Consider the following 125,601-nt stretch of genomic DNA (forward strand, 5'->3'; position numbering starts at 1 on the left):
TGTGCCGCGTGAAGCCGTTAAAGTATCAAAGCGGAGTGTGCGATTGTGCTTGTCTGTGTTCTGAGCTTCCGCCGTAACCGTGGATGGTTCACGTCCTTCTTCATTCACCTGAGGTTGACAGGAAGTCACCTCAAGCACAGCAGTTGGAGATTAATTTGAACAGAGGTGGAGACAGAAGAGTAGGAGTGTGTTGTTTTTGTTTCAAGAGAAACTGTTTTTTACACAATCAGAGGTTATTATTCTTCAGAATTCTCGCGAGCAAAACACACACTCACACACAAAGAGACTCTCTCAGAGTGCAGACGCGATTAGGAATCAGAAGCACGTCTGCAGCAGCCTCACTTAAGACACTCGGGGCCTTTCAATATGGGAATGATTATTTTCTGAACAAGCCGTTCTATAGAAACAGAAAACGCTGCAGAAAAAAAGAAAAAAACAACTCCTGCTGGCAGATATTCACAACTCAAGACCACCAGAGTCCCTTCATCTTTTCAGATCAGTTTGAGTGGTGGGGAGTTGTTCCTGTTAGGAGGTTTGGAGGTGTAGATCAGAAGAGAAAGCTTTTTAGGGGCCGCTCCATGGATCTCAATGGCACGAATCCAATTTATAGCCACGGCTTTGTGCCCTCCATTGCTTTAGCTCGCCAACAGCACGTGATTTATTCTATGAGTTTCCCTTTCAGTCAACACGTCACCCTCTAGCGCACTCAGTTATACTACAAACAATTCAACCTCTGAAGCTACTTTGTCTCTTCCTCTATCAAATCTCTGTGCTTTGACTGTGATCTAGTTTTTTTCCTCTGTGTGGACGGCAGAGTCCAACAGACACTCTCTACCTAACATCCCTCCGAGCCAGCGGCCCCTCTCCCCCGGCTTCGCCTGCTCCTCCAGCTCTCTGCCTGTGTCCTCCATCACCTGGGCCTGGGAGTTTAGCGATAGCCTGGAGAAGGGAAGGTCCGCTGGGGCTTCCAAACACACCACGTCCCGCTCCCCCGTCTGTTTTGCGTTCACCTAATTAGAGTGTGCCGCTGGATGTGCACCCGCTGAGAAATGTAAAATGGATAACCTGGGGCCTGGGAAACCAGCCAGCTCTTCCAGTGAAGTCAGCCCCTCCACCACCAACACCACCACCACCACCACCGATACCTAGCCCTGCCTTTACTGGGCTGTGATGTCATTGTTTGGCATTTTACTCAAAGAGAAAGCTTAAAGATTATTCAGTTATCAAAATTGTTGCCAACTGATTTTTTTTCAGTCAATAAACACACACACACACACACACACACACACACACACACATCCATATATATATATAAATTATATGTGGCTGAAGTATAATTCCTGTATTTTTTCAACTAGGTCTCCTCTCATAATTGTGACCATTCTGACTAACAAACTGGAAGGCAGATAGCCAGTAAGTTGCCCTGGAGGTAGATACCTAAAAAGCTACAATAGGTAATACAGGGGGCTACTTTTTATGTTTGTGTTCAGTCGAGCTCAGAGACATGCGTTTGAAATGATTTATGTAAAAGCTGAGGTTTCTTCTGAAAGCCGAAGGAGGCTCGTGCTGACTGCCCCGAAATAGCACAGGTCATACCAGAGGTGGAAAGTGGAACGTTAGCATGACCCATAATCGGAACAGACACAGTTACGAGAGTGAGACCTAGGTTAAAAAGGATTTTCTTTCAAAATGATCCCGGTCAGGATTTCAGCACCTGGGTCATCGCCGTGACACTTTTGTTTCTTTAGAGAAAGGAAGGTATTCAGATAGGCGCCTGTCTACCGGGACACCAGCACCAAAGACAGTGCAACACCTACGCACTCCTCCAAAATTACAAGTTGATCTAAAAAGACAACATTTTGACCACAGCTGGATCTGCATCGGTTGAGAATTACAAACTGCAACGGAGAATTTTTGACCGCATCCAGCTGGGATCCAAATGTCGCCCGGATAAAGAAATGTGTGGTTTGGCGTCAGTGTGCGGCTCATAACATTTCTCAGAGAACACAAAAGACAAACAAAGCCTAGTTCCTGTGATTCCCCGTAGCACAAGAGAGAGGTGAGAGTGGACGAAAGCTTTGTTTTCTCGTGTGGTCATCCGCTGCGGAGACTCACAGGCTGGAATGGAGGCGGGATTTACGCTATTCAGTGGATGTGTTTCGAAAATGGCAGGAGAGCCTTACGAAACCAACTTAACCACTGCGAGAAAGGCAGTGGGCCTGGAAGCCCAGTCGAGCACGTTGGGAGTACATCAAGTGGAAGACAGGCCTCTGTTTTACGCTACACTAAGCTCTGCGTGGCAATCTGAAAAACAGTCCCAAATAAAAACCACGCCAGTGTCCTCGCCAGCATGTCTGCATAGCTCCTGAAAACGCTGTAATGCATTTTTTATCCACTTCTGAAGACAAAGATGGAAAAGCCACAGACTACTGCACCTTTTGGTTGCCATAGAAACCACCTGAATAGCAGGCCGGTAGCTGCTAATGCTGCACGTTCAAAAAAAAAACACACAACAAACAAACAAACAACAAACAAAGAAACAAACAAACAAGCAAACAAACAAACAACAAACAGACAGACAACAAACAGACAACAAACAAACAAGCAACAAACAGACAAATAGACAACAAACAAACAAACAAACAAACAACAAACAGACAGACAGACAACAGACAGACAACAAACAAACAAACAACAAACAAAGAAACAAACAAACAAGCAACAAACAAACAGAACGGGCTTTTGGTTTCCAGCGACTTTGACTACTTCCCCAGGATGTGAGAAACAATGAGGCAGTCTGCCGCCATTCATCGTCTCCCATGATCCTCTTGGTTTCCAGCACTAATTGGACAACTCCTGCTCCAATTAGAGGAAGCCTCCGCTCCTCTGCTCCCACGGCTCCTTTTCACCTTTCACCCTCCCTCCCGCCTTTCGCGGCCTGCCTCCAACCCGCTCGGCTGACCCGAGCGGGTTGGAGGCAGGCCGCCCGTCCACGAACCAGACCACCTGAGTCCGGATTTTTCCTTTTTTAGCCCCAATCAAGGACACGCGCAGCACCAACAGCTGCAGACGGGAGGATTACATCATGTCGGCGCTCAGCTCACGGAGCAGCGGGAACACTGAGATGGTGTCGTGTGGTGCCGATGCGGGGGTGAGAGGACAGCACGCTCACCTGAGCGGAAGTGGGAGCCGAGGGCAGAGCCGGGGCTGAGAGCGACCGAGGCCAGCGTCAGCAGGAGCAGCAGCAGCATCCTCACAGCGGGCGGCGCGAAGCGGGCGAAGGGAAGAGGCGCAGGGCTCGGAGGGCACCGGTCCGGGCGACGCTACTTCTTGACCACAGCTTCATGTCTCGTTTCCGAAGCGGCCCCCAGTGAAGTCTCGGCGCGCGCCTTCATTTTTCCCCGGTAGCGGTGTGGTGGAGACAGATGCTGACGGACACTCCTCCTCCTCCGGTGTAAAGCCACCGCAGGCCGAGGCCGGTTTTTGCCTCTTGATTCTGCTCCTGAACCCGAAGATCTAAATCGTCGCTGCAGAGGAAGAAAAGGAGGAGGAGGAGGAGGAGGAGGACAAAGTCCTGGTTAATAGCAATCAAGTTGATCCAGAATTTAGTCTCCCTTTCCCAGACTGAGTCGCATCATCCCAAAGCTCTTACCGACGCGTGACACCTCCGAAAATAAACGCAAACCAATCAAAGACTCGGCTTTCCGCGCGAGCTGCCGGGAGCTGTCCGAGGTGCTGACAGCAAGCGCGCCATCTTGCTCGGTAATGAGCCCAAATGGAATTTATGGAGCGTTTCTGAGCTCCGTCTGCAGGGGGGAGGGGGCTCGGGAGCCACCGGATAGGCTACTGTGCCGCTCGAACACGTTCAGCTGACTGGAATATACAGTACGGAGCTGGAGAGGGCGGAAAGATGCGCAGCGAGCATCTGTTTGTGCAGCTGGAAAGATAAGTTTCTGCCTCGACGGTCGCGGGCTGATATTTTCTGTCATGGAAGCGTTGTGCTTCTGGAGGCTGAGCCTGCAGGGGTCTCTGTCCCTCAGCCTCAAGTCCCTCGGTGAGATAAGAAGAGAGGTCAAATCAAAAAATTAAAAATCTCCCGTGATCAGACTGCGATGTGACACCGGGGAAAGACGCACGGCGGACTGGGCTCCCCGGACCATGCCCACTCTAATCCCACCGTTCATACGTGTTGGACGAGGCCCCCTCCCCCACTCCACAACACTCACCCATCTCCCAATCCCCTTCTCCTCCCATCGGACTGGATTCCCGGCAGCAGAAGGGAGTCAACTTTTCCTCCGGCATTTTACAGCCTCACTATGATTGCAAGCCTTCACCCACGCGGGAGACAGAAATGCCCCAGACCGAGCTGCACACATCCGGTCTTTGTCAGATTCCCCACCATTCTCTTCGTGGCACCGATGATTAGTTACCTAAGGTATCGTGTATCATTAACGGATGTATAGTCTCAGTGATTGTTTACACTCTGGGTGAACAAAACACTCCGGCAGCTTCTCTTAAAGTGGCTGCCAAGAACACGTATAGAGTGGGGGCTTAAAGGAACAATGTGCAAATTAAAAAATGGTGAAGCAAGCAAGCGATTGGTTTTGGCTGAGAAATCATGAGAGAGATTAATCTTTGCTTAACTAATCCGATTACCCCACAGCCCTCTGCTGTGAGGGGCCGTTCGGGTCCAGAACTTCCAAATTTGGACCCTGTTCTGAGCATCCGGAGGCCGTTCCTCATCAGCCTACTTCCGGCTTTCTGTTCCAGTGCCCCAGAGTACACCAGAGCGGCTCCGGAGCGTGATCCATCTTCAGGCCCGGTCAGGCTCCTCAGGAAGTCCAGTCCGGGTCACATCTACGCAGGTTGGGGGGAAAAAAAAAGAAAAAAGGTTCGCCACCATCAGTGCCTCGTATTAGTGTCTCCATTGAGAAATATTTGGGTTTCCGGCCAGATATGAACGACTTTTCGCAAGGGACTGGATCCTTTAAGCCCCCGTTGGACGAGAGCTCGGGTACGTCCTGGACAGGTCACCGGTCTCTCGCAGGGCTGACACGTTTAGACAGAAAACCATTCCTCACAAACCTTACCGGCATTTTGGAGTGTGAGAGGAAACTGTGGCAGCCAAGAGAAACAAATTGTGCGGTGACCGTGCAGTCACCATGCTGTTTCATGGGTTTGCCTCCCAACAACATGAAGTGTGCACTGAGACCTTTAATGTCGACCCCCCAGACTGCTCCGGTGCTCTTCTTCCCAGGTTCCACAATTCTCTGGCCCTCCGCCGGAGGGACGAACACCACCCTTTTTAAAAGACGTTACCTCATTTAGTGTTTTGGTGATGGCGGTGGAGAGCGCCGTGCATGTGGGTTGAGATTGGCTGACTGTGAAGGTCATATTCAAACCGTTATCTGAGCCCTTGCGACCTGTAAACTGTAGAAGCATCTCTATACTCATATTCCTTCATTTGTCACCAGTCTACAACTTGGAACTAAACTATGGACCTATTTATATATCAATCTTTAGTCCACGTGGAGGCGTTGTCATCTGCTGACTGAAGAGGACACGTGCAGCAGCGCAGACACTGGGTCCCCCCTAGCCAGTGAAGATGGAGGACCACAGGACCACGACCATTACATAGAGCTAGACCTGAAACTTCAGCACCCTTCTGTACTCTACTGGACCCTAGGGTGAGTTTTCTCTCACCTACGCGTAGAGACAGCGAACGCAGAGGAATGAGGAGAGAGGAGGCTCGTCGTCTGTGCGCTTGGTTCCATTACAGGCCCCTTCACTTTCTGATGGAGTCACGGTCTGATTAATAAGAACTCGTAGAGGAGGAAGATGGAGGAAGGACTCAGCTGATATTTTACACACATGTGCCTATTTTTGGCCATTTGATTTCTCTGGCGGGAATATTCTTCCTAAATCTTTTCACTCCTGAACGTCCTCCTCTCCTCGCTTCACCATCTCATCACGTCATACTCTACTCTCTGATATATTGTGTTGCATTTCTGCTGTTTCCCTGGAAACAGAAAGCAGAGGACAAGATGGATTTCTGGTGCGAAGCGCCAGCAGAGGGGATCGGGCTTTCCAGTCACTTCACATCTTACCTCATGCGACAAGTATTAAGTTAACTGCAGTATATCACTGTGCTTTTATATTATTCGTTGGCTTATTGAACCTGTTCCCCTGCAGAGGAGCATCATGCAGATCAAATCCTGATGAGTGTTTTCTCCATTTTGTGGTGATGAAAGCAGAAAAGCAATTACGCTGGTGGAATTTAAACAGCCGTCCACCCTGACACCTCGTCCATCTCCATCCTCACCCCACAATTCAGAGCTGTCCTCGGGGGGTGATGAGGGAGGATAGCCGGGTTCCAGAGCCGGCCGCAGCTGAACGGCTACTTCTGGAGCCCCGGTCACTCCGCACCCAGGCAGCTGCACATGCTGAGTTGGTCTTCTCCGGTTTCACTGCGGGGCTTGTAAAGAAAGTCCCTCGGGACTCAGCCTCAGCCAGCAGGTCAGACTGGATCCAATACACTGAGCTTGTAACACTAACGTCTTAGAGTCAGTTAGAAACTGGCTTTAATTCCGTTGACTGCGAGGATTTTACGATTCCTTGGCTTTGTGAAAACCTGTCAGAACAGTGTTGGGTCAATTTAAAATTGCTTTGTGGTCAGTCTGAAAATAACGTCGCGTTTAATGGCCCCTGAGAAGCGGAGATGTGGGATGCAGTTTCAAAGCCTCTACGGCCTTTGCTGTTGCCAGAAAGCTGATATAACGTATTGCTTGTGTCGCTCCAGGATGACTGCTGAAAATCGCAGAACTTGACTAATATGGGCTCTCTGGATAATTCTGGTGCTATGTGGGTCTGAGCGTCCATGTTCTCAAGGTCCTCAATTAGTCAGTTCACTAAATGTCTTATGTAAACATGATTTTTCATATCTTTTTGTTATAATTCATTTTCTGATTCACTAAGTCTTTAGAATATTTATATATATATATATTAAAAAAACCAAAAAAAAGGCCCCAGTCCTCACATTTAGGAATGAATCTCACCAGCATCCAATCAAAACACAACACAGACACAATGCACCAATCACAGTGGAGTAGGATGTGTGTTTGCCTTTTGTTGTTATTTGGACTCTTTGTTGTATCCTGGTGGGACCGAAAGGCTCATCTATGTTTTTATATACTGCATTTTAAATATCATTTATATTCTTTTTTTTTTTTATCAGCAAATAAAATCAACCAGATATACACTGTTAATCTTAGTAAGAAGTAACAATAAAGGTAGCAATAGTAGGAGGAAGTACTTCTTATCAGCTGGTTGCCAAGACTCTGCAGAGGAGAAGAGACCTTCTGCGTGTTTAGAGAAAAAAAGACCTCAGCTTGGTTAGAAGCGTTCGTTCAAGATTCTCCCTCCTGCATAAGCAAATAATTAGAGGACAAACAGGCAGAGTAATTAGGACATCTAAATGTTTGTTTGTGTGTACTTCTGTATGCGTGTTGGAGTTACGTCTGAGTTGTGCAGGCAGAAACAGGGTCCACGGGGAAAACAAAGTGATTAAGTCACAGGCGTACAGGAACAAAGCCGGCACGGAGAAAGAGGAGCTGTGGATTTTACTCTGCAGGGAAACAGATAACGTCCCAGTTGTTTAAATTGAGTCTGTCTAACAACGGCCTGGTTATGTCGCTTGTGGAAGCAGCAGATTGTTCGTTTGTTGAATTATGTATGGAAAAACTCATTTTGCTTGTTTACAAGCTAAGACTGCCGGCTGCCCCCACAGTCTTTTTCTCCCTCCAACAAATATATTAAACTGTTTTGTCCTCAGAGTTCCTGGTAAAATTAACCAAAGGATTCTGTATTCTGCCATTTTGCAAACACATATCTTGAAAGACCTCTACTCTTGCCTATGTTTGCCCATTTACTACAAATGACATCTACTTTACATCTCTGTTAACCATTTTACAAAGCGAGCTATGTTGTAGTTGTGATTTTTTTTTGTTTTGTTCTTCTTACCCTCCACGTAGCCTCTGGCTTCCGTTCATTTCCGCAAAGCATCACGATCAAATCGCGACGTGTCTCCTGCAATGTGACATGAGAACTCCTGGAAAACGGTCACCCCCTGGTAGTTTGACCAAGTGACCTCATTGGTGACCTCGTCCTGCACTGACTGGTGAGCACATAAAACCTAACCAATGAAGCCGTCAGAATTTTTTTCAGTGGACCCGCCCTTCTGCTCAAATCAAACAGCCTCCTTGTCTTCATCTGACAATATATATATTAATATCATGTCCTCCATTACCACATCCCCACCTCTCTACAGCCTCAATAATAAACTATAGCGCTGGATTTTTTTGAAGATTCCACTTTCTTTCATTTGATAAACTGATCCATTAATTGATTCTTTGAAAAACTGATTGACACGTGAGTAGCTACTGAACATGACCATCAGCGTGTTTGAGCCCTCCCCTGAATACCTCCAGCATTTCGCAAGAAAAAAAAGCAAAGGTATAAATAGTACAAAAAGACCGGGACCCCCAGTCTGGAGGCATATCATGTTAACCTGCACATCGACCTGTGACTTGTTTGAGGCTCAGTGCTCCTCCGCTGTCACGCTCTATCCTGTTGTGTCTCTCTTTGTTTCTCCTGCTCTGTATCCAGCAGGAATACGAATGTGTGCGTGATTCAACATATGTTCACACACAGCACAGTGTAACGCACGCTGCGACAGGATAAAGCTTTGCATGTTCGCACATCATTAGGAGGCTGTCTGCAAAACTCTGCTGTGTTAATACACCACACTAATGTATGCCTGTTAAATGTAACGCCTCGGCTGAGTTGGTCAATTTCAATTAGGCTCTGAGGCTCGTTGGACGAATCCTTCAACACCCAATTCAGGGATCTTAATGGGATTAATTGCCCTTTCTTTATGCCAAAGATTTTTTTTAAAGAGCGATGGGAACTGACAGGGACAGAAGAATTTGGTTTTTAATTCACCATCCTCCAGTGAAGCGTAGCAATCACGCTGTATTATCGGTCAGCGCTGCAAAAGATAATATTGAACCTTCAGGTCGATGGCGTAAGAGTCATTTTACCGTCTCCTTCTTCACGCCAAATAGAGCATGAATGGTACAAAACAGTTCCACCTGTGTGCAAGGAGAGAGAAACTTCCTGTTTCAGGCAGTGAATAGAAAAAGTTCTGCCAGATATGCAAGTATAAAGGTAAGCAAAATCTAGTCGAGGGACGGGACTGAGATGAATGTCAGGTTTCAAACTGTAAATTTTGCCACCAGACTCTTCAGGGCCAAAAATATTGGGACACCCAAACAAAGCACGTGCGCAGCATGGGTCAAGATATTTTAACCATATGTAGCCTTCCGCATTTCAGCCAATGGGCTGCAGCCCAGAAGAGCGTTAGTGTGGTCCGGCACTGACGTTGGGTGATGAGGTCTGGCTCGCAGACCATCCCAGAGGTGTCGGACGGGGCTGAGGTCGGGGCTCTATGCGGATCGATCAAGTTGTCCCACACCGAACTGGGAAAACCGTTTCTTTACGTACCCGGCTTCGTGCACAGGGGCACTGTCACGTTGGAACAGGAAAGGGTAAAACACAAGCTGCTGAAACAAAGAACAGAACAATAATTTCAATCTAAAATATCATTGTATGCTGCCGGATCGAGATTTTCCCTCCATTGGAATAAAGGAATAATGTGCACAAAGGTGTGTGTCCACATATTTTTGGTCGTGTACCGTATATAAAAATAACTCCACAGACACAGCATCAAAGAGATCAACAAATCTCAGCCCTGTAATCCATCAGTTTTCAGATATCCAGACATGCACAGGAAACTTTGTTTCAAAGTGTCAAACAATGAGCTCTGGATAACTTGAACACTAACATCTGTAACATCTGTTTCCAGAACACTGTCCCAGAGCAATGACCACGCACTTTCTGGAAAGTTGCAAAACTCTACCAAAACAAAATCAACGCGATACTTCTAAATTGGGTGAAATTCTTCCAGCGGACTATTGCTCTCAACTTCTTTTGCTCTTCACAGCCGCCGTTCCCATCTGTTCTGGTGCTGTCTTTCAAAACAGCTTAAGAAAACACAGGCGATCACTGGTTGTGCTTCACTGACATGCTGTGATAGCAACGCTGCATCTGCTTTGTTTAATACTCAGCATTTAAAAAATGCTTTAAACTCCACCGAGGCTCCGGATTTAGAGAGTCTCCGATAGAAGTCCCGAAGGCGGACTGTGGTGGTCTATGGGCCAGACGCAGCTGTGATGCGCTCTGGCGGCCCGGCTGGAATCTGATTTCCAAATCAATCCCTAGATCAATACACAGCAGGAGTCAATCCCGGAGTCTCTACGCACAGTCGTCCGTAGGAGTTTGTTCTTCATAAATAATGTCTCCACGGGAAACATTTGCACACAAAAACTGTGGGACAAATTCTCACAAGTGTCAACCCCAGCCTCAGGCGTCGTTAGCTCTCGTGTGATCACTGATCTATACACAATTGCCCAGAAGTGCTCATGTTATTTAACGCACACGTTAGCACACACAACTGAGTTATATAACTGTATAGCACAAGATTTATTTCTGCAGAGCCGCATTTCTATCTGCCAGCTCTCCGCCCTGTAGCCCTTGTGCGTGAGTGTGTGGCGAACGGGCAGCGGACCCGATTACCTGCCGGGGAGCTGGGACCGTCGCTCTGAAACGACTCATCACCGTAACGGCGATTTCTCATCGAAGCAGCCATGATGTGTGCGGAACTGATCTTTTCTGGAACAGCTGAGTTTTCTCGGATGCCGAGGGTCACATTTGATAGTTGTCTCTGACGTCGGGCCGTAGGAACCGCCTGCTACACAGTGTCCTGCATCCTGGAACATGCACAGAACCCCCCACGTGCCCGACGATTACATTTCTAAATAGCCTAATGTGTGCTGAAAACACCATTATATCTACAGAGACTTTGTCCTGACCCTGGAAAGAAAAAGGAGCGAAAGGCAGCTTCGGGTTCAGTAGGTTAAATGGCAGAGAAGAGACCAGACAAATAATTGATACAGTGCTAATTTCCTTTTTTCTCAAACTTGAAACATAGAACACAAGAGAACAGCAGACACTTATAAGAGGACCTGAAAGATTTGCCAAGATTTTACTGTATGTCGGAACAAGACCACAGCCACTCTGACTACACACTTGTTAGCCTGCTAACATTCGCTAATTAGCAGTAAAAACGAAGTACAGCTGTGGCTGATGAGGATGTCATTAGTTTTGCACGCGTTTGGTCATAAAACAAAGCGATGCCAGATGAAAAATTAAGCGATCACCAAATTTATTACAGTTCGTCCTGTGAACCATAAACGGGAACTGAGCGTCTGCACAAGATTTTATGGCGATTGATGCAACAGTTGTCGAGATATTTCGGTCTGGACCACAGTGGTGGACTGATTGACAACCCGAGGGACCGGTGTTACCATCCCTAGAGCCATGCTGCTAGGCTTGAAAAGTAAACAGTTATCATTACATATACACAGTATAAAAACAGATGTAGATAGAAATATACAGTAGATGGATGGATAAAAAAACAAAACGACTTTTTGGTGTCAGTCAGATATGACTGTGCCAGACTTTCAAAGACCCTGAGGTCCTGGCAGAAGGGCAGTGTGGCTGGCTCAGGCTGGGATTTTATTGTCCTCTAAAGCTTTGAGACGTTTGTTTGAAATTTAACGTTGAGAGAAGAAGCAAAAAATCCTTCATTGAAGTGATGATGGCCGGCTAGATGAAGACCTAACCGAAAGTCTGTGTCCCCCTTCCTCAAATCCATGTACGAACAGCAGCTGAAGTGGTGAAGTGAAATGAATGTTAAGACGAAGGTTAAGCTGAACTACCTTCAGTTATTTATGAAAGGAGTGACTTGTACAACTTGTCCAACAGCTTCCAGTGCAGAAATATCACAGATAAACTCTGGATGCACTGAGCACTATGAATAATCTTCAAGCGCCGTGCCAAGGCTGGCTTCTGGTTCAACCCCGCCGAAGGGTGGCTGTCCTCCACTTCAACCCCATCAGCAGGCCTAATGTGGGGTCTTGTCCCAGTACATCTGGAGAGACGGGCACCGTCTGCAACAGCAGGAGCCAGGACTTTAATGGAAGATGGCTCTGCTGGGGAGAGCGAGACAGGTGCAAGGCCCCTGGTGGTTACTTCCTTCCTGTATATAAGGCACAGACAGGGGGGGGGTCAGCTTTACCAGAAGACCTTGAATCTGGTGAGTAGCGCTGGACAGGATATGTTGGAAGGGGGAAATGCTAGAGAGGGATGGAGGTGGTGACTGATCTTTAGAGTCAATAAATATCTGGTAATGATTTCCAGTGTTTTTATGAGTTGCTTCGACGGATGTTTAACTCATCTTCCTTTTTTTTTTGCTATCATGGTGCTAATTTGTCAAAGCTGTAAAGAACTCTGTTCAGAAGCGTGTAGTCTGAGAGCAGAAGGGTTTTGTCTGATCTGTGGCGCGTCTTTGCTCATCTTGATAAGAGAGTTCTGGGGGGCTGATGAAACTGCCTGTAGAAACGCAGTAATACTCTGCTTTATGCTGCGTAGCTTTCACGGGGTGCTGTGACCCTCTGCTGCATTCTGCATGCCGTTTACACAACTAACTCGGCGCTAAACCGCTCGACCTGTTCAACTCACACACCGCAATGCCGTGAGGCGATTTCTGAAATGACGTGTCCTCTGAGATCCGTGCTGACAGACATTATTAAGATGGAGACCCAAAATATCCATGACCTACCTCAGCACGAGTAGCCAGGCTACGACTAATCACTCAGGAGGGTAATTGAGGTTGTATTGATTTGGGGTGATGCCAGTGGGGATTACCAGGCCTCTGAGTGTGCCAAGAAATTAGAAAGAGAAAAGCTGCTTCTTAGAGATCCCTTCAAAATGAAGAGGCAGATACAGTAAATGTCACCAGAACACTGTTGTTGGGTGATCTACGGCAGGTACTCTGCGTGTGCCTGATGACTGCATTAAAACGCCAGTCGAGTGTTGGAAAATGCAGCAGGAGGCACTCAGCTCGTTTATTCAAGTAGCAAAACTGGGGTGGAAGAATACTTGATTACAAACCCCGGTGGAATAATAGGCGCTCTCAAAATATAAGTTACATTTATTCACATCTTCCATCCTGTAACTTCACTTTTAAAATGTTTGTTTATGATTAGGTGAAAAAAAAAAAAGGAGAGAAGTAAAGAATGAACGACAAAGGAGTCAGGTTAGTTTTATTTATACAGCCTCAAATTACAAATCAGAAGTTTGTATCAGAGGGCTGATGCGACACACGGCACCTTCAAGCTCGGAACAAAAGAATTCAGAGAAGAGAAATAAGGAAGAACGGAAAGAAAAAAGGTCCGAAGCACAGACGGAACATAGAACCAAGAAAAGGAAACTAGGAAAGGGAAATGAAAGGAATAGTCCAACATTCTGTGAAGAACGTTTAGGTAGATCACTTTCTGGCAGAGATCCATACTGCCGGAGCCAGCAGCAGCTGCCAGGCAACCACTCCTCTTGTAACCCCTCTGTAAAACGATGAATCGTTGTTTTTATACTTTGGTTTTTGCACAGATAAAACAAACCATATATAACATGTTCCTTAGGGAGCTTCAGAGGGGCTGGTAGGCAGATTTTGGTATCTTCAGACAGGGCCAGGCTAACTGTTTCCCCGTTTCTAGTCTTTGTGCTAAGCTACGCTAACCCCCTGCCTGGGGGCAGTAGCTTCATATTTAGCACATCACAGATTTGAGAGATGTTGAACGCTTCTTTTAAGGTTCATCTCATGTTTGGAAAGTAAAATCTTATCACAAGTGGCAGCATGTAGGTAACCATAATAACCATAATGGAGGGAAAAACCACAACATTTCACTCAGAACTTATGAGTACGAGAATTTAAGTAATAAATGTTAGAAATCAGAATCAGTGTCACTTTCGGCCAAAAATCAAAAATGTTCTAAGCCACAGAACTTTAGTAAATGTTCACTTATTGGTTTTTTGATTGAGGCACTGAACGGTCTGTCTGTTTCTCTCCTTATCTCCAGCTCAGGACACTTCCGTAGAACATGGAGGACGACCTTCGGCCGCAGGTGAAGAAGGTGGCTGTGGCCATGGGCGCTTCGCTCTCAGCGGAGGATATGGACTGCATGCCACAGGAGATGAGAACGCAGGGTGACACTCTGTGTGTGTGTGTCTGAGATGGCAGTCTCACATTAAGAAGCGACCGCCACGAGGAGGTGCTCACTCGTGAGCCGTGATGATGATTTCACTGCCTGCTGTCGTCCTTTTTCGTTTCCCTGCAGGGAACTTCAACTACAGCAGGTTTCTGGAGTACGTGAGGCAGTTCCAGACCTCAGAGCAAAGAGAGGAGGCCATCAAGAAGGCCTTCATGACCCTCGACAAAGATGGCAGCGGCTACATTGAGTGGAACGAGATCAAGTACGAGCCCCACGCTGATTTACAGATAAGGCTTTTGTCATCTTACATTTTTATTATTGTCAACAAATCCAATAAAAAGGTCAAAACCAAGGTGTCTTTTTGACTTTCCTCAAGACTGACGAAATAGATCCTTAAAAACGTGTGTCACAAATAATATAGTTTCATTTTTCCAAAAAGGCTCAGGGATTTCCTAAAACAGCTGAGCGCTGCAGTTTTTAAATCAAACGGGAGGAAAAGGTCAGTTCGCTGGGGACTGATTAATCCACATTTGGTGCTGTAGTGAGTCTTTACAGCAGCAGGACGGTGTGTGTGTGTGTGTGTGTGTGTGTGTGTGTGTGTGTGGGACTGAGTCAAAATAAACTGTTTCTGGAAACGATGGAGCTCTAAGGCTCAGAGGAATCAGATACATCAGGCTTTGGATAAACACTCAATACTTGTCGGTAGAATCAAAACATTGTTGGTCCTGGATTTTTTTAACTATGAGAAATTTATGAACTTATGTCCACGTCCGCCTTTATCCCTTGTTTCAACCAAACAAATACTTTGCTGCAACGACTACTGGACTCTGGATTGATGTGCCTGTGGAAATATTTTACAATTCTTACTCTCACTATTACTAGTACTGGTAGTAACGGGCATATAGACAGACTTCTTACACAGCTGATCAGATTTTTCTTTTTACAGGTACTTTACGTCCACTGTACCCACTGCAACCGCGCCAGCCCCCCTCTCTGATGAGGAGGCCGAGGCCATGATCCAGGCTTTAGACACTGATGGAGACGGACGCATTGACTACAGAGGTGAGGACTTCTTTTTGTCTCCCACATTTTACAGTCTCTGGTGCACTGACCTACAGTCACCACTAAGGGTCAGCAGTTACTCACTCTTCATGTCAGAGGGAAAAACTTGGTCACTCCCTTTAGGCTTTACAAGGCAGCGTCATACTTAAACCTCCGCTGTTTTCCCTGTTACGTCTTTTCACTGCACACCTTGTTAAACAGTTTTTAAAATGCCGGAGTATCAGGATATGTTGCTACGAAGGGAGTATGGCACACGCCTGTTACCACAGTGTTAAAATCCAAAATGAGCTCTTCAGCAACCCCCACGCGCAGCCCCCACCCTCACCGCACGAGCGCCAATCACATCTGGCTCTTTGTGTCTCCCACCCGCGCCCGCAGAGTTCTCCGACATGGTGAAGATGGAGAAGAAACCCAGGAAATAGAGGTCACCAGCTTTTGTCCGTACTCCGGTGTGCATGAAAGATGGAAGAGGAGAGGAGGCCAGATCTACCCTCCCTAAAAACCCTCTTCCTCCGCTTGTGGATCGAGAACTGAGGGAGTGTGAGTGTGATGTTACTGGTGCAGTTTGCTCAAAGAACAAAAGGACAAAAAAAAGTCTTTGTCGAGTCATTAAAACTTGGTGACTTTACTGGCTGACCACTTTGTGTCCAAAACTAATAATGAACCTCGATCTGACTGTGTTCGTCTCCTAAAATGCGTACGTCTATGGTGTAAACAGACTCTATGCTAAAACCAGAAGACCTCACTTATTAAAAACGGAAGCATAAACAGAACTCAGGAATTCGCTCTATGTAGGGTCTGTGCTCTTGCTGTCTGGAGCTTTGGTGCTTTATTTACCAGGTCCAGAGTTTCCTAATAATGGCCTTACAGGTTTCCTGGAAACAAGTATGCAAACTGACAGTGATTAAAGAGGAACTTAATACAGGTGAACTCTTCAACAACAGTACAGGTACAGTATTGTGTTCAAAAACTGCTTTTGCTTTTGCTTTTGTGGGTCTGTTTGGACCTGAAAGTCCATTTCAGCGGGACTCTGTGGCCCCTCCTCAACCATGACAACACAGCCAAGACTCTGGGGTCTATTTTGTCTGGTGATCCTCCCAAGTGTAGCAGTTACCGCGCCAGGTATAAAAAGCCAAACCCACTCTTTTCCACGCAAAATATAGGGACTGTAGTTAAGACCAGAATATCCTTGTAAGTGATGTAAATTGAAAATGACCCCAATTTGTGTTTATTGTCTCAGAATTCACTCATTTTGATCCAGGCTGTAGACACAGGTGGTCACATCGACGGCAGGGGTGAAGGGGTGCACCGACTTGTTGTCACCTCTAAGGGTCAGCAGTTAGTAACTCTTCATGTCTGAGGGAAGCACCTGGGAGAGCTGCAGGTCTCCTGCCTTTAGCTCTAACAAAGCTGGATCCTGTGAGGACCTAGTGTTTCACGAAGAGCAAATGCAAACAGGCCAGCTGCTCCCTCCACTATGTTTGTCTTTAGGATGTGTCAGCATATACCGCAGCTTTGTTGTAACCGTTAAAAGCAGGATATGTTGTCACAGAGGAACGAGGGCCCACATTTATTATCAGAGTGACATCGTGCACCGCACATCTGGTTCTGTGCAAGAGACTGAGGGAACAGGGGTCCCGTGGTTGATCTGTGTTCCACAGTGTTTTTACTGAGGGAGTGTGAAAGGTAGAGAAGAGGAGGTCGGAGAGGCCCTGCATACCAGATCTACCCTCCCTAAAAATGCTCTTCGTCCCCCTGTGGATCAAGAACTGAGGGGGTGTGAGGACTTTTGTCATCAGTATCGTTTGCTAAAAGAAAAGGGAACAAAAGAAGTCTTTTTTGTTTGGTTTTTATTTGTCTAAAAACATAGTTCACTTATTGTCTGACCATCATGTGTCCAAAATTAATGATTAACCCTTGATCTGAGTGGGTTTGTTTGCTAAAATTACAGAGGAGGTGTTTGCACAAGGCCTCCTTAGGACTGTGTATTCCCACTACGGCAGCACACTGGTCTCCAAGAGAAACACAAACACAAATTCAGTAATGACAGCCTCCACCTTTTGCATGGTTTGTGCTCACGTGTCCTAGCGGGTGTTGTGTTGCGACCCCGACCGGATCACTTCGGTTGAATCTGTATTGATTCCCTTTACAGAGTACATTTGAAATATTCCCTGATTTACAATGTGTCTTTGGTTTCCCTCTCTTCCCTCCATCTCAGCCTACAGTATGTTGTCGTTACTGTTGTCGTTGTCGATACAAACGAATCTTATCTGTTTAATCATACAGACGGCAAATCTGTGCTATTGAGGATGTGACGCCTCGGTCCAGTTTGAGACGAGGGGCAACAGTGTCTCTCGCTGAACCTAGAGCCTTCGTGGTCACGGCTCGGAGAGGCGTCCAGGTGCGGCGTACGAACGGGCAGATTCCTCGAGACAAATCCCTGGCGACGGTCTGGAAATCCGAGCCCCGAGAGAAGGCCACCGATGTCATGACGTTGTCATGGAGACGTCCTGAATCAACCCGCAAATGTCCACCTCTGTCACGATGCCTCATCCAAACTACCGACTCACATTAAAGGCGCTAAAAATCCTGTCGAGCCCACACTGTGTTCTCCTCGTTACAATGTGGCACCGTGTAAACGGAAAGTACGCTAATGTGCTTTGAAGATGTGAGACCAGAGAAAAAATAAGTTAAGTCCCTTAAACTAAATACACTTTCAGGTTCAGATGTTTGTCCCAGTCGGCTTCCTAGTGGCGCTCAGCTACGCTTCTGTTACCTTCCACAGTAGACAGACTCAGAGAGACAACACAATGTGAGTAAATGTCAGAACAGGCCTTGGCCACTGCCAGCAGTGCTCTAACCATCTATTTAGGGCGGGGAGACAGGATATTTTAAGCAAGTGGCCAACTCCGTTGCATTCATGTCCCTTGTCAACACACTGTGCCGCACAGCAACAAGAAATTGCACTTTAATTCGGAGACCGATTGTACGTTACGCTCTAAAGTCGCCCCAGTAAACACGGTTTTGGTGACTCGCAGCTCAAAAGAAGTCTTGTTTAAAACTGAGAGAGATTTGGGCGAGGGGTAACTTTAGGTTCAACACCATTTCAGTCACTATTTCCATCACACTCACGGGAAAACCAGATTGTAAAATGGATTAAAGTCAAGTGGCCAACTATGGTAACTGGCTCGAACACCGGACAGATCCAACAACGTGGCACCGCGGTGCTTTCACACAATGTCAGCAGAACAGGAAGAACAAGAGCATCACTTGGGGGCGTTAAGGCTGTCACTCCCATTTCAGTCCTTGTAGTCACCCAACTTAATTAGCCTACCTTGGCTACTTTTGCTAATCTAGAGTGGTTTGCTAACAAGCCACACCAAACATGAACAGGCTGTGTATAGCTCCTTAAATGAGCTAAATCAATTATATTGTTGTTAATATTGGAATAGCGAGTTTCGTAGGTGTCCGGTTGTAATAAAGGTGTTTGACCTGATGGTGGCGCTGGACGAAAAGTCAGTGGACCACCAGAGCCCTTAGGATTCATCCTCTGGGGACTTTGAGTATTTGCACCACATTAAACGGCAATGCATCAGATATAATGTGTGATATAAATATGTCATTCTGGACCAAGGGGATCGACCGTCTGACCAACGGTGCCATTCTTTGAGCCGCACTGCTACCGGAGCCAGATCTTTTTCAACAGTTTGGCCCAGCATGACCCCAGACGTTGGGTCCTTTTTAGCCTACTAATCACCAAAGCCGTGCTTTCTGGGACAGTGAAATATCTTTTAAAAGTTTTAAACCAACACCTTTTTGATAAATACAACTAAATCTTCTTCCTGAACAATCACAGAAGCTGTCATTTACAAGAAAAAAAAAAATCCTCGTTTCCTTCATAAAAAGAAAACTTCTGCGACTTTTTTGTTTCGCTCAGTTCAGAGAGTCGTGAACAGTCATTTTGAAACTTGGCAGGTAGGGTCGTCTGTGTTTGGACTTCCTGTCTACCGATGATCATACTGGCAACTTGTGTGCAGACAGGATCGGGTCATTTCTGGTCGACCTGAATTCACTCGTGCATGTAGAGTCGTATGAGGCCCGCCCGGTGCAGCTGCTGCCACAGAGTCATTTCCATACGCAGGTCGTGGTTGATGAAGAAGCCCACTGGGCGGTAGCTGCCGTCATAGTAGTGGTCAGAGTACTTCTTATAATCCGGGGTCATGAAGCCGTACGCGCTCACCTTCGTCGACAAAGGAAACACAGTCAAGCAGAGATAAAGCTAAATCTGATACCTGACATATTATCTAAAAACTGAACACAGAGTTCGGGGGGAGATTTCAGTTGGCGAGTGAATAATTTCATTTGGTGTTTTGACTTGACCTCAGGCCTTCAGCCTGAATCATTGTCAAGCGTCTTTTCATTCCCTTCGCAGACGTGTTGAAAAAAAAAGGTTTCGACGGTGATGACACGCTTTGGATCTGAGGGAATCTGTGGGTGGTCTGACAAACAAATCACGCAATTGCCACAGAAAAGCACCGTTTTTACAGAACTGTGCTTTGAGCGCATCTTTATCTGCGCCTAGTCAAGGCCACACAAATTCAGACACACAGAACATGCCGCGACAAGGCCGACTGCTGAGAGTCAAGACATTCTCACGTTATCGGGCGAGTTCAGCCTTGTCCCTCAGTGAATACGCAGCCGACTGACAGTAATCCACAGCACGGTAATGACGGATGTTACCTGGTCGCAGACGTGCAGCGAGGCCAACAGCATCACAGCGCCCGTCGAGGGACGGTAAATGTCCTTATATGTGGTTTTCAGAGCATTAGATCGCAGGTATCTGAAACAAACATTGACAAATTTGTAGTGTCTTACTTCAGGTAAAAGTGGGGAAAGAGGACGTGAAAGTCGCAGACACAAAAATGGACCACGTGGTCCTCTTTTCCCCCACTTTCCCTCTTTTGTCACTGTGTGGTAATTTTCCTCCCACACAGCCTCTCCTTTTCCATTTAAAATATGAGCCCTGGTTTCTTTCTGTTGGGACATTCTGTTCAGGTAATTCACTGACCTGTTTCTCAGGTATCGGATGAAATCCGGGTGGTACATCTTAAGCTTTTCAGCTGACACGTCCTTTCCAAAGAACTGGGAAGGGCTGTGGAGGAAATTCCAGAGTCAACCAAGTGTTTATAAGTCAAAACAAACAGGTCAAAAACAAACTTGGTGATTAACAACTTCACTGTGTGCTGTGCAATGACAATCAATGGAATCTGAATGGAAATATCTAAAACCGATGTAGACAGAGTTGTCAACTGTTTTAAAGGATTTTTCTAAATTGAAAATTTAGAGAAAAGGCACAGAAGAAGGACTAAAGTGCAAGGAGACCATAACATGACCATTATTTTGAGTCATCGTGGTGACAGCCGGGTGAAGGTTTCTTACTCTTTGCCCCGCTCGGGCCCTCTCTCTACTTGAGTGTGTGTCGCTGCAGCCTTCATCAGCAGGTAATCACGATCATGATCGGGCAGAAAGACGTAGCGTGTTTCCTGTTGGAGAGCAGCAGAGAGAGCTCAGGCCTGACTCTCATGCGTCACAACTTTATCGTTTTATGCGGGAAGACTTCTTTTGTTTTCGTCCTGACCTTAGACACAGGGGGTCCTCTGTACCCGGCTGCCGCGTAGCTCCTCATGGAGTTCATTAATGTGTTGGTGGAGAAAGTGTAGTGGGTGGTCCGAGACCCCACGTCCTGCTCAAAGCCCTCGGTGATCGCCCCGTTGGTCCTGGCAAAGACGCGCAGGGAAACACAAGCATAAAAACAGAGGGTTTCTCCTAATGAACCTTCAATCCGTCGGTTAGTTCAGCAGACACACGCCAGTCTGACTGAATGACCGCTTGTTATTGATCGAGTCCTGCACTTTTCACAGCGTTCTGATATTTTACAAACCAAATGATTGCTCGTGAAAATAATTGTTGGTTGCAGGCTTAATTTGATTGGCTATACATTGCAGCTGACTGTCGCTCCGCGCACTTTTGGGGGAGTGGAAGCACCAAGCACCAGCTCGGGCCCTGCACCGGACCCCTGCAAACGTGTGGCTCCAGGAGCCACATGGCTCTGCTACTGTGATTGTCAGGTTAGCATTCCCCTCTAGCAAGAAAACTCTATATGCCGGATTAGTTGCCAAGGCCAGAGTCGGTCTACCTGAAGACATAGTGATGACTGTCGATCTCCTTCCCTTTCTTTGAATTCTTCAGTATCCCTCCGTTCCCCACCACAGCACAGTGGATGCACTTGGAGTTTTTGCTGCGGTCCCTCCAGTCGTCCAACATCTGCCAGTTAGCAGGGGAGCTGAGGACAGAGAGAGTTTCCATCAGCGCTGTTGACACAGAAAAACAGAATTAATCTTGATGTGATTTATTTAAGACAACAATCCTTGGATGATGAGGAAAAGATTTATTTGCTGAACTGATTTTTTTTTTTTTAATCCGCCTACAGATTCAGTTATTTGAAATTGGTCTGAAAGAAAGAAACTCCCCGAGGCTACATGTGTGGGCTACACAACGATTCTAGTAAGAATGTTCTTCGAATCGTATTTGCATAAAAAAAAAATAAAATAAAAAAAACACACGTGGTGTATGAAGTTTTTCACAGGGATGAACCTGTGCTAATGAGTTATTACATACATGTATATACAGTATACCACATAGTTATCTGCACCAACAAAGTCACATCAGCAGAATTTCTTAAAAACCAGTTTACTGTCCCAGACTTTCAGAGGCCCTGAAGGACCCAGGGTTCACTGTGGTTTTTCTTTTTTTGGGGGGGGGTTTGATTAACTGCATTTTTACCTGATCTTTAGGCCGTGTGTCAAAATTTACTATTAAGACCTGAATTATTACACTCGATATTATGCCTATATGGTGCATGTTCCTAAATAAAAAATAAGTTTAACTACTTACCATAAACTAACACAGGTTGGATATAATGAAACTGCCATGTGTTGCTGACCTTGTGCATCCTGATTGGTACTTAAAGGCATCACAGTACATATACAACACAGACTAGAAGGCGTTGTGGGTCAACGGGGACTCTGATGTGGAGGATCGCACATCTTCAGTGATTTCTATACACATTTCAGCCAAAGTCAACAAAGTATTTGAGGACTCAGAAAAAAAACTAACCGCGAGTATTTGAGGTAGAGACCACACACTAAAGCCACAAAAATGTGATGAAGGATCCTCTATTAACACCGACAGAGGCAACGTGTTTTTCTCAGCGCTTCATCGGGGTCGTGAAAATGTGCGTTGGGCTAAAGACTTAAATACACACACAGTTTGTGTGGCGATGGCACGCAGGTGTGTAATGAATAAAATAAATACATGATAGAAATAGAAAAAAAGTTGAAATACAATTGAAACATACAAAATAAAACATGAAAAGAATCATAGAGAATGAAAAAGAGAAAATATATGGAAAGAAAAAACACACAGAAACAAAACAAAAAGAAAAACTCACTTTTGTAATCGATGCCTGCCCAGCCATGTGCTCCCGGGTACTGTCTCAGGCGCTGGTGCTGATCCGGAGTTACATCTTTAACCCACTGCAGGACTGGAATATTTTTCAGAAATCGCCCACCAAATTCAGTTTTGGCAACCTTACTTCGGATGCCATCTGGGCAGCCCTGTGGGGAGCAGATTAAACCGCCTCGTTGTTACCAAGCTACGTAGTTACTGTAGGTAACGCATGATCATTACAGATGCAGCATCGTTAGTATTAACTCCCAGACTCTCACTGGAGGCAATTATCTTGTAATTACATGGCTACAGAAGAAAAAACGCTACCGACAGGACGGAAGCCGGTGGTTTCCTCCAGAGAAATGCATATGCATTATTGAATTTACATGGACACACTGTGCTGACACATGAAACATAAAACCACATGCGGGCAGACAAGGAAAAAGGTTCCACACATGCAAACACAAGGAGGCATGGATGGCACTGAGCCCATTAGCAGCTCTGCCTCCCTGACTGTGTTATCTGCCCCTGGATTCAATTATCGGTATCGGCCTGTGCAAACTCTTCCTATGTCACAGCTCAAAGTCTAAACTGCGGCTTAACTGAATTGATACTCCAAAAGCTGTTTCCAACAAAAAATTGGGCGCGTGCACGGTGAGAAATTAGCCATAAAAAGATTGCGATTCACCGTACGGAGGAATGATTTCATTCCATGATCTCTCCCATGAGACGTTCAAAGACTGAACGCTTCTGTTTTCCTCCTGTGTGTTTCCTCATCCTCACTCCGTGTTTTTCTTCAGCGGAGCATCTAACAAAGCAACATGTGTTGCTGACACACATCTAGGGAACAGAGGAGATGGAGAAACAGCGTCAGGCTCTGGGAGACATGACTCCATTTTCTGTTACGCACTTACTGGGCAGAAAGACCCACCCAGTGCAAGTCTGGCAGCCGCCCTCCGACAGCATCTCGAGTCTGATGAAAACCCAAAGCGTTTTACAACTGAAGTTCGGATGCTCCACGGATGATACAACAAATCACGTGACTTGGGGTATAAATAACAACTTTTACTACCTGTTTTGCCATTATTTGATTAAAGGATAAGGTTTCTGATAAACTAGGTCTTTCTTCTTGTCAACAAACGCCATGAAAATACCACAAGCAGCAACAGATGGAGCCTACGCACAGGTATTGCGTATGTTTCCAAAGCTGAGTGTACATCATCCCTCTGAGCCGCAGGACTCCATTGTTACCAAAAGCCATTAAAACACATCGGTGAGTCACACTGTTGCACCGGGTGGCGTGTTCCTTCATCACCGTGAACACACACACACACACACACTGTAGTTTGTTCTGACTCAGTCCCCCACACACACACACCGGCCTGCTGCCACAAATACTCACTACAGCACCAATCGTGGATTAATCCGCTGCTGAAAATAGTCCCCAATAAACGCACTGTTTCCTCCTGCTTGACTGTTTGAGGAACTGCTGTTTTAGGAATTGACTTAGACTCCCCCAAAGTAAACGACAAGTCCTCGAGCCGTCTTCAGCGAGAATCAATGGGCTTTGGGTTTGAGAGCCACAGACACAGTAGGGAAGTCGGAAAGTCTTGCAAGAAGGTTGGTTTTGATCTTTTCAGAGGAGCTGCTTACAAAAAGAAAAATATGGATTTTCTTTCATAATTTTGTCTGTAAACATCTTTGGGGTTTTGACAACTGCCCGGACAAAAGAAGAAAATGTCGACATAATGATCATATTTCATTATTTTCTGACATTTTATACACTGAACAATCAATGTATTTTAAGAAAATAATTGTCAGATTTATTGATAATGAAAATAACTTTGTTGCAGCCTCACAGTACTTCTATGATGTGTTAATTACAGGACGCAGAACAAAGTAAAGCAATTTCCTAAACCACGCTTTAAAACAGTCCCTCTCTATAGACAAGGCTACGAGAGGAAGGAGAGTCCATCATTGCTGACAGTTGCACTTCGGTGGTGCAAATTTCTGCGTGGTTCATAACAAATCAAATTAAGCAGACACGAACGATGAGGCTCTCGGGGCTGGGGCTTTCAGGGCCCTTGGGAGTCTGGGCCCCCCGAGCAGTTGCCTACTACCTGCCTGGTTGGTAACCCAAGTTCTTGCATTTGAGAAGCTGGAACCAGTAAACGCTACTAGACAAAACGTGTCTCATTTTCTACAAACAAAAAAATATGACTTCAGGATCATTTGGCAGGTATTATTAGTTTAGTCACACACATTCTACACATATGGGCTTTCATTTTTCAGAGGTCTGCACAGACAGTTGAATCCAAACAAGCAGAGAGTGCGCAGGTAAGGAGAACTCACCGTTTGTGGAGGGATGTCTTCACTCATGTACGTGTCTCCGATGAAGGGGGGCTCTGTTGGTGTGGCTGCCGTTGTGGGCTGTGGCCTGGGAGTGGACTTTGAGAGATCCAGTACTTTGTTCTCGGCTGGTTTTTGCTGCTCAGCGGCTTTGGCTGCTTGAGTCTTTAAAGTCCGAGACTGTGTGGCACGTGTGTGTTCATGCAGAACTGTTCCAGAGGAGAGCTCTGGGTGAGAGGTGGAGGCATTGGGCGCATGGCTCCACCGCTCGCTGTTGCTCTTTCTGTCAAGAGGCTCCCCGGAGTCTTGTGAGCCGCTGTGGAAGACAGAGCAACATCTGGCGGTGAGGCTGGCGGGTCACTGCTGGAGATAAATTATCTGAAGCCCTTCCTCTCTCAACCTGCTCCCATGTGCTCAGCTGCACTTTCTTAAAGGAATAGTTTGACATAGTAGGAAATAGGCTCATTTGCTTTCTTGACGAGAGTTAGAGGAGAGGATTGATACCAGACTCATGCTGCACGACAAATATGTAGCTGGAACCATTAGCCAGTTAGCTTAGCTTAGCATAAAGAGTGAAGAAAGGCAGAACCAGCCAGCCTGGCTTTGTCAGGGTTAAAGCTCACTAATTAACATGTTTAATCTGAATCAAAGAGAGTTTTTACACTTTGAGATAATGACCGGTTGTTAATTAGTGAGTTAGAGGTGCTGCTGTGGGGATTTTGTCACTCGGTTCCAGTCTTTATGCTAAGCTAAGCTAACCAGCTGCTCCTATCATCCAACTCTAGGCAAGAAAGCGAGTAAGAATATATTTCCCAAACTACTGAAGTGTTGTTTTAAATATATTTTCATCATTATTTTATTCCATCAATTTCAAATAAGTAGTTGACAAACAAATATAATTCCGTTACACAGAAATGTATTTCTGTAAATATTATTTTTTATGAAAGAAACATGCCCCAACAGATTTGTAGGGACTATTTCTACAGGAAACTGTTGGTCTCTCTGTGGATCATCCTGGGAAAATGAAACCAAAACATCTGCATGATGTAAGACCAACAGGGAAGTAAAAAAAAAAATACTTTTTTGTCATTTGGGTGAACCAACAGTTACACAGTTAAACACATTAATGACATTTGAGAAAACGGGACGATCTTAAGCGTATGGAGATAAATAAGTGGATTTGTGACTCAGTTATGATTTATGACACTGCATAAACTTGGAAAACGAATTATTGTCATGAAGAAGAGGGCTGAGGCTGCATTTTTCTAAGCTATTAAAGGCTAAAGTTGCTAATAATCTATTCTCTGTTCTGTCAACTCCTTGCTAGAAGCGACGGAGTCTTACGTGAACACACAATCGTAACAATACACGGACCAAAAGCTAAATGTGATGACAGCTGTGGGGTTAGTTCTTTTATTGTCTCAAAATAACCATTCTTTTAACGTTCGTTGTTGTTTATTTAGTCCGAAATATTTTACTTAGAGACGAGTTCACAAGTTGATACTTCGCTGCTCACGCTGAAACTCCAAGTTCTGCCTCTGTTCTTTCCGTTGGCTTTATTCCCCAGCTAAGTCCAGTAATGTGCTACTTCGCATGTACAGTATAGGTGCAGTGTATCCAGGGATTATAAGAAAATGGGCCCCTGGGGCCAGGCAGATAAAAGGCCCCCCACCCCTTCCCTACTGTGCCTCTTTATGGCCATCTTCCATCTCCCTGTAGTGGTTTTGTGTCTCTGATTATTTGGAAGTCCCTCTGTAGTCGTCTTGATGTGTCTCTTTCAGGTTGTTTTGTGCCTTTTACTGAGCTCTGTGACTTTCAAACAAGACATACTCGCCGCCACTTCATGCAGAGGCTCAGTGTTTATATCCTGTTGCACATGATAACTGACGTACTGCTTCTTTGTACACGGACTGGCAGAGAAGGCAGCTGTGTCGTCACATTACCCTGGTGCTCTTCCTTGCCTTGTTTGGCTGTCTAGTACTCGGCTGGAAAAAGCCAGATGTTGCTGCTATCGCTCTCAGCAGGGAGTAAACCCCATAAAGCCCGGCAGCGAGGCCCAGGTGTAATAAAGCAGCTGAATCAAAGTGTAACTGGAACTTGTCAAGGCTCAACAAAGATCAAAGATTCTAACTGCTGAGAAAGCAGGAAGTCGGTGAAAACGCAGCGTGTATTTCTGTGTTCCGCCTTGACACCGACTTTCTATAAAGGGAGGGGGGAGTATAAAACAAACTGAGATCCAAATACATTCATTCAATTCTGCTGCTAACCATACGCACATTGTGTTCTCATGATGTTACAACGTTATTTTGTTTTTGTTGTATTTTTTTATTTTATGAATTAGTTATTACTTTTTATTTACATACGTGTGTCATTTTGCAGTGTCCCGTGTCCTACATGCCTTTCATTTTCTTTTTGTCTGTTGCAGATTCATTTTCATTGATATTTTCAGGCTAAGGAAAGGCAACATTACACTCTTAAAGAAAAAAGATCTGCCAATGTGGTGGGTTAACTCTCATAGGCATATATAAGTAGTCCTTTTTTCCAGTACTTTACATATTGGTCATATTTCGGTCTTCTCGCGGGTCATTTCCTCCCTACGGTTCATTTCGTTGACTAGTTTGGTCCAGTCGTCCTATGTTGGGGGGTTAAGCTGCAGCCATTTCTGTGTGGTGACTTTCTTGCTGGCGGCTGCGAATATTTTAAACAGGTTTTCATCCTGAGTCAAGAGTTTCTCTTGGATTTTGCCCGTTAAGTCTTTCAAAATCTCTTGCCAACATGGAAAAATTAAAGGGAAAGCTCCAGTACCTCTAGCATTCATCCGGTCGTCGGCTTGTTTCATTGCTTTACTAAAGTATTTTCTGACCCGGAGATATCCAAAGAAAAAAAGTGTTTGAAAGTTCATTAAAAGACTCTAAGCCCTTTACTCTAGTGCAGCAAGCTTTTACACCTACTTGAGCCCGGGGGCTTATCCGCGCGTCAAAACCAGAGGTCCCATCGTCTGCGTCGCGTACAGGCCAGTTCAGTATAATGAACATTTATTTCAATATAAACACAGTGCTTTGACAATGGTGTATGTCAATGAGGTCATGTCAAAAAAAGCCCCTTGGATTTGAAAATGTTCATTTTAATTTAAGAAGAAAAAAAACAATTTTATTTGCTGAATGCAAAAGGCTTCACTGTTTCTTAAAACATATGAGGTATCCTACCTCATAAAGGAGCTGAAGCAGGGAAGTGAAGAGGATATTCAGGTGGTTATTTTTACCCAGGAACAGCTTTTAAAACGAAAGACCTGTCAGCTTCCTGTGTGCCCAAACTTACTATTGGGTGTCTGAAACAGACTTTGAAAAACAGCCATCTTTTCCATTTCTTTCCCCCCGACTTCATGCATCTTATCTGGACCTGCTGGCTTTGAAAGCTGGAGCGCTGCCCGTCCACAACAAAGCTTACATTTCACATCCACGTGTAAGAGACCACCTCCAGTGATATAACTCTGGGGTATTTTTTTTTTCATTAGTGCAGCCGGAGCACTGTGTGGCTCCTTTGATAAAAACACAATGATACAGCTACAGGGGGAACACGTGCTGGTTACAAATAAAACAGGGAACTTTTCATGTCACTCAGGATCTAAGAGTTTAGCCCTTCAACCCTCCTCATCCCGTCTTTGATTTAGGGACTTTCAAAGTATTTGAGCAGTGACAGTTTGCTTTGTTGCATTGGCTCTGTGCTGTAAAACACCAAGTAATGACTGTGTGGTCAAAGCTCTGACTCTCAGTTTAACTTTGAGGGCGTAACAGAGTAGGAAATGTAGATCTTTTGGTTCCTGAATTTTAGCAAACACAAAGCTGAAGTAAGTGGAAAAAAGTGAACTCATGTAATAGGCCAAGAAATAACCCCAGTGATGTGGTTTCTTCAGGATTCTCTCTGCAGGATTAGAGATTACAAATCTTTAACAGAAAGCCTGTGCTACAAACTGGGGCTATGGAATTTGAAAAACACAGGCATTAATCATGGAGGGAGGGTCTAAAGAAAGACACTCTCTGGCTGAATTATGGGAAATGTAGTATCCATTGTTTTTGGAGCTTGACCCATACTAGGAACTAAAAGTCAGAATATCTGCTTTCATTTTGAATTTTTAAATCTACATTTTCACAAGTTCCCCAAATTCATGCAAAGACTAGATCACTGGAGTTTCCTTTTAAGCAGTGGTGGAATGTAGCTAAAGTACTGTACTTAATTACAATTCTGATGTACTTGCACTTCACTTGAGTGTTTTAATTTAATGTAACCTTATGCTTCCACTCCACTACATTCTGACGGCAAATATTGTACCTTTCACTCCACGACATTTACCTGAAACTATAGTTGCTCGTTACTTTACAGGTTATGACTGATGTTACTCTGTCAGGCCTGTACTGCATCCGGTTTCAATTCCCGGTTCTTTTCAGCCTTCTTTTGCCTTCACTCCGGTCTCCAGCAAGTGAAACGCGTGACCGGTTGAATTTATATCATGCGCCTCACTTTCTGTTTGCCTCAGTGTATGTTTAGCATTACCGCTCTAAGACTGACACTCTAATTAAATGTGAACACTCAAACTAAAGCTGAAAGTCGGCTCTTTTACCTCAGCTGTCATCTCATTTCATGTCCACTGTGCCAGAGAGCAACAGCAATGAAGACCATATCACCGTCCTCATACTTTCTGACTGCCCTGTATGCAAAAACACCCTTCACTCACCCGCTCGTCCCCTGTTTGAAGACACGGAAAGGAGGAGGTTTGGACCAGGACACAGGCGTCTCCAGTTTCACACAAATGATGTAGATGCACAGCAGGGAGCTGACGTTGAAAACGCCAAGAACCAGCCGGCTCTGGTGCGCCATCCCCATCACGGAGCGCGTGACCCCGGCCGGCAGGCCGCGTGCGTTCGCCTCGCCCTCCGCTCCGTCTGAAGGTACTTGAGGAGGTCAACCGGAGGAGGCAGGGCGGGGTGTCAGCGATGGGGGGCGAGTTAATCAGCCCTCAACAGGATCTGGGCTCCACCCTGGGCTTATCTCAACACAGCTACAGTGGGAGGGAGATAGAAAGACAACGTTAGAACAAGGGCAGAGGGTGGGGGGTTGGGGGCTCCATGGAAGAGGAAACTTCATCTTTCAGCGTCAACAGAGTCCCAAATAATCCCTTTTTAATGAAGCCTTTGCTCCTGCCACCGTACACGAAGTGCTGGGTCAAAATCTTCATATCCTTTCACATCCTCTTCTTGGTTGTCTCATTCCTGCTCTCAATGTTCCCGCAAGATACAAAAGAAGAAACACCAACTACACGCAACTGAATGTAAAATTCAAAAAGTCCGACTCTGGCAGAGAGAAGCAGAACAGGCAACGTTTTGCCTGACCTTCTCAAGCTGAAACCTAATGTCAGCCGCAGCTGGTGGCAAACAACAAATGGAGGAAGCCAGAAAGGCTATGTTCAGGAAATTCTTCTCTTGGGCCCCGCCTGTTGAGGTCAAGTGAATGTTGTGAGTCCCCCCAGATCTGGAGAAGCGAAGGGGATTAGCATACACACCGAGCACCACCCCTCTCCACTTCTCACCTCTTTGTAAGCAGAGTAATAAACATTGCCTGAGGCCAGGCACTGAAACCGGCTCTCTAAACTTCTCGGCTCAAGTCTCGAGCTGCTTTTGTTAGATCCAATCGATCCTCAGTAGTAACCAGTTAATAACTGGGTGAATCAGGGAAATAACGGCACTGATGACAACGCGAGCGACAGAGTTTCCCAGGCTTGCGTGAGTAGGTTCTCTGGCTGCGGCTATGTGTTGAATGGAAAAAATGCGTTGCAGCGATCCAGTGATAAACTCAGCTCCCATGTCTCTGATAACAGAGATAACTGGAAAAAACTATGAGCGATTCTGTATCTGTTCACACAACAGAAAAACCAGAATTTTCTACTTTAAATAAATGTCATAGTGATTAAAGTGACTAAATAATCTCTAATAGGGCTCACAAAGAGTCAGAGGCAAAAAATATAAGAGCAGGAAAAAAACAAACGCATCAGACTGTGACAAATCATGACTCAATTTCTCTTCCTGTCAGAGGACTCTACTCTCTCTTGTCTGCCTCTGTTCTCGTCCAGCAGAAAAAGAAAACTCTTCGAATATAACGTGAAACACATGACATAAAGAAAAAGGAGTATCCCCTCACCAGCAGAGAATCTTCGGTGTCCTGTGGCCTCAGTCGTTCCTTCGTGATGGTGATAATATTAACATATTCCTCAGTTAGGAGAGCTCTGCTGCTCAACCGGTGTGGAGTGGCCGCACTGCCAGCCTCAGCACTGTATGGGCGGGACCACTGTGAAATGAGCAACAGCTGCTGGCACTTGGTCAACCCCCTCAACTCCAAAGCATGGGGGGGGGGCAGAGAGAGAGAGAGAGAGAGCGAGAGAAGCCCACTCCAGGCGGAAGTAAAGTTAGACATGAGCAGGCAGCTCTGAGGATCTCTGCTATGCTGACAATGTGTGAAGACCCTGAATCACAACACGATAATGACAGGAGACAGGAGATCGAAGAGACACACACACTTCTAGGAGAGTACACACAGACTGTCAGGTGGCAAGCAGGAACATGTGGCCCTGACTTCTGCCTGGCACCTGACAGCTCGTACAAATCAAAACAGGAAGACACTTCACTCTCTCCACACGCACCGCCACAAGAGCCATTCACTCCTCCAGCCCTCCAGCAGTCAGTCAGTGAGCTGGGCCCAGTACGCCTCTCTGGGTTCGGTGTCCTCCGTCAAAAGAAAGGAAGTACGCCGAAGGGGAAGAAACATTTCAGTACGCACCACCAGTTGCTTTAGCAGTGCTGAGGAAGTGAGCTAGCTGGAGGGCGAGGAAGAAAGCCAAACGGGGGGTGGGGGGAAGAAGAAGTGGGTCAGCTCTGGACATTATTCCACATGTATAGGCTGAAACATCCCTCAGGTGGTTTTCACTTGTCTCCATGAAGGCAGCTGAGAGCAGGAGAACTGTTATGGCAAAATATCCACATCCATAGAAACAGTTTGAATACTGGTTGGCAGGTATTTCAGGAATTAAACTCTTTCAGACACGTGAGAAATACTATCAATGAAGCATTTCGAGCTCCAAACCAACAGCTACTTTGCCTCGTCATTTGGACTCCCTGGGGTATTGACTAGATATGACTGAAGACACTTCATCTTTGTCTCAAACCCATGAGTTATGGCGTGAGAGAGCAAGGGATGATGGGAGGGCGGGGAACAGAAACAAGCAAACAATTGTCAGATTTCCCACAGCGAACAGAAATGAGGAACACAGCTTGTCTTCCAAACAGTTTTTGCTTTTATTCTCTTCTTGCTGATAGATCGGTCGCTGTCTTCTTCACCGTTTTCGAAACATCACCACGAATAACAATAAAAACTAGACTAAAAAGAGATAAGACAGCGGTGCATTCAAAAGCTACATGTCTGGGCACACAGGGTTACACATGTAAAAACGGAAGCAACAACATAAACATAACCGATTTCAGCCGGAATGGTGTTTATACAAAGTTACAAATGAAAAGAAAAAACAACAAAAAAATGAGGGTACCTTGTGCATGTGTGAGTGTTTGAAAGCACGAGGGTCATGTCGGGTCAAAATGGGAAGAATGGTGGCACACACACACACACACACACACACACACACACACACACACACACACACACACAAAGGCAAGGCTTATTGGCACTTGTAGGATGGGCATGCGTGAGGAATGCCAACTCACATCCACGCCGTCTCTGCTTCGAGGCAAGCAGCCCCGTCTGCTGTGCCAACACCGGCAGAGCAGAGAGAGGCTGCGAGCAAACTACGGTTCTCCGGAGCCTTCGGGCCTCCAGACCAACGTCCTCATGACGCACCGAGAATCTCAGCTGGTGGCCGTGAAACCCACAGAGACACGTGACACCTTTCAACCGCTTCTTTCCTGCTAGCAGACTCCAATCTGGGATTTTTTTCTTTGGGGGGGGTCACAATTGATTTTAATATTTGGTATAATGGTTAACAGAGTGGTTGACAAGGCCTCTGATTTAATGCCTCTGAGGCCCAGAACTGCATTGCCCAAACCCCTATCCTACCACTACATTACACTTCATATGAACCTTTTACATTTTGGCTCGGACAACTTTCATGTCAGAAAAACCCAACACAGTGTTTTAAACCATCTAAAAATGGCATAGTTCTAAAGTCTCACCATGACAGTTATCAGCTCTTTCTGTGGACCAGTAACATTACGTAGGTCACGTAAGAATGCTAAATTGGAAAATAAATAAAGGCAAAAGGCCGAACAAATATATTCTGATATGAGGTCTAATTTCAGGGCTTTCAGAGTCACATCAGAATGTGGTCTTTCACATCATGTTGCACTTCCAGGTTTAGAGTTTCCTTCTGCAGCACAAACTCTGGTGTGTGTCGTCGCCCCCCCCAAACACACACACACACACACACACACAAACGCAAGCTATGGACCGTTCTAACTGAAATCTAATCCACAAAGACTTTTTGTGTTTCTGAGAGGGGCTTCCAAATATCTTCATTCATTGTAAGGGTGAAGAAATTGGAGAAAAAGAAACAATACAGTTGCAATTGCTGAGAGGTTTTGGCTCCAGACAGGATCACAAAACAGAGCATCCAAACACAGACTCTTTACATGTGTTTGTGAATCCTCCTTTCCCTGTTGAGTTTGACGCATTTTGTCGCAGTGCAACCTCTGAATCGGGCCGGGCAAAACCTATGTGGCATTTAACATACCTCTGGTCACATGCCTCATGCCCCCTCAAACCCTCCTACCACCCTGCTCTGTCCCAGCTCTGCTTTCCTAATCCTATAAACATTTTCTATGCGCATTCCCTCCTCCCTCCACCCTCCTTCTACCTCTCTCCTTACTTTCTTACATCCAGAAACTTTCCAAGCCACTCAGTAATCATCTCCCTTTGACCTCAAACATGCCATCACATTTTTCTGCACTCGTTTCCCTTTAAGCTGCCTACACGTCCTATTGCTCTCTCTACTTTTAGTACATTACTTCTAACCTCTTTGTTAGATCCAAATTTTGGTTTGAGACTCATAAAGCAAAGTGTTCAGAGAGGGTCAAAGGGCTGTAGCAAGGGAGAGGTTATAGATCCTGTAATTAGCAATCGCCTCGAGGGGGCACTGGGACCAAACACTTGACTCAGCGCATGAAAGAGGGCACTAAGAGCTTGACTTGTTTTAGGCAGAAGCTTGTAGTGTTGCTTTGATGCTGACACTCTAGGAGTCCTTTGCTGTAGGCGGTCCTCTAGAAAGACCGACCCCCACCTTCTCCCGCTTTACACCAGTGCAGGCCCGGGCTGGTTTCAGAAACATCTGGAACTGTTCTCTGTGGCAGCTCTGCGGACAACATGGAGGCATTCCTGCTCCCACAGACTGCAGCAGGAGGGAGCAGGGGGGTACAGCCAGGAAAAATGGAAAGAGGAACAATGGGAAGTCCAACCGTAGTGTTTTTATTTGGTTCCACCTGGTCTGTGGAATTTAAATGAGAGAAATTCCAACACACTACGCTCCTTCATGTCTGGGGTGGGGGTAAGGGGGCTGTACAGTGAGGCCCAGTGCATTTCCCCATTTTGTGTTTTTCAAATGAGGTAGGACAAGGTTCAGTCACTTGTTCAACCTTCTGAAGTTCCACAGGTTCAGTCTTGCTCGCAGGAACAACATCCAAAGGGGGAAAAAAAAAAAAAAACGGAAAAAAAGAAATCATGTGAGTGCTTGAGCAACACAATGGTTAGAACCAGAGCGAAGGTGAGAGGTCCAGACGGATAAAACCTGGCCTTCCTGTCCGTCACTTCTCCAGCAGCTGCTTCCTCTGCTGTTCCCACAGGGCCTCCAGGTGATCTGCCCGCTTCAGAGCAGCCTATCAGAGGAGAAGGGGATATTTATCCATGTTGTCAGTCATCTCTCCACAGCTGTGTTTGCTTATCAATCGTGCTCTGACAGAAAGACCCAGTCACTCACCTCGTACTGCTTCCGAAGATTATTGACAGTTTCTTCCTTCTTCAAGATGGCCGACTTCACTCTGGCAAATCATAGAAGAAAGGCGTTAATATTTACCATTTACCATTTCTTGACTAAAAATGTGAGAGTTTGTCTTATCACTTTCATTTCCCGTCTGGAAAACCATGGTCCCCCACTGGCTGACAATTTTACCAACATGATTCTGAAACCTGTCTGCCAGTAGACAAACCAATAGTAAAAAACACCAGGTGAAAATTGTGACTCTATACTTCAACTCGATCATTTTCTTACCAACTGTTTGGTCTCTGTCCTGTACACAAGATACAATGTGCATGTAGACTGTATAGTCAAAAGTATGCAGACACCCCTTTCCACATGTTAATGAATCGTATGATTAAAGACCAAAACCAACAACAAATTGATCCTTCTAACAAGTATTATCTGTGTATCCAAAGCCTGATATATCTTATTCCTCTGTGCCTCAGAGCTCCATGGTTGTCCAAAAACACATCAGTGAGCCTCACTGTTGCACTCGATGACATGGTCCTTCATCACCATGAACAGAAGGTAGCCTCATGCTTTAATGTTAAAACATACAGTAATATTTTAGACAATGATGTTTCAATTTGTCAACAGTTTGTTTGTCCCTTTCTTCTTTCAACATGTCAATGCTCCCGTGCACAAAGCCAGGTCCATATAGAAAGGATTTTCCCACGTTGGTGTGGAAGAACTTGACTGGCCTGCACAGAGCCCTGACCTCAACCCCATCCAACACTTTTGACAACCGGAACACCAGACTCAGGGTTGGACCGCACTGATGCGCTTGTATCTGAACCGGAGCAAATCCCTGCATTTAGTGCAGTCAATGTTAAGGTGTCCATGAACTTTTGGCCATGCAGTATCGGTGCCATAGGACCTGCTAAAATAAAAGACTGCTGCTCAGGAGTTTTACAAGTTTCAGAGCCACATGGATTTCCATGTTGATATTAATCATGTAATCTCCAGGATTACTCCAACCCCCCATTCAACTCATATTTCTCCTCTTTTAGAAACTGGAAGACAAGGTTCCACCTTTTATTCATTGTGTTCCAACATTCCTGTTTACACCTAAAGCAGAACAGATTGTAGGGAAGCACTTTGCCAACAACACTTACGAAATGTGTGGGGACTGCTGCTGAACCTAAATCCTGGGACAGTCTTCTCTTTGACACAAAGAGGGCTCTTGATTGTCTGGTGATGGTGATTTAGTGATATTTCTTCGAAGTTTTGGCTTTGTAACTTCCAGACATGCCAACTGATCACCTCAGTTCATCACATTGTATCTTGTGCAGAATAACTAGGCAGGGCTGCACAATCTAACCAGGTCTGTTTGCCATTTCACTTGTACCATTACTACTGGGTGAGTGTGCCATGTCTCCAGTTAGAATTAAAGTAATGTATCATTACACTCGCAACATCAGCTATAAAAATGTCAGTTTTTGACTGTTTCTTATAAAGCACCGTGGTTTCGCTTGTTTAAATTAGAACCGAGTGTTTTCAAGATCAGGTACTAGGGTTGTAAACTTTGTGTGAATGGACAGATGAAACAGAATAAAGCTACTTTTTACCGTTGATGGACTTCAGCCAGCTCCTCCTCCTTCTCCCTGGTGACCCTCTCCACCTCCAGCCGTAGCCTTGCCCTGGCTTCTGACACCTCCACTTTCATTCTGCGGTTCTCCTCCTCTGTCATCACCAGCCGATCGGCAAACTCCTGCCTTATCACCTCCGCCAGGCTGCGGCGCTCCTCCACTAGCTTGTCCCTTGTCTAAGAAGACAAGTCAGACGAAGTCAAATTGAATCTATCTGAAGATATCTTGTATTTTAATGTGTCCACTTTTCACCAATGTCCAAATGACAGGGATTTACCCCTTACCTGTGTGATTTCCTCAATTTCCTGTTCTTTCTGTCTTAGCACGGCCTGAAGTCTAATCAGCTCTCCCTCCGTCTCCATCTGTTGCTTCCTCAGCTCTTGTTGTTTCTCCATGGCTGCCCTCTCTGAGTGCTCCAGCTCCCTCAGCTCAGTCTCATATTTTTCCCTTACACGCTTCACCCTGAAAACAGTGTGCATTACAGGTTAGTGTTAATGCAGACTTTGTAACATTTGGTGATGCCATTATTCACACAGACGAAATATTGTTCAACCAGGATTTGCAAAGGAAAAAGAAGCATGGGCACATCCCAAAATTCTTTTCAGGTGCATAACAGAGGATGCATACCAAAAAAAAAAAAAAAAGATAAATGTATAAAACACTGAGGAACTTCCCCAATTTTCATAAAACTGATGAGCAGACATTTTTATTGATAGCCCAACAAAGATTTGCAACTGTAGAAGTCTACAGTGTATGTGGAAAGCGGGTGCCAAATTCCCTTCATTATACTGTACAGTGCTAAAGGACAAACACTTGAAGTAAGGGTTCACACACACCTGTTGTCAGCTGCCCTCTCACACTCCTCTTTGTCCTTGCTGGTCTCCTCCTCCAGCGTCCAGATGGCGAGCTCGATCTCTTTGTCACGTTCTCGTCGCAGCTCTTCTTTGAACTCGCGCTCGCGGCTCAGCAGCCACGCTTCCTGAGGAGACACAAATGCACATGCTGTCTGTCCTGGCTGCTTTCCGACCACACACACACACACACACTACCACACTCATTCACACGCATATGCACATAAACAAGTAATATACATCTTTCTTAATAACCAACATCTCCCCAGTGGATGTTCCTGCCTGTATCACTGACAAACGGTGTTCGTGTTTTCCTAACAAGTCCTGACTCTGTGAATCTGTTCTTCCTCAGTACGTGTGATCTACAACCTCAGGGTTTCCTCCAGATTACTTTTAAGTGGAGAGTTGGAGAACACAGGTCACTTTTACTTTGCTGCACTGGAACTGAAGGAGGAAAAGTGCCACCTGCTGAAGTCACTAAATACAACAAAAAAAGACCATGTTTAGCAGAAAAGCTCAGCTCCTGTTCTTTTTATACTGATAGTTAAGTTTCACTGCACTAAGAACACTAGAAATCTTACAATTCCCCTGAAACAAGAATGAATAGGCCACCCAGACGCCCACAGGGCCCTATGAGCAAAGCACTTTATATTTACATGCTATCCAGTGGTTTCTTTCACATCACCGTGAACAAAAGAAGGGAACATTGAGAGCAGATATAGCTTAAAAAAGGGTAGACTGGCTGCATAGCTTCACGCCAGCATATCAACAAACCTCTTTTTTCTTGTAGTTTTCTTCCCAGGTTTGCTTTTCAATGTCCAAACGTTCTTGCAATGCCTTCATCTCCACCTAGTCACACAAACAACACTCAGTTAGCTTGCTGCAGACCTGCCAACTGCCTTAGATTTCTGAGGGATGTTGATAAAGGTGCGGATACTGGATGGAGTACAGTAAAGTCTGAAGTTGATACAGTAATGATACTGTTTTTATTCTACACAGTTCACACTCATCACCTGGTGTCTCCTCTCCTGCTCCTCTCTGGTTTTGTCCAGTTCTTCTCTGAGGGCACGTCCAGCCAGAGAGCTGTTCTCCTCCAGCTGCCGCCGCAGATCCTCCAGCTCAGCTCGCTGCCTGCAAGACAAACACAAGAAGAAGCCTTGAAAAGAACCACATCAATCGTCTGTAAAATTACAGCTGATTCACTCAGGACTTTTTGGACAACTCTAAAGCTGCAACTGGAGGGATCCTACAAGGTCCAACAATAATGTTGCAGTTACAAGATATATTTAGTCTTCTGTCTTTGCTGTTAACTTGAAGTTGCAGAGAGGAATGGGCAGTGAGCATCATCAATGTGGGATGAAATATCACAGGAAAGAAAATATGAAAGCTTGCATTTATTGGGGTTTTACCAATTATGTAAAATGTCTTGTGTTTCAATAAAAACTATGCACCCAACTGCCTAGATAACATTCACATCGTAGTATTTCATAACTTTAATGTTTGACCTTTGGTTCACACTGGCTCAAGCTGTGTTTGTTACTTTTAATGGCATTTAGTTGAACTTATTTCAGTCTTCTATCTGCTAAAGGTCACTTGTTTAACAGCTGAGCAACTGTAACAGCATTTCTTTAGGAAAAAAACATCTATATGGGCTACATGTGTCTTATATTCCCTGCAGAATTGAAGGGAATACAGACTTTCTAGTTTCTATTTTCCTACAGATTCTGGAGGATCAGGATCAGGATGGTGGGATTTAAAAAGAACAGTTCCTCTACTGTGTGACAAAAATTTCTAACCAGGAGGCTGTTCCAGTACAATGAATCTTCAAGGTTATTTCTCAACAGTGTGCCTGCATTGTTGAACTAGACTGATATTTAACCATAACAATGTGTGGTCCACCCAGAGGACTGTTTCTTAATTTTCCACTGATTCAGCTTCTTATTCTGGGGACTATAGTGAGGGCAAAGTACTGGAATATTTTGCACAAAGTATTTTCTGTGGAAGTCACTTGTTAGATAAATGGCTCTGCAGATAGATGACCTTTGGCCTTACCTTGCGGCCAGCTGCACCAGCCTCTCCTTCTCATCAGCCACCTCCTTGTAGAGACGTCTCCTCTGCTGCTGCAGGGACAGCTCCTCCTCCTGAAGCTGCTTCTCGTATCTGACACACACACACACACACACACACAAACAGAAAGACACACACATATCTGAATGGGACTGTACACAGACTGCTAAAATTAACATGGACAATGAACAAGCACGCTCAGAAACAAGGGACTAATTAACGAATGTCTGCTAACAGCCTTTTATCTGCTAGACTCATTAACTCGAACAGTGTGTTCCCTCATGTACCTTGGATGCAAGTAAAATTAAAAGCCTCTCTCTCTGCTTGTCTCTCTTGCCTTGAAGTACAAGCAGCATGATTTCAATGCTTCCAAAAACAGTCATGAAAAGAAATGTTGAATAAAGTGAAGACCATCTCTCTCAGGTTTCAGTGCATGAAGCTGAACAAAGGCTGCTTGGTTTTTGAGATGTTTTACTTTGTAGCTGCTAAATGTAAAGCTTTTTCTGTTTGTTTTTTTTCAGCTTCCGACTGAAAGAGCTGAGTGTGTGGTTGGATGTTTTAAAGGCTTTATTCTTACAGCCAGCTGTAAGCTGAGCAAAGGTTTTCTGGCACAACAGCCCTTACTTCCAAGGTGTATGGACAAGGGAAAAAGTCTGGGTGGTCAAAACTCCAGCAAAACTTGTAGTATATAGAGCCACTTTATTTTTAGACCAACGCTTTTCAGCTTGTGGCCTTCATCCGGGTAAGCTGTTTTGACCTCTTAGCCAGTTGTGAGCTGCCAGCCTATTATATTTGTTAGTGTATTTCCTGTATGTAGTGTTTTCATATTGAAAATGTCCGTGAAAGATATGAGGCAGTATGAGTAATGACGATGTGACATGCCCACCTCTGTTTGGCTAGTTCCCTCTCTCTTTGACACTGCTCCTCCTTCTCCTTCTCTAAATGTTGGCGGAGCTCCTCACACTGACGGACATATCTCTGGGCCGCCCGGTCGTCCGCCTGCAGCAGCTCCGCCTCGTGGAGCGTCCGCAGTTTTTTCAGCTCCTGTTTGTGTTTAGAGATCAGCTTCTGGATTTCTGGCTCCAGACCTGATGGTGGAGGAGGAACAGACATACTTCATGATCTGTGGCTGATGAGGGACTGAAAAAATTTACGGCTCACTGGTTTAACTCAAAAAAGGGGAATGATTATGGGTTGTTTTTTTTAAAAAAAAAAGCAAATTCTGGATTTCCATGAGTCCAATTACTGTAAGGCAGTTTTATTTTCACTCTACATTTTGGTGAGAAAATGAGTAAATATACTGAGCCTCAGCTATGACTAGCTAAAGAAATACAGACAATTCTGGATTCTCAATAGCAGTGAATGTACAAAACACCTCATCAGCATTGCCTTACAACCATCTGTGACTTTTCATGGAATCAGCTCATTACAGGCAGGAAAAAGTGGAACAAAATGGTGAGTTTCTGGAAATTGAACAATACCTCGTTTCTTATGTTGCCTTTAGCAAGCCAGAAAAAGCCCCAAGCAAAAGCTAGATACAGCTTTAAATTACTGAGTTTAATAAATAAGCAACACTTTCATGCATATAATAGATACAATGCAGCTTGCATTTTTGAGGTGGTTGGCATGTTAAGCTGCCAGCTGCTGGAAGGTCAGAGGCCTTACGGAGCCAACAGGAGCGCCGAAAAGAAGCTGAAGCCACGTCAGCTGAAACATCCAACGACTTGTTAGAAGATATATGAATTGCAGATTTCCACTCCAAGCTAAGGCTCACACTTCACTACCTTTGACGGTGATCTCTTTGATCTTCCTGGTTTTCTCGTCAATCCATTTCTCCCGACGGATCTTCTCTGTGGCACTCATTAGGTCTTTTAACTTCTTGATCTCCTGTGGAGGGAGGGAGTGGGGGAGGGAAGAGGGTAAATTATAGTGGTGGTGTGGTGTCACAGTTAAACTGATGAGGGACACTAAAGCACTAGCAGCACAACATTTATCTTGTTTAAAGCAAGCGAGGTACTTTGTTGGCCCCAGATTCAGTTTTTACACGGTTAAAACAACAGTAACAATTTCAAGGGGAATTTATGTTACAAGACCAAATAGCAAATTGAAAAATACCACACAGTTAATAAGAGGAAGAGAAAAGTGGAAACAAATTCTGGGCAAGACAAATCAACTTAATTACATAAAGCAATGTAAGCTTTATATCTAAATCTAGATGAGAAAAGACGGAGGGGACTCACATGCAGACACACTGTCCAAGAGACGTTGTGTGGGATAAACAAACGAAATGAAAAGGGCATGGCAAAATGAGAGAGATGATCGTGCCAAGGATGACCAGGTTAGAGGAGAAACAAAGTTACCTCACACAAGGGACCCAGAATTTGCCACACCTAAAGACAGGAAAAAACAGATCCACGGAGGAGAAAAGAGAAAGGCAGTGAAGAAAAAGAAGAGAGTGAAAAACAGAAAATAGAGAGTTAAACAAAAGCAGAACTGCGAGAAAGCAAGATACAGTCACACATGAGCCAAAGCAGAGGCGGAGAAGCAGAAGTTATTTGTGGTGGAAAAAAAACAGTGCAGCTGTAGATGTCTTGATCTTCAAGGAAAAATTCAATTAATGTCATGATTCACGTTTTTCCACTGGTGTGAAAATCTTGGCCATCTCACCATTTCATGCTGCTCCTGCATTTGTGCAATCTTCTTGGTGTACTTCTGGTCCACCTGCTTCAGTTCTCCCACCACTCCTTCACAGCGCTCACTCAGAGCCTTTTTATCATTGATCAGCTGAAGAAAGAGCATATTTTAAACCCCGGGGAGAGAACGACGGAACAAAGAAAGAAGAAGTTTAATGTATTGAAGGCAGGTTGCAGCTGGGATTAGACTGTGCAGGTATACCTACCTGATCAATGAAAGTGAGGTGTCTCTGGATGGTCGCTTCATATTGTTCCTTCTGGAGCTGGAAGTTTCTGTTTAGCTCCTTCTCAGTCTCCTTCACATGTCTCACTGTCAGCTCCCTCTGCTGGGCCTGATGGTCAGAAGGCAAAGAAGGTAAACAAACTTGAGCTCTAAACATCGTCATATACAGCAGCTAACGGGGCCAAAGAATTTCTCTCTACATTAAAAAGTACTGTGATGAATGCGCATCTCCCCACCAGTGCGGCTTGCAGCATGTTGACAGTGCGTTTCTTCTCCTCCAGCTCCAGCTTGATTCTCATCATGGAGCCGGTGACTTCGGCGGCAGTGGCCGATGCCTGCTCGACACCAGCTAGCTCCTCCTCAGACAATACAGCCTGACAAATCAAGGATCCAGGAGGCACGCATCACTTTTTTGCATTATGTTAATAATCATGAAATCCAACGACAACAGGATCGATATCATTTGGCCATTGACGGATCCGGGTTGACTGACTCACAAAGCATCTACCCACAATTTGAATTTTCATACTGACTGGTTTTGCTAAGAGAGCCTTATTAATTTATGGGAAAAAACACACAAAATGTACTTGCATGTCAAGACTATCGGAATCAAAAATAAAGACGGATGGTTATTGGGATGGAACACAAAACTGGTCTTAAAAACCAGACAAAGAACCATAAAAATAGGGACAGTTTTAGAAAACTTGCAGTATGAAAGCCTTGTAGCGCTCCAGCCATAATCACAAAATCAAACTGTAGACCCTGACCTCTCTGTGGGATCCTGAGGTGACCGAGCGTGGTCTCTCCTGTTCAGATTTCTCCATCTCATCCAGGAAGCTCATGATGCTCTGCAGCTTGGCCTCAGAGAGGAGGGCGCCCCCGTCTGGCAGTGCAGGGTGGTGGCTCAGCTGCCCGTGGCGCTCCAGGTTGTCAGTGGTCAGAGAGTTGGAGTCTCCGTCCTTTAATGAGACACGGGATGAATGCAGGTTACAGACATGGCATCAGTAGTTTATGGTTTCTTCATTATCCATTTATTACGAGAAAAAACACTGAAGACTGAAGAGAAGCGCTACATAACCAGGAATTTCATACTGACCTCATCTATCCAGGAGTATTTCTCTTTGCGGTAGCACTTTGGCTCTGACAGCCTCTCGGGCTCCTCCTCTAAAAGCTTCAGTGTGTCTAGCAGCTCGTTGAGGGTGGTTTTAGACTGAGCCCTGCTGGGCAAAGCTCCCTGCCGCTGGTCTTCCATACTCACTGACCTCTGCAGAGTCTCCTAGAGTACGGACATAACAAACATGTTTATGATAGGACCAAACAGAAGAACTGCTTTAATGTTTTATGCTGGTAGATGGATTACAGGTCATTCATTCTGATTATTTGGTGCAGTTGGAAGTTTCACTTATTTACCTGGGAACACTGAGAACCTCTGCGATTTGACAAAGCTGGGGAGACGGCTCTGAAACTGAGCTCCCCTAGGTCAGTCACAACATTCAAATTTGTGTCTGTGGAAACATTTAACCAGTAGTTATTACAGGATTCTCTCACATCAAACTTTTTAAGCAACCTCAACTTGTCGCGAAGATGTTTTTGGTGTTCAATATGGCTCACCCTGCCCAGTATGAGCGAATGCCATCACATCATGTTACAGATTCATACAGACCTGTGTTCTTAGTTTTTATGTCTGTTGGTGACATCGGGCTGTTGTTGCTCGGTGAGGCTGGACTTCTGTTGGTTGGGGAAATCTTGGGCGGCTTCTTGCGTCCGATGACACCAGTCTGCCTCAGGCTCTCCACCTGCCCCTCCAGCTCAGCTGCATGTTGCACCTCTGCAAATCGCTGGGTTCTTTTCTGCTGCATCTCCTGTACCACACCACCAGAGGGCGATATTAGACAACCCAGAGCTGCAAACCCACTCTCAGTGTGATGTGATTGGATGTTTACTTTAGAAACAGTGCTTTAAACTTGGCTTAAGATTTACTACAAAGTATGTAGATCAGGTGTGTTCACCTGGGTGGCAGCAAGGCGGGCCAGACGAGCTTTTTCTTTACGGATCAATTTCCTGTTGTGCTCCTGATGCTGCTGCTCCAGGCAAACATCCTCTTCTGCTCTGTCCTCCTGCTCCTATAAGAGAAAAGAAATAGAGGGTTTTTAAAATATCAGGAGAAAGACAGTGATAGTGAATGAAGCTGTAAAGATAGAAAGTTATTTACCTGGGAACACTGAGAGCCTCTAGGATTGGACAGAGCTGGGGAAATGGCTCTGAAGCCCAGCTCACCTAAGTCGGCCACAATATTCAAATTAGAGTCTGTGGAAACACATAACTCTCAGTAAATCAGTTCACTTTTCAGAAATACCATTTGTTTAGCAACCTTGTGTGGCAGTAAAGATGATATAATATGTTCACAGATAGTTAATAACAAATGATTATGTACAGTATCTGAAGTTAAAGGACCCAGAGCAGAGATATACATACCTGTGTTCTTGGCTTTGACAAGTGTGGGTGACAGTGGGCTGTTGTTACTCGGTGAGGCTGGACTCTTGTTAGTCAGGGAAATCCTGGGTGGTTTCTTATGTCCAACCACAGCAGTATGCTGCACCTCTGCAACCCGCTGGGCTCTTTTCTGCTGCAGCTCCTGCACCACACCACCAGAGGGCGATATTAGACAACCCAGAGCTGCAAACCCACTCTCAGTGTGATGTGATTGGATGTTTACTTTAGAAACAGTGCTTTAAACTTGGCTTAAGATTTACTACAAAGTATGTAGATCAGGTGTGTTCACCTGGGTGGCAGCAAGGCGGGCCAGACGAGCTTTTTCTTTACGGATCAATTTCCTGTTGTGCTCCTGATGCTGCTGCTCCAGGCAAACATCCTCTTCTGCTCTGTCCTCCTGCTCCTATAAGAGAAAAGAAATAGAGGGTTTTTAAAATATCAGGAGAAAGACAGTGATAGTGAATGAAGCTGTAAAGATAGAAAGTTATTTACCTGGGAACACTGAGAGCCTCTAGGATTGGACAGAGCTGGGGAAATGGCTCTGAAGCCCAGCTCACCTAAGTCGGCCACAATATTCAAATTAGAGTCTGTGGAAACACATAACTCTCAGTAAATTAGTTCACTTTTCAGAAATACCATTTGTTTAGCAACCTTGTGTGGCGGTAAAGATGATATAATATGTTCACAGATAGTTAATAACAAATGATTATGTACAGTATCTGAAGTTAAAAGGACCCAGAGCAGAGATATACATACCTGTGTTCTTGGCTTTGACAAGTGTGGGTGACAGTGGGCTGTTGTTACTCGGTGAGGCTGGACTCTTGTTAGTCAGGGAAATCCTGGGTGGTTTCTTATGTCCAACCACAGCAGTATGCTGCACCTCTGCAACCCGCTGGGCTCTTTTCTGCTGCAGCTCCTGCACCACACCACCAGAGGGAGACACAGAACAGTGTTGTAAACCATCATAAGCCAGGGAAAACATCCACGGCTTGAAACCGGCTTGATTCAAATGTTTAAATAATAACATAACTTGCACTACATGACCGGGCATATGGTCATGAAGTATAAATAATAATTTCAAGTGCATGATCTAATAAAGTAGATGTGGTTCCAAATGTAGGTTGCTGTGTCACAATAAACTGTCTTATCTTAACCATAGCATCGACTCAACATCTACATTGAGTTTGATGAGTCATCTAGTTCAGTTGTTTGTTTCTTTTTTACTTTGGTCCAAAAAGTTTCACATCTATTTGATTGCCACTGGAGAATCTCCACTCGGAGACTAGAATTTTAACATGCCTCTGGTCAACTGTTTTTAGAGCTTGACACATATTAAGGAATAAATATCAGACTATCTCAGTCTCTCGTCAGTTTTGACCATTCCTTTTAAAATATGTCTCTGCAAGTCTCCTAAATTTATGGAAGTGCAATACTAAAGCCACTGAAGTGAATCAGAGGTGGGCACCTGGATGGCAGCAAGGCGGGCCAGACGAGCTTTCTCTTCACAAATCCGTTTCCTGTCCTCTTCCTTTTTCTGCTGCTGCTCCAGGCGAGTGTCCTCCTCTGTTCTCTCCTCCCACTCCTACAAGGGGAGGACACAGATACTGTCAATACAGTAGCAATACAAAGATAGAGGGATAAACCCAGTTAGGAGCACGGAGAATAAAAGGTAAGGAGTAAGGAGGCCTGGGGACAGATGAATACCTTTCTTTTACTGGCAAGGATGTGTTTGAGCTCTGCCTGGTTTGTGTGTCGTCTCTCTGCATGGCGTCTGTACCAGCGCTGGATAGTGACTGCTGCCTGGTTCACCTGCTGAATAAACCTTCAAATACATAAGAGAACTGCTATGAGTCACAGAACAATTAAACGAAGAAGATTAACATCAGTAAATCAGTTAACAGGTAGAAGCACTGTTGAAGTAGCCCTCTGAAACAGTTTAGTGCGTCTAACCTTTCGGCCTCCTCCTCAGTGACCTCCCTCCTTCGAGGCAGTACAGGGCTGCTGCGCTGGGCTGACACTGGAGATTTATTGTTGGAAGTGGAGGACGCTGAAGAGAAATTCTTCTGGGATTTAGTGAGGGAGCCGTTCTCCAGTAACACCTCATCATTTGCTGTGGCTTTTAGGATGTTACTGAAAGAAAATGTGATTGAAAATCAGATGGAGTGGTTTACCATAAACAACCAGGGTAGATGTACTGATTATTTACTATTTTGGAGGCAGACAACACAAACCGGTTTATATCAAGCATGTTTTCATTATGGCCCATTAAAAAAATTCTCCAAAATCATGTCAGGCAAACAATTACATTAACCTCACGACATACTTAAAAGACGGTTTCTGGTTGGAGCTCTTAGGTGTGAGTGGTTTCTCAGAGTAGTTGTTATGTAAGATGGTGGTGACAGAGTTCCCCACAGCTCCTTTGTTGCTCCTGGGAAATACAAAAAGGCACAATGACACTCTCCAGGAGACAGTTCTGACGTACACACTAGGCAAAACTCATGTATTGTCATCTGTTTAAAGTATTGAGAATGCCACTGCCATCTTTTTCACTTCACCCCCCTCAAGACATTACAGTAACTGATATCTGATACATGCTTTGACACCAATTCTTACCATATTACAAACTCTGCCCACACAGCTTTTTTTTTTTTACAATTTACATGGAAGAAAAAAGCCAAGTGTGTGGGCGGAATTCCTGAAGGCAGTATCATCTGCCAGGATCAACAGGCATGAAACCCGAGGAGCAGGTAGAAATCCAGAATGCAGCAGTGCAAGTAGTTACTGGGCCCTGTTTGTCCCTGCTCTACAAGGACTATTATGTGTGTGGATGTGTGAGAGACGCTGCCCACCTGTTGTTGGCAGTGAAGGTGGCAGCCAGGGCGATGCCAGACTCTCTTTTCTTCAGGCTGGTGGGAGAGTCCACACTGCCAGTGCTACGGGAGCTCGAGTGCAGGGGGAAAGCTCTGGGCTGATCGTCCTTAAAGACAGGAAACACACAGTTGTTGCATCTGATATCGCTGAACTACTGTATCATTTGACACCCTTAAAACTGATATCCTATTTCATGTTTGGGAAAGAGGGAAAAGCTTTTGGTATCCACCATGATTACATTATTAATCGATTGATAGAAAGTTAAATCAGCAACTATTTTGATAATTGACATTTTTTAAGCAAAAATACAACATATTTGTTGGTTCCAGCTTCTCAGATGAGAGGATTTTAACTCTTTTCTTTGTCATCAAGTAAGTTAACTGAATATCTCTGGGTTTCATTGGTCAAACAAGACAAGACATTTGAAAATGTCAACTTGGGCTTTTATATTATGTATAATGGGCTTTTTTCTCCATATTTTCTGACTTTTTATAGACATAATGAATTAACAAATTGTCTGCAGATTAACTGATCATGAAATTATTATTTGCAGTCCTATGCAACACATTTGAATATTACAATAATTCTGCTTCTTATCTACTATACACACTTGATAGCCAGAAGATATATAAATCAAATGACAAATAAAAAAATGTAGTCGATAAATACCAGGATGTTCCATGTGGTTCTGTCTGGTGAGGCCTTGCTGAGACTGGCTAGTTTCTTGCGTCCCTCTGAGCTGCTGTCAAACAGGGCCAGGTAGTCCTCGCTCTGGTCCTGACTGGGGAGCACACAAGTGCATTATACTTTTTACCATTAAACAAAATGATCACTGGTGGTGACAGAAATCAAGGAAATCTCAAAATCTGGGACAAATAAAACCACAACTGTTTGCATGCATAGATACCACTAGAGGAGGGTGGAAAAAAATGAACGTGTTTTGAATGAACTGACTCTTTAAAAGGCTGCTACTGTAGCTTTAAGCCAAGAAAGTAATTACAAATCTGACCTTAGAAGTGGGGGGAAAGCACATTCTGGGCTCAATTTTCACACAACACGGGCTTAGCAGTGCAAAACACACAATTAAGCAACTCCACACAAAGCGGGGACCGCAAGCCATGGCTTTTAGCGGCAGCTTTTGTGATTAAATGTTGTAACGACAGCTGCAGAAATGGGTGTCATCCTCATCTCTTCTCCTCCCAAGCACTGGAATTCCCTATACAGCAGCTGACCGTCTGTTAAGGAGAGCTCCGTTATGGATTCCATGTAAGGCAATATCAATGGCCTGTCATTCATCCTTCAAGTAGCCTTACATACCAGCACCTTCATCACGGAGCACAGATGTAGGGTGACCTCCTGTCTGGCCTGGCCTCTGCTGGTATCTATGCTGCAGCCTGCCTGTGCTGTGCAGGGTTTTTCTGTCTGGGTAAGTATATAAATGAATGTGGGTGTTTGAGTGTGTGTGTTTTCGGGGGAGGAGGGGGGGGTCAAGCCAGCTGGCCCAATGAAAAGCAATCTGACAACACTATTCAGGCAGCACATTCCTTTACTTTTTGCTTTACAAGAGAGTGATGCATGGAGGGGAGGAAGCGGTGGGGAGGGAGACGGTGGTGAGTGACCCAATGACAGCCCTGAAAGACTCAGAGACTTGGAGGGGGTATTGAGGGTATTTAGAATGTCTTTAAATTTAAAGCCCCTCTGCTCTGCATCCTCAGAGGCAGAAAGGGGAGGGGGGATGGCGGCAGCTGCCAGACAATAGAACCAGAGTGTGCACACTTCTCCTTTCAGTGGCTGCTGGTGCAGGGGGTAACCTGACCCTGAGGTCCCAGCCCTCCCCCTCTAACCTGGGACAAAGCAAGTTCCTGCACCCCGCGACCCTAGCAACAGCCGATCAGCTTCCCTCTACTCTTTATCATGCAGGAGCTGGCGCGCCACAGTTCCCATTGTCTGAAGTGCTGAAGCTTCAGGGCTGCCAGCTGTTGCTCACTGAATAGCAGCACCCTGGTTTAAAGAGCTCCATGCAGGAACGCTAAACTACAGAAGTTGCTTCTTGTGACGTGAGCACTGCTTCAACACTTTCTGAAGCACATATTTTAAAATGCACATATTCTTTAATGTCATTTCGAAAAACACGGGCTTCATATTTCAGAAGCATGTACACTGCTCTAAAGGTCATTTGATGATCTCAGTGAACCTTAAAAGCAGGTTTTGCCTGAGGCTTTACAGAGTACATGTATCAGCACATACCGTACTATATGCAGTTTAGTTTGTCAATATCAGTGATAAGGAATGAGGAAAACAGGTTTGACCCAAAGAAATAAGAGGGGATACGGATTCTCAATGAAATACTTCCGTTCTACTTGTAAATGTGTTACAGGCACAAATAGCCTCAGTGTTATTAGATCAGCAGGTGCGTGTGTGTTTATACCTTAAACTGATGTTGGGCGGCTGATTAACTTGAGTGGTGCTGTTGGACCGCCTCAGGTTCTTGATGGAGCGGGAGCTACCAAAGCTGGCATCGCTCTGTGGATTTAAAAGGTTTGTTAAAGAACTATAATATTTGTTTGCAAACATTACACACTTGGTATTACAAACAATTTGAAACAAGCAAATTAGAAGAAAGTGCTGATTTGCTCATTCCTGCGTCTTGAATAGATTCTATTAAAACTCTTAAACAATCTGCACTTCCATTGCTGCCAAAACAAAAGTACACATGTGGCAGTGCACAGTTACTCACCAGGGTGTTGCGCTTTCCTCTGCTGTCACTGGCCACGCTAACTGACACAGACCGAGAGAAGTATTTCCCAGGTGATGCACTGCTGGGTCTTTTGGACATTGAAAGCTGGGAACCTGACAAGCTGAGGTCCAAGGCATCTCCTGAGACACCTGTCTGGATGGATGAGGGACTTCGTGTTGTATGCATCTTTTGAAAACCTGGAATAAAGTTAAATAGTCTTGGTGATAAGACACACATGGGTCACACATGCCATTTCCCAGGGGGGGTTCAGTGGGCACAACCACAGCAACAGAGGGAAAAAAACAGCCACTTTCCCCTGACTGTTTTGTCTCCCAGGGTCACCAACAACAAAACCACTCTATTTTTGCTTCAGCTGGGATTGTCTGACATCAGTACAGACTGGTAACTAACAGCACTTACAGTTGTTTAGTGCTGACTGTGATTCTGTGTTTACCGCTCCAGTTCACTGGTAAAAAACCTAAATAAAACGCAGTGTTGCTGAGGCTATGAGGCAACAGCACCCTGGTGCTGCTAAGGTGTAAATCAAACGTAACGTTAACGGCTCTCGGAGCATCTCTCCCAAAACAAATTCTTGCTCCTGCCAACATGTTATTATCGCTGCCACACTGTGGCAAGCGTAAGCTAGCTGTTCAGTAACCTTGTCATCCTCGAATCACAATAAACACGCTTGTGAAGAATTACAGGTATGATTAATATCGTTACTTAAAAACAAAAACAAAAACACAACTGTCGTCAGCTACGTTAACGTTAGTTGACAACATAATAATACCTAGTAGCTAGCTACTGGTAACGTTAACCTTACTGTCAGCTAACGTACTTATTACACTGACAGTAACGTTACATTGTTGACCAGGAGAGATGATTCCAAAGTGATGCAAACTGGGACGTTTCGCAACGTAACATTATAAATACGATAACGCTCGTTTTCACGGAACTGTTAAATCACCGCCTTGGCTCAGCAGGCAAACTTACTTAACTGTCATAGCTCATACCTGCTACAAGATGACTTTAAAGATAAATAAAATCGGTTGATTTTCAAATGAAGTCTTGTCAAAGCCAGCATTTCTAGCTAACAGTTAACGTCTTTAACGTTTCTCCCATCCAGCCCAAAAAACGCTGGCTGCTGAACAAGCAAGTTAGCATTAACTACTTACTTCAAAAGCTGGATGGCAACATCGCTGATAAGCTGCAGAACGCTTTCACGGTGGCGTTTTAATCCCCAACACAATCCTCTGACGGCCACTGGAAGTATTCCGTTGACTTGGTGGACAAACACGGAGAACCGTAATAACGCGGATCATCTCTGTGGTAACAACACAGAGTCTCTCCGCCTCTCGTCGCCTGGGATTGGTGGAGAGGGGACTCTGTCCCTTTAACTGGGCTTCTGATAGGCCGGGAGGAGCTGCCTGTCCACTGTGCGGATTCCAGAGGGGCGTGGCTCAAACAACCGTTTGGTTGACTTTGCAAAGGGAGGCGTGATGGCAAAATGACATTTTTTCCAAGTTATGGCTGTTGGGAACCCTTCCACAGGAAAATAAGAAACAGCAGCTCCAGCTCACTCATTGTTGATTTAATAATTGTTTCCTGACCCCTCATTAACAGAAGGAACATAACATCATGATTAAAGAAAAATACCACTTTCTCTCTCATTTGAACCTTGAACATGTAAGGCATCTCAAATTTATAAACATTTACAATATTTCATCAGAATGAATGTTTTTCATATACAATCATAGATTTCTTTTTTTAAAAACGGCCCCTTGGCACAGACAGGTAAATGGCCCCTCATCCCTTCCTCGTGGGACCCCCCAGATTGATTTTGGCCCTTTTGGCGGGTAGGCCCATTCGGTGATCCATCCATGTTTGGAATGGATTAATTATCGACAGTCTATCTTAATTCAAATATTCTATCATAGACATTAATAACAACAGAAACACATAAAAGAAAATGATCTGAAATAATTCATCTCTCTGTAGAAATAATCTATCTTCTTTTAAACAGCACAGCTGCCCTCCACACGTCAGCTCCTTGTCCCAGCGTGATCTCCTCCGGTAAAAACTCGAGCCCCAGCAGAGGTGGAAGGTCTTTCTGCTCCAAATGGTTTTCTAAGGTGGACCTGATGCTGGAAACAGCAGGGAGGGAGGGAGGGCATGAAGAACTGTTAGCACCGAAGCCATTGTTTTCACCACAGGCATTCCTATTCACTTCCCTGCCCAGCTGCTTTTTCAATTGAAATGACCTGTGGCTGAGGAGATACAACTTAAGCCCCTTTCCCCTGACAGATGGCTGCCCGGAGGGGTCACGCTCTGGTCCTGGAAGTCAAAAGGCTCCAGATCCCAGGGGAGAGCCCCGTGTGAGACCTCCACACTTTACACTGATCAAAGCCATGTCTGCTAAAGCCGTCTAGAATCGATGGATTCCTTTAGACTGGGGTGTTGAACTGACAATAGGCACACTTCTTCTATCGTTCATGAGCTTACCAAAAATTCTTATTTCTAAGAACACCCTTTGGCTAAACTAGGGAATTCATGTCAATACTGCAAATGTTTTGGGATTGTTTTACCATTTGGTGCATCGCCTCCTGAAAAAGCGAAACTCCCAAATGGTAAATTAGCTGTGTTTTCATTACAGTGGGGTGAATACAAATGGCTTGTGCTTACTCCCAGTGTGGTTGGTAACCCAGGGCATCGCCCGTCTTCAGCAGCAGAATTTCATGCAGCTCCAAAGAGAAAGTGTCGACATCCGTGACAGCCAGGAAAGCCTGTACACCTTTCTTCTCGTCCTCAGACAGCTTCTGCCGGAACTCTGAGGGGAGTTTTTGAAATGGGTCCTGAAAGAGGATCATGAAATAAGCGTAAGCAATGTTTACTTCACTTTTTGTATATTTAAAAAAAAAAAAATTGCTACTAATACAAACAACGTGCTTCACGGCAGAAACTGCAGTGAAGACAGACGTCCTCAAACTCAGGTTTTATTGGGGTCAAACTCTGGGCGCCCGCCGTTTCAGACGGCACACTTTCAATGGATTACAGCCCAGAAAATTTAACTCTCTATGGTGTTTGGGGTCAGTCACTGGCAGCCAGCAGAGGTCACAAGTGAAAATAAATTATGGGGTCACCATGGATGGACTTTCTTTCATTGATTTTTTTTTAAAGTCTCTGATGTTTCAGTGTTGTGACTGAAAAAAAGTTGTATTTTTTCCGGCAACATCAAATGAAGTCCTAGAATTTCATGATTTTATTGATACTTACTTGCTTTCTGCTCAACATGAGCTCAGATTTCCAACAAGTCAGGAGCTGCCAGGTGAATATACTGTGTTCCAGTTTGCTCTCTCCGAGACCCTAAAATCAAAATTCAACACACAAGTTCGTTGTTTTCCTGCAAGTTTTAGCCCGTGAACTCAGCACAGGTATACTTTACGTTTCAGCTGACCATTTTTTAATTCAGACTAAACAGTTTTAAGGGTTTTTTCCATGCATTTTTTCTACTGCTTCCACTGGTTTCCGTTCATTTCTGTACGACAAACTCCTGAAACTCGAGCAAGTTGTGTAAACTATCACAGTGAATATCACAAAGTCTGCACCGTCAGCGTTTTGTTATCATTGCGTGTTGATGCAGATTAAGTGGAGATTTAAGTGGAGAACATCTGCACTACAGTACTTGACAATTCAGCTTGTTCACTGTGACATAGGTTACATAGTTCCTGCGAGTTTCAAGAGTCTGCTAATAGATTTTCATATTTTACAGAAATCAATGGAAACCAAAGAAGGTCTGGAATGGTAGACAAAATACATACACATTTCCAAAACAGCATAAACAGAAAATGTATTATGTAAAGTGATTTGGAGTAAATGGATTAAAACATGCAAACCACTGTTATGGTACCGTAAATCTTTTATGTAATATAGCAACAGAGAATATGAGAGTCAGGTATAACTTGTTTAATTTCACTTCTTTCATGTTTTATATTTCAGGACAACTTTTGTGTTTTTTGCTGTATGAATATTTTATAAGTGGGACTTTTATAGAGAGCAAAACAACAAGAAAGGGCTGTTTTAACAGCGCATTGCTTACAAAATCAGGTCAACATAATCACGTTATTTACATAGTGGTGTTGCAGTGGAAATGGCTGTGGGTCTGGAGGTTTCTACCTTGGCTACAGTGATGGAAATCTGTGGGCGCATCTGCAGAGAATCAGTGAGGTAGGACAACAGCTGACCCTGAGGGTCCCCGCCCGTCTTGCCGAGGAAGCGAAGGCCAATCTGCACCACGAACACAGCATCGCAAACATCTGTGTACGAACGCAGCACCGTTCTCATGGCACTGCTCACTGAACCCTTCAGCGGTTCCTGCAGCACAGACAGAGAAACTGTCAGCAGGCCAGAGAGAGGACTGTGAGGGAAGGGATTTGACCTTGAACAAAGTGGCCTCACAAAATCCTACAGGGAAAACTGCTGGGAACATTCTTCGGCTGCCACTAGTCAGTTCCAGGTGAAGACTTTGGTACTGTAAAATACTAATCTCTTAAGTAAGTGACACGGTTTTACCTGACGAATCTTTCCTCTGACCTCGGACAGAACCACAGAGAAATCCTGCAGGTGTCTATTCAGGTACCTGGAGGTGTCCTGGTTTTGATCAAAGAGGACAACCGTGCTGGTTAGCAGAGAGCTTGGTGTTACCTGACATCCGCACGCAGCTGTATGATTAGTTTTGATTTTTACCGCTTGGATGAGTGGTTTTCCAGCCATGAAGCGGCGGGCCAGCTGGGTTTGGATCCCTGGCAGATCGTAGCTGCTGTCCGTTTCCCCGCCTTTCTTCAAGGTGTAGTGACAGTGGGCTAAAACCAAAGGGAGCAGCTCTCTCTCTGGGTTGCAAAGGGTCAGCTGGGTTTCTGATACCCTTTCCAACGGAACATTGTATTCACTGGGGAAATAAAACATGAGCATGTTTTCACAAAAATGACCTTTTCATGAGCCTGGACACAAAAGCATCTCAACTCTCAGGTCCATTTGTTCTCCACTCGTTCTCCACTTGTTTTGGAGCTTTTGATCATGTTGAAGCACAGTCTTCATAATCAGATTCTGTTTCCAAAATGGCTTCAAAAATGCTAAGCGCTGTCATGGTGTTTTATGTAATATAGCAGTGAAGATCTGAGTCAGGTATAAACGGACTCGTTTCACTTATTTCCAGGTAGGTTTTAATCTTTGCCAGTTGAAAATGTGGATTCAAAAATAATCGCCTCACATAATTCAGGAATGATTTTCATATTTTTAGAAGACAGAGGACTCATATTAAGGCTCTAAGGTCCTAATGTGAGTCCTGTTTAGAGTAATGCTTGGTGGTGATAATGTTTCAGCTGCAAACATATGGCCATTAAATTAACTGACTGTTTTGCTTGAATCTTGCAACCGTATTTTGATGCAATGTCGTCGTCAGTCTGAGCGCAGCCTTAAAATCAAACCAAGCACAAGTATTAGCAGATGACTCTGGACCGGGTGTACTGACCTGTCCTCTTGGCGGCTCACTCTCCTGGCCTCTCTCACCAGGCTGTTGTGAGTCTCCAACAGGAAGTCCACCAGAGTTCGGAGACATGACCCCGGTCCATGTCGGCACGGTGTCAGAAATTCCCCAGAGCTCTCTGTTGTCACCTCCTTCTCACACAAGTTCACATCCACACCCAAGTCCGCTGCTACATATACACACACAGGCATGGGAGTAAGTAAATGAAGACATGCGGCGAAGGAAGCCGACATGGAGGACACAACTACTTGCCACACTGCATACACTTGAGGTGTGAATCTCTGGCTTAGCACTAATTAAAATCACTTGTCACGATTTTTTTTTTCTTAATTCAGTCTCATTTTGCTAATTATGATTTGATTCAATACCAATTAATCCACAATACCCATTAAATAATTGCGTAATAATATGAGACTCTCCTTATTCTCATAAAAAGAAAATATACTCAGAATTATGTTTTAGATTATTCTAGAAGAAGAGACAGAATGTAATGTTTCCATTATTTCACTAAATATTATGAAACCTAAGATGAAGACTTCAGATTATTTTCATTAAGCACTGGTGTCAAACATGAAGATTGCTTTAAAATGAGATTTAAACACAGATAACCCTTAATTAAAAGTAAGAAAAAACTAATTAAACAATTAAATACATTCACTTTTGTTAACTGTTGTTATACATCTCACGCTCAGCAGCAGTACTTCTAAATGCTGGTGTCACATGATTCGTCAAAACTGTATATTTATTAGATACATTTGAATAATAAGAATCTTTCATTTTTTTAACAAGGTAAAGAACGGAGAGAATTCTGTCTTAAATTATTCTAAAATGTGACGGTTTTTCATTATTTCACTAAATATTATTATACCACACAATGAAGACTTCAGACTGTTGATGTTAAACACTGCCGTCAAACTGGAAGACTGCTTCTAAACTGAGATTTAAACACCGAATATCCTGTTTAAAAGAATAAATCAAACAAATAACTACACTTTTTTCTCAAATTGTTTAAAAAAGTGTTGACTACACACTTCACGCTCAGCAACAGCAGCTAAAAAGGTCTCACTGGATCCCAACTTAAATTTTCATCATGTCACTTGGCTGGTCTTGTTTTTATTAACTCACATTCAAGCTATGCTGAGTTTTAAAGACACATAAATTGCCAAAAGTAAATTATGTTTAATTGCAGCAGGGTCCTTTTTTAAATCAATTTTTAGGTCATAGTTTAATTGTATAGCTCACCCAGAATGTAGTTCATTCTTATGAAGGTACTCAAGAAATAAAGTTTACTGTTATGTTTAGTTTTATAGCAGTAGAAGTAGCAGTAACAGTAGCTGTAATGTTCATATTGCTTACATTTGTAGTAGACGCAGAATCAACAACAGTAGTAGCAACAGTATCATGGCAGAGGATGAGGTAGTTTCCACTGAGTTTAATGTTTGTGACTGAGAAGTCGGAGAAATTTGATTGTTTCTTTTCACAGATCAGCATATCAGACATGCTCTGATACAGCACATGAATTGTTACACCTCGACAACGGTGCATTAGTACATTAAGAGTTAAATGTTAATGGAGACACGCTTACAGTTGTTTGCCACCTCTGCTCTGAGGCAGTTCCACACTTTGAGGAATCGCTTCACTCTCTCAAGCAGCATCTTCTTCTGGTGCCCTGATGAGGAAAATGAGAAAATGCAGGTTGTGTAAGTATGTGTCTGATTATGTGTGTTGCTAGCACCGGGTTTTTCTTTATTCTTTCATCCCTGCTGATGTGCGTTCAATTATGAATTAAACATTGATATACCCCCTGGTATCTGCTGTAACATCAGTGCTATAGTCTGAGGTGCAGAGTCTGACGTCAGAGGAAACACCCTCAGCAGGTCTGACTGTAAAGCAGCCAGCTCAGGCAGGTGGTGTAACTGTCTCACACAGTGTATCTGGGACAGGCAAACACACATACACACACACACACACAAAGAGAATCAGTACAACACTTCAAACTAAAAATTGACTCCAAAAACAATATTTCAATAATATCATGACTGTAAGTAAGATGCTAATTAAAATGTCCTAACATGTATTAATGCAACATGCAGTAATATTCACTGAGAAAGAACAACACAAAAGCTGAGTCTGAGGAAAGCCAAGGACCCGAGAGACCCAGACTACAAGGAGGAGGAAACCAGACTTTGGCTGTTAACTTTTGTTCATTATAGGACCTAAGTTCATCTAAGTCATTATGAGAACCTTGCTGTATTTTCACAGGAACTTTCACAGGAACAGTTTTCAGGGAAGGTTTGGTGGAGTATTAGGCCACGGGCCAAGGAAGGACTCGTTCATTCTGGTGCAGACAGCTCCACTATGTGGCCGTTTTTGTTTTAGCCGGAGTGTAGAGGCTAACCTTGGTTTAACATGGACATTTCAGAACGGGCTACACCTTACACACAGCCCTCCCATGTGACTGTTTTGTAAGACAGTTCTTCAAAACTCCTACAAATTTCATCCACTCTCCAACAAATTCAGCAGCAAAACACTTTGTTTGTGTTTGAGATCCTGCCACATTTGATGTCTTTTGACTTATAGGTGGCACTTCAACAGCATGATAAATCTAAATTGCCATAACCTAGAAATCCTAAATCTGATTTGCTTGAAATTTTTGACAATTTTGTACAAGACCATCCTCTCACTGGCCTGCTGACAGTTTCTCTGTCTGTGCTGCAGACACCCTCATATTCCTGGCCAGGGTCTAACTATTTTCTAAAAATCACAGCATATCCCTATGAATCTTTTGATACAGATCCAAATATAGATGAAGATTAAAAATCTCTAATCTTTATCTACTAAGCAAATGATCAGTATTTTTTATAACTGTGGAGTCTTGGACTCTTATTGGCCATTCGGCCCTTTAGTATGAATCTGTTACTCTTACAGAAGACTGATTAAGAACTCCCACATCATCAGATAATCTGTTTGGACCATCAGTCTTCGCCATACCTCAGATCAGTATTTAAAACCTTTGAAATCTGGTGTAGATCAGGCTGATTATCATCCACCGTGTCCCCAGTCTTGGTCAGAAAAGGGATTTCACATGCAAGTCATGAAGATCGGTACCTTCTTGAGGAAGGTGACCAGCAGCGGCAGAGCGCTGCGTCCCTGCGCTTCTCCGACCAACTGAGACAATCGCTCCACTGTCATCATCTCATGGAGAGTCCAGAAGGAGGAGCGGTGTGTCGGGCAGTCGGAGGGGAGGGACAACATGTTCCCAGGATCCCCGAAGAGAAGGTTCATCAGGGGGTTTCCATTGAGTCCATCATCAGCACTGATTCTGTCCTGAGCTTCAGCCAGATTCTTCTGCAAGTTCTGGAAGAAACAAGAGTTTATCATCATTTAGCATAAAGGGACAATGTTACTACAACGATTCCAGTTACAGAAATTTCACAGTGCATTCCTTACTTGAAGCACTGGGTTGATGGCAGAATCACAGACGAGCTTCTCCCACTGCTGCCGTCCTTGTCTGGAGGACAGATCAGGTCTTGCACCTCGGGAACCTTTGGTAGAATTCAACAGTGTCAACGTCACACGCGTTTCACACGAACAAAAGAAGGAGCACGTTGAAAGGTTGGAATGTCAGTATCACCTGCAGTGACTTCTGTGCAGACATTGAGAATCAAATGAACTGTAACTGTCGCCCCGTCCATGTTCTGATTCAAAGTCTGGCCCAACACTCTCATGTCCTTTTCAAGGTGGTTCCACAGGAAGTTGGAAACATTAACTGGCCTGGGGTGGATCATGTCATGAACTCCCTACAACACAGCAAACATCACAGGAGTATATTACACGATGCCATCTTTTCAGTACCAGTGATATGTAAAGTCTGGTGCAGAGTTGAAGGGAAGTCTCACTCTCTGGTTTCTTATGGTGCCTTGAAGCATGGCGAGGTGCGTAAGCAGCCGCAGGACGCAGGACTGAGCAGAAGTCATCTGTCTTTCAGGGGCTTCAGACCTCCGATCGGCCTCTCCTAATATGTGTCCTGTCCGAGTTTGATCCCTGACACGTGACACAAATTCAATCAAACCCGAATATTTGACCGAGAAAAAAAAAAAATACTGTCACAAAGCTGGTTAATTAAACAGGTTAATACCTCGTTTCTGTGTGTTGGGAAAACCCCTGGACTGGGTTGTGTTGCACCCCACCAATTGGAAGTCCACAGTCAGGACACTTAGATACAACCACCGGTCTACCACACTAGGTGAAAATACAGAAGCATCGAATGTAGTATTATTTTTCGTATTTTATTTCTCAATGGTTGATGCTATGAAAAGGACACACAGAAAAGCTCGTACCTCACCAACAAAGCATACATGTCCCTTGGCGCAGGCTAAAAATGATGAGAAAAGACATTAGAAATCTCCTGATGGACCATTCATAAAGAACTGTTGATGAGACGAATAACCCAAAGGCGCATAATGTCGGATACGTACTGTACATCTGCAGTCTCTGCTCTTTACTCAGCCACTGTCTGGCTTCACTTGTGTGGTCATCGGGCATAGTTGGTAGAAAGGAGTGCTTGGAGGAAAAAGGTGAGGTGAATTAATGTGCTGCATTCGGGGCGAACCGATGAACGTATGAGCGGGCGATATTATTTTCACTTTTGAGTTTTATCTGGAAATGTATCAGTGTTTTTACAGAAAGAGATTTTGTTAAAAACAATCAACACATGGTTCAACCATGTGTTGATTGTTGTCAACTGGTAGAAACTGAAAAAGTGAAGCAGTAAGCGCTGAAATATCCTGATTTTTAATACCTAGTATGGGCCTAAGTGCTGACAAGGTTGTTTCTTACTAATCCCCAAATCCAGTCTGCTGGAGAGACTTTTTCATTCGACTATTTCTGCCACATAAACGACCACGTCTTTCGAACTCAACGTCCCGAGTCTGTAACACAGGCGTTAGATTAAAAATGTGTAAAATCTCTTGAGAGTAAAAGTCCCTTAGCCAGAACTGAGATAACCCTAATGACATAATCAGGGGCGAGTGGGAAAGTTCCTTATCCTCATCCTTCTTCACTGTTGAGCTGACGTGAATGAGCGGTCCTTAAAAAACTCAGAAAAGTCACAAGTCAAGCAGGTACAATTTTATGACAACTGGGCAAACTCCATCTGGACCAATTGGTACGGTTGTTGTGTCAATCATCAGGGTTATTTTCTCTGATGTAGAGTAGTACTTCCCATGATGAGTAAACCGACGCCCGCGTGTAAAAATCAGTGGATTGTCCCTTTAAGTACCAGATGGCCTGGAGCAAAAGCAAAATGTAAATGACAGCCCAAGATAAGAAGTGTCTTACTGTCACATTCTGAGGCTGGGAGGCTATCTGGTAGAGAGGAACCAGTAAAGGATTTCCGCTGAGGAGCACAGAGTCCAGATGGACCAGCAGCTCCAGGAGGGTTTGTCTCTGAGCCGAAAGATTCGGGTCGATTTGGAGACCCAAGCCCGGTCCACCAATCTGATTCCGCAGAAGTGAAGTGCAGAACTCCCTGAACTCCCTGGGTTCGATGTTTTTCAGGAGCTCTGCCAGTCTTGTCGTCTCCTGTAAGTTCACGTACAGCCACAAGTCAAAAAGGGAAAAAGAGTTAAATTAAGTTAAAATTTGGTGATGTGTACCAGCACTGACCATCAGGACTTTTCGTTGTCTCTTTACCTCCAGACTTTTCGCTAACACTCCCCACTTATTGCCCCTATTCAACTTACCTATTGCACCTATTAACTGTACATAACAGCATCTTTTGCGCTAACCACAGGCTGCCTGTTCACAGCATAGTTACACACATGTGACAGTTGCACCCTTTATTCACCACCATCAATACACCACTGGCTTATTGTTCATTCTGTACAGCCATTACCTTTACCAAGCAAATTTTTCACTTTATAAATAAATGTGTGAACTCTGCTACTGGTACTACTGACTATCCGATTAAATGCTAAACTGCATTTTGCTGTGACTGGTATTTCTGTGCACAATGGAATGTAATCTAATCTTAAAATACATCTCAATTTAAACACGAGCTAAATTTGGCTGAAATGCTTCCATTTTCCAGACGTCTATCCTTGGTTCAATGTCAATGTTTCAGTGTGAGGCAGCTCCTACATGTTGTTATCTAGTTATGGAAATTCTACATAAACAACTGTTAAATGTGACTTAAACATTTATAAAAAACTTAAGAAGGACATTTTTTCCGTTTTCAAGCGAGACGACAATTGACCTGCGAAACACAAGAATCGGCACCTCCTGGGCAATATCAGTATCTGGCTAATGGACGTAAATGCACTTTACATCATGTAAACGGACCTGTGAGAAGGGACATATGCTGACGTCAGGTGATCTGTAGCAGCAGGTGACGCGTCTGAACAAGGCCAGGGCCAGGAGGCTGATCTGAGAGCCTTTCAGCTTCTATAGAGAAAGTATTAAAGAAAAACTGAGATCTAAATAAGGAATAATTCAAATCGTAATGTGCTGATCAAAAAACAATGACAAAGCAGGTGAAAGACAGAATTTTGCTTTAGCAAAGTAGTTTGAACAGGTCTAGAAAGATGGAATGAGCGTATTATCTTATTATAGGGTTTTTTAATAAACCCTTTTGTTTCTCTTAACACTTACTGTTTTAGATGGGAGGTACACAAATGACCAACACAGTAAAACCTATTTAAAAATCTACTTGCCCTATTTAGTCCTTAAAAGCAGTACATAAAGATTCGATAAATGATTCATAACACACTATAATGTAGTTCTAAGCGGATACAAGTCTAAATATATTTGTTAAGAACTCCTCCTGTGGGTACCCGTAACTGGACGCTGGTGTATAAACAGATACTGAATGACACAGCACAGCTGTAAAATATGTGTCTTCATAAGTAAAGGCCATAATTGTTGACGAATACTATACATTCATATAAAACTCCTTATATCTGCTTACAACTACATCACAATGTGTCAGAATGTGTAACCGTGTATTAATGTTTACATAGGGCTTAGAAATGCCAAATAGTGGGTTTAAAATTCAGTGTTACCACATATTTATAAAATGATCTGGTTTAGGCATCAGTTCATCATCGATGAACTGATTGGCAAAGGTGTTTTTTCAGTCACACGGCCTCTCTGACCTCTAGTGGTCTTTTTGAGACGTGACAGGTTCCACAGGCGACAGTGAACCAGGATCGTGAACTCGCCTCTTCTCTGCCGCTCATAAACTTAATGAACTAAACACGTGAGCTCTGGAGTCTCTCTGACCTGTAGTTCTGTCTTGAAGGCGTCTGATCTGTTTTCCAGCAGAACCTGGGTCACGGCGTCTCTCATAGCTCGGTAAGGCGTCCCACAGCAGAGGAACTGGTCCACATTAGTCGGAACCAACCTCTTTGAGAAAAAAAAAAAACAACATTAATTTTTGAGCTTGTTTTCACTTCTAAGCTCGTTTTTGCACAGTTACTAGCTCCAGCTTGGTCAAGAACACCTTAGGATTCCTATATGATGACGTGGGAACTTAACAGTAGTTAAAAAGCGAAGCAGTTCCGTGTTATGGTTCCATTATGCAATGATGTCTTCATATTCTTTGCTGATTTGTGGTTATGCAGTGGTTGTGATGTTCGCTGACCGGCAACTAACAACATTTAATTCCACGTTATGCTCCATGATGAAAAAAACAATACGTGAGTAGAGGTAAAATGACTCGTTGAATTAATCATTTGATTGGAATCCATTACTCCATACATAGAAAATTAACTGGCCACTCTTTTCATAATCTACTGATCATTCGTTTAATTCTATATTGAATATTTGCCTGTTTTCGTAGTTTTCTAGGATGGTAAATTTAATGTCTTTGGACTTTGGACAGCTGGTCAGCCAGAACAAGTCATTTGAATACAGCAACTTGGGCTCTGGGAAACTGGGATGGACATTTTTCACTATTTTCAACTCAACAATTAATCAATTAATCGAGGGAAATAATCAATAGGTTATAACGGATAACGAAAAAAAATGTTCGGTGCAACTCTAAACATACACATTCAAAATGTCAGCACAGTAGAATAGCACATACCTGGTGCTTTTTAGGAAAAACGTCCCTTTTTAAAACCCCCAAAATGTTATTATAAATTATAAAGAGAGCGTTGAGAAGCAGTGATGCAGCCTCTCTGCTACAGGAACGGATGAGCATTAGAACAATCTGGCCGAGTCTTACCTGCTTGTAGGCCAAATACACAATGGTTTTATACTCATTACCCTTTTCACTCTGAATGATGTCTGAAATATGAGGGATTAAAAAAAGGTTTTATCTGTGCTGCAGATGTATCGGAGAGAGAACCAAAGCGACTTCAGATGGTTTTCTTTTATGACGATAGATAAAGTCTCACAATGACGGGAGAGAAGTCAACATTGTTGGTTTAAGGAAACAGTGTCTTTGGCGGCTCAGTGTTTCTGTAAGGCGTCTTTACCTGGAGTCGAATGAGATCTGCAGGGAACAGCCATCTCCAGGCTGGACTATTCATCAGGGACAGTATGCAGTCCATACCGGAGAGTCTGTGGAGGGCTCGCAGCAGGTACACCCTGGGCCAGTCATTACCATGGTACTCACACACCGCCCTCACCTGCAGCAGGTACTGAGCCCCCACCTCGTCACTTCGGCCTGCGTTTCATGAAAAACAAAAATAAAAAATTGACACTGACGGTCATTTATTTCTACAGCACTACAGCACACCAGGTGAAATGTCAAATCCGAGTGCTGACGCATCAAATGTCATTTTTTGATAGTGTGCAATCAAACAACGTGCGCAACCTAAATCATGAAGTTAAGCAACTGATTTAAGTTCAGCAAAGTTCAGCATCACACACCTTGAACTGCGGCTTTCTCCAGCAGCCGGGCAGCAGTGCTCATGCATATTCTCAGCCTGGCTATGTTGAGCAGGAACTCCGCCGGGTCTTCTTGCCTGCCTGGAGTCTGTTTCCTGGCGAACCTGCTCAGGAATCTGATTTCTGCTTGCCTTCGTTGCTCTCTACTCTCTTCTACTTCTTTCGCATCCGAGCACATCAGAGAGTCCTGAGGAAAAATGTCAGTAAATGCAATTAATTCTTGGTTGAAAACTCTAAGGGGTGATGCCTTTATTTCAGGCAGCAACAAGCGGCATACAAAAAGGTTAAGAATAACATGACAATGACCTAATTAAAAGGAAAAAAAACTACTTTAAGATGATAATGTGGATGCAGGAAGCACCGGTGGGGAAGTAATGTTTGTGTCTTCTACCTGGAAACAGTTGACGAACAGCAGGTAGAGTTCGGTGTGGTCCTCTCTGTCCAGAAGGTTCTCCTGCAGATTCCTCAGGTAGGTCTGAATGTGAGCCTTTGCCTGGTCAAAACTGATGGATGTCGACAGTTAACCAACATGCAATTTCTTGAACAGTGTCTTACTTTAGCTACAGAAAGTACAAATCTGAGCTACTCATACTTAACACGAGTACACCCATTCGGGGAAACCTTCTACTTTCCTCCACCGCCGCTCAGTTGAAACTACTGTAGTTTTTGCTTTGCTGCAGCTTAATGACAAAATGACTTTTTGACATTACGTCTTTTATAACATGCAACCTGGAGAGAAGCATCTGAGCCTTCAACTAATCTGAGGCTATGAAAATCCAAAATCCAAAAACTGGAAATATGAGATTTTTCCCCCAGCAGGGTGAAATTTGGGAGGTTTTCATTTCCCTTTCTTTAATGTCTAATTCTAAAATCACTGGATTTTCTATGTGCCAGGTGCAGGTTTCTTCACTGTCAGTACTCTTACTTTGGAAACTTCAGTACTTCTACGGTAAAAAATTTTAACAAATTCGGCAAATTCTGCTCTTGCAGTTTCTTAATGCGGTGGTCTTGCTTTCGAATGGGCAAAGGGTTCGAGTCCTTCATCCGCCCACCCTCGCTGGATTCATGCCCCCACCTGTATTGCAGCAAAAGTTTCGGCAGCACGGATCGAACCACCGGATTGTTATCCACGCACTCTAGGAAGGGAGTGAGTTTTCTGGTCCTGTACACATCTCCTACATCACACAAAATAATCCGTGGGTGAACAGTCATCAACAAAGCATAATATGGTGCCTAGTTACAAACAGGCCCTAATTCTTTCACTGACCGTTATCAGAGACGAGTAATGAGAAGAGGAGCTCCACCAGTCCCTCTCCGGGCCTCTGCCCCTCTGAGAGACAGAACCTGGACACCACCTCCAGGAAGAAGGCGTTACAGCAGTCCCTGATCGCTGCATGCTGCCGAAGCGCTTCCCTGAGCCATGAAAGGCAAAGCGTTACAGAGGAGGGAAACTGGGAGACTAAAACAGCGGCACGGGATATTATTATTATTATTATTATTATTATTATTATTATAACCAGGCAGAAATTATGGGGACAAGTCCTCTCACAAACAGCACATCATTTTGCTGTTCACTATTGTTATTTTATTTTTAAACTTTTTTTAATATGAGCTCACAGCCCACAGCAGGGTCTAAACGACGCTCTGAATAGTTCTTCTCACAAACGTTTGGTAATCCTCACTCTGCATGAAATATCCTTTAAAAAAAACAACGCTGACAGTAGAGGATGTTTGCTTTTCTCTAGCTACACTTTATTTATACATCATTTACACACAACACCGTGATAATTATAATCTTCTTCGAGAAATGAATATGGTTGGGACGCAGAGTTTCCCACAGTTAATTTTGGCTAAATGAATCGCTACATTTCTATAGTTACTGTTCATTATTTTCCCCCAACTCACTTGATGGCGCGAGAAACAGTCGGCTTGAAGCTGGGTGGCACATCTGCCCTGCATTTAGGGCAAGAACGCCTGTGGGGCTGAAGGCAGTGTTGGAGACACGGCAGACAGAAGATGTGCCGGCAGGGCAGGACGGACGGCTCTCTGACCTCCAACAAGCAAACTGGGCAAGAAATGCCAAACCTTTACGGAAAAATATCACGAGAGAGTAATTATAGCACTGTGAAATAAGATGCAAAGAGACTCAAGTAATATTCATTATCTTATATGTACATGACAAGTTAAACATTTTGCCGTATCTTAGATTGAACTGTAAAATCATTTAGTTGCTTAAAAGAGCAACGGACTGACGTTTTTACTTGTTTCCAATATATTGTTCAAATGAATTTGTGAAACTCTGTTTGAACTAAGCCTTCAGGACTTATTGAGACGGACATTTTTTCTGTTCGGAGTGAGTCCAGATGCTCCTGTAAACATACCAAAGTTTTGAATATGAAAATATCTGAAAGCAGAGTCTGACCTCAGCTCCCCGCTGATACATTCATCGTGGAAAGAGTTGAGGATGCGGATCAGCCGCTGCAGTGTGTCCACGTTCCTTACATCCGTCGACTCCTGCATCAGCTGTGAGAAAAAACCTTTTTTTGTTTCATCTCCCACCCATCTGAGCTCATACATTTTACTTTTGTTGCTCATGTCAAACAACTATGTTTCCTGCCCTTAGTAAGCAATCTCTTGTCATTTTTCTGCTCCTCTCTGGGTCTTGGTATTATTTTATTTCTACTGCACTTGTTGTTTACAAAGTTGCTTTAGCGGGCGTTCCCACCACTAAAGCTCACTTGAAATAAAGACTGCATCTGCTAAGAGAATAAAAAATTAATGAACATTTATGAAAGACAGATTAACCTTCATGGAAGAACAGATACTACTTCACCTAGCAAATGTGAATAAGTCAAATTTAGTTATCTGCTAACTAAATTGATCTTGAGACAAGATGTGTCAGGATCTGGGAAACCCTGGCTAGCGATTTCAAGACAAAAACAGAAACTAAAACCCTTTTACGTACGTTCAGGTGAAGGTTGCAGTGTTTGAGAGCCACTTCTTTCAATCGCAAGTCATTCTCTCTAACTTCAAACATTACGTGCTGGATGAAAGATGTAACAACGAGCATCCCATGCCACAGCGACCTGAACGGGCAAATGAGATTATTAATACACGTAGGAAACACAGAATACTTCTTTTTCTTAGTGTACATCTTGCCAGACTCGCCTGATGGAGTCCAGACGTTGCAGGCAGCCAGGGCTGCAGAGGGCAGCGTATTTGTGACCAAACGCTCTGTCTAGACAAGGCTGCAGAAACTCCACTCTGCTCACAAAGGACTCGCACTCTTGCAGGGACGTTGCGGTCAGTAGTTTGGTCTGTTCCACACAGATACCAAGAGCTAAAATGTCCTCCACCTGCCAAAAGCAAAAGGCATTACGCTCAGGCTCATTTTCAGACTGTAACATGTTAACGTTTTTACAGCTAGCATCTTAATAACTACAGGATGCTTTTATGCTGATGTGAGGCATGTAAAGCTCAGCACATTTGCATTTTACATTATCAAAGGTCTGACAGCAGAGCAAAGGCTGAGGCCGGTTATAGAGAAATCCCATCATAAACTAAACCGGAAGATGGAGATCGAGCCTGTTGGTGTTGATGAGGACGTTTACAATGAAGGTCATTCTCACCATTCCCTGGGGCTCCCTCTTTGACCCCTGCTGAAAGACATCAGTAGCTAGCTGGGGCTGCAGCTGAAATATGTGGCAGAGCGTGTCCAGTCTGGGTGCAAAATGTTTGGCGGCAGCCATTATCCAGGCAGGAGAGAGGTCAGGGATGGCACCCATGGACGTCTGAAGCTCAGACATGCAGCCCAACATGGCCCCGGTGAACACCTGCACAAGACACGTGTAAAAAGTCGCAACTATTTAACTGTTCCCAAAATTCTTCACCTGCATGTGTGACTCATAAGGTCTGTACCCTTAGCTCATCCCTCGTCTTTATCTCCCAAGAAAGCAGCAGAAAGTCTTGCAGGAAGTGACGGCCATACTCCAATCGCTCCCCGTCTGAGAGTTTCTGTAAGTGACTGCCCAGCCTGCTGTTGTTGAAGGTGCTCACAAACTGGAGAACCCTCTCTGTGCCATCCTCTTTAGTTACTAAGGAACAGGTAAAAGATTTAAAAAAAAAAAAACTATTTCAACCTACCATATATATAGTTCAGGATCTATTCACGAGTTTATATATCTAGTCATTAAAAAACTCTGAGACCAAGACACACCTGGCATGAACTCAGATTCCTCCCACAGGCTTTCGAGGTGCATTCTGACGAGCCAGCCGAACGGGGCAGAGCAGGGTTGTTCTTCACCATCCAGCATGAAGTAGTCGTGCACAAGCACCTCCTGGTCAGACTCACTAGAAAATATAATAATCAAAGAAAGGTGATGCCTTTTGTTGATTAAGCTCACCGTGTGGATTATGAAGAAGAAGTGATCCACAATACCTTGGTTTTTGGAGAGGTGTCAGGTCTAAAATCTGTGAATCTGCCAGGAGGTCCAACCACAGTTTTATCAGGCCCTGGCTGAGCCTTTGATCAAAGAGCAGGTCCAGATTTGCATACCTGTCCATAACTTCCAACATACTGGCCAAGATCGGAGTCACGGTGGACTGAAGACAGCGCCACAGGGTATGTCTACCAGATAAAGATTGTCAAAGTGTTTTGCATCCTTATATAATATCTTTACATAATGGTTCTTTACATATGATATATGAACATGCTAAAGCAGCATGATATTTGGTAGGTGTGCCATGTGAGTATTATGTAACGGTATGTCATTGTGAGTTCTAATTTTTTTATCCCTACTAGGAATTAATTCTATAGAATATGGAGGAATGTGATTTTTTTTTATTATGAGCTTATATCTTTTGTAATGTTTTTGTATTGGTTTCATATCATTACCAGTTATATTCCTGTATGTTCAACTATGTTGTGGCATTGGTCTGATATAGGTGAGGCGGAATGCTTCCAGAGATCGGCTATGCAGTGCATTCGGAAAGTATTCAGACCCCATTCACTTCTTTTTACATTTTGGGACGTTGCAGCCTTATGCTAAAATCCCTCATCAATCTACACACAATACGCCATGATGAAAAAGCGAAAACAGTTCAAACAGTTCGGTCTTGGTTTCATCAGACCAGAGAATCTTGTTTCTCACAGTCTGAGAGCCCTTTAGGTGCCTTTTTTGCAGTTGGTCCTAGCCTGAGGGCCAGTCTTCCCAGACATTTTCAATAAAATGTATCATCTTTGACATCTTTTTGATGCCAACTAACTAACAAACAAACAATCAAAATCCAAAACATGACTCCCTGTGTGGATATAAAAACATTCTGGACTGTGAATTAAGGAGTCATGTCACACGATCAGTTTTCAGGCAAAAGAACAATTTCTCTCAAATGAGCTAATGACTGTATGACGCAAAGCTGATTATCACATCTGAAGGAGATTTTACCTCAAAGTTCCCCCCTCTTGTAGAGCCTGCCGTTTCTTGGCTTCTATGCTGACCCACTCCTTAGGAGCGCCCATCCTTTCTTCTCTCTGTGCCACGGCCACAGCCAGTCTACTCAACAACACCCTCTGAAAGTGAACTTCAATAAAGGTTGGAGTTTCATCAGAAACAACTGAAGATGAAACAACACTGAGAGTAGAGACAGATGGAGGTCCAAGTATGTAATCATTTGTACAATATATACAGTGGTAATATATAAACTAAAATTAATAGTAGATATTTACCTGCTATGTGCCCTTGACCAGTTCCCAAAAGAGTCAGAAGGATGTGCATCCGTTGCATGCCTCGTGATGTCAGACGATCAGGGTCCCTCAGCAAACCGACAGCTTTTTGGATACATGATCTCACCAAGGAGAGGCTGTGGAGGTGGGCTTTTTCCGCCTGTATGCAAAGACAATTAAATTTCGTTTAAGCAATTTTATAAACTAAGATTTTTTTTTTTTACACTAACACATATAAAGGAACAAAAGTTTTATTTACCTCAGAGGTTTTTCTTTTCTTCACCATTTTTCCATCTCCATGGTGTTCTAGTAAAGATCAACAATACTGTTTATTTGACATTAAAAATTAAAAATTCAAAGAATAAAGAAAGCTACTTTTTTCCAATTCGTAAGAGAAGATGGCAGAAGATGTACAGTTTCTACCTGACAGTGCAGGGTTGAGCAGGTTGCTAATGAGAGTTCCACAGAAAACCAACAGGTTCCGGCTCATGTCCTCTGAATCCCTCAGGTCATCAATGTGCACTGACTGCCAGATTCCTTTGATGCAAAAGACAAAACATGGGTTTAATCTTACATGTTATGTCATATATCACGGATAATGGAGTCAGTAAATAACTGAATTGCAAAAATGGTCACATTCCATTTAGTACTCACCTCCTTGGAAACCAATGTACTGAGACTGACTTGGGATCCTAGAAACCTTCACAGTGAAAATCACCCAACAGGTCTGATCCTCCAGTGACATCATGTAATTCATGGTGCAATATCTGTTGGCAGATGGAATCATAAACACACCTGAAATGCCTGTAACGTCCTTTTTCACTTTACTTGCACACAATCAGATCTGATCATGAGCTTGACATCGAGCCCTACTTTGCTGATGCTATGAGCTCATCACTGCATTGGGATTCCTCAAGGTCCATCTGGATTAACAGGATGTGAAGAGACCGGCTAGCATCTTGAAGGAAGCCCCTGGCACAGAAAGGAGAGTAGCATAAATTAAAGACATAAAAGACAAAACTAAAATAAAAAGCCATGCTGCTGTTATCTGAATAGTTGGTACCGTATCTTGTTGCAGAAGGAGACTTCAGTGTCAAACTGGTGGAGCGAAAGCAGGAGGATCCTGTCCGTATGCAGTCCTAGAGCATCGGCTACAACCTTGACATCTGATCTGGTTAACAAGCTGGAGAATGTAGTTATCTATACAGAACCAAAAGCAGACAATAATGTCAACAATTTGTATAGATTGTTAAGAAATGATGAAAACAAAATTGGAGCAGTGGTCTGTGGCCTACCTCTAGGAACTTGGTGGACTCCTGAGTCTTGTTAAAGCAATCTTTAAGGAAATCTCGGAGTGAGTGGTGACGTTGTTGCTGGAAGTACATTCTCTGAATTTTCTCCCTCTCCTGTTTTGACAAATCTGAATACTTGAGCCTCACCACGGCGTCAGGGGTGGCACAGTTCAACAGGAGACATTTGGCTAAATCCAAGACTTCTTCTTCCTCATTTTCCCCAGCAGACCGAACATTGTTTTCTGTCTCTGTCATTGCTTCACTCTCAGAATTCAATTTGTTCGTATCATCACACATCTGAATGGATTCATCATCAATCTTTCCCTCTGACTCAATTCCCTGCTCTTTTCCAGCAATCTCTATTTCCACTGCATCCCCCAACTGCATCCCCTTGTCAGTTACCTCTTTCTGCACGTTAGAATTTGACTCAAGTGTTTTGTTTGGTTCATCTCCTTCCAATGAGTCACCTTTTCCATCCTGTTGATGCTGTCTTCCTGGACTGTCTTCAACTTTTTGTGCTCTCCCTTCAAGCGCTTGCAAGAGAGCGCTGGCACAGGCATCGCCATGGAAGCCGACAAAAATTTCAGACAGCTTGAAATCCTCTGGGGCCTCACCTGAGAACTCCTTCACCCATTCCTTCAGTTTGTGAAGAACCCTGTGTTGCCATGGCTCCAGATCAGTACTCCTATCCAGCCTGTGTTTTTCAAGCCTGTTGATGAGGGGCACGGGAAAGTGCTCATAGACCTTCTTCTGGTCCTCCACCACCACCAGTCTGAAATTTGTATGGACACGACATTTAACTCTGTGGGAGCCAAGACCAAGATCCACGTATCGCTGCTTACTGAGGTAAACATAGTACTGGTTCAGGGCATCATACAGGCTTTCATAAAGATTTTGCATGTTGAGGAGGATGATAGTACGACCAGTCTCCATGCATGTTTTCACTCGGTTCACATTACGGCAGATTTGGGCATATTCCTGGTCCTTTGGGAATCCCGAGCCAAAGACTATTTCAGGCCGTGTATATTCCCCTTTGGCAAAGACTTGTTGCTGAAGGATATGGAGAGCTGCATTGTTGGTGGTCAGCAATAGGAGGTAACGGCTCTCATGGTTGGTATCATGATCAAGATTCTTTTTCACCATTGACAAGGTGCTTGGTCTGGGAATTTCTGTAAAGTTTTGGAGAACCTCTTGGAAAAATATGACAGGGTCAAAATCCTCTGGCTGTCCACTGAAGTTACATAAGATGGCCTCCACTAACTGTCCACCATCTGGCTCTTGTTGTGTAGATTTGACTGCGGCAAAGAGCATTTTGATGAGGCTGTAATAATCCCTTAGACCAAAGAACTGATTCTTTGAGGTATCATTACAGATGTTCAAGAAGGCCTTTGCCAAAGGTGGGAAGAGGTGTGTGATTTTCAGTAGAATTTGATTGGAGGACGAACAGATTCCTTTGGCAGTTTCCACAAGTTCATCCTCACTCGGATCCCATCTGGACACAAATATTCCTCTGTTCATCTTTGCTGGGTCAAGAGCCCAGTTTGAGATGCCAACAAAGCCAACCTTCATGTATGGTTCTGGCTTGTCATTGTCAATGCACCCATCCTCCAAAAGAGGATGAAGGGTCTTCAGGGGCATCTGAGGAGAATCTTCTGCTAGTCCAATCTCATCAAGCACCACCACTGATACATACTCATCCGTGTTTTTGTCCTTCTGAAACCGGGCACAGTTCCTGAATGTCCCTATGATGCCCTCTGGACTTGAGTGGGGACTGCACTGGAAGGAGACCATATGAACTTGCTTGAGTTTCTTGAATAGTTCACAGTGGGAGTTCTGGCCCTGCATGGCATCAGCAACCACTGTTTTAGCAAGTGATTTAGAGCTGCCTGGCTTACCAACCAGAAAGAGTGGGATCCTGAGCTCAATGCAAACCACCATGAGGAACACATTCTCTTTGAGTGCTACATTTTTGGCTATGGTTTCCCTTGTCTGTACGTTCTGCAGGAAGAAGTCTTGACAGGATGAAATCTCTTTCTGCAAAGCTGTTGAAGAGCAGAGAGGCTCTGGAAAGTACCGACCAATTACAGCAAGGTACTCCTCTTTGGCCACCAGAGATGGGTAGTAGCAGACACAAACTGCAAGAATCAGGCACTTCAGTGTTTTCTCATTCTTATTGAGATGAGAGCAGTTGCTGAAAAGGACCTCACTATGCTGGTAAAACCAAATTAACACTTTCATAGACCTCTCCACATCCCTCAGACTCACAAAACTGCACTCATTTTTCCGACTTCGCATGTACTTCTGGGAGGCTGCCAGCACATTTGAAATGATGTTCTTGCAGGCAACTGGCAAAGAATGGTCAGCAACTTTCTTCTGGACAATCTGTTTGATGTAGGAAAGTTCAGTCGAATCACTCAACTGACCAAAATCCCACACCAAAGAAGCCATGCTTGGTGGCAGCGGGTGAACTCTGTACACCAGCTGCCTCAGTGGGACTTTGCCAAGGCGATCTTCTGTTTCATCTGCCCTCACCCTGTATCCTAATCCTGCACGTTCCAAACGTTCCACCATTTCACGTGAGTGCTTCCTGTAAGGATTGCAAGCAGCTATTATTTTTAAGCCACTGTCTGCTTTCAGAGGTTTCCCTTTCACTGACTGGTCACACAGGATTTCCTTGATGGCAAAAATGGCCTCTGTGGTGTTGGCTTCATCAAAGAACAAGATGGTGTCTAGATTGTATATTCTACGGTTCTTCGCAGCAAGTATCTCTGCCTCCCTCACCTTTCTGTAGATCATCTCTGCTGTAGTGCCACCATGTACCTTGACAAGTACCATGTTCTCTACTGGTCTTTCCTCCCTCTGCAGAGCACAAAGGAAACGCACCAGTCTGGTTTTTCCACAGCCTGTCTCTCCCATGATGACAACTGGAATTCCACACCGGAATCGCATGTTTATGGCCAACATCTTCATCACATTGTCAGCAGTGAGCTCATATGTTGGGTCTGGATCAAATTCATTGTCCATCATGCCTTTCTTTGCACCAACAACACATGAAATCCTTTTGATTTTGGCTTGCCGGGGCAACTGATCAAAGTCCTCAGTGAGAGAGATTCTTTGCCGTTCCAAACCTTGAAAAAGTTTTTGTGACATCACATCCTCTATCAAGACCTTATTGCTGTGAGGATCAACTGCATTGAGTGTGTTCCGCCGATGACATGTTTTCACATTAAACCCCAAAAAAGACATTGAGAATCGGTCTGCATTAAAGAAAATGTATGGATGAGACTCATTTTCCCAATGCTTGCGAATTGTCAGACGGGCAAGAAGGTTATCCTCTGGACTGTTTTCAGTATGCAGCGTGGGGATTTCATCAGATGTGTTCAGAGAGGGCGAGGCAAAGTCTCTTGCCATTAGAATCATGAACTTCACAATGAAGCCCTTGAAACCAGGGAGCTGGTCAGCCAGAAAATCTGGATCACAGAAAATTGAGTTCTCACAGTCTTTCAGCTGCACATTGAGGAACCAGGAGAAGTTCTTCAGCTCAGCCCAAGATGGATCTTGCATTCCACAGTAGAGTAGGAAGTATTTGAGACAATCAATGGGATCCCCCACTCTGGATCCTTCGTGGTAGTTAAAATGGTCCAGATTCTTATTGTTGTTGTACAGCTTTAAGTATTGATATGGTCTTTGAATCCCCTCACTGTAAAACTCCTTCTTATCCATGAGTGGATCAAAGGTCTGTTTTGTTAAAACGCTTTGATTCACCAACAACTGCTTCACCTCTTTTGGAGGTCTACAACGGATGGTAGGCAGAATGTCCAGAAGTCCAAGCCTCATCTGCATGAGCAAATTAAACACATATATTGTTTGATTATATATCATTTATGAAATCAATTGGAGCTTAAGGTTGTTTTTGCAGTTTTGCTTTACATTCACAAAGAGGCAAAACCAAATAATTAAAACATTTAAAAGCTCTCCAAGACCAAAGACCATAGTCAACAAACTTTGTTAATAATTTAAGCTATGCTTGAAGTTAAGGGAGATTTAAGGCACTGAATTCAGAGATCTATTGGACCCCAGGTCAATATAAGCAGGTGAGTATATATTTATTATAGAATGTAATACCATTTCTGAAAATTTCTAAAAATCAGTTTTTACCACTAATGCACACGGCTCTTGTGGCAGATTTCATCCACTTATTTCTAGATGCTATGCATGGGGGGTATTTCATAGGAAATATGAGAATATACTGTTATTGAAAGATCTGACTTCAAATAGTAAAAAAGATATAATATACCAGTCTTGTTTAATGTCGGAAGACTGACAGAAGAACAATATGACATTTTAAAATTGCATTTTCTGACAGGTGAAACCCATAATGAAAAGAAGTTATGATCAGAAAAAGACATTGCTACCTGTTTTGGCTGGTTTTGAGGGGATGTGCATGTGTTCAGGACCTCAACAATGATCAAGTGAGTTACATTCCTTCTCCAAAGCATGCCGTGGCTGTCGGTCAAACACCCCAGAACTAACAGATGGAATAGGAGCTCCTCCAGGCCTGAACGAACCTGACAGGTATCAAAAGTGACAAAGAAAACAAACTTTCAAGTACAAACAACACCAGAACAATCTATCAGTGGAGATAAGGGCTTGCATACTTACTCCAGCGGTGTCAATGTGCAGGAGTACAGGGACCTGCTCTCTCAGGGTTGCCAGTTTCTCTGAAAGGCTCTTAACCAAGGAGTCTATATCAACGCATGGCTCAATCAGTCTGATCCTGATGTGTTCTGCTCTGGGAGATATCTGCTGGAACTTCTCAAACAAACGATTCACATAAAGGGATTTCCCTATTGATAGAAAAAAGATGCATTCTGTCAAGAAAATTATTTTCTAAATTAATTTGAACATTCTCAGTAAAATGTGGCCAATGTGGATCAGATACACAGTTCTTTTTTTATAATACCACTAGGGTTTGCCAAAGTCATATATGTTCAAATCCTACACATGGGAGTTTCAAAAATGTGCAAAATAGCTGTATTTAACAGTTTTTACACAACAAACAAATTCTATTCTTGCTACAATTCTATAAGCATTTCCATAATGGCATGCCAATTAGGGTTATCCTTACCAACTGCAGGGCGTACAGATGACACCATCCAGACCGACAGCCGATCTGGAGAAACCAGTGTGACAGTGTTTTGCTGGAGTGTCTTTTGTGTGAAATGGTGATGCAGGTATTTCCCTGCAGCCTTTGCTGTTAGACTCATACCAGCCTGTACTTTGTCATTGCTGAAGAAAAACGGCACATATCTGTGCTGGTGTTCAACTGGACTGACTATTACCAAACGATAATGTGGGCTGGCACTTCTCTCAAGGACCTCGAAGTGGTCCCCCAAGGCCACACTGACATCATATCCGAGGAGCCCTGGATTGACAAGAGAATATATCTTCTGACAGTTTTGTTTGGAGTATTGGCCGAGAGCTCGGCGGAGAAAGATCTCCACCTCCTCCTCTGTGGTCTCTTCTCTGCAGACTAGAACCTCGTCAGCAGATGGCAGAGGCTGCTCTGGACTCTTCATGTAAAAAGAGAGGATGATGGTAAAAATTTCTGCACTGGGACAAAGCAAAAGATTGGGTTTTCCCTCCTGGAGAATTGGTGGAAATATCCTGATCAGGTTTTGCTGGTTCATTTCAGAGAGGCATGAGAGGAAGAGGGCCAGAGTAGAGATGTCCAAGTACTTTCTGAAGTGCTGTGGCATGTCTTTCCTGAATAGTCTCCCGAGGTTCTCAAGACTGTCCTCATCAGGCTTCCTGATGTCATCAGTGTGATTTTCATCATCAAACTCAGCATCTTTTAATTCATCATGCTTTGACGCCATAGTTGTTGCATGAACGTAAGCAACTCTGACATCATTTTGCGTGCACTGAGGCTTTATGGGAAAAAGCAAATGCCAGAACTGTTGAGGAACTGACAACTGCCGTTGACACACTTTGTGTATCCAGTAGCACAGGTACACCATCTGCTCTGAGGTGTAGTGGTTCAGCAAGCTGAACTTGGAGCGCATGTCACTGATGAAGGAAAGCCATTCTTTTTGGCAGCGATCCATGGAGTGAGCCAGCTTTTGTAGCTGCTCGGTCAGCTCGCCGTAGTATAGCATCTCTTTACCCTTCAGGGATAAGAAGGTGACTTTGATGCATGGTTGCTGTTGTGGACAGCACTGGACCTCGGCATGCCAGTCCCTGAAGAGCATATTGCCGGACGTTTGCATCTGAAGAAGGATGCTGCCAAGTCTATGAACGCCTTCAAAAACCTACAGTGCATGTGGACAGGAGTGCAGGAAATCATACTGTTAATCTCAACAGATAACGTAGACCCTTTAAAGCTCAAACCTTTACCTTTTTTGGTTAAATCTCCACAAATTTTCTATAATAAGTGGATAAAATGATTACATGTCAGTAAAAAACATGAAAGGTATCAGTCATTGTGACTCACTTTTACAGATATTTGTCACCCAGCTTTCACTCCCTTAAGATCTCTGGAGCTTTTTGGCTCACTGTTACGGTTTTACTGCAGATTTATAAACGGTTAATTCGCAGCACTACTGTCGTACAGCGTTGTACCCAGCAGCAGAAGGCAGCTGGTTTCAGCAAACACACTCAGACACATCTACTGTACACTACCTGCCCAGCACCAAACACTAGACAGACAAAGTTAAAACCATCAGTTAGCACAGCTTTAAAATACCTTAATTTTATGTCATCTGTGTGGTTGAGCGTTGTGAGATGTCAAGAGTGGCAAACTAGATTTTCTTCTGTTCAATCACATTGCTCTGACTAGCAACATGGTACTTCACTGGCTGACAATGGCAATAACGTTACTATAAACCTAGTTTATTAATCACAAAACCTACATCCTGTGCTTCTCTATTGTGGAATTTCAGAACTCTAGAAAATAAATTATTTAAGACATTACCTAGTTGGATGAGAACATTTTTAACAAGCTAGCTAGATAGCTGTTTATATACCGCAGTGTCAGACCGCTGGATGCCATTTTTATTGCAGTTGGAACAGTGTTTTATAGATGCCACTGACCTCTGTGAACCTGTTGACTTGTTTTCTGCCATGCTCCCCTTTGGATGACATGAGCATGAGTTTGTTCTGTAGCTCCAGCAGCTCTTCAAGCTTGTAGCTCTTCTCTTGTCTGGCACTTATCACCATGACATGTACCATGTTTTGCAGACATCTCTGCAAACAAGTGGAAATCAGAGAAGATACCTCATTGATATGTTAAATAATTTATATAAATTTAGTCAGCAAGGCCCTATATCTTAATCTCGTTGACTTATGTTTGACATATCTTTTAATGGAAGACTGTCTACTTACCCTCTCTGTGTTTTCATCAGACCATCCTACGTGATAAACTCCATGGGAATTAATCGAGGAAGCCAGGGATAGAGAAGACTGCTCGACAGAGCCGTGGGTCTCCTTCAAGGCTTTCAGCCAGCTCAGTAATCGCGTAGACTCTCTCTGAAAAACAAAACTAGTAGCATCATTGTCGCTCTCCCACAGCAAAATTGCTTTGTATGTTGCCTACAAATAATGGAGAAGTAAATACCAATTTGTCTGATAGCTTCTCGTCTCTACTTTGGGTGTCCCACACCTGCCGAGCACACTTCATGAACTCCTTGAAGCCAGCTTGAGGGGAGAGGGAGTAGAGCAGAGGTGCGTAGCCCATCACTGCATCGTGGAAACAGGCAACCTGGTCAATCTCTGTGTCGTTCTCTCCAGCAGATATGGAAGCCAAGTCGACGTAAACCTTCACATCGCTCATATCTGTTGAGGGGACAGGAAAGTAAGCATGCGGGTATCTCCTACAAGATGACAATTCAGGTTTTTGCATTTATGTGGAGATTTTTTTTTATGCAGTTGCCTTACTTTTAAGGTTGTCTTTGACCCAGGTGACTAGAGTTTGGCTCGCTAGAAACTCTTCAAGACAGACAGTGTGCTGTTTGGTGACTGTGGAGAGTTGCTGTTTGGCACGAAACAGGTCATCCGTAAGGGATGCCAGGGCTCTCTGCTTAAAGGTGTCTTCTTCCTGTCAAATGATCAAGTATATAGTTCAAGAATTGTACATTTTCTTAAAAAGAAAAGTACCTTTAAGAAAAAAAGTGGGCTTGCTTCTGCTGGGCAAAATTCTGGTACATCTGAAAAGTAAATATCATTATGAAGTGAGGCACATTCTTTTAAAAGTGTTTTGATCACCAAATTCCACTTTTCACCTCCTGCTATTGATTTCTATTTTCTATTTATACTAAAGATGTTGAATATATGTGTCTTCTTATGTAGGTCAATACTTTAAAAGGAGAGAGCATTAGGAAAAACAATAGCAAGAGTGTGCAGTTTTCAGTTAGACCACTACTAAATACAACTCAATTTCACTGTATATGCTTTGACTTAAATTTAGTTTAAGATTACAAGACTGTTACCAGTTGCCGGAGAGCATCAATTTCCCCGAAGTTCCCGGAAAGTTTCATTTTTTCAGCGATTTTCAGCATCGCACTGGCTGCAGCCGCTGCCTCGTGGAGTTTTGAGTACTCCTGGATCTGATCAAGCCTCAGCTCCACCCAGTTCTCCTCAGGTTTGAACCGCCCAGACTCAGAAAACATCTCTGACATCAGACTCAACTCCTTCTTCATTAACTTCCCGTCTCCCTGGTCACCAGACTCCACCAAAACCTGATCAAGCTGCTCCACAGTGATGTCTGCATTTGCTATGCTGACACCAAGCTGAATGAACTCTGTCAGTAGCGGCTCCCAGATGTTTACGCGGATCTGTGTTAGGGTTAGTGGAACAGGAGCTAAGGACGGTTGCCTCACTGACGCCAGAGCTGCAGCCCCCTTGACCCATGAGGATAGAATAAGGTTGCTGGAATGCAGTTTGTGCATCTCACTGGCCATTTTAGAGGCATTCAGATTGATTTTGTACCAGAGGACCAGAGGAGGAACCGTCTTCTTCAACTTTTCTTCAGCATCAAAGGACTGAACCAGCAACAGTTGGTTTAGGCTCACGGTCTTGAGATCTGCGCTGTGCTGCTCCTCAAGAGCCGACATCTCAGGAACTGGTTAAACAATGAGCACGTTACTGAGGAAAACAATTTGTAAAACAAAAATACAGAACCAAACTCTTAGGAAAAGATCACTCACCTGAAATTATTCAAGTTAATAAAGGGGTACTTGATTATTTTTCTAGTTGAACTCACCTGTGATGCTTTCTGTAACCTTTGCTATCATCTTTATCATTGTGTCTATCTGCTGCTTCCGCTGCATGAAAGAGTTCAAATCCTTCTCTCTCTGAGCCAAAACAACCTCTGCATCAACAGGAATGGTTTCAGATTTGGTATTTTTCTTGTCTGTTGAAGACATAATGCAGCTGTTATTAAGTAAGACAGTTTTTCTTCTGTTAAGAGGGAAATTGAATATAGTAATCATGGAAGGCTGTTTATGATGTCAAAGCTTATGAAGGTTCATACACTGCAGGTAGAGTTTCTTAAATTGCTCTTTATATTTCAGGCAGGTCTGCAGGTGTCCCAGGGGCACGTGTCCTTGAAGCAGAGACTCCACCAGAGTGTGTACTGCAACCACACAGCTGTGTACAACCTGCCCTGCAGAATCATCCACCCGGATCGACTTCCAATCACCTGGGCCAAGACAATAACATTGTGACCATTATATAACCTTAAGGAAATAAGAAATAAATACGGATAATAAATTGTATAAATGAATGAAAGCAATGATGTACCTTTTAAAAGTAGGTGGCTCATGGCTGACTGCGAATCGAGCAGCTTGACCACTGGGTTGTCTCTGAATCGTGCTGCTGACTCAACCACGACAGCGGACAGGATGACAACAGGAAGCTCTTTCACCTTAGAGCTGAGACTTTGCATCAGGTCCCCCGCCTGCCCTCTCTAAAAGAAAGCGGAAGAAACCTCAGGAGGAGCAACAGAGGACAGATGTACAGTAGATGTCATGTGTACAGAGCAGAGCAACGTAGTAGATTTACGGGATGGACAATCAGCATTAATCATTCAGTTTATGGAACATCCAAAAAATTTCACTGAACTGAAGGGGACGTCTTTAAATGTTTGGTTTTGTTTTGTTGTCGAAAGAACCTCAAAACCACCATATACAGTATTTCAATGCTGAAACCTGCAAAAAACTGGCTTTGTTTTCGCTATTTTTGCTTGAAATGTGACTGGAATGATTCATTAATCATCCGGATACTTGTCGGGCATTTTTCTGTGGATCGACTAATCGATTCAGCTCTAGTCTTATTTCTTACCTCGCTTGCTTGGTTAAGAAGAATATTTTAAAACAGTTTGAGAACTAACTTCTTCAGAAGATCTGGATGAGGGAATTTCACGAAGAGAGAAACGTGATGTCGAGGTGTTGAGTAGGAAGTCATGAAGTGTTCTAGCCACAAGGGGTGACTGTGACTGTGTTTGTACTGGGAAGTACCCAGGAGAGATTTATATGTGGGTGAAACAGTGCACTGTGGGAATCTTGGGATTGAGAGGACAACACTGGCAACCTGATCAGAGATTAGGTCCCCCGGACAAGGGTCTATGTCTTTTATAAGACCTGAATCGCCCTGTGACCCCAGGAACAACCCCTGATGACAAATCAAGGGCATCATATGACCCCTGAATCAAAAATCCACCTTAAACCTTGAGCAGCTCCGTGTGGGGAGGGTTTTTAGCATCCTAATCTCAAGGCAAAACTTGCACATTAAGACTAAGGATGCACCCTGAACACATCATGTGTACTGTACTGTACCTGGCAGACTGTCTTGATAGCAGACTGACACAGCTCATCGAAACAGGTCTGCAGAACACTGTGGCTTTTCCTTATAGCTGCCAAGGTTGGCTCAAGGCAGCAAACCAGTACTTTATTCTCCTCACTCTCCTGCAAAGAAATACAACTCAGATGTGCTGTAAAAGGAGAGCATCTACCTGCCGGCATGCGATTCCTGTTAGAATCTATGCTGACTAAAAACAGATGAATAATGACGATCTTACACTGAACAATGCACAATCACCGACCTTGGAAATCCTTTTCCTCAGGTCCTTCGTGAGGCTCTGAGTCCAACGGGATGAAACTTCTTCAGTGGAGAACTCCACTTTCAGCAGAGCATCCCACATCTGATAAGGGAACGCAGTCATTGTTATATACAGACCCAGCAGACTGTGTGCTAAATCTGGTTCACTCGTATGACTTCAGAAAATAAATATGGCAATTTATCTTCTCATTTTCATTAGTAAAAACATTTGCAGCAGGACCATTGTAGAGTTTTTATTGTTTTTTCCCCTTTTTCCATGGGAGTCTGGTGCATAATCACTGGCTCAGAGAACGTTGTACACCGTAAACTGCAGCGGTCATTTTCTTCTTGCAGCAGGGAACAAAATATAACAAACCTTGGCTGTTTGGGTTCATAAAATCTGTGTGAAAGAAGTTTAAACACACCTTCTTCTTTTGAAAAATCAGGGTAATTTTTGGTGAAAATCAGTGGCAAACTGAAAAGGACATGGCTTGAATATAGATTACAAACTGCTGTACAAGCTGAGTGGTAACAGAGAAAGACTGAAGCCAAGAGCAGCTGAATGATGACAATGAGCAGACATAAACCACTGGCAAATATACCTCAATTTCCTTTGTGCAGTCGAGTGTTTTTAACGGCGACACAAGGGGATTTTGCAGCAGTTCGTCTCGCCACTCAATGATTTGCTGCTGCACCTCATGTAGCTTCTCCGAGAGCTGCTGCTCTGAGGTCTCAAACTTATCATCTTTGGACTAAGAGACACAAAACGATGAATTAGACTGAAACACTGAGGCAGTTAAGGCACATACCAAAGAGATTATTACCTCCTTTCTCAGTGCAGCATCCAAAACCTCTGCCAGTTTCAACACCAGCTGGTAGGACAGGACTGCCGGGCGGAACCACGGGACAAGGCGCACAATCCTGCACACGCTCCTCACCACACTGATGCTGCTCATGAAGGCGGGCTTGATGTTTCCAGATTCGGTCATTCTACGGACACAAAGCGCACGATGCAGGGAGCACAATGCCACAGTGCATCAGTACAATCTGAAGAACAGTTCAGACTTACTCACCTGTCCTTCTCTTTGTCTACCTTCAGCAGTACATGAGCCAAGGTTTTGTGAGCATGCTGCATGTAGAAAGGACATAGACTGTCACAAAGGGTCATTTTAAAGATAAGAAAACGTCAGTTTAAATGTTAAATACTGCCATCTGTAGGTTCTTCCACCTTCACAATCTCCTGGGCTCTGTTGGTATCCCTTAGCTCTTCACATTCCCGGAGCCTGTACAACAGACTCTGGATCACGTGTTCTGCATGGATTCCTGTCAGATCGGAGAATTCAGGAAGATCCTCAAATGCGACCAGAGACAGCCAGCTCATCAGAAGAAGAGGCGTCTCTTTAGCCATAGGTAAGTGCGACTGGGTCAAAGCCATCATGCTCCTGTGGAAGACAAAGTTACTTCTTTGCAGACACACTCATTTCAGGATAAGAGAGTTAAGGTTCGCTTTCCGATAGACTCGCCTTCTTCTCTCAGGGTAGGACTGTATGTTCTCTCTGAACCTGCTGAAGTGGACATACTCAAGTCCTGACCAGTTTTCTTCCTCAACAGCCGGACCCACTTTTGTTGCATCAGCTCCTGGCTGCCTGAGTCTGAGGAGCAGAGGGATGAGCAGCACAAGCTCCGACACCATGTGCTGGGCGCAGTGGTTTATCAGACCCAACACTATACTGGGGGGGAGAAAGAGTGAGGTCGTGTGAGGAAGTGTTACGCAAGGTCATAGCGCACATCAGCACCTCAGATGAATACAGATAAAAACATTTTAAACACCTTAAAAGCAGTTTACATTCCACAGCTACACACAACTTACCTGATGGGTCTCGATGGCTGATTATGATTTTTTTTTACCCTCGAATGTTACTGATTTTAGGCAAAGAATGAACAAATTCATTCACTGAAAATGTAATAAACACATTTAGTATTTCTCCACTAGAATCATAGTCTTGACAGTGTGGTAAATGCTTTGAAACGCTCTTAAAAACATTTTAATTCTTTGTATTTTAATTCTTTTTAATTCTTTGTATCTACATTGTATACATCTGTATTAAATGTTGGAAAAAAATATCAGGAACAGAGATGGGACACTTGTGTGTTTCCCATCGAAACCATTTGAAACAGTCTGCAGAAAGACATTTTATTGGTTCAGCTGATAATTCCAGCTAAAGGGTAAATGACTTTACTGGTGAACCTTGCAGATCACGTATCTGGACTACATGACATCCGCCGGGTTAAATAAAGCCGACTGGTAAATAACAAATAAAAAACTACTAGTTACCAGAGATGGCGGCCTACGTGTTTTTTCACACTGGGTTATGTTTATTTGTATTTAAAAAGCAGAGACGTGCTTCTGAAGTTTTATTTGTTCATATTCTCAATTAAAAGGGTATGTGTTGTCTACTCAAAGCTTTTGCAACAACTTACTGTTGTAGATTTTGGAAAGAACTGAGCAACGCGTCCAGGTTTTTCTTCTCCATGGCGGTGTCTGAGGACACCAGGAGACATAGATCAGCCCAGCCTTTCACTCCAAGTTCGATCCTAAACTTTCTGGTAACCATGAAAACAGACAGGCCCAGGATAAGAGGACTGGTGCTTCTGCAGCTTCCTGCGAACTTCTCATTTGGCTCTCCTTTTAAGATCTGGACCAAACTCTCAGAAATCAGATCTAAGGTCTGTAAACAATAAAAGATTTGGTTATTGGTGGAATATCGGAGGTAATATATTCGTGAACGCTTTGAATTTTACTCTTCTTGCTGCACCAACCTTGACCACGGGAGGCTGTGAATTGTCTGGGTATTTCATCCTCGTGTGTGCAGAACCCAGAGTCGTCATAAAATGCATCAAGTTGTCACACAGGCTCACAGTGCTCTGTTTGTCCGATGGAGACCATTTCTGGAAGATTCTGTTCAGCAGAGTTCTGGCTGAGGCCTGCCAGGCATCTGAAGTCTCCACACTATTTGATTTCCCCAAGCCAACGATGTGAAGGCCAGCTTGCCACAAACTTTGCACCTCCTGACGACTAATGAAGCCTTCATAAAGGTGCAACTCTAGAAGAAACACGGGCAGGTATGTGATCGGTTTATACAAAAGACTGAAACCAACAGTGGATCGTTGACATGCTGAAGCTAAATGGTTTGCTTGCTTTACCTTTAATGTTGGAGTTCGAAGGAATTCGAATATGTCTTGTGGCAATTTCTATTATCTCTTTTTGTCTTTGCCTCACACCATACGCATAGGCCAACCAGTCTCCTCTCCGCAGTTTGCTTTCTTCAATGGAAAGAGTTGCTTCTACAAGATAGCCTTCCTGCCTTAGTCCACTAAACATAAGATGTTGAACATTTGTTATAATGATACATTTACTGAAGCTGAAAATCTCACAGCAGTCTGACAAAATCAGGGCAGTGGTACGAATTGTATTGTTTTGAGCGGGTGCTTGAGCACATCGGATTTGCAATGAACCTATGATGTGAAAGTACTAACTTTAACAGTTGTAGTCCTTTCTATACATAGCCAGGACAATGATCCTAAATAGGGAACGAGTGTCTGTCGAAGCAAGGAGGGAGATTTTTTAAAACCAAACAGTGGAAGTTTCTGGACTGCTCAAGTCAGTACAAGACCTTTATCTAACTGATCAGAGACTTGGTACCAAATCCTCTGCAGTCAGTGACTGGTACCAAGAATTAAATATGACCACTTTTAAAGAATAATTCTGTTTTCGAGTCATATTTTGTAGATTTGGCCATCACTCCAATCAGTAACGCTGACAAGGCACTCACCAAGTTAGCTGCTGAGATCCTGGAACAGAAAGGCTGAACTTTTTTGGAAGCAAAAACAAAGCTGGACTCTGAGATTACAGAGGCTCCAGGTTCATTCTTGGCCTCGGACACAGCAGTGGACAAAACGCTCTCAGGTCATGGTCCACTGAGTTGCTGTTCAGGACCTTCTGAACAAGTCACACGACCGTCATCAGCAGATGGAGTTTGCCCGGTTGTCGTGGAAATGCAGACGTTCAAATCTACATTAAAATGTTCTCTTTTCCATACTCAACTGACCTGGCTGTCAAGAATGTACTTTGAGTCTTATATTTTAAGGCAACGTGGATGAGAAATGCTAAAGACACTCGAAAAATTTGGAATGGAAATTTGAATACCTGCTATGACCACTGGGCAAACGCCAACTGCTGATCCAAAGTTCCAGAACATCTATTAAATGGACCTTGAGTTGAGATTGGAGATTGTAAAGTTACAGCCCACGTTGAAAATGCCCATCAGAGTTTACAGTGGCCTCATTCAGATGAATGAGGTGGTTGCAATTTTGCACACGGTGCTGGTGTCCATCTGAACGTGGCCTTTGCCCCACATAACGCGGTTCGGACAACCTGGATGGACGTTTGGCTTGTTTGCAACATGAACTCCCGATGTGAATGTAAAAACTCTCGAATTAAAGCTGAGCGTCAGAACTTTAAGTTCACACTCACCGTTTCATTTCAAACGGAAGGACAGAGCCATTAGGACAAAACATGTCTTGACTGCGCTGTGTTCCAGAGCCCATAAACATCAAGAAGACTTACACAAAATATGTCTTTTCAAGAGGTAGAGACGCTCCTTCATGACACATTACAAGCACGTCGTGTTCCTGGCTGAATCTAAACGTTTTGTCCAGCACAGCATAGATGTGAAAGGTGAACATGGGGGCTCCAGGTGGAGGTCTCACTGGGCTTCCGTCACTGTGGAGACAGAAAAATACACATTTACCATCACGGGCCAAACCTCAGTATTTGATTCACCTGTTAATATCAGTCTTGCACTTACCGTGTGCTTTGGGCTGTTTTTGCAGTTTTATCTGCTGTTTTGTCGGCTGCCGTATCGGACTGTTTCTCACTCTTCCCCTCTCTGGACACAACTTTGGCGTAAGACGTTGGTTCGGCACGTTTCTGGGCTTGAGGATCTGAGGGATCACCTGAGACACCTGCGGAGGGAATCTCCTCCTTAGATCTTGCCTCTGTCTCAGGGTTCTGCTCCTCGGCTGAATCTGGTGCTTCTCCGTCATGGTCAGGATTTTCGCTTTTGGTTGACGGAGTCTGACCGGCGCCGTCGTCTTGCAGCTCGGGTTCAGGTGTGTGTTCGTCTTGCTTCAGCTTTGTCTCTGCAGCGTCGCCTGTGCCAGGCGGAGTCCTTTCATTGTTTGGGTCGTCTTGCTTTGGCGCAGGGAAGTCTGTCAGTGTTTCCTCGTTGCTCTGAACAACACCTGGAGTTTGTGTGACTTTGTCTGTGCCTTCATGTTTCCTTGTTTGAGTCTGAGCTTGCACCATCTTGGCATCCTCGTGGTGGTGTTCTCCACGGTTTTCTCCTTTTGGCAGGTTGCCTTCAGTTTGGGGATCCACATGTTGCGTTTCTAAGGGCCCGCTCTGACCTGGGCTGCTTTCAGTCTCCACTGCCTCCATCTGGTCTTTTTTCCTGCGTTTTCACTTTTCACATCTGCCCCTCCTTTTATGCATGAGATGCTCCTTTTCCTTCTTTGATTTCTCTTTCTCCTCTCCTCTTCCTCTTGAACGTTCCTACTGGGACTGTCCGCTCCTTGTTCCTGGAACACACAGTAGTGTAATCTATGCATGTACATCCACCATGACTCAAAATCTCTGGGATACTTATTATTCAAGTTAAGTCAGTTGTGTTACAGTCAGTAAGGAAGTGGCAAAATAGGAAAAACTGCCCCTGCTGGTTTCCAACTGCACCTTATCATCTTCATGAGGGACTTCCTGAGTGACTGTACACAACAAATTATGTCAGATAGTCTGTTACAGATCCTGCTCCACACCAGTAAGGCTGCAACCGCCTTTTTTTAAATTATTATCATCAATTAAACGAATGATCTTTTTTTTTTTTCAGTAACCGATGAATTGTTTATTCTGTGAAATGTTCCAAAATGATGAAAAGTGCCATCTCTGCTTCCCTGAGCTCAAGGCGTCGCCTCCACACTTCTCGCTTCGTCCAAACCAACAGTCCAAAACCCAAAGGTGCCTCATTTACAACAATATAAAACAGAGAAGAGCAGCAGATCATCACCTTTGAACAGCTGGAAAAACCAAATGTTTGGAACAGTTGCTTGATAAATGACTTAAACCGAATATCAGATGTGTTGGGGTTTTTTTTTTGTTTTTTTTTGAGGCAACAGAATATTTCCATTACATGCCACAGATAATCTATAAACTTCCATTGGAAAGTAACTGCGACGTGACAGTGACACGAGAAAAGTGAGATAAATACCACTCATTTATTTTCATTAAGATCTGAGCTCATTCCAGACGATTTGACTTTTGCTCGAGACACACAACGAAGGTTATTATTATTATTATTATTATTATTAATAAAGAAAATCCCATGACAAGCATTTGACGCCAGTATTTCTCGCAGCTCGTCGCTGAACAAGCGCCGCGGCGGTTTCATGCGGTTTTTGCGTGATGGAGACCCACCGTTGCCGTTTCCAAGCTCGCCGCGGGACAAGCGGAGCCCTGAGGAGACGTCCGTTACTCTGCCTGCCGCGAGATGGGCGCTAATCCGTCGACACGAGCCCCGGCCTCGGTGCCGCTCACACCGCCTTCATCGTCGGTTCGGGCGAAGACCTCGGCGGCTACTACGCTGCGAACGACGCTGCTCGGGTCTGATCTGGCGAGTAACTCCTCGACCGTCCCTAAACCAGAACCATGAGAAGTTTCGCTTTCGTTTCTCCTCGAGTCTCGTCAAACAAGAAACTTAGCCTGACAGGCTCGGGCCAGGCTCGGGCCAGGCTCGGGTCAGGCCGTGGTACTTTCAATGGATGAGGTCCACACACAGAGCGAATGTGTCCCCGGTAGAAATGAACCTGTCAACGGACACAATTCGGGGGCTTTTGTGTCCGCTGGCCAATTTGAAGTTTTCCTTTACTGTTTTAACTCTATGTTGTAAAGACCTGACATAAGAGTTAAATATTGCTTTTGATTCATTTATGTTTTATTTGATTTTTATTCTATGATTAGAAATGCGTTTGTGTTTTGTACAGTGTTGTGAATGTCCGGATGTTCCTGATCCTCATTGAGATAAAAAGTAAAGTGCAACTTTTTCCTTGTTAATTTGTTCTATTTTTCACTGCTCTCTGCGTCTCCATCTACCTCAGTCACCTTTTTCAGATGCAACCTCTTCCGAGAAAAAGTGAAATAAAACGGATTTCTGGTCGTAACCGTGGCGTGGCCCCTGTTGCGTGCTGCGTTCAGGAGCCCGTCGGAGGTTTTCACTTTCGATCTCGGCGGTCTGCTGAGTGGAAACGAAAGCCCAGGGACGAGGGGGCTGTCCGGGCTCTTTGGGCTTGTAGGTTAAAGTCTTCAACAACATATACAAATGTCAAAGTAGGCTCCACGTAGACCAACTACAACAGTAAAATGCGCTTTACGGATGAATGCATCAGTAATAATAATCCCATTATATAATGTCTAACAGTCTAATACTCTGCAGAATGAGTATAATTTGCTACTGATCCTTTGGTAACATTTTTATTGCTGTATGGAGGTTTGTTTTTGTTTGTTTTTTTACTTTGCTGGATTGTGACTTTTACTCCTTGGGGATCTGAAATCTTCCTCCACCACTCTGAAGCCCAACTGGGCAGAACGTACGGCCTCTGCTGACCCATGATGACAGTCGAGACATCAATCATTGCTCCACTGTTCTGGAAAAAATTTGGGTCTGGAGTTTTTACTCTGTCAGGAATCATTAAAAAAAAAAAAAGAATTCTATTGTTGGGACTAAATCAAAGATTTTATTTTGAAGAAACAGAAAAAAGCCCCTAAAATGAATGTTCAAAACCCACGACACGTCCCAAACGAGTTGTCATTCTTATTGCCCGGCTTCTTCAAATAATAATAATCGTTTAATAATTCAAATATGAAGAATAGTAATAAGTGGGAGAATAAGTGTGATTGCTGCTGTTGCTAAAGGCCTGAATGTTTACACGAAAACCTGTTTTGACCAAATTGTTTTCCACACGCAGATGAATTTACTGAACTCAATCCAATATTCACCGATCAAACGTGGCGAGAGGAACTTCTGCGTAACTACGGTGCCTCGAACGGCCAATTCACCCCCAGGTTCACACACCATTCAAGACGTATAGCTTCACGAGTCTATGCAGCACACCCACGACTCAACGCCGCCCCGTCCATCCGGTTAGGAGGAAAATCCTTCTGATGCCTGGGAGCCATCTTGTGGTAAAGGAGAACCTATATTAGCTCTTTATCAGAGGAAATACCGTTGAGTACTTTAATCATATTACATCAGATAGTTATCACAACAAGAAAAAAAAAACAACTTATAACCTTTAGATGCATGATATGATAATACGTCAGAAGAGATATAAGAAGCAGTCCAGTGAATAAAGGTGAATGCATAAATAAATTCCACCCTGGTGGAATTGCTTTTCCCCCAAAAGATACTGCACAGTTCAGGAGAGTAGTGGAATCTTGGTGGTGTGTCAACTGTCTCACGGTTGAGAGCTTCGTTCTCCTGCAGACTAACCCCAGGCAATCTAGAAACGTTCAGGTGATACAACTGCACCCGTGACAACAAGAACTTCCCAACATGAGAGGAGACAAGGTAAGAGCTCACCTGCAGCAACACACTTTAGAGCACATCCATGCACTTTCTACTCTGCTGGTCATGATCATTAAAATCCTGTGGAAAACACAACATCGCACCAAACCAAAGAGGATTATGAGGCTGTGTCTCAGAGCTTCAGCATCTCCGGTTCACACTTCAGTCCTGTGAGCCCGCAGGCTTCTTGATTCTCCGAACTACCACCCTGCTTCTCCTCCCTTGAGGTCGACCTCCAGCGCCGGTCGCGGCAGCCTCCGCCTCTCCCGGCAGCGGCCCCGGGGGTCTGGGTGCACCTCGGGCCGGCGCAGGGGTCCTTCCTGACCGCACATCGTCCACGAAGGCCTCCACCCTTTCGAACTTGGCCGTTAGCTCAACCAGACGCTCTTTCAGAGCGTTAAACTCCTTGTAGAGATCTCCGAGGGCGTCTGACAGGGGCTGGATCCTGAGGGATGGACCAGTCAAAGAACATTTTCTCTTCTTAGTGTCACTAAAAGCAACTTTCATCTACACTGACAAAGTCACAGAAACGTATCTAAGAAGAGAACTGTCTCAGTTAGGTCAACTTAAGTCACCTTCCATAGTCAGGCAGCACAGTGTTGTGGTCATGTAGGAGCAGATCTTTGACCTGCGTCGTGATGGCATATTTCCAGTTGTCCAACACCAGCGTGAGGTTGGCACATCCTCTGGTGCTCGCCCTCTCTGCTGCGGGTGAGTACATGCAGAAAGGACCGAAATGAAAAACAGAGCAGGTGAAGTTCCACCATCAACGAGAAGACATGGCTTTTTAATCTGTGTATGAAATCATGATTTAAATAACAAACAGGCTCCGAATGATTTCCACCGGTGGAAGAAGCACTTAATTCAATTCAATAACAGCACAATGGGAAATGACTGCAGTTCCAGTAAAAGCTCTGCATTCAGTTTATGAGAGAAAAGTTAAAATATTAGCAGTAAAATGAAGTCAAGCAGTCAAGCGAGTAACTTCTGCCACCGGGGCACAATCGTGTGTTTCCATCGCGTTCTGATCGGAACGAAGAAAAGGAAGAGGATGAAAGTCAGAAATGACCAGAGAAGACTGAAAGAGGGAAACAAGGTGGAACAGAAGGGAGGACGAGCAGAGGGAGAAAAAGGGAAGGGAACACCGACAGGAAAAGAAGGAAGGAAAGAAAGAAAGAACACGTAGGAAAAAATAACAGGAGGAAAGAAAGGTATCAGTTAGAAATTTACCTCAGTACAAAATCTGCAGTTACCTGTAACTCCAACCATCAAAGTCAGAAAGTTTTTAGATATCTATATTCTATAACGATAATTATAATAATAATGATATTAATATACTGCATGCATAACAAAGTGCTTTACATCGAGGCAAATCACGATGAGGATTTACTATAAAATAGGATACATTTCCATTTAAAAAGACAAGATAAGTGTCTTTAAGTGTCTTAAAAGGTCTAGTTTACAGTGACCGAGTCCTGTTAACTCAACAACATTTCAGTGACTATATTTTAAAGTGTGTATAGGACCTGCCTCACACTGAAATGTTCTTAAAACAACACTTACATGTAACGTGGACAAAGAGTTTTTAAGTCGTCAAGACAGAAATTCACCTGCAAATCAGCAAACGCTCTGACTGGGACCGAGAAATGAAGGGTTTCCCTTTGAAATGCAGCGGAGGAAGAGTAGGAAATACCCAAAGAAAGCACCCGAACCTCAAAATGACTCGGGTATATTGCTGCTAACCTTCATTCCTGAAATCCAGCTCAGGTCTCTGGGTTATTTTCTGTTTCTGAGCAGCACACAGAGTCACCGACAAGACGAACAGAACTCCACCCGGCTTCATCTTTCAATCTGCATCTGGAAACAAACGCACAGAAACGCCTTTTACCGTGAGCTGCGTCCGCAAAGGGCAGGTAAAACTACTGTCTGACAGATAAAGCAACAACTTCAGAGCTAAGTTTTCACTTACAGCAATTAAAATGGAGAAATCCTACCTGCAGGGACAGACGGAGGTCCACCAATCCTGTGAGGAAAAAACTGACCCTTTCTTTAGAGCAGCTTATTATCTGAAGAGGAGGGAGGGTCCTCAGTCTCGAACCCATCTGAGGCTCACGCACACCGAGCATCATATATCAGGATTGCACTTCAAAGCCAGGCGCAAACCTCTTCAAACTTTTCACCTCGTATCAGGAGGTCCGTCTTAACCCCGAGTCTCGGGAGCACCGAAACTAGACGGGGGTATAACAGACACGGTTGAACCCACGTTTAACGGGGCAGAGCATGAAAATGTACAGTCAGGGCCATAAGCACTTCTGCCTCGGCACACCACCACAATGGGTCCGAAACGAAGCCGTCGGGAAGCGACTGAAGTGTCGACTCTCAGCGTTACTTCAAGGGGTTTCACAAAAACATCACGTTAACCGTTTAGGAATTACAGCCATTGTTGTACATTGCCGCTCATTTTCAGAGGCTCAAAAGTAATTGGACAACTGACAACTGATCCCTTTCGTGGCTTAAAAAAATGGCTGTAATTCCAACACTTCAAACACACCCTGATGGCTTCATTTCAAATCCACTGTGGTGGCGTGCTGAGGCAAAATTACCAAAAACTGTGTCCCAGTCCAGATGCTAACGGACCTAACTGCATATGAAATGTACACACTGCAATTTGATCTCAGTCCCCCGGGACCCTCAGCGGACGTGTCTCATGATTTATGTCCCCCGTAGACATTCCTGTTCTTCATCTGCTTTCCATCTGTAGTCCTGGAGGGGGACTGACCAGGGTCTGTGGTGATGGGGCCCACTCACACTGGACTCTGCCTGCTCTGATCACTCATAAAACGATCAGTCATACTGGGTAGACCCTTACAGACCCCGAACATACCAGCACAGGGGGGGGTCAATTGATTGTGGTATTAATGGTTGTTTATGGTCAACTGTATGAAAAACGTGATTTCTGTGCAAAACTAATAAAAATGTAAGACGAAAGGTTCAAGCAGATCTCCAGAAATATAAAATCCCCACTTCTTTTAAGTCGGCCGATATACTTGGTTATACTTGGAGCACCGACTGCTGGCTCCAGTTCATCCCAAAGGTGGGCTCTGTGCAGGACGGTCACGTTCTTCCACACCCAACTGGGAAAATCACTTCTTTATGGAGCTGGTTTTGTGCACGGGGCCACTGTCACTAAAGCAAGACCAGCATATCAGGAGATATTAGCTTTCTGCAGATGCAGCATATTGGTATCCGTGTATCTGCTTGGCCGATAAGTTACAAGAAACGACGGCACAGAAATGGCAAATTTGGTTTCACCACCACATGGTTCTATTTACACGCTGCAGATTTATTCCAAGCAGACAGCCAACAAATCAAAGACATTATCCGCAAAAGGAATTATTTGCTGTTTTTTTATTTTCAAATCCAGGTGAACAGCATACAACTTTCAGGGTCCTCAGGTAGCTCAGTGGAAAGAGAGGACCTGCGCTAACTCCAAGAGCATGCTTGCTCAGCAAACGGCCCCTGGATCAAATACAAAAGGAAAAGGTCACTGCCATCCGCTAGCATGACATCAGATAAATTGCTCTCAAAGAATTCACAGGGTGGGGGGGGTGGGGGGATGGGAAATTATATCATTGGGCAAAAAAAAAAACAAAAAAAACAAAAACAAACCAAAAAACAACTTTTTTTTTCTCCAAACATCTTTAAATGAATCTACAACTAAAAATATATTCTCACTTCATCAATGGAATTACTGTCAAGCTCTTACAAAGAAGCACTCATCTCATAAATAGCTAAATCTGCAGCCCACAACTCGCCCTCTTAACCCAAGAGGCCCGTTTGCCCGTCAGCAACCCCCGTTTAAGTCGACAGCATTGAGTGAGTCGATCAGTTTTCTTCCCATTTAGATCATCCTTTTTGCAAAAAGAGCCCACGAAACCATTTCATGTAACAGTGCACAAAGTTATGAGGAAAAAAAAACAAACAAAAACAAAACACCCCAAACTTAACTTGAAAGTAGTGACAGAAGTTTAGAGAAAGCTGTCAGTCTGCCTCAGTCGTCAACAGTCAGCAGCAAACATATCGAGGATGCGGATTAAAAGAGATTCTAGTGCAGTCACGAGTGTTCAAATGATGCAACTATGGGAAATGTGCAGTTTGTTTGCTTTTTGTTTTAGAATCACTGTCATCAGCTTTTGTAGTAAAGAATTTTTAAAAATCTGTTGTATTTATAGTATATCTCGTTTTGTATGAGCACTAGAAAAACTGTAAAGGCATTCAAGTCATGCAAAGTAATTTTGGTCACATACCTCAAATGCACCTTAGAACTACGTCGGCTTTTCAGATGGTCTTTGAGATGCTGCTAAGCTTTTACATCTGGACCACAGGTGAACGTACCAAAATCCTTAATCCTGTCACCACATTAGCTTGAAAAGGTCCCTGCTCAGCTGAGTATGGACAATATCCATGTGCTCTGAAACGTTAGAAATGTTAACATCGTCAGCGTGGAGCGGAAACAAAAGAAAGAGTTTGTCGCCAGACATTAATGATGTGCAACCAGAACTGAACTTTCATGACTTAAATGATCTCGTTGAAGTTTTGGTCCCAATATTAGTCTCGGAAAAAGAAATCCAGAAGAAACTAAAAAGTGGTAAGAAACAGTTTTAATCAACGATCCTAATATGCCCACTACTGACTGTAAAAAGGTGTCTAGGGTTAGTTCACCAAAATTAAAAAAAAAAAAAAAAAAAAATTCCTTCTTACATTAGAGGTATCCATCCATGTAGATGGTCTTGGTTTTATTAGTCCAGGTTTTGAGAAGTTTCTTTCCCTGATATTTCTCCCTCCTCGTGTCGACTTATCGACGCAACTTTCTGCATATGAAAACTACGCTAAAGTGAATTTTTTAAATGTTGCGAGCGTCACAAATGAAATTCCATTCACCTCCATTGTATGAGTTTGGAAGCAGAAATTCCACAGCTAGAGATAGGTGGGAAACGGTGCATTTTTTGGTGTAATTTGGGTGAACGAACTGTTTACGGCTTTTTAGTGCTATCAAGGAGAGTTAAGTGCTTTTCATATATTTTTCAGGCTCAGCCTCTTCTATACCACTGACATCTGTAGCTCTGCAAAGTGGAGAAAACATCCATCTGAACTTGCATGCTGAACATCATCCATGCCTCATCTGCTGCTGGATGAAGCTCGGGGTTTTTGCTTGAAAGTACAGAGAATATTTATCGGCAGAACCAAACACAAAAGGATGCTTTTTTCAAGGCCTTTTTAAATGCCCACCATCATCATCCTGTCTGCAGATGTACAGCACAGACATCAGATGAGGCAAACGATGTGTTAGGCGTCTTTCTCTCCCCGCGTTGACCTGCGACCTCTTGCACTCTGAGCGGCAAAGTCTTTGAAGACTGAGTGATGGAAAAACCCACAGGGGCCCATCAGCAGAGGAACACTGGTCATGGTCTGACTCCTTTGGATCAGTGCCAGCAAGAAAACAAAACAAGGAGTACCACAGGAAGGGAGCGACGGAGAGGAACGTGGCGAGCACCAGTTGTTTCTAGAAGCACCTCACGTCTAATACAGTGCGAGTCAGTAATCGTGACGACGACGACGACGACGACGATGGATGGTGTCCTTGGGCATTTTATCAGGAACAGAACATACAGCTGATAAAATAAGCTACATATTGAACCTGCTCAAATTCGTACCACGGAATCCAAAAGCTACGGTTCCAACAAACCGGGGAAGGATCTTAAGGAACTACTTCAAGCTGGTGGGACATCGGTCCAAACGGTAATCATCACCAAGAGCACGGGTTACGTCTGCAATCAGTGGAGGTGGGTTACGGGTGAGTAGCTGTTTGCATCTGCCTTTGCAAATCCGGGACTTACTTACAAACATTTTTAAAGTTATTTAATACTGAAAATAAAATCTACTCAAGAGGAGAACTCCGGAGCTCTTAGCGTTTTCAGGTCTGGGATTTGACCGATGATTGTACTTTAAGGGGCTTGTCAAAGAGACAAAGACCTATAAAAACCTGACTGAGCAGTCCACGCTGAAGATGCAAAAGTTGAAGGTATCGCTACAATCAGATAAAAAAAAAAAAAACAAAAAAACAAAACAAAACAAAAAAGACGCTTAATTAAATAACAGTTTCATTCCTCAAATGTATTTATACACAGCAAGATTTTCCAGAAGACGCAGTGAGAGTTAGAGGGCCACTGATGTGAGAGAACATCCAAACACTCAAGTCCTTGCTGTTGTCCTGAGTCACAGCAGGATTTACTTGAGCCACGAAGGGGTGATTATTTCAGGGCGGCGGTGGGTAGAGGGAAAAGGGCCTCGGCCAAAGGTGCTTTACTTAAACCTACCCCACCACTCATGAGAGCCGTTGTGACGAGGGACACAAAAAAAATCAGTCTGGTTTTACTTTATTTACTCAATGAATTCGATGTAAACAAGTGCATCCCTCTGGTCGTCACAGCAGCCTGTGAGATGGGGAGGACAGACGCTTCAAAGTGAGGCGAAAGGAAACAAAACGGGCATCCAAATCTCACAGCTGGTCCTGGCGCGGTGATGCCATTGGCGAGTTAAGAGGAGGGCTGCATGGGGCTGTGTAAGATCAGGACAGGGCGTGTTAGCGGGGTGGAGGCTGGGGGATTTTAACTGCGGGGCAGGCTGCACATTTCACAGTGCTCTGTGCCTGGCTGGTTCATGAAGGTGCAGTGGAGGCAGGACCACATGGCTGAGGAGGAGGCCGGGACAGAAGGGCCACCCATGGCCCCATAACCCAGAGAGCTGGAGGGTTGCCCACCCACCGTACCTGGAAGGACAGGAGAGGGATAACAGGATATTAGGGCAGCAACTAATGAACATTTTCATCATACAATAACCCTGAGCTATAGAGGGGCTGGGAGGTGGATTTTGTTATCTTTGGACAGAGCCAGGCTAGCTGTTTCCCTCTGTTTCCACTCTTTGTGCTAAGCTAAGCTAACCAGCTGCTTGCTGTAGCTTCCCATTAACCATTGGGACAGGACAGCGGTATCAATCTTCTCATCTCATTCTCTGTGGAAAGAGAATAAGCGCATTTCCCAAAATGTCGAACTATTCCTTAAGACACCTACTATGGCCAGCTATAACCTACATGCATTTTTGCCTGAAAATTACCTTTTTGTGGAGACTTTATTAACTCAGTTTTCGGCATAAAGTCTTTCTACACATTATGTCAAAACAAAACGTTGGAATAATCACATTCAATTGATTTTTCTCTGAGACCTAAGCCCAAGAGTCCCAAACCCAAAGATATTTGATTGGGATATTTAACAACAGAAACGCACCAAATTGTTGCATTTGAGATACTGAAACCTGTGAATATTTAACACTCTGGCTTGATAAATGACTTAAATGATCAGTATATCGATATTAGATATTGTTGTCAATTTTTTGTTGATTAAACTCAGATTGTGCCAGGTTGAACTGAGTCAGAGTATGTGACCGTGCCCTCATTGATCTGCAGTGACTTACTGCACAGCTGCTCGATGGTGGCCCACTGCTCTGACTTCTTCCAGGTCTGTGCCAGATCCTCATTAGAAGTCTTTACTGCATCTAGTAGCAGCCCGATGCTGTCCTGCAAAAACAAACACAAACTCTGATCTATCCACTAGACGATGACAGATTCAGGAAAGTGAAACGAAAAGCCTTTTGTCTTCTAAATCTGGATTTTATAGAAGATATGCAAATCTGATCAGGCAGCTCATTATTATCTAAACACCGAAAAACATTTTTTTTTTTTTTTTATCAAGTACTCTTTGATCGCCACGATGGGTCAGGGGCCGGTTTGAAAATCTAATGAGCATGAACAAAGGGTCTAAGAGAAAACATCCTCACACCAGTAACCACTTCCAGATTGGGGAAGAATGTGGCCATATTCTAAACCATTTTTCTGCATTACAAATGGAAAACAAATGGAAAACCCGAGAAGGAGAGGCTTTGAAGTGTTGACTTACTCTCAGAGGCATGACTTCATTGGTGACGAGGAAGAGGAGCAGATGGAAGTCTGACACGATGTCCAGGAATGCAGTAGAGGTGCACTGGGACAGGTATGTTGCTAAACTGTGGAAGTCCTGCAGACACACAAATAACAGAAACACAAGATGTATAACTTTCTCTGACCTCCGGAGAGGATGGACTCCAAAGGTGACCTTAATTTTCCCAGGAACCGAGCTGTGACTGGTCATGTCAGGTTGAAATACAGGCAGAGATAAAGGCGAAAGTGGACCGAAGAAAGACAAGAAAAACATAACACTGTGGCTGCTGTAACTATGAGATTCCTGCCTTTGCAGCAAATATGCTCAATAATTACAAAATTCTGTGGACCTCAGTTCTCCAAAGCATCTGATGGTTATCTAGATCAGTGAAATTGGCAATTTCAGACACAAAAAAGTCTAAATATAAAAAGTGTATACACAAAAAGCTCTTATTCAAAATGTCGTCTTATGCAGACTCAGAAAAGATGAACAATTTCATCTCATTCATCCAGTACAGATAAGATTTACAACATGTTACTGCCAGTCAAGCTCATTTAAAAAAAAAAAAACCAAACAAACAAAAATGTCAAAAATAAGCATCTGACAACACCAAACCTGCGTTATTTACATGGTGTATCGTGTTAGCCGGCAAGCTAGTCACCAATCCATCCAAGATTCAACTGGGCTTTGCTACCGTAAGTTAAAACCGTTTACATCCTTCACCATGAGGACAGGATGGTGGATAAGCTGCGTGCACTCATGGCTCAAAGGTTTTTGTCTGCTTTCTATTTCTACACCTTTGCACTAAACAAAATACCATATGGACTGTAAATAGAAAATTGTTGGATTTATTGGAAGACATGTAGGTTTTTGCTTTTTCACTTAAAATGGCAGCTGCTCCCCCTGTTTCCAATCTTTGTGTTTGGCTAGACTAAACATGACATACTTCTCTCTATTGGACGCACATTGATCTTCTCATCTGACTCTGGGTAAGATGACAAACAGGTAGATCTCCCAAATTTTAGACTGTTCCTTTACCCACAATAATCCACTAACTACTGTATATTTGATAAGATGTATATCAATATATGATTTGCTGCTCTTTTCGGTCATCATTTCATCCCTTCACTGAGACAGGTGAGCAGGTGAGGATCGACAGAAGTCTGTCCCGGAATCGCTTACTTGTGTCTCTCCAAGGATATCACGGTTCTCAATGGGAAAGCGTTGTGTGGAGCAGAAGGTGTACTGAGGATCCTTTGGAAAGGTGGTGGTAATCTTTAAAGACAACAAACAAATAAATTAGACCAATAAAGCCTAAATGCATACGTGTGCTGCCCATGTAAAACAACGCATCTTACTCACATCTATAATAAGGTATTCCACAGGAAGAGGCCGGGAAAGAAACGTGACATCATTGCCGAATTTGTCTTTGTCCTTTTGGATGGAGAGAGGAAATTGATAGTAGGGTCAGAAGCAAAGAAAAATCTCAACATCTGGATCCAAACCTCTGGATGAACTGACTCATAATACCTGGCCCCAATTACAAAGTATCTGGTTGTCACTGTTCTGCTTAGACGACAAGCAGTCCAAAAGTCTGTGTAACGATCAGTCACTATGTAATCTCAAAAACATAAACCATATACCATTACAGATTATGCATGGTTACATTTTAACAGACTGTTGCTACATGCATGACATCTTACCTTGTAGAAGACGTCTGGCACGTACTGCTCAGGGCTGGACTCCTTAGCGTAGCCCAACTCGGGAGCGTCTTTGCAGGGCAACAGGCACTCGTCTCTCACCAGGGCCATGCACTGATTGGACACTTGGTATCCTTCAAAGTGAACCTGATTATCTGGACCACCTGCACACAAGAGCACAGAGACAGACAAATGTAACATTTGTTGGATGAGGAATAATGTCGATGGTAACTGACTGAATACAAGCTGTTGAGAAGAGCTATCTTATACCTGTTTGATTTGACAACGTTCACATCAGTTAAACCTTTAAAGAAATGCATGACACAGTCTGTCATGAGGAAATATGCACCGATGTTGTTGTTTATTTATTCACTTCATAACTTAATTTTAATTATTCACAAAACAGGGTGGCTTTTAACGTGATTTCCGCATGATTTCCGCTTTACATATGTAGCTCGTTTGCGAACAGACTAAATCTTTACACAAGGGGAAGTAAAAACAGACGGACTTTGTCCTGGCTGGCATCAGATGTTTACCCATGACATCATCTTTGGCTGCCAGCACCTCATTAATGCAAATGAAGTGATGAGGTCACCACTGTGCTTTGTGCTTTTGCGCACTTGTGGAACAAATATAAGAGGTCTTGTAAGTTTACAATGGAGGGAAGTGTAAACACTTGGCACTGATCTAACAGACCAAAAAGTGGTCTCAGAGAACATGTGGCTTGTATTACACTGTTCCATTGGCTTCAAAATGACTGCATACACTGAGAGGAATTTAAAAAAAACAAAAAAAAAAACAACGAAGACAGGCACCTCACAAGCCTGGGCTGAATTAAGAGAAAATTAACATTTCTGTAAACTGCAACTACGTGGTCAGGAAAAGGTGAAGCTACTCAGTACCATGTGTTTTGCAATTACACACGAGAAGCCTTAAAGTTAGACAGTGAAAAAGTACATAAATACTTAACCATTTTAAAATATGCTGTTTTTGACCGAGTTTCAACATTCTGCTCAGTGCCCTCTGTGAAATCAAAAAGAAAACACACGTTGCTATTTCCCCTCCTGTCATGCTGTTAGTACAGGCCACCTCTCCTGCTTCACATGACTCGTAATGAGATTTTACTAACAAATTAAGGGCTTTGCTACAGGAAACTGTTTGGACTGATGGTTTTTTGTTTTTTTTTTGTTGTTTTTTTTTAACAAAGAATTTACAGTTATAGAAAGTTTTTGCAGCCATCTCTTCAGCCTCAGGGTGAACAAAAACATACCTGTTGCCACCACAGTCACAAATTTGGAGCCAAAATGTCCATCTCGAGAAAGTCTGCAGGGATTTGAATGTTGATTCTGGAAGTATCCTGCTGTGATGCACTCCTCTGCGCTCAGGTAGTGTGAGTCCTAACAAGTGTGAGAACAATGATAAAACATGGAGGACATTACCATATTACTCAGACGAACAGATTGTCTTTGAGTGAGCTGCATCCTCACCTTGTTTCTCGTGTAGCGGACAGTGCCTATCCTCGTATCCTCAGAGAGCAGGTCTGTGAAGATCCAGCCCACCTGAAAATCAGAGAAAAATCAGAGTGAAAATACCCCAACGTCACAAACTCAAATGCATCCAAAAGTAGTACAGAGGACAGAGGGCAGAAAAACAAAATGCCGTTCACACACAGCACAGAACATCCTGCATGTAATGAAAGAATCTTTTTCAGCTTTGCAGAGAAACATCAATCTGCCTTGAAACTTCAAAGTTTGTCACACTACCTGAGTGCAAACTGTCAGTGCTCACTGTGGAACCAAGATTAAAAAAAACAAAAAAAACACACCATTTCTAAAGCCAAAAGGAGAGACAGTGTCAAACAGAGCAGCCAACCTTGCACAGGCCCAGTTTGGCAGCAATTTCATCCACAGCTGCAGCTTTGGGATCCTCCAACAGTTCCAGGCTGTTCTGAGTGGCATTCTGTAACAGAGCAAGGAAGACTGTTGAGTGTACCTTAAAGGAAGGCAAAACTCAAAAAGGGTGGCTGATACAAGAGGATAAATTACAAGCATGGATGTTTAAACAAATTTGAAAAATATTCTCTAACAGAGTAACAAGGACTTCTAGGTGTTGCATGGATGAATGGACAGATTATATTTAAAATGCCAGGCAAGTGAGAGACAAGGACAGAGAAGTGATACTTAGCAAGAATCTCTCACCTGTGGGGGTTCGTAGATGGCAGCCACCTCAGCTCTGATGCCCAGAGGGATGTCCTTGTGCTCAGTGTACCTGCCGTACAGGTATCCCATCCTCTGACTGCCCGTCTTCCTCCAGAAGTCCAGGAAGCGGTCAGCAATGGTGTGATTCTCAAACATGATATTGTCCACGTGTCTGTATTTCTGAGAGCAGAAGAGAATTCATTCAACGCTATTTGGAATTCATGTGTGCCTTGGGGCAAGAAGCTGTGGCTGAGGAGGCAGAGTTCACAAATCGCAGGGTTGGCACTTCAATCTCCAGTTCCTCCATGTTGAAGTGCCCTTGGGCAAGACACTGAACACCAAATTGCCCCTGATGGTCAGGCCATTGCCTTGCATGGTTGCCATCGGTGTGTTTGTGAATTTGGATAAAAGCACAATATTAAATGGAGCTATTTACCATTTTGATTATTTCGGAGGGAGAAATTGTTTTGTTTTCACACACACACAAAAAAAAAAAAAAAAAATGTCTGTGCTGTGGATCAATTGTACAACACATGTTCACAGTGACACTGTTCCTTATCTATAATCAAATCCATCAACACACTACTTTGAAATTCCAGTCATGCACACACATCAGTTGAAATCTTACTCGCTTATTGAACGTGCTGATGCTTTATGACATGCCCTTCAAGCGTGCTGTTTGTACCTCCCCAACAACTGAAGAGAAGTATGTGGGCCTGGTCTGAAAACCTAATATTGTTTTTCAAGCATATTTTGATGGAAATGGATTGTTATCATTTGTAAATAAATCTGTTGCTAGCAGACCTAAATTATTTTTTTTCTACTCATCCTAATAATTCCAGACAAAAATACCTGAGAATATCTTAAATAAGTTTCTATGGACATGTAGGTAGCAAGGACGGCATAAAAAAAGAAAAAGAAAATCAGGAATGAAACATTGCAGTAACAGGTGAAAAATAAATTGTTACACAGCAGAACAATGATGATCTGAATGGTTCCTTCTTCCTCCTTGAAATTAATTTCCACGGTTAACTCATGTCACTTACCGGATCATTAGAAACTCACAGCATTGTTATGTTATCTCTAACACTCTTTGCTACTGGTTGCTTGAAAGTGGTCATCAACTTGCACTCCCTGAAAGCGTCGCTGTCACGGGCATATATACCTGTCTGTTCAGTGTAATAGCACTGGGCTGGCACTTGGTGCAGATCCCCTCTGGCCAGGGAGGGTGGCCCTCACAGCCCGACTTGATCTTACAGCTGATGTTCTCTAGAGCTGCGAATTTCCCTCTGCAGGAGGTAAGAACAGTGTTAGAACCTGAAAAATAGGAATATGTGTATTTCTACTGGAGAAATTAAAAACTTCTTCTCACTTATCAGCTCCACCGGTCAGCTTGCGAAGGTATGCATGGAATGACATGTGCTTCACTGGTGGGTCGAGGTGATTCAGGTAGTCTTCGTCAAAAGGCTGAAAAAAGAAAGAAGCCAGATCCTCAGTAAGTTAAGGGGTAAAACTGTCTCACAGTAATGGCGTTAGCATTAAGATCTTTCAGCGCAAGAAACCAAACAAATATGAATTTTCTTACCTCTAACGGTACACAGTGCACACATTTGCCAAGGGCACCATGGCGACATCTGTAACAAGAAGAGGATTGTTAGGGATCTGAGATCTATATTTAAATGCAAATCCTTGGGGTAGAGAAAAAAAAATCACTGGTTTCTTTCTTACAGCTGTGGATCTCTGTTCCTGTATATCTTGCCGTCTTGTTTGGCCAGATATTGATCGATCTCATCCTCCTGGACCTGGGGTGCTGAGAAGGACCGAGGGATCATGGAGGACGATGAAAATGATGATGAGATGGATGGTAGTGACGAAGATGTGTGTGGGGTGGCCGTGTCCATAACCTCTCCGGAGGAGGTGGGGGATCCTGAAGGGAACAGAAAGAGCATGTCGCCATGCCTAAAAAAATAAAATAAAGAGAAATAAGATGATTAAAGCGTCACTGTAGTTTGTGTCAAAGAATACAGACAAAAAATTAAACAAGTGGCAAGAAATCCCAATCGTTACTAAATTCGCACATATTAATAAACAGGGAGTAACCAACAGCATATAAATTAATGTAACTTTTACTCAATCATCTTATACGAACATTAATCTTTTGTATTACTCTTTGGCTGAAATGCAGATTTGAATGTCGATGGTGTCGTTTTGATGAGCTATGATCAATAATTGCACCTGAGGTCTGAGCAAAATGTGTAATGCAGGCTTCTTTTTTTTTTTTTGAAGCAGATACACCTTCTAGCAGCCACAAGCATGATTTTAATTTGAAAACTAGACTTGAAAACTGACTTTTTAAAATTCTGAATCTGACCCTGGTTGTTGGCGATGAGCTGTGAAATCTACACTGTAATGATGCTCAAAAGCCATTGGCTTCTACTTACTTGATCTTAAGCAGGCTGAGGGTTTTGTTCTGGGAAAGGATCTCTCCGGTCTTGTTGCGGTTCAGGTAAACAGAAAACCCGTTGGAATTGAACCCAAACTCTTTGGCCACCTGTGGGAGAAGTGGTTGTAGTTTGCTGATTAGAATGAGCAACAACATTGTGTCATTAATACTAAAATCAAAATACCACTAACTTTGTACACCATGAAACTTTTGATGTTGAGAGGGTCTGAGTGTGAGCTTATGATTAGCATAACGTCTCGCAAGATTTGCTCTTCCTCGGTATCAATTCTAGGAATCAATGCAGATCAACGTATGCCAATGAAGAAGATGTGTGTGCAAAGGGTGTACACTTCCGATCGCAGTCGCCCGATCAAAGCAGATTAGCAAAGAGCCTCTTGGCACGAGAGAAACTCAGCTTGTAAGAGCACCTCTTATGGTGGTTGTAGATCGAGCCAAATTAAGCTATTAAGAGCAGTCTGAGCTGGAAGAGTATGCCGTGGCACTTCACATCACATATCAGGCGGCCTGATGCTGATGGTTTGCCTGTACGTCACTCGAGGTTTACTGAATTCAACAGCCATTAGTGATCTTTTGAGTAGTACTGCTGCAATAACAACAGGACAGGGATCTTGGCATTAAAACGAAATTCATTATTGCCCCTTTTTACAGCAGAAATAACTACATCAGCTGATCATTATAACCCGTCTGCCAGTGACTGAAAACTTCTGACATTGTGGATCAATAGTGTGCATTACAGCTAGAACTGTGTGTATTTTTATTCATCTTTAAAGGGTGATGAAACTAAGCAAAGAACAGTCTGAAGCACTGAGGTTCTTTGAGCAAAAAATAACTATTTTTCCTCAAGCCACACGAGAGAAGCCAGTGTAAGATGGTATCACTGTGTGCTGGGTGAAACTGTCTACTGTCAAAACTGCATGAGAAAGAGCATCACTTCAAGCGCCTTTTATTCTGTTTCAGCCGCAGAAATATAACCTGCAGGGCTCAGACCGTCTCATACCCTCATACCCGTGATTTTCCATTCCACCCATCACTGGCTGCACGTTAACAGGGAATGAAAACGACTGCTTTCATCGATCTGCAGGCTACACCATCCTGCCTTAACACAGATACATGCATTTTTAATGAGGTGCAGCTGGAATGTTCCGCTGTGAACATTTTGCTGAAATACACTTCTATTTTAGGTTTTTCAGATCCAATGATTCAAATTCATTCGTGGTCATTTTTGTGTGCTGATGTGTGTATAGAGGTCAGATGGAACAAGACTAAGATTGTCTTCACAAAGATGTCCAAATTCAAGACTAAATGTCCATTTATATATTCTATGTGTTCACTATGCCCTTCCATACTCCGAGGTGGAGTAATGCCTGGGCTGTAAACCACCACCCACCAAGCAGCTGTGACAAGTGACAAGTGTGCAAAGCATTGCTTCCACTGCACTCCCTGCACACATGCCGTCATGCCGCATGTCAGTAGTGGAGGTCAACAGAGCGCACAGAGGCAGCGCAGGACTGACCTGCCCTGGTACTTCCTGCACAGCTTCATACATAATTCAACAATAAGCAGACACAAACAAGACCCAAGGAAACACAATGACACTTGTGACAACAATGTATACCTCAGTATTTGCGCTGCTGTAGGGATAAAACCCATTAACATGTTGTGTACATGTTGTACTCTTACAAAAATATATACATCTTACAGTTTAAATACACACTGTGCTTTAACATGCACATATCATCATCATTATCACTGTCAATTATAAATCTAAGCAAGCTGTACATACAGTGTATAGACATGGATACATGCATATACTTTAAATAACCACCCACTTCATGTATATAAAATTACACTACTCATTCAATATTAACTCCAGCACTCTGCACTCTTGCTATACTGTGTTTCTGTTTGACATGTTGTTCATTGTTGCGTTTTATATAATTATATATGTATATGTTTTTTTTTACATTTATATATTCATATACATACACACACACTCACACCTATTTTTTCACTTACTTGTTTGTAAATAATACTTAAATGTTTGTTTACCTATCTTCCTTCAGCTTTCTTGTCCTTGTTTTCAGCTGTATGTATATTGTTAAATATCTGTCTTCTGAAACTGGTTCTTACACACGCGTGCGTGTCCAGTTCTCTGTATGTGTACTGGTACCTGGCCAATAAGGCAGATTCTGATTCTGACTCTGAAATTGATGCATTTGACATTGTGAATGGCCTACTTTGACTGTTACACAGTACCTTCTTCAAAAAAGCAGCAGTGGTCTCCCTCTTGGTGGAAGGAATTTTCTTCATCCCATCTGGGGACTGTACCCTGATGATCTAATGAGACAAAAACAAAAAAGTCCAACTCAAACATCACACACAAACTGCTTTCAGTGGTCCAGAAAGCTCACGAATAACATGGAGCTAGCAGTTATCCAAAATGCCTCCCCAACACCTGTCAGTCAAATCAAGGGAGCTACAACTGCCCCCTCTCTCTTTACAGTGGTGTCAGTGTCAGGACATTATGACAACGATGACAGTGCAAAAAAGTATTGTTAACGTTTGATTATGAGCCTCTACTTTACACCAGGGAGCTTCTGTATTATGACACGAAGATGTTTGCTTGGAACTGCACGACATTAACTGAAGCTGTCACGCTGTGGGGGCAATCAAAATATCACTTTTAGCGAAACAACAACATCTCGGCTTCCATTACATCCACCGAGCATACCCCAGCTAATGTTTGGCCAATGAGCTGAACACGCCAAATAATACTCCAGACATTATTATTCCTGATATTGCTCCGGTTATGTAGCGTTCCCGTTTTCAAACAGTGCCTCTTTCTATTCGCATGTTGTCAGATAAACACAGACCTGAGATTAGCCGGTTAACTAAACAGGCCCCGGTGACTCTTTGCTAATGTTTGCCAGCTAACGCTAGCTACCAAGCTAATTCTGCTGCCTCATCACTCCGGACTTCGTTTAAGGGGCTAGCTAACAGGTTAGCATTAACACAACCTGCCGTTATACTCACAATATTATCTGCCATGTCGCCCGGGTGCGTTCTCCCGACAGATATCGCCGTGTTAGTAGAAAGACACACGAAATACAAAATCCACGTAGCGTTACTGTCCGTATGTCAACGAAAACTCCATCCCACAACTCAAACACCGGGTGTTGCATACATTGGTGCCCGACCGTTTCCCACCGGTCCCTCACCGAAGTGAGCACGGAGGAAACAACCGCAGGTTCCCCTTTTCTTCTTAATTGCAGTGGCAGGTCACATACCGTGCCTACTGTATTATAGGAGGCAAAGACTCACCTAATGTGAAATGATTGTGGAGAGATTTGAGAAGGGATTTTTTTTTTTTTTTTTTTTACAGTGGAAATAGTTGAATATCTTGGCAGAATGAGGAAAATATGTACAGCAAGCTGGATACAGATATTAAAATAGTTACTCCTGTAAGACTCCACAAAATGAAACTGATGGAGGATCATTTGTGTTGGAAGTGAGAACTTTTCCTACACTGCAGGCTATGTGGGAATCTAAGACCAATCTAGTGGAAGTCCTGAGTCGTTGGTTGGGTTCAGCCATACCTATTATTCCTGGTTTGTCTTCATGAATCGAAAAATGCATTTTCAGTTAACATGGTGGTTGCGATCACAGCCTCCAGAATCATTTTGAGTCACATGGGAAGTAGTTAAAACTCAAAAAGATTTGAAGGACAAGGTAAATGCTGTGCTAGAGATTGCATGTTAGGAGCCTGCTTGATAGATTAAAAACCGTTTGGAATATGGATTCGTTTTTTTCCGGCCTATATAAAGATTGATGGAGAGATTGTTTAGATTTCAGGAACAGCCAAAAGTCGTCAGTGTCCCTAGAGTCTCCTAAGAACTTGATAAAACGGCATTTTCTTATTATGCACCCTGGGCTTGGAAAATTTACAACATAAACCTCACCTGGAAGCGTAGCGTTCATATCAGACATTCAAACACCACGTTCAAAAAATGTTCCATGAGGGATGTAATTAGTGTAAATGCTCAAGTCTAATCTCGCTCACGTTTCTCAGCTCCCTATTTCTTGTTATGCGATTGTTGTAAATTAATGACGTGTGTTCTTAGGCAACTATGTGACACTTTTCATTTTGGTCAGGTCTCTATTGTAAAAGACATCATGTACAGTATCTGATGAGATTTCCAGTTTAAATAAAAGTTACATAGACTAGATAAATGAAATAATCTATATTAAGCCTGTGGAGAAGTTTTATGTTTATAGAATCTCAAAGTCTAAATGGCCCCTTTTCTATGAATGTATCTGTATATGTATCAAACGAGTTGCAGTAATCTTAAAAAGTTCATATCACCCAACCCTACTTTTGATCAAATACTGTGTGAAAGCACCGATAATCAAACCCAAAATGTTGTCACTTATCAATATGGGTGCATATGTGTGTATAGAGTTCACTTATTTATAGTGTACATTTATTTTGACTTTAAACCCGAAATAAAGATCAGTCAGTCAGTCAGTTACTATCAGATTACTGACTCACACTCCGAGGAGCACTTTGATGAATGAATCAATCACTGTTTCTGTGCTCCTCTTTTTATGCTTTTATTTTCTTCCTCATCCTGTAGAGAGGGCAAAGCTCCGTTACACATCTCTTCAGATCTGCTCCTCCCTCTGCCATCCTTCGCTACTACAGTGGGATCATTTGAAGAAAGTCATCGCCAGCTCTTATCCGCGGGGCAACGTCATCGACTTCTTTGTTATTATCTTCTTGATTAGAACAAGGTAAAAGAAATTTGAGAGATTATGGAATTTACGTTATAAATTGAGAGGATGAATGCAGCTTAAGGTGTGAATGCACTGCTCTCATGTTTACTACAGACCGGTACGCTTAACTGTAAACACTATGAAGGGTCAGCGATGATGGAGAGGACAATGGAGATGATGAGATGAAATCAGAAACCAATAAACGTAACACCGAGTGATGGATGAGAGAAGACGGACAATGAGGAAAACGTGTAAAATGTTCTGCCGTACAAGATAACAACAAATGAGAGCTAAAGTAATGAGCTTAAAAACACAAATATAAACACACAGGGCACCACAGTGTTGTGTGAAAGTATGAGAAATAAACATGCAGTAAACATTAAATACATAGTTTCATATACATTAATATTATACAAGGGAGATATACAAATAGAAGACATATGAAACTAACGTTAACACAAGCAAACACAGATATGGAAGATAATGTAGCCTCTCGGCTAAAATGGGTTGTTAGTGGGCAAATGAAGAGCGAGACACACTACTGCTCTTCCAAATCCCAGATTGGTACGTTGCAGGGAAGGAATTCTGGTTCCCTGGAGATTTTTTCACGGCTGAGTTGGTTTCTTTCTTAATATTTGTCATAAAAATAAGGTCAAAGGTTGTTTATTATAAGCCCTTTTTCCCCAAAAGTACTTACTCACATGTATCAAACACTAGCAGACTTTCAATTATTATGAGGGTAGAAATTTTAGAGACTAAAAAAACTAGATAAAAGGGTGAAGATTGGGCGCCGTTAAAGGATGGTCAAAACAGAGGGAGAGGAGGGATATCTGATGATGAGCGATTAACGTTATCCGCTGAGCAAATGCAAGCTGGTGTCCGGTCTCTACAGAATACGGGTTTTGTATTTTATATGTTGGCCGTTGATGGAAAAAGCCTCTGAGATGGGGGAAGAGGCGCCGAAGCACATGAAGTTGGAACCCACCCACTTCACGGGTTTGTCACTTAAACTCACTTTGAGGCTGCCTTGCTTGCGTAAGTTTCATGTTGTGTCCGGTAGAAGAATAGAAAAGAAGAGGAAAGGAGAAAAGAGCAGGATAGCAAGAGAGGAGGAAAAGATGCTGGTAGTTTAGAGTAACAGTGCAGATCTAGTGAAGTCACGGGAATCAGAACAACAGATCCTAAACATGAGCAGATAGTGTGTGTGTGAACTGCAGAATCAGAGGGAGGAAAGACTAATCCGGTGCAAGAGGAGAGAAAGTTGTTTTTTGTAGCTTTTTTTTTTCTCTTTTTCCATTTTTTGTCTTTGTTACAGTTCCATATGGTAGATTGTTTGGAATAGTTCAATTGAAAGTTGGGAGATGGAGCCTGAGGCAGGTGGCCCGAAGTGCATGGACGTGGCCCGTAATCCTCAGAGGACTGCAGGGAGATGCACGCAGGCTCAGATGATGCCGTACTGGGCCAGCTCATGCAGCTCCAGGTGATTGAAGGCCTCCCAGGGGCAAATGACAGTGATGTCTGCAAAAGAAGACGGAGATGTTGAGGTCGTTCGGGCCCCTGCAGGTCACAGGAACTGACATGAGATGCATTTTAAGATCTAGGGTGAACTCACCTGTGCCTAAGCCCTCCATTCCAGGGATGTCGTCACCAAAGCTGCAAAGAAAAAATGGATTACACGTCACGCCGGCTTGCCATTATTTCTAAACCTCTAAATAAAAAACGTGCGTCATTCGAGGCATACCCCTGGATTCCCTTCTTCGGGGGCTTGCTCTTGAACTGACGGGTCTGCCTCTGCTTGAACTTGGGGGGTCCCTTGCGTGGAGTGGCAGGGCCTCCGGTGACACGGGTGGCCGACTTGATCTCGGCTTTGGGCGGCTCAAGATTCATTCTGAGCAGTCACGGTGCCTGGGTGCAGGTTGTTCTCTGCAGCGAAGCCGTCGTGACGATATGTTTTGTTTTTTTGGGGAACGACACAGAAGAAGTCAGACATTTCATCCAAACCGATGAATCACATGAAAAGATGGAAGCGAAGGGCCGTTTCCACCATTTTTCCCTCTGTGTGCCAGGTGGCGTTTTCTAAGATATTCCATTTAACCACGAATTTCATGTAACAGCCAGCGTACAGCCTCTGTCACCTCTGTCTGACATTACAGGCCTTAATCCTCTCACTGATCTGACGAGCACCAGCCAGGATTTGCACTCATATTTCCTAGTAATTGAATGTCTGAGATGGACTCGCTCGCAGCGTGCTCCGTGAGCATGACCCAATTTCCCATAATCCCTGGCTCAAGTTAATAAGCGCTCCCCCTCTCCGTTTCAAGCCGGCCGTCCACGTGTAATCTCGTTAGAGCAAGGACAACGCAGCAGATATGCTGAGCACGCACTGAGGGTCTAAATGATCAATCCGCTCACTGTGTCCCGGTGACAATGACAGTCCTGAACAGCTCTTAATCATCAGGCTATAGCGCTTCGATGACGGCGTAAACGTGTGTAACGTAGCCATCACAGCCCAGTAAACGTTCTTCATGCGAAAGATACTTTAGATTTGGGGTGTGCAGTGGCTGCATATCCAAATATGAGGATAAAAGTGATGCTGTGTTTCCTTTATCTAGGCTTTAAATGAGTGGTTAGTCCACCGTTGTAGGATGTCCAGTGAGTTCTACCATTTCACCTGTTTGCAGGTGGTGATGCTGCAACCACTTATTCACTCTTGAAATACCTTAAAAGTTTCGGTTTCAAGAGTCTGAATACTGAAAATAAGTTGAATCCTTGATCCTACAGCACTAGAAAAAGTGGTGAGACAAGATTTATGATTATGATGTGAGAAGGCTGCCTTTTTTTTTTGTTTAAAAGTTGAAAAGGGTTTTTTTTTTAGAAAAACATGTGATTGCTTATTTCTCAAAGTAAGGGAAAAGAGGCATTGTTTTAATGTCGGCACCAAAATTCAAAGAAAACGCAGCTCTAATCCTTAATCAAACCAGACCACTGACATCCAGTGCGAACAGCCTCAGCAACAACAAAAAATGGGGGGGTGGAAAGAAACTGTGTCTCTTCCCCTAACAGCAAAATTAATTCAACGAAAGACAGTTGTGATCTTTTTTTCCTTCCACTGTATCCGGTCTGCGGTACTGACTGTGTTCACACCGGAGGCATATTATAACTCAAAGCTGACTGATCCGTTACACTGTTGATGTTAAAGAATTGATTGCCTCTCTCCTAAGTGGCCCAGATTGTATCTGTCTTCGCTGCTTTATTGTTCCGAGCTCAAAGCTGTCAAACAACCTATCCGCTTTCCTGGAATAAATCTTATGTTATCTGCAACACAAGACATCAAGCAGTAACTTATTTTCATAAGTTTAATTGCGGTATGATCAGCTAATATTAAAAAAACTGTAAAAAACAAATACTTTAAGGCCTTATTACCTTTTTTTAAGTCCATTTTTGTTTAACATTTATTCAACCTGGATGTTTCTCTTGAGATTTAAATCTGTTTTTCAAGAGAGTTCTGGCAAAATGGCAGCAAAGTATGTTGTTTTACTTTAGGAAAGAAATCATTCTGCAGCATTTCAGAACCTTCTGCAGGTCAAGAGATAATAATGGTAATATCCATAACATCAAGCGGCTGCTCCCGCTTTAATAAATCCAGAATATCTCAATAATAGCACTATTGATTGCCATGGTGGTGGTGTGGTGTGGCGTACTCACCGGCTGCTTGGGTGGAGGACAGCCAGACGAGTGGGTGTGAGCGCAGCCCTGGTCTGTCTAGCAAGTGAGTGGAGCTCTAGGCTAGGCTTGCTGTGAGGGCCACTCGGGGCTTAGGGCCCCTCTTATATGCCGAGACCTGCCGAAGATTATGAACGCACCGCCTCCCTGCTCTAATGTCAACAGTTCACATGTTTGGGGTTTTGGTCAGAGAGGGTGAGGGTGCAGGCGTCCAAACTTAAATTTTTAATCATATTGTGATGTGCACTACGTCATTTCTCAGCTTAGGTTTGTAGGATCATTTCAGATTTACGATTTCAGTTTTCAGATTTAGCGTGGTTATAGACTCTGGATGAAAATTTGTGTTTTGAAAACCGTTACAACAAATACAAGGGATTTACATACACTGACGTTTTGCACTTGACATTGTGATGAATCCAAGGATGTAAATTGTCCAGGATATCCAAAGCATGATATAGGCCTACTGTCATGTATGCCTCCAGAAAATTCAAAAAACAGTCGGCGATGCTGATCAGATCGCTGATGTGAGACAACAGGATACATGAGATAAAACAGCCTGGAATATGTTGACAGGGATTATGGCTGGAGCGGGAGTCTTCCTGAGAGGCCTACTAGCGCGCTCCCTCTTTGTTATGCAATCATCTCGCCATCTGCTTCAGGCATCTTGGAAACAGGAGTTGAGTAAATAATCTCACCACCAGGTCCATTTAGTGGCACTTTGTCTGCTGATGAAGACGATGTGATACGATCGAAAGCTCCAGAACACTGAAATATGTGTTTGCATTCACAAATATCATTTTATAAATAAGTGAACTCTTTGTTTTGGGGGAATCTAATCTTTATTTTTCACACAGCCTTCAGTAACGCTACAACACACCAGCGCATTTCCTTGCCGAGTAGGATGGCTGGTTAACCCTTATCCAGTCAAATGAAATCCATTTGTCCCGGTGTCCTTCCGTCTCTTCATTCATATGTGTTTTACACTGGGAGGCACGTGCAGTGGGAGGGGCTCACTGTTTGTCATCACCGCCCTGAGGGCCTGTCCTACCGGCCACTCCTGATGACCCCCAAGGTCTCAGCAGGAGGGCGGGCGAGCACACGTGCCCGACTCTTTGCACAGCATTAGTGAGTAAATGATCTCTCTCTCTCTCATTAGACAGGCAGGGAGTTCAAATCTAGGCAAAAGATAGATGGTGCTTTTATTATCTACAAATAACCAGTAACTGATTGGTAGGTAGTGCCGATGGAAAGTAAACATACAATATACACATGAAATCAAAATAGGAGCTACCATCATTAGCTTGAATTTTCAGTCTGTTATTAACTAAATCGGCTGAATGTCACGGACTAATAACAAGTATTTATACTAATGTTGAACTTCAATCACCCCAGTAACCAGAAGAACAGAAGTGCCCCTGTGTCGGGAGAATACTTCACGACGCATTGCAGCGGTGGCATCGGCAGTAATCGCTCTGGAGTTTTCTTTCCATGGCGTCAGAGCCATCGGCTACACTGTTCTGTGTATGATCAGGGAAATGCCTCACTTGTAATCCCCCGCGTAACCCAGATCAAAGAATAACTGTATGCTGCCCGCTGGCTCCTGTGTAGGCAGGACTTCTAGAGTATCACTATTACCAGACAACTGCTGACTCAGTCAGGGAGGTCAGGGTCAGCGTCACCTCGGAAACTGGTCCTGTGAGGTTGCCAGTTGTACAGGCAGCGGTCCGTATGCACGTGCTGAGACTCAGCTGACTGAAAGACGTCACTCTAACACGACGAGACGGAACGTGCTTTGCCTTTCTGACATGATCCACCAGCTTGTTGTCTGACGTCTGCAAGAAGCCCCCGTCAAGCATCAAAATCTCCATTACGTCAATTGAAAATGTCTATTTCATACATTTAAAACATCGAAATTTACATGTGGATTGTCAACGCTCAGCTTGTTTACATAAAACTTCACTTAGAGCAAACTTTAATTGATCTCTTGAAGGCAACCACTTGTTGACTTGTTTTTATTCAAGTGTTACCTGCCCGAAAACTACTCCTGCATTATAATTAGAGGAAATACAGTCTGAGAGTTGGTTGCACTTGTTGGATGAATCCACAGAAGAATTTGTTCACTTCCTGATGAAATGAACAAGTGAAGAGGTTCAGTCAAAATATTTTATCTTAATGACAGCAGATAGGCCGTTTCATGTGTATCTGGCACCCCCTAGTGGCCTGTCATTGCGCTGAAGTGATGCCGAGGAAAACAGTTCTCAAAACAGTTCTTAGAATAAACATTTCATTAATTAATACTTAATTTCCAAGACATAATTTAAATATATTCTCAAATACAATGAAGCAAATAACCAGTCAACACACAGCAATATACTTTTAACACTTCAGTTCAAACTTCAAACAAACCGATAAATCGATCAAATTCCAAATGTGCTTCATGACTAAAGGAAACATGACAATGAAACAGCGACTTATACAGCGCAACGGTTCAGAGAGTTAAAAGTAAAGAAAAGTATGAATAAAACTAAATGAATTTTCTAACAACTCCCAAAGACACGAGCTGTCATTTTAATTTTCTTATCAGCTGCAAAAAGAGTGAAACAGGTTGGGTTTGTTTGTTACATTTTAAGCTGAAGCTTCAGGATGAATTTCAGCCTCAAACAACACAGGTCGGATTTCTCTTTTTTTCGGCAGTATTCCGATCAGTAATAATAAATGATGGGTGAAGGTAGCCTTTTGAAGCTTTGGAGCTCTCTCTCTATTTGTGCAGAAAAAAGATTCGTAACTTTGGGGCTTTAAACCAAGCAGGTACAGCGACATCTGGTTATTTTCAAAACTTAAAGCAGCCTCACTGTTTCTCAATTATTCTCCTCTTTTCTTATCCCACCAGTGTCTGTCACACTAGATCCCACAGTTTAGCTGAAAAACCTTCCAAACTGTCAAACTGAATGAAGCTCTTTCTGAAGCACCACTGTGTCTGAAGCTTCGGACTTCATCTGTCACATGGTGTTCTTACTCTCAAGCAAGCTCCAACGCGCTGTGTTGAGACAGGGACTTCACAGGAGTTAAGCAAGCTTCTGAGCTTCAGCATCATCTCCCATTCTTTAGTAATAATCATGTTGTACTTATAAAGTGAATTGCTCAGGGCTGGGAACGCCAGACACCATTAAACAGAAGTCTAGAACCAGGAGCGGTCAGTCACAGTCATACTCTATCATCTTCTACAGCTGGATTATTCTGTTCATCGGGAAGTGCAGGTGGACTCCTGGACTCGACAGTTACCTTGGCTTTTCCCCTGCCAGACCTGGTAGCTCCTGTCAATTTTCTGAAATATTCTGCAGACGTGAACTGTGTGACCCAAAGGAGGTGGAGGTGAAAGTGTGCAGGTAAAAATCGGAGCCTGGGGTGCGCTATAAAGTGCTTACACTCAGTCTGTCAACACTGTGGTCCAGGCCACTGGCAGAAAATGCATCAGTCCTGTCTTTTCAAGAGTCTAATCTCCATCTTTAAGTAGGTTTTAAGGTTCTCGTCGAGGATGTTCTCCTCAACAGCGGCGAGCGCCCGGTCGCCTCCGTCGTTGTAGTACGCCAACAGCTGCTCTGCGTGTTCGATCCACACACAGTTATGACAGCCACTCATGCAGCAGTGTGTGGGAGCAGGCGGCGGACCCTGGTCAGGAGACCAAGCAGAGGTACTGCGGCTGGGTCCTGGTTCAGTGCACTCAGGGGAGTCAGTTGGTGTGGGAGGAGGAGGCGAATGTGGTCCAGTGGAGAGGCTGCGAACGGTCCCCATGTATAGACCTCTCCTGCATGTTTGCCGAGGGCAACGATAGAAACGATGTCTCATGTGCAGGAGGGAGAGGATACACAGCTGAAAAGCAACAGAATATATCTTATATGATTAATCATAATCAAACTTTGAAAACATCCTGCTTCTATGGAATTACTTCTTCCCTCCGTTTGTATTTTTAGAGAGGACGGCAAACTAAGAATTTGTCTCTGTCGGCACGACCATAAAGCTTGATTCCTGAATATAATGTAAATGTATTATAGTTCTGTATTATAGTTGAAAGAAGACTTAGGGGATCTGAAATGAGGGAATCATTCAAATATGTAAAACAAGTGAGACAGAGACATGAAGAAAGGCAGCTTAACGCGAGGGGCAGGACTGTGATATCAGTTGCTGAATTTGTGTTTATGCTTTGAGGACACCCACGAGGAGGAGAGTCAAAAAGTAACGTGTAAACTGTACACTTCGCTTCCATTCAGGTGTCACAGTATTATATATGAATGGGCAAGCTCAGCCAATGAAACTGCCAGCTACTGGCACTCCTAAGTGGAATGCATCCAGTTATTATGATTAGCAACACCTGTGATCTTGTGCCTATTATATACAGCTCAGGACACATAAAACTGCAGCTTAAATACTAAACAGAGATCATTCAGTCCCAGTTCTGCCTCTAATATTCACTAAATATTGGTTGAACAACTGACACTTGCATTAATGATTAAATTCCAATGTAATTATCACTGCAAAAGCCATAAAGAATGGGTTCACTTTTTCAAGTCAGTCTTAGAACAGCTCTGACATTAAAAGCATTATGGGTTGTTGTAGTTGTCTCCCTTATCCATCCTGGCTGTTGAGAAATCCCTTCCTAAAGTGAATCCAGTGCGACGGGGGGACAAAACCCACAGTCCTTATTCTACTGTGCAAAAGTTTTAGGCACTAAAAGTAAAGCGAGGATGCTTTCAAAAATAATACCATGAATAGTTTTGTTTATCAACTAACTTCATACAAAGTCAAGTAAAGAGAAAAAATCTAAATCAGATCAGTATTTGCTGGGACCCCCCTTGGCCTTTAAACCAGCACCAGTTCTCCCTGTTCCACCTGGACTCAGTCTTTCGGGTACTTGGGAGGTAGATTGTTCCAAGCATCTTGGAGAACCTGCTTCAGTTCTTCTGCGGATTCAGTCTGTCACAGCGTCTTCTGTCTCTTCATGTGATCCCAGACTGACTCCATGATGCTCTTTGGGGGCATCATGGAGTCCTGTTGCAGGACTCCTTTGTCTGCTAGTCTCTGAAGACAGGTCTTTAGGACTCAGGCTGTGTGTCTGGGCTCGTTGTCCCGCTGCAGAATGAATCTGGACGCCTCCGGATGGGACTGTGTGAGGGATCTAAATTGCCTATATAAATATATGCCTATATAAAACTGTTCTTTGGACACTTTGGGACAGGTTTTGGACAGATTTTGTCCCTCGTCACTTGCAATGAAATCCCTCCTGGAGAGGAGTTCTTTGCGGCCAGTAACAACAGAAGGAAGGATTACAGCGAGTTATCGTTCTTTCAAAGTCACTGTCTTGGACAAACGTTGACAACATGACAGGTACAAACTGGGACTTGAATTAACAAAGACTCATCAAAGCGCAAAGTGCGAGTAGTATCAAGAGAGGTGAATAGAGGAAAGCCTAGGTCAAAGTCAACCTGGGATTGGGAATAATGTATGCTAGTTTAGCGGCTCCGGTACCGTTAGCTTACCTTCTGTAAAGACACCGACGACCTCACGACATTTACACCCAAACACAGCATCGTCGGAGAAGGTACGAAGCCCGGTCATGTATCTGTATGATTCATTGTCTTTAAGCTACGCGCTGTCGCTCCCTCCGGCGGTTACATCCACGGCTTCACCTGAATCGCAAGCTAGTTGCGTCGCTTCCTCCTTTCATACACTTTGACCTTTGTGTGTAGTTGTAAACAAAGGGCCTGATTGGCCGAGAACGGCTTTACCTGCCCAATGAAGTGACACCCTTTCTAAATTCCAACCAATAGAAAGCTCGGAACGGTCTGTGGGCGGGGCAAAGGAGACCGATTGCACCTACGATCTCTGTCCGGCAGAGGCCGATGTTCTCTACGCAGAGACGCAATAGAGAGAGGACGGTGGTAATCCTACAATAAAGCCTATGCAAATATGGCAACAGGCTGTAAAGTGTGGCGACAAACAAAATGCTCATGAAAAGATCAGGACATCCATGTGTGTCTTTATGAATATTCTGAACACAGCACGATGCATAACGTTGTGATAGATATTCTTTACCCTTTAGTAAACAAAGCACTGCATTATTTGAGAGTGTCACCGTAGCTCAGGTTCCTGTTTGTTTTGTATTGCTGCCATGCGCCACTGAGCAGGCCCAGCTCATTGCCTTGAGCTCTGCTGTTTGCGGCTGAGAGACGGCGTGTGCCTCGTCAGGGCCGTGTCACCGGTTGCTGAGACGGCGCTTGTTAAGTGTCTGTGAGGTGTTGTGTTCATATGTTGTGTGGTTGCATTTTCTTTTTTGTTGTTGTTGTGACCTTGTCTGTTGGTGATTTCATGAGTGGGGTCGGGATCAGATGCTGTGTACGGCCTGGACGTGACATGGACTCAAGTTGGACTCGAGTCATGAATCTCATGACAAGAAAGAAAGAAAAAACACACCAGCTGGGGTCATTTTAAGGTTACATAATGTAAGCAGAAACCATTATTGTTGGGTCGGAATATGTTTTCTCCTCAAGGTCTTTCACTGACCTAGATTTTGATGAATTACGTTTCACAGAAAGAGCATTACAACCACAGTAAAGCAGCTTTAGTCCGTGAAACAGCTACGTTATTCTCAGGAGTGAATGTGAACCCTCTTTTGATGCGGCTTTTCTTTGTGTGACTCTGGTTCAGTGATGCCATACCCACCGTACCCTGCCACTCTCATAACTGCGTGACCCATTCACTGATCCGTAAGGAGATGCATGTGTGTCTGTGTGTGTTAAGTATATGGATGAGAAGGAGCCCGAGTCCCAGGTCCCCACAGACCTCAGTGTTTGCAAGCCACATCCATGGTAACGTGGTGTGGAAACACAGCAGCTGCTGGGCCTGGCATGAGATACCAGGTGTGTGCTGGGGCATGTTATCTCACCAGAGGCCCCGCTCACAATGGGACTTTATCCCAAGGAGAGGCTCTCCCTCAGTCCCGGTCATGCCTCATAGAAACTCAGACCTTTATTCGATCACATGAAGCCAACCACACTTTAAGGGCCGCTGATATTAATCTGAAAGAACAGACGGATGGCAACTCATCTCTGAAGACTGACAAATAGACGAAGAGAAGGTAACTGTTAACGCAGTCAGTAGAACGAACACACACACGAGTCTCAATAGCCTCAGCGATGCAGTCTCAGTCCTATGATGATGCTTTTTATCCTTATCGTAACAGAATTTGACTCTTCTCCTGACTGCATATATCGAGGTACACTTACAGGGTTGACAATAACGTAATCGTGGGCAATATTACATAACATGTTCAGTTTTCACGTCGTAGGAAAAAGAGATGCTCTCATTCACGATGTGACTTCGTATAGGTCATGGTTAAGAGGATCCAGCGATGTCTGGTGCCAGCCTGTGTAGGTCACCTCAGATAGTCTCTTAACTATGTCAGGTATGTGAGCACTGAGGAGGCTGAGGGGTCTGTTTTCTCCAAGACCGCCACCAGCCTCTTCACACAAACAGTCCCCCCACAGCCGCGCTGCTGGATTAGGTTTCTCTCCACACCTTTTCCCTTTTCGAAATCCCAGAGCCATACTTTACCTCCGGCAGGCATTTCCTGAGGGGGCCCTTTGCCTGCAGATTGGTTGAGAGGCAGAACTCGTCGAGCACATGATAAATACTTAAAGAGAAGAAGCTCAAGGGAGGGAGACTATTCTTGATAGAGTTTGAAACATTTCACAAGGTTTGGTCCAAGGACTCCCACGGGTCCTTAAGGGAATTCCTGAAGGCCTCGTAAAGATGAGTTCAACGTATCAAGAATGATTTAACGTAGACGTCAGCGCAGAAGTACCGTTATATGTATACGGATGGCAGTATTGCTAACAGGCTTAAACCTGTTGGCTGTTAGAAACCTCTAGATATTAGTTTCAATTGCAGAAAAGTTCTGGGGGATTCTTGATATAGAAAAAAAAAAAGCTTGGCCCAACACAAACAAGCCACAGCTTTGCTCTGGCTGCAGTCACTCTGCAGGAGCTGAGGGATTAGCTTCATCGCTGATGTTCCCAGTGAAAAGAGGAGTGCATAAAAGGCCTTGTAGTAATTCTAACAACTTCTAGCACATTCTACAACACTGCACCAAGCCGCTATATATGGGAAAGATTTTCCAGGAATGCAACCCACACAAAAACTAGGAAAAAATTTCAGAAATGCATTGATGTAAAATAACAGTGGTGCGAGCAAATAGTCAAATTTGTAGTTTATGACCTCAAGTCTGAGGCGAAAGGCACGTTCTCTCTCTTCTGGAGGGTTTAGCAGAGGCTTGTGCAGAGTTCGGGTTATCTGGGCTCATGTAAAATACTTATTATACAGTAGTGCTTCCTGAATGAAGGGTTATTTTCTAACTGCAGCTGTGTCAACAGTCTGTGCAAACAGGTTCCCTCAAGTCCCTCAAAACAGGGAAAAAGCGGCAACAAGGTTTGACTGTTTCACTGCAGCCACGTTATGTACTGTAACGCACCAACAGTAGTGTCCCTGACGCCGAAGCTTCTTTCTGCGTTTGTGGATCTGCGAGGACGAGCTCAGAATGTGGCGGCCCGCGTTAAAAAAGGTAGCGGGGAGGTGTTTCGGTGCTCAGGTGTCCTTCCTCGAGGTCTTCCTGGCTGACTCACAGCACCAGCTTTGTCCTGAGCGTACAAAGACCACACTGTTCTTTTTACCCAGAGCGCACGGCTGCTTTGCCACTGCCCTGAAATGTCACGTCAATGGCACACCTCAAATGGCAACTTGTCAGAATTGGCAGGAACGTGTATGTGTATGTGTCAGGAGGCTGACACAGGAGACTAGATGGAGTTTACCCACACTGGTCAACTTGAAGCTAAAATTCATTTCCGCTCGGAAGTCAACATGTTTTGTGTTTGACTCGGGTACTTGGATCAAAAATGATGGTAGTGATGGTAAATATGATGATCCACCATCACATTTCCATCCACAACACATTAGAAATAGTGATCGGTATCAAAGACATAGGGAAACATAAATACCTCACAAATATGTGAAAGTGAAAAGTACCTGGTGCACATTGAATCGGTTATGAACACTGGTAAAAGACAAGTACATTTGATTGCATCCAAAACCAGGCTGCCTACACACAGATTCTAACAGTGTATCAGAGTTTAACACGGTGTAGTTGTGTCCTCGCAGTCCTAAGGGCTGATAATTCTAATGAGCTTCATGATACAAGAAAGGCTTTTTCCTCTGAGGCTGTGCCAGTGACAAGGCAAACAAGGGAGTCATCAGAGGAGGAGTCTGATTAGGCACAAAGAAGCGGGGAACTGTTCCAGGTAAAACTACAAGGGCTACAGAGAAGCCATCCAGCAGCTCGCAAACTAAATGAGACTGTCTTCCCCCCAAAAACAGCCCTTGTTATGAGATGTGTAATGCGGAGCTTTGCTACCGTAACCATGACGATGAAGGTCCGGTGCACCTGCCGCCGGTACGCCCCTATAGGTCATGTCAGAGGGGAGGGACGAACGACCTATGCGCTTGTTGGCTGAAGCAGGCGGGAGCCGCTGCCCAAGTATCTGCTCTCTTCCGAAAGTGAAATTCGTGTGCATGTCCTCACGGAGCCACCGGTGCTGGAAGCCGCTGCTAATCGGACAGTAGAGCACTGGTGCCACGCAGCTGATGTGATAGCCGCTATCGTATTCTGCAATGGTGCATGTTTGCACGTCAGAGTTCACCAAAGTTGCACACTTGCTGAAAACTTTGAGCAGACTTACCTCGCCCCTATGAGCCAAGTCAAACCAGGGATTATGGCGGCAGCAGTGAAAAGAATGGTCTGAGAAATTCTGTCTTCTGATAATCAAGGGAAAAAAACCTCAAAATACAAAAGCATGTAGGCCTCTGTAGACACTGTAGAATCCCTGTTCAGTGAAACAGCTTGTTTACCCTGAATACAGCTGAGGTCAGGCTGGTAAATCATTCCTCAGTTCGCTGGCAAGGTCACATGAAGGTCTGCGAGGGCCGAGTCCCTTTAAACGAAGGGCAGTGAACGCATAGTGTGTTCCTGCCAGGTACGAAAAGGGGCAGTGGCCAATCAGTGGCCCTGGATTTTCACACCTCAGTCACTAAACTCCGTCACTGCTCCAACCTTTGGCACAGTTCAGCAGCTCTGTGTAGTAGCAGCAGGATGTCGAGCTGTTAATGAACAGACTCGGTTTCCTTTCTGGAATCATAAAGTTGTTTTAACTTAAATGTGCATTATAAGATGAGAGCGAGAACCAGCTGAGGGTTGTGAATGTGTACCTTGGCTCCTGATGTGAACTCGCCGATGGCTGCAGTTCGCTGACGGGAGGGGGCGAGGCCTGCGCGGTTTGGATGTGGGAGGGGAGGGGGGTGTTATTTTGGAGAGACAGAGGTGCTTTCACTCGGGCTGTGAAGTTTCAGAGCTCTAGGCTCAGGTTTGGCTGCCAGCTAAAGTGGGCTGAGTTTATCAGTCAGTGCCTTACTGGAGTAAACACAAGGCAAAGCAAAATGTAGTAGTGGAAAATAACAAAGTGCGTGTACTGCAGTGCTCTAATTCAGTGCAAGTCTCGAGGTGGTCATGCTATGGGTCAGTCATAGGGACAAACCCACTGAGAATTATCTCCCGACTCTGCCGTTGCCTCGTTTGCAGCCCCAACTTTACTGCTTTGGTTCAGTCTCTACGTTCTCATCTCACCCTGTTTCCAGAAGCAGCCGTCAGCT

The 125,601-nt window shown here is 43.8% G+C and overlaps 7 protein-coding genes across 11 annotated transcripts; 1 reads left to right on the plus strand and 6 right to left on the minus strand.

Annotated features, from left to right (window-relative positions):
• The first annotated feature begins 11,435 nt into the window (after nucleotides 1-11,435).
• Nucleotides 11,436-15,712, plus strand: LOC120794745 (parvalbumin-like EF-hand-containing protein). The gene is made up of 5 exons (XM_040136015.1): nucleotides 11,436-11,515; nucleotides 14,097-14,223; nucleotides 14,355-14,490; nucleotides 15,175-15,290; nucleotides 15,669-15,712. Exons 2-5 carry the CDS (start codon nucleotides 14,118-14,120, stop codon nucleotides 15,710-15,712), a joined length of 402 nt encoding a protein of 133 aa, XP_039991949.1. The 5' UTR covers nucleotides 11,436-11,515; nucleotides 14,097-14,117.
• Nucleotides 15,713-18,500: 2,788 nt separating this feature from the next.
• st6galnac (ST6 (alpha-N-acetyl-neuraminyl-2,3-beta-galactosyl-1,3)-N-acetylgalactosaminide alpha-2,6-sialyltransferase) lies at nucleotides 18,501-31,482 on the minus strand. Of its 2 annotated transcripts, none has more exons than XM_040134480.1 (10): nucleotides 31,341-31,482; nucleotides 29,881-30,204; nucleotides 25,152-25,464; nucleotides 22,801-22,966; nucleotides 21,487-21,661; nucleotides 20,929-21,067; nucleotides 20,730-20,833; nucleotides 20,359-20,442; nucleotides 20,031-20,130; nucleotides 18,501-19,530 (listed from the first exon to the last, which is right to left on the minus strand). In XM_040134480.1, the coding sequence occupies exons 2-10, from the start codon at nucleotides 30,027-30,029 to the stop codon at nucleotides 19,360-19,362; spliced, it is 1,401 nt and encodes a 466-aa protein (XP_039990414.1). In that variant the 5' UTR covers nucleotides 30,030-30,204; nucleotides 31,341-31,482; the 3' UTR covers nucleotides 18,501-19,359. The 2 variants fall into 2 exon arrangements, with proteins under 2 accessions (XP_039990414.1, XP_039990415.1); XM_040134481.1 differs by lacking the exon at nucleotides 31,341-31,482 and adding an exon at nucleotides 30,356-31,324.
• Nucleotides 31,483-34,887: 3,405 nt separating this feature from the next.
• Nucleotides 34,888-52,048, minus strand: cep131 (centrosomal protein 131). 4 transcript variants are annotated; one of them, XM_040134479.1, is made up of 31 exons: nucleotides 51,914-52,048; nucleotides 50,739-50,935; nucleotides 50,430-50,524; nucleotides 48,671-48,782; nucleotides 47,980-48,107; nucleotides 47,454-47,558; nucleotides 47,081-47,260; nucleotides 46,835-46,952; nucleotides 46,596-46,712; nucleotides 46,011-46,046; nucleotides 45,113-45,269; nucleotides 44,850-44,944; nucleotides 44,647-44,760; nucleotides 44,301-44,499; nucleotides 44,048-44,142; nucleotides 43,734-43,913; nucleotides 43,405-43,596; nucleotides 42,874-43,011; nucleotides 42,621-42,746; nucleotides 42,389-42,505; nucleotides 42,082-42,111; nucleotides 41,506-41,608; nucleotides 40,608-40,809; nucleotides 39,707-39,814; nucleotides 38,668-38,785; nucleotides 38,429-38,503; nucleotides 37,640-37,782; nucleotides 37,088-37,265; nucleotides 36,783-36,979; nucleotides 35,176-35,236; nucleotides 34,888-35,074 (listed from the first exon to the last, which is right to left on the minus strand). In XM_040134479.1, exons 2-31 carry the CDS (start codon nucleotides 50,922-50,924, stop codon nucleotides 35,003-35,005), a joined length of 3,777 nt encoding a protein of 1,258 aa, XP_039990413.1. In that variant the 5' UTR covers nucleotides 50,925-50,935; nucleotides 51,914-52,048; the 3' UTR covers nucleotides 34,888-35,002. The 4 variants fall into 4 exon arrangements, with proteins under 4 accessions (XP_039990413.1, XP_039990412.1, XP_039990410.1 ...); XM_040134478.1 differs by lacking the exons at nucleotides 44,647-44,760; nucleotides 44,850-44,944; nucleotides 45,113-45,269 and adding exons at nucleotides 45,420-45,533; nucleotides 45,623-45,687 and having other exon boundaries at nucleotides 45,887-46,046; XM_040134476.1 differs by lacking the exons at nucleotides 44,647-44,760; nucleotides 44,850-44,944; nucleotides 45,113-45,269 and adding exons at nucleotides 45,420-45,533; nucleotides 45,623-45,717 and having other exon boundaries at nucleotides 45,887-46,046.
• A 273-nt stretch (nucleotides 52,049-52,321) lies between these two features.
• Nucleotides 52,322-88,953, minus strand: rnf213b (ring finger protein 213b). Its single transcript, XM_040135896.1, is given in 64 exon segments — nucleotides 52,322-52,882; nucleotides 53,421-53,590; nucleotides 54,012-54,101; nucleotides 54,912-55,109; nucleotides 55,308-55,385; nucleotides 55,482-55,683; nucleotides 56,266-56,449; nucleotides 57,866-57,949; nucleotides 58,082-58,214; nucleotides 59,389-59,637; nucleotides 59,731-59,825; nucleotides 59,915-60,080; nucleotides 60,180-60,324; nucleotides 60,419-60,522; nucleotides 60,621-60,655; nucleotides 60,759-60,843; nucleotides 61,621-61,863; nucleotides 62,623-62,724; nucleotides 63,562-63,684; nucleotides 64,761-64,951; nucleotides 65,158-65,362; nucleotides 65,567-65,678; nucleotides 66,251-66,350; nucleotides 66,443-66,588; nucleotides 67,081-67,260; nucleotides 67,598-67,698; nucleotides 68,141-68,261; nucleotides 68,344-68,531; nucleotides 68,805-69,008; nucleotides 69,094-69,269; nucleotides 69,392-69,525; nucleotides 69,614-69,802; nucleotides 70,620-70,755; nucleotides 70,901-71,057; nucleotides 71,157-71,203; nucleotides 71,321-71,434; nucleotides 71,552-71,664; nucleotides 71,771-71,869; nucleotides 71,961-72,097; nucleotides 72,193-76,026; nucleotides 76,605-76,757; nucleotides 76,852-77,036; nucleotides 77,318-78,500; nucleotides 79,282-79,434; nucleotides 79,573-79,716; nucleotides 79,805-80,022; nucleotides 80,125-80,284; nucleotides 80,676-81,307; nucleotides 81,449-81,598; nucleotides 81,719-81,886; nucleotides 81,988-82,153; nucleotides 83,022-83,150; nucleotides 83,288-83,386; nucleotides 83,886-84,035; nucleotides 84,108-84,273; nucleotides 84,357-84,412; nucleotides 84,512-84,725; nucleotides 84,807-85,013; nucleotides 85,765-86,012; nucleotides 86,104-86,387; nucleotides 86,488-86,657; nucleotides 87,911-88,066; nucleotides 88,152-88,795; nucleotides 88,798-88,953. Coding segments are annotated over 64 exon segments (15,300 nt in total). The 3' UTR covers nucleotides 52,322-52,743.
• Nucleotides 88,954-95,590: 6,637 nt separating this feature from the next.
• Nucleotides 95,591-109,599, minus strand: nploc4 (NPL4 homolog, ubiquitin recognition factor). Its single transcript, XM_040135439.1, has 17 exons — nucleotides 109,387-109,599; nucleotides 108,610-108,690; nucleotides 106,331-106,440; nucleotides 105,618-105,848; nucleotides 105,475-105,523; nucleotides 105,262-105,356; nucleotides 105,055-105,178; nucleotides 103,890-104,069; nucleotides 103,564-103,650; nucleotides 103,179-103,250; nucleotides 102,962-103,088; nucleotides 101,695-101,855; nucleotides 101,354-101,425; nucleotides 101,174-101,266; nucleotides 99,971-100,087; nucleotides 99,489-99,591; nucleotides 95,591-98,787 (listed from the first exon to the last, which is right to left on the minus strand). The coding sequence occupies exons 1-17, from the start codon at nucleotides 109,399-109,401 to the stop codon at nucleotides 98,627-98,629; spliced, it is 1,878 nt and encodes a 625-aa protein (XP_039991373.1). The 5' UTR covers nucleotides 109,402-109,599; the 3' UTR covers nucleotides 95,591-98,626.
• A 2,968-nt stretch (nucleotides 109,600-112,567) lies between these two features.
• pde6gb (phosphodiesterase 6G, cGMP-specific, rod, gamma, paralog b) lies at nucleotides 112,568-113,013 on the minus strand. Its single transcript, XM_040135610.1, has 3 exons — nucleotides 112,868-113,013; nucleotides 112,739-112,779; nucleotides 112,568-112,644 (listed from the first exon to the last, which is right to left on the minus strand). The coding sequence occupies exons 1-3, from the start codon at nucleotides 113,011-113,013 to the stop codon at nucleotides 112,568-112,570; spliced, it is 264 nt and encodes an 87-aa protein (XP_039991544.1).
• Nucleotides 113,014-117,116: 4,103 nt separating this feature from the next.
• Nucleotides 117,117-120,584, minus strand: oxld1 (oxidoreductase-like domain containing 1). Its single transcript, XM_040136094.1, has 2 exons — nucleotides 120,384-120,584; nucleotides 117,117-118,719 (listed from the first exon to the last, which is right to left on the minus strand). Exons 1-2 carry the CDS (start codon nucleotides 120,432-120,434, stop codon nucleotides 118,321-118,323), a joined length of 450 nt encoding a protein of 149 aa, XP_039992028.1. The 5' UTR covers nucleotides 120,435-120,584; the 3' UTR covers nucleotides 117,117-118,320.
• Nucleotides 120,585-125,601: the final 5,017 nt, after the last annotated feature.

Source organism: Xiphias gladius, chromosome 9, assembly GCF_016859285.1.
Source record: "Xiphias gladius isolate SHS-SW01 ecotype Sanya breed wild chromosome 9, ASM1685928v1, whole genome shotgun sequence".
In the NCBI taxonomy this organism is placed as follows: domain Eukaryota; kingdom Metazoa; phylum Chordata; class Actinopteri; order Istiophoriformes; family Xiphiidae; genus Xiphias; species Xiphias gladius.

Excerpts from the sequence above, each read along its gene's own strand:
- LOC120794745 (XM_040136015.1), top strand. The coding sequence starts at position 14,118 with ATGGAGGACGACCTTCGGCCGCAGGTGAAGAAGGTGGCTGTGGCCATG. Across the intron at positions 14,491-15,174 it reads ATTGAGTGGAACGAGATCAA|GTACTTTACGTCCACTGTAC; the intron begins GTACGAGCCCCA and ends TTCTTTTTACAG. Across the intron at positions 15,291-15,668 it reads CGGACGCATTGACTACAGAG|AGTTCTCCGACATGGTGAAG; the intron begins GTGAGGACTTCT and ends CCGCGCCCGCAG.
- st6galnac (XM_040134480.1), bottom strand. The coding sequence starts at position 30,029 with ATGGGGATGGCGCACCAGAGCCGGCTGGTTCTTGGCGTTTTCAACGTC. Across the intron at positions 20,834-20,928 it reads GAGGACCCCCTGTGTCTAAG|GAAACACGCTACGTCTTTCT; the intron begins GTCAGGACGAAA and ends GCTCTCCAACAG. Across the intron at positions 20,443-20,729 it reads GGGCCCGAGCGGGGCAAAGA|CCCTTCCCAGTTCTTTGGAA; the intron begins GTAAGAAACCTT and ends TTTCCTCCACAG.
- cep131 (XM_040134479.1), bottom strand. The coding sequence starts at position 50,924 with ATGCATACAACACGAAGTCCCTCATCCATCCAGACAGGTGTCTCAGGA. Across the intron at positions 46,953-47,080 it reads ACTGAGGAGGAGGCCGAAAG|GTTTATTCAGCAGGTGAACC; the intron begins GTTAGACGCACT and ends ATGTATTTGAAG. Across the intron at positions 45,270-46,010 it reads GAGCCCAGCGGGTTGCAGAG|CTGCAGCAGAAAAGAGCCCA; the intron begins GTGCAGCATACT and ends GTGGTGCAGGAG.
- nploc4 (XM_040135439.1), bottom strand. Across the intron at positions 105,849-106,330 it reads CTCAGCCTGCTTAAGATCAA|GCATGGCGACATGCTCTTTC; the intron begins GTAAGTAGAAGC and ends TTATTTTTTTAG. Across the intron at positions 99,592-99,970 it reads ATGAAGTCATGCCTCTGAGA|GACAGCATCGGGCTGCTACT; the intron begins GTAAGTCAACAC and ends TTGTTTTTGCAG.
- pde6gb (XM_040135610.1), bottom strand. The coding sequence starts at position 113,013 with ATGAATCTTGAGCCGCCCAAAGCCGAGATCAAGTCGGCCACCCGTGTC. Across the intron at positions 112,780-112,867 it reads CCGAAGAAGGGAATCCAGGG|CTTTGGTGACGACATCCCTG; the intron begins GTATGCCTCGAA and ends TTTTCTTTGCAG. Across the intron at positions 112,645-112,738 it reads AATGGAGGGCTTAGGCACAG|ACATCACTGTCATTTGCCCC; the intron begins GTGAGTTCACCC and ends CTTCTTTTGCAG.
- oxld1 (XM_040136094.1), bottom strand. The coding sequence starts at position 120,434 with ATGCTGTGTTTGGGTGTAAATGTCGTGAGGTCGTCGGTGTCTTTACAG. Across the intron at positions 118,720-120,383 it reads CGTCGGTGTCTTTACAGAAG|CTGTGTATCCTCTCCCTCCT; the intron begins GTAAGCTAACGG and ends GTTGCTTTTCAG.